Below are 144,179 nucleotides of genomic sequence, written 5' to 3' on the forward strand. Positions count from 1 at the left end.
GGTCTTATTTTTCATATAATTATCCACGAACATATTTCATATTTTTCCAGCTGGAAACCACGAACCAACTTGTAGGCCTATACTATTCTTTTGCCATTTAGTATTTATTTATTAGTATATTTTATGGAAAATAATCTTTGTTGATGATACAACATGTTGCTCCTGTATCGAATATAAGATCAAAAGTTTTATCGAGAAAAGTACAAGTTGCTTTAAAGGGGATAATAGTAAAAGGGGTTGGTATCGTGCTCGTGAATTATGATATAATGCTTGGTTCATTTAGAAATGGGGCACTTTGCACAGCGGGTATCTTTTATACCATTGAAATCCAATCCAATCCAATTGAAAAACTTTGTATGAAAGAATCATTGGTTTCAATGTAATATATTTTTTAAAAAATATGAAAAAAATTACACTTTGCTTTTACGAAGAAATTCTCAGACTTTTCTGTTTATACCGCCCATCAACCGCCGCACAGCTGCTTCAGTCACTGTCCTGGCTATTAAATTCCACCAATTCTTCATTTGTATTATATCCTTAGTTAATGCACCCTTTTTCTTTAGTTTTTGTTTCATTATTGCCCAATATCGCTCTATTGAACGGAATTGGGGGTAATTTGGTGGATTCAGCGTTTTTGGTATAAATTTCACACCATTATCGTTGTACCATTGTAGCACGTCCTTACTATAATGATGAGACCTAATAAATGGCAAAATACGTTTCTTAAGACACTCATTGTTATACAAATCCGAATTCATGTTCTTATTTGTCACAAACACGTTGGTCTTCTTGCCACATGAACAGATTCATTGCCAAATCATAAATTTTTTAGCAAATTTATCGGCAAAACCAAATTTGATTCTCTTGGGGACGTTGTCGCGAGCATAAGCCTTATAAAATTTAACACACGGGATTTGTTTAAAATCGGCTTTCACGTAGGTTTCATCGTCCATCAACATGCAACCATGCGGTTTGGTCAGCACTTGATCGTATAGCTTCCCAGCTCGGTTTCTGGCCATTGTTTGTTGTTTCATGTTTCGATTGGGATGTTTACTTGCTCGAAAACAATTAAAACCTTCTCGGAGTCGGATTCGCCGAACAGTAGAGCGGTCGGCGTTAAGATTTTTGGCTAAGTCGTAGTCGGAGATGTTTGGGTTAGCCTTGATTTTCCGAATGACTCTCAATCGCAGTTCAAGATTCACGGTTCCACTCCGTCGCTTAGTTTGCACCTTACGAACAATCGTCTGTGTCTCCTTGTACTTTTTATTCACTTGCGCAACAGTCGACTTAGGCAAACTTAACTGTTTTGCCAGCTCCCGAGATGACACTGCTGGATTTTGCAGATAGTTGTGCACTATCAGTTTTCGCTTCTCCTCTTGCATGTCGAATATCTTGGAGCAGGGAAAACAAAATTGCGTAAAGTTTTCACAAAGCGAAATGTTTACTATTGTCTACAAAACGCTGTCAAAAGTTTCCATTTTTGTCCACGGGGGGCGCCACTATAAATCAATCAAAGTGCCCCATTTCTAAATGAACCAAGCCTTAGTATTGACCAGAAGGGGCGTCGTCCCACTTGGTCCGCATTCAAGAGCATCCAAAATGGCTTCATTAAGAGTTAAGGGATTCCTTGCTTGCAAAAAGAATCTGATGCTAAGATTTTTTAATCCGTTCATGAAAGTACGTACCGCTATTGGCTCTACAATATTAGAAGCAACTGTTTCATTTAAAAATGTACCGTACGATACATGAGCTGCAGATAGTTTTTTTTCGCAAATTTTTCGATCTCATCACCAAATGCTGAGATGGATTGCTTTATTTGTTTTCGTGACGCAATTTCTTTTTCAACTGCAAGTGGTGTTAACTGTATATCAAATCAGTTTCTTAGTAATTGGAAGGCTTTCTGCGTTTTTGTGTTTTTGGTCCATTGGATGAGGTTTCGGCGTGCCATGGGGTTGTTAGGTTCTGGTGGTCAGGTTCTTCCTTGGTTGTCTAGTCGGTCGGCCTTTTCATTTTTGTGGATTCCCGATTGATCAGGAATTCAGCAGAAGGCTATTTCCGGTGTTGTGGGAAGTTGGCCAAAGAGTTGGATGTGTGGGTCTCGAAAAAAGCCGTGTTCTATGGCGGGAGTACGCTGGCGCTGTCGGTGAAGATCACGTTGGGCTTAACACTGCGAAGACTTTTGTCGGCGGCAATAAGCATAGCTATTGCTTCTGCGGAAAAAAATGGAAGTGTTGTTAGGTAGTTTAATGGCACTATTGACGTGAGTGGAGTGTATTCCGCATCCGGCAGCTTCGTTTAGAACAGCCGTCGGTGAAGATGTGTTGGTGGTGTTGATACTTGTTACAGATGTGACGTGTGAATGTTTGGTTGGCTATGTGGCTACTTTTCCCTGCTTTTAATTGGTGTTTAAGGTCCCAGTCTATTATAGGTGTTTGTTGATACCAGGGGCGCTGACCGCACTTGGTGACTTAGAGGATTTATGGTAATTGTCGGTTAGTGAGGATTTGGAATGCAGTGCTGGCTCTATTGGTGAGAGAGGTGGCTTGGATTACATGTTTATAGTAGTCTAGTTGCTGCTGCTACTATTTTGTTGGTGATCATGTGATGCAGAAGAAGGCGACCGTTTTCACAGAGGATTGAATCGGTGGAACTGGTGATGAATGATCCGGTCGGACAATAAAATCATATTGTGGTGTAGTAGAGCGGCGCTATTGTCTCCTCGAATGTTTCTCTCTTTGGGAAGACGACCGTAGAGGAGTTATGGGAGTAACCAGTTACTAATGATTCTTATTAGTGTGCTCGGTGCTTTGCGATTCTGAGCATTTTAAAGAGGTTTAACTGGCTTTTTGCTTCTTTCTTGATACGTGTGGAATGGGGAATGAAGGAAAGTCTTGAGTTGAATGTAACTCCTAAAATGCCTACTTGTCGTGTATTCGGTATGGGTGTATTATTGAATGTATTGTCTTTTTTTGTAATGTGGGAAAAAGTTATTGCAAATGTGAAGCGTTTTGGATTTGTTGTGTAATATTTCATAACCTGCCCATCTAGCCCATTGCCCAACCTTGTCGACTCCTGTTTGCAGTAGTTTACGAGATTTTGCACAAGAGCTGGATAAAGAGGCTAAGATGATATCGTCTGCGTATACGAAAAACATCATTTGTGTAGTAATGGAGCAAAATAAGGATTCGATGCTGATAAGGAATAGAGTGCGAGAGAGAATGGCATCGTGTGGGACGGCCGTTTCAAGTATGTAGTGATTGGTCGGTGAAGGTCGGTAGCTGGAGGACTCGGAAGGTGCGGTCAGTTAGGAAGCTCTCGATGAAGTTTGTGAGACGTAAACCGGGTGCCATCTGGAGATCTGTTCTAGTATGGAATGGCGCCAGGTACGGGTAAAGGCTTTGGAAAGGTCTTTTATAGCAAGGTCTATGTTTTGGTTATGAGTGTCGGTTGTTTCTAACACGTCATCCAGTTTGGCAAAGTACGTTTCCGTACCCATGGCGCACCGAAAGCCGTGTTGTTTAGAGCTAAGGAGGGTTCTATCTTCCATTTCTATTTCTGGAGTCAGTCAATGGTTAACCATGCCTTCTATAGGCCTTTCATAATGCAGTTAAGAAAAGAAATGGAGTGGTAATTATCTACATCAGTGTTAGGTTTGATAGGCTTAGAGATGGGAAGGTTGAGACTGGATTTCTAATTTTTTTATTAAAGTTACCTGTGGACCAGATGTTGTTATATATAATTTCAAGATGATTCGCACTTCATTGTTTATCTTGGTTTATCGGTTCTGCACCACTCGATGGACGGATCGCAATAGAGGAAGATCCTCGGGTCGCAGCTCACTCGTGTGTGAGCGTGTGTATGTCGTTACGTCCAGTTCTGTAACTCCTCCGGGGCGACAAACCGGTCGTCCTCGATCGTGTTGAGTTAGGTCAATATACTCTCATCGCATTGAGTAGCACCTGTCGTTCCGTTTAGTTTACAATATTTACAAATACATGTTTGGATTATCTATCTAATTATAACATTCGCATAAGCTGTCAAAATTGTATCAACCTAAATTTACCTAACTTACTACTTCTATTTACCTAACCCAAATTGAATTCAAAATCCATTCAATTGAATTGATTTCTTATTCGTCTCAATTTGTTTTTGTTCCGCTTGACGCCTCTTTCAATTCTTATACTCCTTTTTTAATCCGAATGTTTTTTTCTCTACTACAGGAGGATCTTCTTTCGCTTCGTTGTGATTTCCTTTTTTCTTTTAATTTTATTAAAATTACACATGATTTCAAGCGTACTTAGACCCGGAAATTTGTATTTGTTGGTGTTGAAAATTTCTAAAATTGTGCTGAAGGTTTTTTTTCTATTTGGATGTTCCGAGCTTGACGCATAGTTCGATACTTAGTGTAATATACAATGTTCTATGTTACTGGTGTCATGTCAAATGATCGCTCGCTCGTTCTTTCCGTAGCGCATAACGCGTGCACTCGCGAGCCCACTTTCCGGTAGGTCAGGTACGTTACCGTATTCATTCGCTTTGCTTCGACGGTGGAACATGATCGTCCAGGCGATCGTTGGGCATTCTGGAAGTAATTATCCCTTACTGAAACGTTGGAGACATTGTTGCCTTACCTTGGGTAGGGGGACTTTCAATGCTCTTGAAATGAACCTAATGAACCTCCAACAAGACGAATAGTTTTGTTGGATAAACTACAGTGCCGACACTAGATCGATAACCGTGTGATCGAATGATCGTCCGGATCTCTCTCCGACTGCGACTGTAACTGTCCATTGCTGAATGTTACTGTTCGTCACCGTCCGTTGCTGACTGCTGACTGCTCCATGTGTCGGCAATCGCTTTATTTATTCCATTTCTGATGGGTACTTTTTGCTTAACCTATTTACAAAAGTTCTTTTGCTCATTGTGTTATAATCGAGATGTTTATAATTTGTTTTCCGCTATTATTGGTATCGTCCGATTTATAGGATCATATTTCAATTATGGGTTTATCATTGGTTTGTCCCTAGTTAAACAAATTGCTGTGTAGCTAGCTTTTTTGCGCAAATATAGTTAGAGGTTGTTTGGAGTCCAGTATTATCGAACGTTTGCGTGTTTCTGATACTGGGGCATTTGAATCAATCTTTTTCTCCCACAGTTCTTGCAGGAAACATTTTGCAAGCACGATAACTGGCCCGATTAGTCCCAATGGATCATACAAGCGCACCCATTTCGCGAAGCTGGGCTGGAAGCGTATTCAAAATCTGCTTTGAAGCCCACTTCCTAAGAGGAAAACCAGCAGACTGCAACAACTCGCACATCTCTTTACATAACTGTTTTCCATCTTTAACCGTGTCTGCACCTGCGTGTGTCTGCGTGTCTAATCATGTTGTCCATGTAGAAGTCTGTCGATAAGCTTTGTGAAGCAACAGGATGCGATACCTTCGCCTCTTTCGACAGCTTTTGAAGACACTTGATGGCCAAGTATGGAAATGATGATGTTCCATATGTGTTAGTTTTCAGTTGATACGAGCGAATTCCAGCATTTTCTGTATCTTGCCAAAGAATACGATGTAACGGATGGTCTGCTTCTGCTATCCATACTTGCCGATACATCTTTTCGATGTCCGCCGTCAGCGCATATTTTGGCAAACGAAAGCGCATTATGATGCTCAAAAGATCTTCTTGGATTACAGGACCGACTAATAAGGCATCATTTAAGGATACTCCAGTCGCATTCTAACTCTCGCCGAGATAAGACGCATCTGTAGCTACTCCCAAGCATTGGCTCATCTCAAACAAATCTGTATCAGTAGAGGTGTGTGAGTTTCTGGAGACTGTGTGCAAAACAGTAAAGCGTGCGTGGTGGGTAAGGTGGAAAGGTAAAGTGGTAAGACCTCACAGCATCGATAGGAGAGAATTAACTTAAACGCACCAGAGCAAGATAGAATACAATCCCGTTACACGAGATATGCATTAAGAATGGCTAGGCCTCCGGTGGGCTGCCCCCCGGCCTAGCCTGTTTCCCCCCCTTATCAAATGGGGAATATAGAGGGAGAACAATTCCCCAATGGATGGACAAAGACAGGGAATATGGAGAAAAGAGATTTCTTATCTTAAAATCGGCACAAAACAAAAAACTTCCTGATAATCCATGGGTTATAAGTGAAACATTAAAACAAACAACCGGCAAAATTGAATCAGGGCGACCTCTTGATTCGGTTGGTGAAAAGGTACTCATAGAAACACGGTCCGCAACAACTTTCCAAAAACTACAGAAAATCACAAAATTGATTAATGGTGATGAAGTCGTTATTGAACCACACCCAACCTTGAACAGCGTAAAGTTCGTTTTTTCTGCTAGCACGTTACCGTGCAATTAGACATGCAGCGATTTTTCTCATTGAGACATTTCGCAATGCTATTCGATGAAATGCGATGATAAGTTCATATATAAAAAACGGTTCGTCGTTTTCATCGCGTGTATGAAATAGCTCAATTTTGGCTGTCATTTGGCTGTCATTGATGCACAAACACAAATCAAATATCGGTGTTGGTTGCGTTTAAAATTGCTTTGTATTTGTAATTATAGGTTCAAAAAATATATTCAACAAATGGAAGAGCGATACATATTGGCTTTAATTAATTGGACTGAAGCTTGGGCCAGTTTCGCTCGTCTTCACATCCTCCAAACTAGAAGACCGAGGACACGCATTTGGGCAAGACAGATGCTGTTGGAGCGTAACCAAAATGCGAACCGATTGTTGCGTTCGATTTTGGATGAGAAGCTGGACAACACAATTGTGAATTTTATGCGGCTATCACGAGCAGATTTTGCATATCTATTGGAGCTCGTAACACCCCGTATCCGAGGACAGGATACATACATGCGGGATGCTATAACACCCAAAGAAAAACTTATAGTTACACTACGATTTCTGGCTTCTGGTGATAGCTATAGAAGCTTAGAATACGCATATCGAGTAAGTAACTAACGATCCTTTGAGTAGATAAATAAAACGAAACTAATTTTATTTAATTATAGATTTCAGAACAGTCCATATCGTTGTTTGTTCCGGAAGTGTGCGACAGTTTGATCATATTTCTGCGCAAATATGTTAAGGTATTTTGCCTTATTATTGCATACAATGCTTAATTACTAACTCGTTTTATTATGGTATTGCAGCTTCCATCGACGCGTGAAGAATGGCTTAAGATTTCTGAGGAATTTTTAACCAAATGGAAGATTCCCCATGCTATCGGAGCCATCGACGGAAAACATGTTGCTATCAAAGCTCCTGCCAAAAGTGGTACCGATTACTACAACTACAAGCAGTTTTTTAGCATCGTGCTATTGGCAATTGTGGACGCAAACTGCAATTTTTTGTATGCAGACGTCGGATGCAAAGGCCGAATTTCAGACAGTGGGATTTTACGTAGCTCACGTCTTTTCGGTTCGCTAGAAAGAAATGAATTAAACATCCCAGAAGCAGAAATACTAATAGATTCTTCTTCCCTTAGAATCCCGTATATGCTCTTGGGAGACAAGGCGTTTGCGTTTACAAATTATTGTATTCGCTCTTTCGGTGGTACGACGACAAGCGGATCCGTGGAACGTGTCTTCAACGATCGTCATTCAAAGGCACGCCTAACTGTTGAAATGGCTTTTGGAATTTTGAGTGCTAGATTTCGAGTACTAAGAAAACCTATGGAATTGAACCCATTAACTGGCCGTAAAATAGTTCTGACAACTGTATACCTACACAATTTCATTCGTCGTGCTGAGTCGTCTAGAATCCACAGCAGAGAACCAGAATGAATTGATGGTACTCTTACTGAGTTACGTGGAATTACACAACGCACTGCAAATCAATTAATGCAAATCCGATTACAATTGGCAAATGGGTTTGCAAATGGAACAATATAAAAGACATAGAAATGATTTGGATTTTTTTTAAATATTTTGTCATCCGAATAAAATGTTGGGAAGTTTAAAAACTGGTTTGTGACTGAAATACCAAGCAAGTAGGAAGGAATAATAAAATTAGAAACCAACCCCGGTTGGTATCCCTGATGGTTAAATAAAGCCATCAATGACAGGTGATAAGAACAGACAAAGCGAAGTATAATAACGAAACCCTAACCCGTTTCATGGGATTCGTTGATGGAATTTTATTCATGTAATCCTTAACCTAACTTAAACCTACATTTCATGCAAACATAAAACTAACTTACCAACCACCATAACAAACTAACTTATATTTACAACATTAAACGAATAAACTTAATACTAATTGCGCGGATCGAAATTATGGCGCTCCACGAACCGAGCAACGTTCTCCTCAGCAATCATAAATTGTATTTTAACAAGCATGGCTTGCTGTCGTACCGGCGACCAATCCCGCATACCGTGGTATAATGGAGCCAAACGATTTTCAACGGCGACAGATCTCAGTTCTTGAGATGCCTGTGTGATGCTTCCAAGCGTCGCCAGAACTTCTTCGTTATATTGTAAGTTGGCTTGATGCCAACGACGCTTGGAAGCAGCGGACGCAGTTCGTGGTCTGACCGATGACTGTGATGTTTGTGGCTCATTTTGGTTGTTATCACTCGACACTTTTTTTTTTTTTTAAATTTATTTATTAAGAAAAAAAGAAACGAATATTTAAATACTAACTTAAAATTTAAACAAGGAGAACAAACAAAAAAAAATGGAGGAAACAAGAAACTAGGTTACAATGAACATTTAAGGACTTCTATATCAATCACAGCATTGTTGTTTCCAACAATGTGGATGATATAGTTAGCAAACAAACGAAGGATTAGGATCCGCTTACTTTTACTAATATTCATTAGTACAGGTAAGCGGAGGGATTGGAAAGAAGGGTTCAGGGAGGGGTCGATGTTGTGGATGGCTTGCAGCAGAATACTCCAGGCCGACGACACTCTGGAACACAAAGCAAATTTGTGTTCCAATGTATCCACCCCAGAGCATTCTGTGCACGCTGATGATCCTCTATTCATTTTAAAAAATAACTCTCCATGCGCTATTTTTCTGTTTGTCAGTAAATAGAGAACTGATCTCTGTGAGGATGTAAGCTTTTTTGAGCTGATGTTGGCCCAAACCGATCGCCAGTTTACTGCTTGCGATTCCTGCACTACTTTCGCTTCAGGGAGCCTCTCAACAAGCATTCGTCGCATCGTTCGGGCTGTGATGTTAACCGTTTTATCCGGGATGTAAGCAAGCTGCAGAATAACGTTTCGCAGACATGGATATTTTGTTGAGATAGACTTGACGCTAATGTTCGGGGGATTTCCAGCATACGAAATGTGCTGCTCCCCGACTCGCAGACAATCCTTTTCTGCGACATATCTGCTGGTTAGCAGTGCCTGTGTTGCGATGGACGGGATGTGCAGATTTAACCCACCACGGTTGCGGGGCAAGGCTAGTTGGCAGAGAGGCACACGTATGCCTCCAGATCCTTGCCATAGGAATGATCCAACCGTCAGCGAGACCTTTGCTACATCTATGGCTCTGGCGCCACATACAGAGGTTACATACCATAACTTAGGCAAAAGAAACCCATTTAGGAGGGTTATCTTCTGTATGAGGTTAAGGTCTCTCATTCGGTGTAGCCAAACCAAGTGCCGGAATTGATTGATAACAATGTCCCAGTTGTGCCCCATCGCTTCACGAACATTGTTAGTGAAGAGGATGCCGAGAAGTCGCAACCTTTCTACAGTCCTCAACCAGGGAATATTGATGATGTTGTGTTGCGTGACATGTCCAATATCAAGTGCTTCGGTTTTTTTGACGTTGAGTGAGGCACCGGAACACAAACCAAAAGCATCTATGGCCTCTCTGATCCGCTCGATTTTTTCTAGAGAGGTAGTCACCACAGAGATGTCGTCAGCATATGCATTGACCAAGTCGTCTTGGCCGCAACATATACCTTCTAGTCTCGTGATGAGGGGTTGCAGGTAGAGGATGAATAGGTGCATGGAAAGAGGATCACCCTGACGCACAGAACGTCGAATAGGGAAGGAAGAGGAAAGGGTTCCGTTGATGAGGATGCGAGACGTGGACTTCTCGCCAATCCTCCGAAAAAGTTCCACCAATTTCGGATTGAACCCCATCAGAAGCATGTTGTTAAAAAGAAAATTTCTATCAACGCGATCAAATGCATGCGAAAGATCGAAGGAAATAAGTTTACCGCACTTACGATTTCTCTGCAAATCAACCACCCTCTCCTTAACAGAGAGCACAGCTTGAAAAATGTTGCGTGGTTTATTGCAACATTTTTGGGCTGTCGAGATTATCTCCCACTTTCCGACAATGAAGTCAAGACGATGTTTGATAACCCTAGACAAAAGCTTGTAGTCTGCATTAAGTAGGGATATCGGTCGAAAAGCAGACATGGCAAGTCCACCTCCTCGCTTTCTCACTAGCACTATAACACCGTTGACAAAGCACGGAGGAATTTCTCCGTTTAGAGCCTCATTCATAATAAACCCAAATTCGCGGCTGATTACATCAAACGCACGAAGATAAAATTCTGTGGGTATTCCATCCGGACCAGGGGACTTCCGAGGAGCCGAACTTTTGATTGCATTGAGGATCTCACTGGAAGTTATCTCCTTCATGCAATTGTTGTTGGTTTCGCAGTCTTGGGGGATGACGCGTGTGCATTTGAACGCCTTGTCTGTAATTGGTGTGTGTGTGTCGTCTGTTGTGTACAATGATGTAAAGAAACCCTCAATATGAGCATTTATCGCTTCCGGATCAGTCAAGACCGATCCATCAGCATCCTCCACCTTATCGATCACTCTTCTCCTCCTCCTCTCCTCCCCCAGATGAAAGGTTGAGATGCTTTCACCATATATGTGAGTGTTGTTTATGCGCATGAACTCCTCGGAAAAGCGCCTTTGAAGAAGGAGCATCTTACCTTTTATGCGATTTATATTCACTAACTCAGAAGAGTCCGTGAGATATCGCTCATACGAAGACGTCAACCCTCTGTATAGAAGTTCGTGGTGCATACGGAAACTTCGGTAACGTTCATTTGTTTTCCAACGGAAAAAGGATTTGATTTTGGGCTTCGCGAATTGCACCCACCAGTCCATCCACGAGCCGTAATTTTTCCGTTGTCTAGTCCAGAAGTTCCACTTCACTGCAAACTCCTGTAAGTTTACATCGTTTAGGATGTGCGGTCTAAGTTGCCAATAGCCACCGTAACTGCGCATGCGACTGGGTGGAGTTGGAAGACAGAGACGGACCGTGAGGGCCTTGTGATCCGAAAAAGATAGGACATGCATATGAGTCGTCCTCAACTGTATCTTAAGCGACGACGAAACGTAACAGCGATCGATACGTGATCCAGAACCACTTGTGATATAGGAGAACTCAACCGAGTTACCTCGTAAAGCCTCCCAACTATCACACATACCCATGTTATTTACTACGTTTCGGAGAGAATGGCTGAAATTTCTCGCTCCCGTCACGTCCTTTGACTCCAACACACTGTTGAAGTCGCCTGCAAGAATCACATGTTGACATGCATTTCGCAGGTAGAACGCTACCGTTCGCTCGAAAAATTCTTCCCTCTCCCCTCTACGTTGACTCCCAGAGGGAGCGTAAACATTGCATAGGGTGGCAGTATTCTCAAGTCGAAGACAAATCAGACGCGAATCCAAACTGCGTTCGACGTGAGAAAATTTTAGATGATCACGTAAAGCAATCGCTGTACCCCTCCCCGCACCGTCGACATTGGTAATGACACTAAATCCGGGAATCGTCAAATCTGGAACACATACCTCCTGAAGAAATACGATATCCAGTTCTGTCGTCCTGATAAATGTTCTGAGAGCATCAATTTTTGTCGTGTTAGAAATTGCATTAATGTTAATAGTAGCCAAGTTGTAGGTACTATTAACATTATCACCTACAGCTTTCGAGTCCATCACGACGAAATTTACATGGGTTGTGGTGTGAAAGTGAGCCTTTTTGTAGAGCGGCCAGACTTACGCTTGGTCACACTTCCTTGGCTGTGTGTGGAAGAACACGAGGATTCACTCTCGTTGTCCATCTCCGCATTTTGCTTGCGTTTAATGCCAAGCATTTCATCAGTGGAGAGGGAGGAAATGGGACGAGAAGGGATATCGAGCGGAGTTTTAAATACTGCTTCCTTCTCTTGTGTTGGTGGGATGGATTGGAACGACCATCCAGTATTGCCGTTGCGAGCAGCGGCAGGAGCGTTTGTAGCAACAGCAGCGGCAGGAACAAGTATAGATGGGCCAACGGCAGGATCGAGTTCAGCCGTTAGCACTGCAGCAGCTTCTTCCTTTGTTGCACCTTTCTCTTGTATTCCCATCTGTGGTAGTGCTTCGGATGTCACTCGGCTTATCGGAATGATTAGCCTTTGGGCAATTTTTGATGTGGATGCTGCAACGCGCTTTACATCCACAGATGTTTTCAGATCGGACGTTGCAAAAGAAGAATATTTAGGTTTTTTCTTCATCTTCCTATTGCTGACGACAGTAAACAGTGGCTCATCAGCGGCATGGTGTGGTGTTGGTGCTGTGCGTAAGGCATTAGCGTATGATGCCTTTTGCGACGGTTTCTCTTGGGACAGGGTTTCTCTAAAGCGGCATTGCCGACTTTGAACACAGTTTAGTCCGTGATGAACCGGTTCTTGACAGCTACGGCAAGTTTGTCGTTGTCCTGGATAGGACACAGCGGTCACTTCGTCGCCCAGTGTAATATACGATTTTATGGGATTCATTACCCTCATTCGCACGTGTCGAACTCCAGAGGAAACCCCTGCAAATCGTGTTGACGGTTCCCACACTTCTCTGGTGATTGAAAATACCTCACCATACACAGACAATGCTGTTTTCACAACAGCATCCGGAACTCCAGGGGGCAAGTCACGGAGTTTCACAATCGTGGTGTTGTCCTCCATGGCGATTGTGACAGGAAACTTCTTCCCATCGTGCGTGAGTGAGTGCTTCCCCGCGTGTTCACTAACTAGAGCTTGAGCTTCCTCCAGCGTGTTCATCGTGACATAAACAATGCCCTTCACTCCGTTCAGCTGAACCAAGGACACCTTTTCTACTCCAATTTTCAAGGTATCCACCAAGAAATCTAACGTTTCATTCTGGGACGGCTTTACCGGAATGCTTGAGTAGTCGATACGGAAGGTGTTCCTATCGTATCGAGAAAATTTTCCGTCGCACATTGCGAGGCTTGCAAAACAATAATACGCGTGTTGTTACTTTGACGTCTGCAAGCGAACTGGGACGCAGTTCGTGGTCTGACCGATGACTGTGATGTTTGTGGCTCATTTTGGTTGTTATCACTCGACACTGGTGCAGTTAAGCTGATAAACTCATCAGGCTCCTTCATGGTGGCTACTGGTTCTGGAATAGGAATACTGCACGAACTTGTTGTAGCTTGAGTGTTGTCAAAATGCTAAAAATGAAAAGGACAACATGAAGCTATGCTGATAGTTCTTACATATGATTATCATTCTAAGTTATACATACAGTATCAATTCTGGAACCTCCCTCGGTGACTCCATTCAGGAACTGCATTGACTGATATGCAAACCACTTCGGTCTGCATACTTCGGCGGAGCCTAAAATAAAAAAAGGATTATGGCATGAGATATTAAAGAAAAAAATAAATAACGATGAACCAACGCGTGATACTTTACTAGAACCGGTCACTAAGCTGCCTTCGTAGATTTTTTTATAATGCCTGTAGGACCCTTCTGCTGCAACAGAGAGTAGTAGGGAACTTCCATTTCCGATGCAATGGACTCCCATGCATCCTGTTGCCTGTTCACATTTTTATAATCACTGTCACTCCGGTCCCACAGGCATTTTGCTCTTTCTATACAGCTTATAAGAGCCAATATCTTTTCTTGGGACATAACAACGGTCTGAAAATATAAACAATAAATTATGAATAACTGTTCACGCAGAAAATATTTTGTTTCTAAATAAAAAGTATTATGTACAGCATAGAACTCTTAAGTTTACACTTCTCGCTAAATGAACTAAATACTTTTATCCTTTATATGTTGATAAATGATAATATGTTTAAGCGTTTAAAAGTGCAATTAGTAATATTAAAGCAAAATTTAGTATTTATATAGTGCTAGAATACTGCCAGAGTTAAAAACGTGCGGAGCTACAGCTACACAAAATTAAAGTATGGATGAAAACAGCGATGTGTTTTAATCTAACTTTAAATACCTCCAGTGCTACTTCTTGTAGCATTGCGGAATATAGGCCATTAGCTCGAGCAGGAAAATCGAATTCGTTGCTGATGCAATCTTGTTTGTTCTACTGGTGGAACAAACAAATCAATGAATCAGTCCACAGACTGCCGCTGCGAAAACGCATGTCTTGTACACATTATATACTTACCCTCTTTTTAATAGTTTTATCACATTCCTCATTGTGTTTTGAAGACATTGTTCTACTACCTAAAATTATATAACAATATTAAGTTAAGTTCATGCAGAAAAGCAATAAAACATACTCACTTCAATAATTTTCTTCACTCATGAAAATTCGTGACACTCGGGTATGTGTGTGTGGCAAACGAGCCGGCTTGCAAAACAATGTAATGGTTTGACAGTCTCAGTAGGCGCTAAATTGTCTCGAAATGAGATGTGTTTTTTTTTGCAAGATTGAGCTACTTTGCGAAATTTCGCACTGAGAAAAATCGCTGCATGTCTAATTGCACGGTAAGGCAAAATGAGCAACGAAGATATTTTGAAACACCTTGAAGGAGATAACGTAACCGATTTGTACAGATTCACCAAAAGGGTTAACGGTACATCAATCCCAACAAATACATTCGTAGCTGCTATGAACGCAGTTAGGGTACCTGAATATATTTATATTGGAGTTGAACGCATACCTACACGTGTTTACTACCCACGACCTATGCGTTGTGCAAAGTGTCTACAATTTGGCCACACTAAAACAAATTGCAAGGGGAATGAAATGTGTGCTAAATGTGGTAGTGAGGGACATGGGGAATGTACAAACACCACACAATGTATCAATTGCAAAGGCACCCACAATACACTAGACAAGAATTGTCCAATCTATATGAAGGAAATCGAAATAATCAAAATTAAAATTAACAAAAGCTGCACATTTAAAGAAGCACGAGCACTTTTCGCACTGGAAAAACCAAATGAAATGAACAGTATTGTTCAATAAAGAATAATTGAAGCCCAAAGTTTTGATGCTAAGGATAAAATCATTGAACAATTAACTGCAACTATAGAAAGTCTTAGAAAACAAGTAGAAGCTCTAACAAAAGCTGTTACTGAACAAATCCCTATTCAAATACCAACTGACATAAACAATACCAAAAAGTCACCCAAAATTAACTCGGATATTGAAATAGAATACGAAGATGATAGCTCAATTGAAAGTAAAACAAATTAATTTTTATCCACCAACAAAAGAAGTGCAACATTATTTTCACCAGATGAATTAAAGCCACCAAACAAAGCTTTGAAAGACCTACTTAGACCTAGACCTTTGAAGCAACCTACAGGTCTAACACAACCAAAAAGAATAAAACAAAATCTAAAAGATACAGAAGTTAGGAACGTCTCTTATATTGATAAACCATTATGTAACAATGGATAAGATGGCTCCCCCTATTTACCCAAATTCCACCTTTAACTCAAGTCTGTTTGCTATTACCTGGAATATAAGAAGCATGAGTAAAAACCTTGATGAATTAAAATTAATTTTGACGAAATATACACCACAAATTATAGCGATCCAAGAAATTATGACACCTCCGCTACACACTTCCGGAGTTTTAAAAATCTATACATGGAAATTTAAAACAGGAAACATTTCACACCATAGTGTTGGTTTTGGAATACTTAATCATATACCCTTTAAAACTCTTAAACTATCGACAACTATTCCAGCCATCGCCATACAAATTAAACACCCGCTAAAGGCAACTATTCTTAACTCATACCTACCTCCAAAAAATGCGGATTTATCACAATTTAGTACAGAAATGAATTCTCTATTAACTCAACTACCCAAACCCATAATAATCCTAGGGGATTTCAACGCCCAAAACGAATTCTGGGGATATGAAACTACTAATTCCAAAGGAAAAATACTTCAAGATATCTTCCTTCTCAATAATCTGCATGTTGTTTTCAATAAAAACCCAACCCGCGTTAATCCAGCAAATGGAACTTCAACTATTCTCGATTATTGCGTTACTGATGTCTCTTTAGCTTCCCAAATTACATTCTCATGTTTGAAAGATACCTATGGAAGTGATCACTATCCAGCTCTCATATATGATAATTTTTCCTTTTGTACCTACACATCTCGTCCAAAATGGAAATATACAGATGCAAATTGGGAAGAATATCAGCTTCAAATCTCTAGATCTTTGGATAAAATGTCAGGCCCACCAAATGTATCTATTTTTTGCGATATTAACAGGTTGGCTGATAAGTCCCCGGTCTAACAAAGAAAAACCATTTTTTTTGTCAAAATTCGTTTTTATTATTCAACATAGTTCCCTTCAAGAGCGATACAACGATTATAACGACCCTCCAATTTTTTGATACCATTTTGGTAGTACTCCTTCGGTTGTGCCTCAAAATAGGCCTCAGTTTCGGCGACCACCTTTTCATTGCAGCCAAATTTTTTCCCTGCGAGCATCCTTTTGAGGTCTGAGAACACGAAAAAGTCGCTGGGGGCCAGATCTGAAGAATACGGTGGGTGGGGAAGCAATTCGAAGCCCAATTCATGAATTTTTGCCATCGTTCTCAATGACTTGTGGCACGGTGCGTTGTCTTGGTGGAACAACACTTTTTTCTTCTTCATATGGGGCCGTTTTGCCGCGATTTCGACCTTTAAACGCTCCAATAACTTGATATAATAGTCGCAATTAATGGTTTTTCCTTTCTCAAGATAGTTGATGAAGATTATTCCTTGCGAATCTCGGGTGTATTACGAGTTAACAGCTGCAAACACCGCTCAGAATCATCAACACGTTGGTGTTTTTGGTCAAATGTGAGCTCGCGCGGCACCCATTTTGCACAGAGCTTCCGCATATCCAAATATTGATGAATGATATGACCAACACGTTCCTTTGATATCTTTAAGGCCTCTGCTATCTCGATCAACTTCATTTTACGGTCATTCAAAATCATTTTGTGGATTTTTTTGATGTTTTCGTCGGTAACCACCTCTTTGGAGCGTCCACTGCGTTCACCGTCCTCCGTGCTCATTTCACCACGCTTGAATTTTGCATACCAATCAATTATTGTTGTTTTCCATGGGGCAGAGTCCGGAAACTCATTATCAAGCCAAGTTTTTGCTTCCACTGTATTTTTTCCCTTCAGAAAACAGTATTTTATCAAAACACGAAATTTTTTTTCCATTTTTTTCACAATAACAAAAGTTGCTTGACAAAAGACGCTCTGTCTCACAAACTAATTGACATACAGACGTCAAATTTTGACACGAATCATTTGAAGGTTGGTCCCATGCTCCAAAACGTCACATGAAAAGACGTCTTTCCGCGGTCTTTTCGGGGACGAAAAGACCGCGGAAAGACGTCTTAATAACACCTAAACGGACCAACTGTCATGGCGGCCCAAAACATCAACCGCTGTACAAAAAATTGTGCCGCAGCAAAAATTATTTTTTGTGCCGCTTTTTTCCGAGCTTTTTTTGTGCCGTTTTTTTCCTTCGGTCATCTTTCCCCAATGAAACCCTACAACAGTCCGGTCCGAATGCAAGCAGCTATTTTTAGAATTGAACTTGTGTATGTCTGATTGTGCAAATGTTTCTAACGTTTTATTGAATTGTCCTATGCGTCTGTTTTGTTTAAAAGACGACTGTAGAGCTACAAAAGCAACAACGGTGTAGTGGAATGGAAAACGTATTGCTGTTGTATTTCTTCATCAACAAATCGCGAAAAATGCGTAAAATTGATGGTGTACGTACTACCCGGTAAGCGTTTTGATGTATTTATGACCTCGGCCACGAAAAATGTGTTTTCTTTATATGGTTTGAGATAAATACAGTGCGATATTTGTGAATCGTTTCAGATACGGTAAACGCTTCCGATGATGCCATTTTACCATCTGACTATGTGGAAAACCTTTCTCCTTCGAAAAACTGCATCGAATCGACAATAGGTTAGAAACATATCCATGATGTGTTATGAACTAACGGAGGATTAAAAAATGTTTAATGTTTTGCAAACCGAAGTAAAACAGGTGTGTCATCGTTCCTGTATTACACAAAAAGTCATTTCGTCAAGGATGAGACCAATAGGGACAAATGGAATAATATTGTTAAAAAATGTTTGCAATCCTGCAGACCCGGTGAAAGAGATACAGAATCATGATTATACCGGCATGTGTAATAGGGCAGTGCACTCCTTTCTTTCAAATAAAAGCTTGCCTCGTGCAACCGCAGTGCTAAAACACGCTACCTGCAAAATGTACATGTATTTTTCATTCACGGCCTTTAGTGCCACAAAAACTACACAAACATTACCATCAGCTACACAAATTCAACATGTAAAAACAGATTCGGACTCCGAGGGTTCATGGCGTTTAGAGAAACTATTCCGACAAAAAAGCATTGCGATGTGGTGCTGGAACTATCGCTGGGTGTGTCTACACAGGAATAAGGCAACACAGTTGTAGTTCGGGATCCTTTCCTCGTTCTTGTTCATACCAGCTATCCTGTTCAAAAACACAATCATTTTGTAGAAGGATCTTTCAAGCCGTCTGCTTCACTACTTGCGATCCTATTTAGAATCGGTATCAGCTCATGAAGGTGATGCGGCTACTCAATATATTTGGATAGTTTCGGGAAAGTCTCCTGAATGATATTTCGATCAAGAAAACAACCGTATTTTAATATATTACCGACAAAAACACGTTTATTTAACTCTTTATCTTTCCCTTGGTGTTGTTTACAAGAGCTTGATGATCTTCTTCTTTGTCTTCTTCTCGAGGTTCATATGGCATGACAGCCAAAACAACGCACAAGGTACCAACATCAGCAATAGCAATGCCCACAGTTGCTGACTTAAAATAGAAAATTGTTGAAAAATCGTCTGATTGTGCATAAAACTTGTACGATAAATTATGAAATCAACTGTAAGTACAATTTAACGTTGAATTTTCACTCAATATGCCGTACAAACGATTTTGAAATAAATGAATTCGCTAACTGGTAGTATAAACACAAAGAATCGGTCTTTTCGTGGGTTCTTTGTAGCATGGGGTGCTATATAAAAATAATATGCATTTAATACTAGCGGCGCCATCTATGTGTCAGACCGGGGACTTATCAGCCAACCTGTTATGACATTTCAGCTGGAAAATGCAAAATATTGCACATTTGCAACACACGACACACACAAAAACCACCACTTATAAAATATAATAAATCCATCATACCAAATGTTACGAAAGCTACAATCCTAGGGGTTATATTTGATTCAAAATTATCCTTCGTTGCCCATTGCACTTTCACCAAGCAAACCTAAAAAAATCGATTAAATCTTTTCAAGATGTTAGGATACGGAAAAAATTCAGCTAACCGTGATGTTTTGATTCAAATTCTTAAAGCATGGCTTATACCTAAATTGCTATATGGGATTGAAATAGTATCGATAAACAGACAGAAGTTTGAAAAATCTTTAGCTCCTCTCTATCATACTGCTTTGAGGCACTCTACTGGCGCCTATATCACCACTATCGCTGTTCTGCGTAAGTGGACAGCTCCCTTTCTCACATATCATTCTACAGAGACTAGTCGGAACTGCTGCTCGCCTCCTGGAAAAAGATATCAAAGCTGACTCCTTTATAAAAAGAACTGAGGATGCTCTGATGGAAATGGCAAACCACCGGATACCCTTCATTAAAAAACAAACAAGAAAAGGGATCCGTCCATGGGATCAACAAAACCCTAATATAGATTGGTCGATGATGAATCAAACAACAAAAGGTATCAGATCTGTTATCGGAAGCCAATACTTCGCGACATTGCTGAAAGAAAGATATCAAAATCATCATCAAATATACACAGATGGATCTGTCTCCAATATTAGCGCAGGATGCGGCATAGTCTCGTCAAACGACAGATGCCCTATCAAGCTCCCGGACCATACCAGCATTTTCTCGGCAGAAGCGATCGCTATGATAATAGCAGCAGAAGAAGCAACAACTTCCACCAAACCTAACGTTATTTTGACCGATAGCGCTAGTGTCTTGGCCGCCCTAGAAGGGGGCAAATCAAAGAACCCGTATATTCAGATTCTGGAAAATTTGGGGTTAACTGCTCAAATCACCTTCTGCTGGATACCTGGCCATTGCGATATTAAAGGAAACACAGAAGTAGACTGCGCAGCCAATGAAGGGCGAGAACTAAATTCTGAACTAAATGGAACCCTCTCCAGACCAGATTTGAACACATGGGCAAAAAACATCATAGTTCATGCATGGCAAAACGAATGGTGGAAGTTAAAAGAAAATCAGCATTGTCCTTTCGAGTGGACTGTATTAGGTGAAAAACCAAGGTAGAATTTCGGGAGCAAAAGGATAACGCGTCCGTTCGTTACGTTAACTACTTGCTTTCTTATTTTTATTCTCCTGCATGTTTGACATTCAATTCGATTCCCAAATAACAATTCAAATAAACAATCTGTCACCAAATTATGCCCAGGTGGCATAACAAGCTTCGAATAATAAAACCTTCAGTGGCCCCTTATGAAAGCAACAGGAGTAACAAGGAACAAGCTATCCTTTTTTTTTTTTTGTTAACGGGGAGGGAACCTTCAAAAGGTACCCACCTAGAGGGGCATATCGCGGCTTGACACCGCCCCTCGAGATGGGTTATGTGGGATTCATCATGAAGCTTGACCCGTGAAGCGAGTCAAGCAACCGATGCAACCGCACTAAACCACTCCTCGACCTGATCCGAACCCTGCCGATGCGCTGATGTGCGTAGTACTCCATGCGGGGTCGTGTGTGCGTAGCACCCTTGCTGTTGCGCACTGCTGCGTCGTCCTTCCTGGTTGTCCTCGCTGCTGCTGCCGCTTCGTGTCTTCCGTCTGCTGCTGCTGCTGTTGTTCCGAATCCACCCGTCCGTGGCCGCCACTCTCGGTTGGGACCTAGCTCCTGCTGCTGCTCTGGTTACTCGTCGCTCGTCGGTTCGGCATCAGGGCGGTCAAGACGTTCGTGATACGAGTCGCCTTGTTGCAAACCTCCTCTAGATGTCGACCGTGGTGCTGTTTGCGGCAGAGCTCAACCCCGAGGTACTTGAGCGTCTCCGTGGATTCGATCGTGTGTGTCCCCGCTCGTAGTTGGCCTATCTGCGGGGTGTGATGGGTGCAGAAGATCATGTAGCCGGTCTTGTGATGGGCCAGCTGCAATCCCACTCCTCCCATCCAACGCTCGATCGTCTCCAGGTTCCTCGTAGCAAGGGCGCTGATGTCCTGCGTGTCCCGTCCAACGAGGGTGAACGTCACGTCGTCAGAAAACCCGATGATGTCCGCACGCTTCCCGAACAGCTCCAGACGGAGAAGGTCGTCGTACATGACGTTCCACAGTGTTGGCCCTAGAACCGAACCCTGAGGCACGCCCACCGACACTGGTAGCGAGACCAATCCTTCGTCCGTCTCATAGTGGAGCGTGCGATTCTCGAAGTAGTTCCGCAGCATCGCCAGGAGGTACGGTGGCGTGTTCCTTCGCTGCAGAGCCTCTCCGATCGCTGTCCAGTTGGCCGTGTTGAAGGCGTTCTTCACGTCGATTGTCACCATCGCACACAGTCGGTCGCCCTTGCCTTTCTTGTCGAGCGCGACCTTTCCGTTGGCGAGCACCCTGTTGATGGCGTCCATCGTAGAGCGTCCCTTTCGAAATCCGTACTGGGCGTCAGACAGACCACCCGTCGCATCAAGATGCTCCGTGAGTCTGCGCTGAATGAGTCGCTCCAGTACTTTCCCGAGGACGCTCAGTAGGCAGATTGGCCGGTACGACGACGGTTCCCCGGGTGGTTTCCCCGTCTTGGAGAACAGCACTAACCGTTGCCTCTTCCATTCGTCCGGGAAGTAGCCTGTCCGGATGTAGTGCTGGAACGTTCTCCTGAAGACACCGGGAAAGGCCGTCATCGCCGCTATCAAGGCCACGTTCGGGATATTGTCGTCGCCCGGGGCTCGCTGCGGGTTGAGCGATTTTGCAATGCTCAACAGCTCCCCCTCGGTGACGGGATCCCGGTCGATGTCCTCTTCTGACAATCTGGCCGCTGTGGGCCAATCCATGGGCGGTCGCTCCGGAAAAAGTTCGCCGACGATGTGCTGGAGCTTCGCTGGGTGCCGTTCCATCGGTACGCGCGCTCCAGTCCACTGCTGCTTCCTGATCTTGTAACCCGGCCCGAATCCGTGGGGCCCTAGCTGTTCAGGTAGCTGTTCGCCGTACTCCCTCTTGCTTCGCTTGACCGCTTGCTCCAATGCTGCTCTGGCTGCTGTACAGGCCGGCCGTCGTTCCTCTCGCTGGTCGTTCGTCCGTGCTCTCCTGAGCCGTCTCCGCATCCCGATGTAGTTGCGGCGTAGCTGGGCAATCTCCTCGTTCCACCAGTACACCGATCGTCGTCTTCCTCGGGCCGCAGGCAATCTCGGCATCGTCGCGTCGCAGGCGGTTGTCATGGCCTGCGTCAGCTCGTCCGCCAAGAGGGTGTGGTTGTGGATGTCCAGCGAGCCCATGACTTCAACGAAGAGGTCCTTGTTGAAGAATCGGGTCGCCCACCTACACTCCGCCGTTTGCTGCTCCCTCTGTCCCAGGTTCTGTTGTGCCGTCGTCCGCTCGACCGTGAACTTGATGGTGTTGTGGTCGCTCGGATTTTCGTCACAGACGCGCCAGTCGTTGTCTCCCATGAGCAACGGGCTGCAGAAGGATACGTCGACGATGGAGCTGCGACCACTGTGACCGCTCCATGTTGGATGGTTGCCCCGATTCAACAGGACCAGTCCCAGCGACGCCGCTGCGTCCATCACCACCGCGCCCCTGTGCACCCGCTCTCCATCGTTGCTTCTGCGTTCCATGCCCCACGCTCTTGACCAGGCGTTGACGTCGCCGCCAATCACGGTGTCCCGGTTCCGCGGTATCACCGACGCAATCTCTGTCCATTTGCGCCGGAAATCCTCTACAGTCGAATCGGGACCCACTGGTGGTAGGTACACGGAGCAGAAAACGATGCCACGCATCTCGACCACGACGAAGCGATCCCGTCGATTCTCGATAATGCGTTGGATGGGGTACCTTCCTGTCGATACTGCTGCCACATTGCCCGTCGGATCCGCAACCCAGTTGCCGTTGTTCTCGGGGATCCGGTATGGGTCCGAGATCAGCACTATGTCGCAGCCTTCCGATCGGGCCGTTTGCAGCAGCATGTCCTGGGCCAGCTGGCTGTGGTTGAGGTTCTGCTGGAGTACCTTAACCATTGCAGGGCCGGCTGGTGACCCCTCCTCCTACTTGGCGGCAGTTGCGCTGGCCGAACGAGTGTCCGATTGCGTCCGGGCCCTTGCAGACGAGACATTTCCGCTCCTTAGTGCACGGTCCAGAGTGCTTAGGCTCAGCACATCGATGGCATCTGCTGGACCGATCCTTGCCGCGGCAGTTGGTGGCGATGTGGCCAAACTCATAACATCGGTAGAACTGGCGCTTCGTCTCCACCTTCCGGAGTCTGCAGCACCGACTTAGCCCGACGACGTGCTGCGTCTGCAGCACCTCCTCCGTCGCGGCCACCTCTGGGCAACCAAAGAACGCGACCAACGTACCGTAGTTCGACTTTACGGTCGTGACCTGGTCCGCGTAGATGGTTACTCCCAAGGCGATGCTAAGGTCCGTGGCGATGTCCTCTTTAAAGCAGCTGGGCGGGATGTTCGTGCAAGTGAGCCGAACAGTGGGAGTCCGCGGACGGGCTTTCGCCTTGCCGTCGAGCGCCGCGGACACCTTTCTCCACATGTCCAGAGTTTCGGTGTGGGTCTTGCAGGACAATTCCAAGAGAAGATTCCCTTGGAAGTTGGTCCGCACTCGCTCCACTACCTTCCTGTCGTCGCCAAGCTTCTCCTTTACTACGCGCAATATCTCGTCCGGCGTGGTGTCGTTAATCGCCCCCAACTCCAGGGCGTCCGGGACTCGATACGCGCGTTTCTTGGGCTGCGTCGGTGGCTGCTGGTGCTCCGGCTGCTGCTGATGTTGTTGACCAACTTCTGCCGCTGCCTGCTGCTTCCGCTGCTTCTTCCTCATCCGCCGTTTAGCTTGCTTGCTGAGGACCTTCGTCCATCTGGATTCCGGTTCTTTTGGATGGTCCTCCTGTTGTCCGTTCTCGTTTGCCTTATTTTTGTTCCTGGTCCGTCGCCGTTTGTTGGTTTCGTTTGTGTTTGTTTGTTCGTTTTCGACTATTGCGGTTGTGGTGTTGTGTTGGTGGTCTGGTGTGCTGGTCGGGGCGTCCGTTCCAGCATTGGTTGTTGCTGTTGTTGTGGCGGTCATGATGTCGTTAGGGACGTCCGTATTCCGTTGTTTTTGTACCTGTTTGAAGATTTTCAGCTTCGACAGGATTTCCATGTTTGCTTGGATGAGGATGGTAGCCAACTGCAGTTCGCTCGCCGTCGTCTCCACTGTGGCGCTGGGGAGTGGAAGCGTCGTGAGAGGCTCGGAAGGCGACCGGGTTTCCATGTAGGTAGACTCGGTCTCCTCCCCACCGTTTCCCTCGCGCCCCCGCACTACCAGCGCCGCAGCGAGGTCCAGTTTGCGTTCTGCCCCCGTTGGTGCTTCCTCGGCAAATTCCGTCTGCGTTGTCGCATTCCGCTTTTCCGGTCGCTGCTGAATCTCTTGGAGCGCCTTAATGGCCGAGCCCAAGACAGTCTCCCAGTCTCGCGCCAGGGTGGCAAAGCCCTTAGCCTTCTGGCCGTCCTGAATAGTGCGGACAAGGCCAGTTAGCAGCGAGCTTGCCCTTTGTGCCGGATCCGCTGGTCTATTGTCGTTCTGGCACAGGCCCGAAGAGGCTCCTCCGTTGCTCTCGACCGACGATGTAGCCGACGGGCCCGCGCACTCTTCGATGACCGGCTGCATCGTCAACCGCTTAGCTGGGCCCATTCCAACCTTCGGAGATTTCTCCATAGGTGCGGTGGAATCCGCTACTGGAAGGGCGTTGGCGGTCGACGAAGAGCCTCGTGTCATTCGCCGAGTGAACAGGGTCTCTTGCCTGGCTATCATCTTCGGGGGAGCTGAAAGGCGCGGAATGATTTTCCGGTTCAGTGTTTTTTCCGGGGTCGTGGTCATTGTAAGTCGGGACTTGAATGTGCTTCTAGTCGTAGTCGGCATTGTAGGAGGTTGAAGGATATTCTGTTTAGAGAAAAGAAAGAAGAAGGAGAACTAAAACCTGAAAAGAAAGGAGAGTGTAGTATCGAATTGAGAAGGGAGAATGGTGAGGATTTATGGAAAATTAACGGAAGAGAGAACTAGAACCTTAAGATGAGAAAATTGGAGAAAAGGAACGTGGGAAAACGACTAAAACCTGGAATGAAAGGAGAGTGTAGTATCGAGTTGATGAGGGAGGAGGGGGAAAAAATTTGGAGAAGAGAACGAAAGGGAGAACTAAATCCTGAAAAGAAAAGGAGAAATTTGGAGAGAAAGAACAGAAAAAGAACTAAAACCTGAAACGAAAGGAGAGTGTAGTACCGGATTGATTGGGGGAAGGGGAGAGATTTGGTAGATAGAGAACGGGAGGAAGTATTAGAGCCTGAGGGGAGCGGGAATTGTAGTAACGAGATCTGCGAGGGAGCAGTGTTCCGTACTTAGGTGATATTTGAGAAGGTAATAGATAAGGATGGAATAAGTAGAAGAAGGTGTAGATAACGAGTTCCGGAGGAAGAAAGCTAGGTTCTTAATAGGGGAGTGCGCATGGCCTAGTTAGTTTGTTAGGGTTTGGAAGAAGTAAGGAAGAAGCAGTAAATAGTGTGGTGAGATGGAAGGAGGGATGAAGTTTGGCCAACAAGAAGGAGAAGTAGCCAAGTATAGCGGATAAGGAAAAGGAAGTAGAAGAAAGTAAGGTAGGTGTTGATTTGGTGAAGAAGGGGTTGAGTTGCCGACGGAAGGATAAGCTCGAAGTATGACTTTTACCGAATGAGGAGGGTAAGTGGCAAGGCACACAATAACGATTGTGTGGTAACTATTGTGTCTGGTGTCGGGGAATATCCCAATGGGTGCGGAGAAGATAATTAATACGGGGGTAAGTAAAGGTGGTACCAATGTTCAGGTGCGTTTTGTTACAGTGTGCAGGGTGTGTGTTTTAGCGGGGAATATCTCGATAGGTATGGAAAAAATTATTATGAATGAAAAGTGTGATCAGGGGACGGGTAAGGCGGGAAAATGTGTGGTTTATTATTAGGGATGTGTGTGGATGCGGGAATATCCCGGTGGGTATGAACGGAGAATTATGATCGCGCAAGCGTTAGCGGTCGGGGTAGAAGAGTGGAAAATGCTTTATTGTTGGTATGGAATATCCCGACAGGTAGCGGGTACTGCGTGCGTGCAGGTGTGAATGGAGGGGAAATGGCAGATAGCCAGGTACGTTGTGCGATGTGTGTTGTGTGGTTGCGGGGAATATCCCGGGGGGTGCCCGCAATTTTGTGAATGGTGTGTGGGGATTCTATGTACCTTTTTGTGATGGAATTGTATGTTAAAACAAATAGCGAGGGTGTGGTGGGCGTAATTATTTTAGGGTGTTTTGTGCGGTAGCGGGACAATATTGTCAAGAATGGGAGGTAGCGTCCAAAGGGGCTGTGGGTTTTTTGGGATGTGGGAAAGCTAATGCTATTTTCTACTTCTTATTATCTAAATGTTTGCCGTTTGGTGAGGTGTTGGCGTTGGGAGGATGCTTCGTCGCTTTGATGAATAAATCTTCTCGCAATCGTATAAAACAGCTCTCCGCAGCACACACACGCACACAAAAACTAGTGCCGTAGCACGCACTAAAATGGGACTGGTTTAGCAAAAGGCCGTACCAATTTATGGTGTCTACGCCGTCCGTCGATTATCCAGTATTTAATTGTAGAAGACAATAAATCAATGGCGATCGACAAACGCGGACACCTCCCACTTGCACTGCACTGCACTGAACAAAATCATTGTATTCTGCCGCTGGGTTTTGAGAAGCTTAGCCGTTATTCGCAGAAGGCGATTAGAATGCCGCCGAAAGAAGGAGAAACAACAGAACGGCAAATTTTAATTATTACTTATTATTTAGCCAAGAGCGGAAAAGGATATGTCGACGGAAGAAAGCTACAGCAAAATTTATGAAAAGCCGTCGGCAGAACGTCGCAGAAGGCAACTTAAGACAATCGGCTTCATAAGGGCAATTAAAATCGGCGGCGTGACACGGAAGGCGCACGCAAAACACCGTAATGCAGAAGGCAATATCACAGCCACAGTCGGCAGAATAAACGCTCACTTGGATCACTACGCACAACACTTCACTAGCATCACTTGGGTTAGCATCACTGCTTGGGTTTCTCTTTCTCGATTCGACTCGGATGGTTGCGCAGGATCTCCATCAGCAGCTGTTCCCGTAGTACTCGCATAGGGTTTTGATTGTACGCTGCCAAACAATTGATGCAAATCCCCTTTTCCTTGATGATGTTGTACCGTTCCATAACCGAAAGATTTCGAAAAGTCTGACACTTAAACGCTGAGTGGTAATCTGTAGCACAAATAATACATTTTTCCTCCAGGTGATCGACCTTCATAATTGTACATGCCTGCTTCAGCTTTTGCCTCCCGTGATGGATGTGGGTGTTCGATAAAGCCGGTTCCTTACTCTGAGGCAATGCTTGTAATACTACCACATGCTGCTTCAGCACTAGTTCAGTGTATTCGGCCACTTCTACGCTTCGGTGATGTATCTCCCACTGCTTTCGAGTATTCCCGTCCAATCTATCGCACAACATGTGTGCTAGCAGTACACTCCAGCCATTTGTATCGACACCAACCTTTTCGACCATTTTGATGGCTCGCTCGAAGCCATCAAGCAAATTGGTGAGTGCCTCGAAGCTTTCACGTTTTGCCACGGAAATTGAGAAGAGTTCCTCCAGATAACGTAGCACCAACACTTTCTTATTCTCGTATCTACTCTTAAGTAGTTCCCATGCGATGTTATAATTGGCTGCTGTGGTTTTCACTACCTCGATCACTTGAGCGGCCTCCTTAGACACCACGCGTTTCAGGTAAATGAGTTTATCTACGTCGGATAAGCTTGGATGCTGGTCGATCATGCTACTGAATGCGTCACGGAAAATCGGCCAAGTTCCAACGTGCCTTCGAACTTATGTAACGGAATTTCTGGTAAACGCACTTTCGATTTGGGGTTTGACACTTCTGACACATGCGTAACGCTAGCCGACGCACACAAAGCCGCTTCGCGCCGTTTTAACACTACAGATAACTCGAAGCGTCGTTGCTCAAACTCTGCGGACTGTCTCTCTTCCTCCTCTGTCTGGGTAGAATTGCTGGTTTTCATGACCGCCGTGTATTTTCTCTCAAAGGAGGACGCGATGGATTTTAACTGTTCTGTACACTCTTTTAAATATGATGCATCAGCATTAGCAGTTGAATCCAAAACCGCCTTCAACGATTTCAATCTGCGTATTATGTGTGCGTGATAACGCTCAATTGTACCCGCCTTCGAGGTTTGCGTTCCGATCGGACTCGACGTAGCTTGCACTTGCAAAACGTTGTTTTCTCTGGATTAGACATTACTTTATTCGAATACACAACTGCTTGAAATGATTGCCAATTTATCAGTAACTAATGATATCCGGTTCGAAGGACCCATTTTTATGTTAACGATATTTGTAAGCAAAGATTGTAAATCGGTGCTGGTTGGTTTCGTTTTGGTTTTAAAGTAATACTAATCTTTATTTCTCTTAATCGCTATTCTTAATTCTATTCCTGTTGACGGTAAAACTCCGGAAGGTCACGTGAAGGAATGGCCTTAAAGTCCCTAGCTTTACTGCAAACAAATGATAATTGGATTTCTGCCCGAAAATGGTGTTATTGCATCCAAATGATAGTTAAACTTCCCGCTAGTGTTCTCGGTACGTAGGAACCTATGCCGCAAAAGTGTATCAAGGAGACTTTAACAGTTCGGATGAGGGCAGAAGACCCGTATGAGATTCCAAACAAATCCTAGGAGAGGCCAAGAAAATTCATACGAAAGTCGAGACGCTCTTCTTACGGTTCTGAGTTAAATCTGACTTTATTAAACAAATTTTTGTTGCTTATATACTAATATTATTTCGATGTATTGGTAAGAATTACGACACGACGACGTGTTTACATGTGTTTATGAATGTTCTGTGCGTTGGTTTTTTCCAAACAAGCACTTGAACCGTCGGTTATTCCGTTTCCTTCAGTGTCGGCTCGATGATCATTGGTTAAATGTCAGGCGTTCGAGATGATCACGGCATCCATACGGGAGTAATGAAACTATCCGTGCTTCAGCCTACTCCCCTCGCGATTGGCAAAGCACGGTACGCGTATAGACTACATGGTGGAGGGGCATGGTGCTCCTCCAAGGTTCCACATAGTCACCCTTCGCGCACTCAACCTCGCGAGTCTGATGCTGCAGTGGCGGGATTGCCCACGTGGCGCACCCCTACAGCGGCGCATACTACGATGTCTACGACCGAAAACTTCCCACAAGGAGCATGTTAACGGCCTCAAGCGTTCAAACCCACGTAGACACCGATTTGTATACTTGCCGCACGATACACCTGTCAACTACCACCGTTGACTTATGCGTTCAAAAGCCGGTTGGTGTACCTGCGACCACTCAATTTTTGTGAAAGGGGTTCTGTGTGCGGGGAGCTAGCAGTGAGGACTTTAGGTAGAAGAGGTGAATGAGGGACCGAAACTCAATTCGAAAACCCTTCTTCCACCATTCGTCTCACATTTGCTAGCTTGGACATGATACCTTGACCTTAAGCCCACAACAAAGAGGAGATACGGCGCATTGGCACCCTGGTGGCATAATTGGGTTTGAATATAAGGCTGCCGCGCCCTCATGGGTGCAGCCCACCATACCGTTCCCAACACTCACGCCTGCGAAGACACAACGGATTTACGGGTTGACCTTTCATGTGGTTCTGCAATTACCCGTGCTTACTTGGATTTCTACACATTGACGTCCGAGCACCGTGCAGATTCCTCCTCTTCCAGTTCCAAATATCTCGCGGTCTCCTGCAGACACAACGGATTTTAAGGTTAACCATACGAGTGGGTGGCAAAATCCACTTAAGTTTCCCTACATCTCGCGGCCCGCAACCGTCCCAACTTAGTTAGGGCACACTGAGTTAGTGAGGCCCAGTATGTCCGTATCCAGTAGCGCCACGCGGAGGCGTGGGATCGGACTTTTGCCGCCGACTACTCGCGTTAGGTATCAGATAGGGGAGGATAAGCACACTACCCCCTGCCTACTCGGCCCAGCTTAAGAGATTGCTTGATCATTTGGCTCCATTTGCCGCTCCTAAGCCTGTAGCGACTACGCTTGCAGTACCTCTCGCTCTCGCGGTGTCCGTATGGAGGCGTAAGGAGCATTCTACTCGTATAATTTTATTTTATTTAGTTGCCAACGTTATTTACTACTTATTTATTTCTTTTTTTTAATGTAATTGCTCTAGCGACGAAATCTCTCCCCCCGTAACTCCTGTAAGAGGTGTTACCAAATAAGAGAAAGTCGCAGAGCAATTGAGCGTTCTTCTTTACCGATGCTTGTAAAGTGCTGTTCATTTAGAATTCGATCACACATCACAAGCTGTAAAAGGACCATTCTTTAACATAGAAGTATAATTTTCACATCAAATGAATGGATTTTTAATTGTTTTTTTACTCAAACAAACAAAAATTTATAATTTTGATGTACAGATGAAATCATGGACTTTTCTTTTGATGCTTCCCATTAGCTTTCGCACAACCTATTTAGCAACTTCAGCAGCTATTTTTTTACACTAATATGCCAATTGTGAGGCTGTTTTGGTGGTTTTGCATGTCTTTTTCAATTTTCTTTTCATTATCGCCCAATATTGTTCTATCGGCCGGAATTCTGCACAGTTTGGTGGGTTCAAATGCTTGCCGATGACGTCCACGTTGTTATTGGTGTACCATTGTACTACATCCCGACTCTAGTGACAGCATGCCAAATCTGGCCAGAACTTTATTGGGCCTTTGTGAGCCTTGATGAAAGGAAAAAAACACACTGTTCCAGACACTGCTCTTTGTAAACTGTTGAGTTCATAGATTTAATGGTTATGAAAACCCGTGTCTTGAGGCCACAGCTGCAGATATCTTACCATACCATCAATTTACAGGCAAAGTTGTCGGCAAAAACGGACTTATATTTATCGGAGACTTCACCCCGATCTGTGGCAACATAAAATTTTTGGCCAGGAACCTGTCTGAAATCCTTTTTCATGTACGTTTCGTCATCCATGAGAATGCAACCCGTGTACCTCGTCAAAACCTAGTGTGATATCTCAGCGGAAACTACTAAATTAATTAGACTGTCGGCTATTTTGTGGCTACTATTTGTCCTCTCTCAAGTTTTTTCTCTTCTTCCGAGGAAACGGAACATCCTCCCCCCCCCCCCCCCACCAGGGGATATTCGTACAACTCACGAAGTTCATTTTTCGCTCCTACAAAATTGGTGGCATTGTCGCTGTAAACTTCTTCGGAAATTCCTCTTCTGGATACAAATCGTCTAAAGGCTGATAGGAACGCACCAGTTGATAAGTCTTCTACAGCTTCCAAATGAATAGCCTTTGTGACCATGCACACAAATACGCATATGTATCCCTTTACAGCAATGACACGACGAATGCCTGATTTTAACATGATTTGCCCAGCGAAATCCAGACCAACTCGTTGAAACGTAGGGGCAGCTGTTACTCGACAACTTGGTAGATCACCCATTTGTTGGTCCATGGTGCTTGGTCTACTTCTAAAACAAACAATGCATTCATGCAGCACCTTTCGAACCGTAGATCGAGCATTCACTATCCAGAATTGCTGACGCAGAATTGAAATCACTCCGGATGGGCCTATGTGCAGATTTTCTCGGTGAATGGCTGAAATCAAGCATCTGGTTACTACATTTTGATGTGGAAGCAGCATTTGGTGCTTATTATCATACGGCAGATCTGTCTTGCGTATACGGCCTCCAACTCTCAGTACATCATTATCCAAGAATAGGTTGAGATTCAGGTAGCGTTGCACAGGTTTGCCATTTTTAACAGCTGATATTACATCTGACAGCTCCTGAAGTTGAATAGCACGTACAATCCAACGCGTAGATTCTCGCAGTTCTGCAATTGTTGGGTTTTCCTCATCAATTGGAATCTGATTCTCGATTGGCAAAGCCTTCAAAAACTTGTTCCATTCTTCCAGCAATGGCTCATCTATTTTATCATCCCAGTTTAGCTTAGTAATCCATAGCTTCTGTATCAATATTTTTGCTATAACAACCACTGGGGATATGAGTCCAAGCGGATCAAATATTCTTACTATGGTAGAAAGAACCTCTCGCTTCGTTGATGTTTTATCGATCATTGGAACCTTTGTCAAAAATATAAATTCATCATCATTAGGATTCCACATCAAACCCAACGTTTTTATAAACTCGTTAGCTTGACTGTCGTCAAACCTTGCTAGTGCATCGCGATCTTCGATGGGAATAGATTCCAAAAGCCTTTCGTCGTTAGCTGTCCATTTATGTAGTTTCATACCTGCCGTTTTGAACACTTCGATGATTTGAGATTGCGCCCCAAACAAACCATCGTCAACATAGAAATTTTCCTCGATGATTTGACTTGCTAAAGGAAAACGTTCTCTCTCATCACGAGCAAGTTGTAACAGCGTTCGTGTCGCCAGGAAGGGTGCAGCTGCAGTTCCGTACGTAACCGTTGTAAGCTCCAACACACGCAACGGATCGTGTGGTGACGATCTCCAGAATATTCGTTGTAATGGGCTGTCACAGGGATCCACCTTAATCTGTCGAAACATTTTAGCAATATCGGCACTTACCACATAGCGAGGCATTCTAAATCGAAGCTTGATCGAAAGTAAGTCGTGTTGTACCTTGGGTCCAGTCATCATAACGTCATTCAATGATCTTCCGTTAACCTTCGCTGACGCATCAAAAACCACACGGCATTTTGTGGTGCTTTTATCCGGGTTAAGAACAGCATGATGAGGAAGATACCATTTCCTTATCGGAGTAACGTCCTTACTTTCGTCGATCACTCTACAATGACCCAAATCTTCGTAATCACGCATAAAGGCCTGGTATTGCGACCGCAACTGTGGATTCTTCGACAACCTGCCCAACTGACATTTTATAGCAGAATTGAGGCGTTTTTCGAGCGTTCGGTGCCTTAAAGCGGCGCCTTAAACGTGCCTTAAACCGCAGACGTTTAAGGCACGTTTATACCAGTTCGACGCTTGCTTTCATGCAGTTCTTCTAGCGCTACCATTGTCATCCAAGCTGTCAAAAGCCAAAGGCGCAAACAAACAAATTAAAAATCAAAAGGGCCGTTGTTGTGACGTTTTATATTGTTGGAATTAAAGCACTGCGGAATTAGAACACTGCCCCTATATGTATACAATGTTAAATTTCGCATCTTCGGGGGTGGGTACGTGGGTACGACTGCAAGAACAATCACTGTTTTTTCCGAGCAATCTGGGAACCTACAATGCTCGTTTTTGTCATAGTGGAAATAGAATATCACACAATTGTCCGTAGCGGTACTGGTAGCACAACTGGTAGCGATTGTGTGACACCATAAGGCGCTCTCCGGCATAATCGGTCCGTTCTGCCAAGGTTTAGTTCTTCCTCCTTATCCTCTTCCCTTGGTCCAGAGTAGTTCGGCATAGTCCATAGGCCATCGTCAGTCCAGGTTGGCATTGTCCACCGATGTGTTCGTACCTTCTTTTCCTCCTTCCCAACCAAACCCAGTATCGCGCGCAGAAGCTGAAATAAAAACGTAAAGGTATGTAAAATATTGATATTGTACAACTTGAAAGTGATTTTTAACCTACTCTCATTCGCTTGCAGGAAAAAATGTCTCGGGAATCGGTATCTAAGGCACCGGATTGCTCGCTTCTTGCGTTGGCGGCTCGGTTTCCACAGTTAACAATTAAAAGCTGTCCACCAGTATAGTACCAGACCAACTAGCTGTGATGAATAAATCGTTGATGCTTCTTTGGGCCGAGATGAAGAATTTGACGGATTATAGAAGCCATCGACCCAATGGAACAGCTGTAATGGAAGAAGAACAGCACTCGTCATCATTTCTGCCTTTCATTACGTCTGAAGAAGAATTAACGTGTTTTGAAGATCAGCTCCATGAAAAAACTTATTTTCTAAAAATTCATAAAACTCTTGTCGATAGGTTGGAATCGGAAACAGATGTGAAGAGCCGAATGCATAGCGCGTTTCAAATACTATTTGATAAAAAATTTGTTGTGCAGTGCAGCTGGCGAGGCGGGGGAAAATCCGGTCCGAAAATAAGATTAGATGAAAAAGGGAATGTTTTGCGACTATTTAAGGCCATAGGTGAGGATGTCGGGTTTGTAGTAGGTAATGAAGATATAAAAAAAATCTTCGTAACAAAATTAAATAATGCCCAAAGCAGCGTAAAAATTTTTAAAGGAGTGATCAAAAGCTCTTGTAAATGTTATCACAAACGTGAAAAAATGATAATAATTTAGATAAAAAATTGTTAATGCTTCATTATGACTATTCCTCAACTTGCATTCCTAGTTTATAAATCACAATTGCTTTGACTACTCAAAATACAATTATGATTTGAATTTACTAACTTATCTGGTATACGGTCCTTTCTGGATATAATCTATGAACTACTCACGGTCAAGCACGATCGTCTCGCATTTCGGTCTTGCTGGAGTTAGCTAAAAAGAGTACAATTTATGCATCAGTAAAAATTATCACTAACATTATTGAACTCACTTACTCGGACCGAAGTGTATGCAAAAGAGGGAAAAAAACTGTTGATTTGGGTTGAACAGATTGATGAACGGCAACAAGTTTGCATCTGATGTCTGCTATATCCACTTCTACGTTTTGTGTCGTAACATCATCTGGTATTTTATATGTAAGGATATCCGAAGAAGAAAACATTGACTCCGGATCATCCTCGCTGAAAAGAAATGAAAATAAATCCAAATTGTAATCATATTGTTTACCCACTATCGTAAAATTGTCATTTGTTTGAACGACATTCAAAAATTTGACAACCCCGTTACCCTTTGTCAAAAACCATTCGTCTCTAGGCAATGGACGTAGAGAAAAATCGGATGCCAAAAAAATGCCTTTCCCATTTGTGGTCAAACGTGGATAGTGACGATTCGTACTATCACTTGCCATCCCCAATGCAGACCGTTCTTCTGAACGTGCTGCAGCTTGCACCCCACACCGAAAGCCCGATCGAATCGACCGTTTAATCACCTGCAGGTGGTTTTCAAAACAATACGTAGAAAAACCGTCTAGCGGTCCGTATTTAAAAACGTCCTTAGCAATGTGCTGGAGATTATGGACGTTGCTGGTGAGGTTCTCACGGCCATAAATCTCCCCATACTGCTGAACAAAGCTGTTCAAAAAATCAGCTGCACGATCCCAATGTCTTTGATGATACGTGGAAGAAAATATAGTCACTGCACAAAAATAAAGCAAAAAGTGACTATATGCCTCCAAGCTTAAAAACTCTTCCATCAGCACTACACTGGCGTAATGAAGATATGATCGAAATTCCGAACCCTTCCAAAAACGTATCACATTTAACCCTCTAAGTTTACGATTAATCTCAGAGGGCAGTTGTACGTTGGTAAGGAATTTCGATATCCACATTTTTGCTGCAGAGGACAAAGGAGTGAAATTGGAATACTTATTTTCCACTAAGTATAATAGGTGGCGACGGGTCACTCCCAGATCGCATGTATGCAGACGATCGCTCGTTGGCACGTTCTCGATCATGTCGAAACCCAGCAAGTCTTCTAAGGGCGAGCGCCATAGTTGATGATGACCCGGACATTCCCTCGCTCGAAATCCTGCATCCGTCCGTAGGGGAGCACCAACCGTGTCGAAAATCATTCGGTGAGCATGATATTCGCCGACACACGTACACCTCATACAGCCGTGATATCCATTATAGTTGGTTGTTGCTGCAAATCCCAATGAGTTAGCTTGTTAATGAACTGTAAATGTTGTAAATGTTGTTTGTATCATACAGACCTTTAATGAACGCTCGTGCTGGAGAATCGGCAACAATAGCGCGAAGCTTCAATTGCACAACTTTATCGCAGAGCTGCAATCCTCTCTGTTGAATCGCATTCAGCTCTTCTACCAACGGCCTCAAAAAGACTTGCAGGCTGGTTGGTTTTTCCGGTCCGCAAAACATCGAAATCATCATGATTGGGGCTTGGGGGAGCTCTACCACTTTCATTAGGATGGGCCACAGCTGTGTTGGTGCACCTTTATGAAGGGGAAGCCCGTCAGTGGACAAAATGATGGTTAGTTGGTCCGTTGGAGGAACAGTTGACCTAAAATATAATATAATGGACACATGATTAGGAATACATTATTGCTGAACATATTACAAATATTTACTTACTGGAAGTAGCTGTTGAGCTTATTCTCAATTCCTTTGTACCAAAACTCTCCCCCTTCAACGGTTCGTATCTCCTGGCTGATGGTGGTTGATGTTTTTAACAGCGTACGTGAATCCTTGGGAAGCGGAAGGTCGGTCCATTGTCTGAAAATAGCCAAAATTTCATTAATTGACCAACGTGGTTGGTTATGTACGACTGCCCAATCTTTTAAGCAATCGCTAATATTGCGGTGGTTTCTACAGTTATGAGCAGTCGTACATTCGCCAACAACATCTTCATTGTCGCTATCAGAGGAAAGGTTACTCGCGTAATCGTCCTCTTCGACAATTTCTAAACTACTATCTAAACTAATATTCCCACCACCTTCTTGATCTACGCTATAACTATCATCTAAGTCATCTAAAACTGCATCCCCATGAACACCACCACCAGAAAGATTAAAACTAATTTCGCTTGTGACGGCCGGGTTTGCAGGCTGCGACGAATCTTCTATCTCCTGGGGTTGATTGGCTCCCTGCGACGTTGAATCTGTAAAACGGATTGAGTTTATTAGTTACCCTTAATACCTTTTAGTGCAATATAATGATATTAACAAAACTTAACGGCTAATCGTGACAAGGTTTCTGTTCTGCTAAACCTTAGCAATAACAAGCACACGCAACAGTACAAACATGACCCGATGTTTTCACATTAAAGCCCATCGTTCAGTCACTTTTTTATTTCGGTGAGAGTGGGCAATTTATAGATTTCATCGTGCGCAAATAATCTTCCGAACGCACGAATCGTATCGAACCGTACTTTCACACAAAATGTTCTGCCGGCAAACACCGGTAGGATGCTCAAGCCGGCCAGCCGGCCGTTACCTGGGGATCTCCGGGTGTAATTTCACAACACATACGAATACAAAGAAGGAGAATTCTTTCACTATTTCGTTACTGCACTGGATTTCACACACTGTATTACACCACACAATCCAAGTGTCCACTCTAGCTAAATAATTAATCAAAAACTTACCGCTATGTTGAGGCACCAACCGGCTCGTTCCCGGCACTTCCGCATCCAGGCTTTCTTCGCTCAGAATGGTGCTCAGAAAATAACTCCTTCAGCTTCTTGTTGGCCCGATTCGTCAATTTGCGGCTTCTCTTCAACGGCAGCGAAGACATTTCGATAGATTTAATCGCTTCGATTTCTTTGCTGGTAAAATTTCAAACACCCGACCGAAATCAGTTGAAAGATGAAATTGTGACAGTACGCCGATAGAAAATGTAAACATAGATGAAGCGTCTTCATGGTTGCCAAGTCGCTACACGGAGGATTACACACACAAGCACATTTCACGTTTCGAAAAGCAGTTGGTCACGCATACACATACAGTTTCGAGCGATTCGAGTATGGCTCGAGCAGAGTCGAGCATTTTTTTCTACAATTATAGCGTTTATTTTAGACCAGTTGTCAATTGGGTGGTTTCCAACGAATAAAACCTGCGCAATACTACATTTCGCGAACAACTCAACTGGGTTACCGATTCCTTTAAAGGCAATTTCACAACGTATCTACCAGTGTCTTCACGATAATGTGTTTCGAGAAAATGTTCTTCACAAATTTCGTCCTCACTTTTCACAGAACGTTCACTTGTCACATCTTCTATTTCCCAAAACCGTTGCATTGTCGTTTCTAAGCGATCGCTTACTGTCACATGAGTATAAGATTCTTCTTCCCTTTGTACTTCTGCAACGCGTCCTCCTATCACCCATCCAAAACGGGTTTCAGTAATCATCGGCATTGTATTTGCTTGCTTTATGGACCCTGACAACACTAATTCCGGAAGACAATCCATGCCTAACAAAATATCTACACTGCTAGGATTGTTAAAGTTTGGATCAGCTAACAATGAAGGGTTTGGCAAATTCCACTCGCTTATGTCGAATTTCACAGACGGCATTTTACCCGTTATTTCGCGATATACAAAGCAAGTAATGCCCATACTAAAATTGGTACATCTGGATTTCACCGTAAACGAACACTTCTGCCTTACAGGCGAGTCAATGTTTCCAATACCTTTTATTGGCACGTTTACCTTTTCCAATTTTAGTCCTAATTTCACTGCAAGCGCTTCGGTTACACAACTAATCTGCGACCCACTGTCCAGCAACGCGCGACACAACAACTCTTTGTTCGCTGATTCCGCATAAAGCAAAACAGTTTGCAACAAGACAATACCTTTCGATTTGTCTGCATTATCTGCATGCTGGCTCGCGCTCACTCTTTCGTGATTCTCCTGTTGCTTGTTCCAAGTTCTCAGAATTGTTGTTATAATGCAATACTGTGTTGTGCGCTCCTTGACACACACTACACTTCACACGCGATTTACAACGGTTTCTCCAATGTCCCGGTTTTAAACAAATCAAACAGAGACGTTTTGTCATAACCAATTGCACTCTATTCTTTCCATGTAGTAGTAAGAGTTCTGAACACTTATTTGTTTCATGATGTCCCTTGCACAAATTACACGTAATTTCACTGAACAATGTTGAAGCCGCATTGAATTTCATGGGTGTATGTTCGTTGGAACCTGGCTTCTTTAAAGGTAATCGTCCCTTATGCCCTGCAGTGACACTTCCCTGGCATCTTTCTAACACCGACACTCTTTCTTTTAGGAAAGACAAGGTTTTTTCATAACACGGAAGCTCGTTTCTAGGGATGCTAGTTTCCCATATTTTCTTTGTTTCGATATCCAAAGAATTTGCAATTAAATGTATGATCATTGAACACGAAAGCCCGGTAACATTTTCACCTAAATACTTTAGGTTTTCAACGTGGCTTTCAACTGACTCGACCAAATTACGCAAACCTACATAGCTTTCCTCGGTTAATTTCTTCAAATTGAAAAGTCCACTGATATGCAAGTCCACCATACGACGCTTATTTTCATACCGTTCGGATAACAATTGCCACGCGCGTTCGTAATTACCGTCATTAATTGTTTTTTCATCTATCACCTTGGCCGCATCACCGATCAACGCCTTTTCCAAGTGATATAGTTTTAATCGCGGGTTTTCACCACTTTTATCCACAATGTCTTTGAAGATTGTCTTGAATCGCTCCCACTCCTCATACTTGCCACTAAACGAAGGAATTGGCCGAGGTATTGGAGCATGCACAATCACTGGTGCGACACTAGGACCAGGAATTACTGCTTGAGATTCGATGGATTTTGCCGCAAAGGCTTCAGATGCACTCTCTATTTCCATCATCACTGTCTCATGCAGTTTCATCATTTCCTTATACTTGGCGTCATGCACTGCACTTTCCCTTCCTACAAGCTTTATGATTTCTGCATAATGCTTGTTGTGTTCTTCTAATGCACTATCCGCCTTTTTCCCATACACTTTGCACTGTACCGCAGTCAGCGCCTTTTCCTCTTTCTTCGCCAGCGAAATGTTATCCAATATGCGAGTTAACTCCTCACATGCAAGGTCACGCATGTGAATGTTTGGCCTCGCATCAACAATCACATCCACCGATCCCGGTTCCACGACCGAATTCACGGCTGGTGTGGCGTGTGGCGTTCGAGGTGTTCGAGTCATGATGAGCGATAACCGAAATCCAACTACTAGTTAATCCGGTTCGAAGGACCAATGTGATATCTCAGCGGAAACTACTAAATTAATTAGACTGTCGGCTACTTCAACGCACAAGCTACTTTATTTTTATCAGCACTTGCGACTTATCTGCATCGCTTGTTACATCAGACTCTCGAGCGCAGGACTCGCGCCCGCTTTTAAATCGATCAAAACTAACGGTACCTTCGCTCGTCGTACCGCTGCAATCACGATACTACTATTTGTCCTCTCTCAAGTTTTTTCTCTTCTTCCGAGGAAACGGAACACCTAGTCATTCAATTTTTGGGCAATTTTTGTGTTTTTGCGATTAAATTTTGCTTCAGGGTTCTGTTGCGTTGTTTGATGAATGAAAAGAGCGGTAGCCTGCTCTTAACTGGATTCTTTTGACGGTACTTATGCTGGCACCGTATATTTTTGCAACATCCCCATCGGAAAGTCCAAGGTAAGCTTTCAGCGTCTTCAACACCTTCCCGTTCAGCTTACGATCCACTGTTTTTTATCAACGATTTTGTTGAACCTTTCTAGTATTGCTTTGACACTCCCAAAACCGTTCTAATTCACATCCAACTTAAGAAGCGGCGATTTTCATGATTTTTTCAATTTTTCTCCCGGATCAAGTTGGATTTTCTAAGTGGTTGTGCACAATTAATTTACGATGTTCCAGTTCCATTGTTAACCACAACTGTAAATTTGCACGGACGTGCAAACCTATTGCACTACTGGAATACTCCAATACCTACACAAAAATGTCAAAAAGTTCCATATAGCACCACTGGTGGCGCTACTATACGTAAAATTGTCTGACCGAATTCTAAATGAACAGCACTTTATAAACTCCTCTACGGCTTGCAGCGTGCTTCAAAGACTAGTTTTAAATCCAGAAAATTATGGTAATAATGATAAAAATGGTTCCATGACACGTGCTTTTCCGCCTTTAATCTTCCTGCATTAAACTGTCATGTTTTTTCCCTAGTGATCTGCTAACGCTGGCTTAATTGTGCTACTTCTTCTATCGGCCTTAACCACTAACTACAATTTGCATTACCTATTACTTTCGAACTTTCCAACATTCCATTCATAACATCTCCATATTCTGCATCCCATGTTCGCCATGGTGCCTTTAAGCCCCGCATATCTTATGCAATTCAATCCTCTATATCCTCATCATCATACATTTCCTTCATATCAACATATCAACTGCCTCCTACAAAACCATTTCCAAATGCCAACAATTTCGTTCCATTCCCTAACCAAACGTAGCAAATGTGGTAGGTACGTATAAAAATGTGATCACTTATGTTTTAAATTACTACCATCGTTATTGATTTTTTGCGTGTTTTATATCATTCGGTACTTACTGAAAGTTTAGCAACTTTACAGGTAGGCCGTTTCAATATTGCATCTTGGGTTTTAATTGTAACTGCTCTTATTTGTTTATCCTTGCCAACATGTACCTCTGTAATTCTGCCTTTAAACCACTTTCCCGGTTTTTGCTCATTTGGAAAAACTATAATATCTCCAACTTGCAGGGGTGTAACCTTAGTTTGCAATTTTTCCCGTTTATGTAACTGTGGCAAATATTCTCGAATTCATATCAATGTGATGCCGCTAATTGGGCTCTTTTCCGCTTACATCGTAAAGTTTCTGGGTTGTGAATTTCATTCAAGGTTGGAATAGCCTCACCATGACAACCTATCAAAAAATGATTCGGTGTTAATGGCTCCTCATCCTCATGACTGAGCGATATATGAGTGCGTGGACGATTGTTGATAATCGATTCAATTTCTATTAACAAAGCTCTCAATACTGGTTCTGGAAATTGCTCCTTGCCCAAAGGAAGCAAACTTTTCACTTCTTTAACCATACGTCCCCACGCGCCTCCAAAATGCGGCGCAGCTGGTGGGTTGAAATGCCAGCCTATACCTTCATTTGCGCATCTTTTCTTAAGACGTAACATTTCTCTTGAGGCGCCAACGAAGTTAGTACCATTATCACAATATATATGCATTATCCTTCCCCTTCTATGTTGCATACTCCTTAAACAGATAAGAAAAAAGTCGGTGCTAAGGTCTGTCGCCAAATCTAAATGGATCGCTCTCGTAGTGAGGCAAGTGAAAACAACGCCCCATCTCTTTTCTACCCGTCTTCCAATAGTGACATTAAGTGGTCCAAAATAATCTGCAGCTGTATGCTAAATGGTTTACTTGACGCTGCAATTCTAGCTTCCGGTAACGGGGCCATGATAGGTATTAAGGGTTTAGCTTTTTCGTTTTTACACCGTTGGCATTCAGATGAAACCATTTTTAACTCAGCTCGTGCATTAACAATCCAGTATTTTTGGCGCAACACCGCTAAAACTGTTTCAAATTTTTTATGTAGGTATCGCTTATGATGAGCTTTTATAATTAACCGTGTAATATAATGTTTCTTGGGTAAAAAAAATGGGAAATTTCATGTTTTCTGGTATATTTAGACTTTCACTTAATCTTCCAGAAACTTTCAGCAATCCTTCAACGTTGATTATAGGATTTAGACTTCGTATTGAGCTATGACCAGAGATTACTCCTTCACTGGTTAACGCCAATAATTCTCCTTTATATCTTTCCCATTGGGCTTTCTTAAGTAGTAGATGCTCGGCATTATCTAATCTTTCTTTATCAATCACGCAATTGAACTTACGATGCGCCTTTATTGTTTTTTTTATTTATTTATTTTTTCTCTGGCCTTTATTGCGCGGGCGGATGAATAACATCTTGGCGCTTCCCATGTCTCTAAAATTTTCAATCTGTAAACCCAATCATCCCATCTTTTTGTAATGCTAGATGATAATTTAGCATCCCAAGAAATTCATAACTTCCAAATATCTTGCATTAATAGCTTTGCTTCAACTACATGATTTGCCAGCAGACCCAACTGCTTCTAACTTTTCCTCTAAAGGTTTCATATTATTCCCTTTAGACCTGCGATCGTCAGGGATTTAATATGAAAAAATTGGCATGATTGTGAATGTTAATTACTTTGTTAATGCGTGCAATTGCAACTTGCTCGCTTGAAAAACTGTCGAGAAAATCATCCACGTAATGATTTTTAACGATTGCTTCCACCGCCTCAGGGTATTCTGCTTTGTTGCTATAGTTAAGCATTAGAATTTTTAACAAACTGTGCACAGACAGGAGAGCAAGTGGATTTAAATAGCATAACTGCCATTTGATAAATTATTGGTTCGTCGTTAGGAGATTTTCCAAAAAGAAAACGTTGGGCACCTAAGTCTTCGTTTCTAATGGTTATCCTGTGAAACATCTCTTGTATGTCTCCACAAACTCCGAATGTGTTTTTTCCTGAATCTCAACAATTGCAAAGGTTAGATAATTAACTATTTTATTATTAATTTTGTCCTATCCGTCCACATGCATGCTATGCTAACACCATAAATGAATTTTTGTTGCGCCTCGTTCTCTATCCCGATCGCCTTCTTGTAATCCAGCCACCTTAATTCGTCCCGATCGTTATTTCATGTGCAGCCGCCCACTGTCGTCCCGAACGTTCGTTCGTGTAAAGCCGCCTTCTGTCGTGTCTACACGTAACGACAAGTCGTAGCGTAGTAGTAGTAGTAGTAGTAGTAGTAGTAGTAGTAGTAGAAGAATATATTTGATTGCAACATTAATTAGTACAGTGTACACATTATTTGATAATTTTGTAACGGGTTCGACCCTGTCTTTCCTCGTTATTTGTAACAAATCTTTGAGCTTGTCGTTGTTGATTTTAGTTACCTGTTTAGGCGTTGTGAACGGGAGTTTTGCGGGGAAAAAATTTGAATGCAAAAACCCGCATTAGGTTAAAGGAAACGTAAGGAAAAAATAATAATAAAGAAACAAAAACAAAGCCTAAGTCTAATCTTATTCATAGTTCTAATCCTAGCTAATCTTAACCGATTATTATTTATCGTTTTGCAACATATAAAGATCTATTTGGCTATTCTGTTTCAGAATCGGTACCATTTTTTAATAGTAATAAGGGATTTTCCGGATAGGATGTGGGGATGTGTGTAGGGATGATTTCTTTTTAATGTTATCTTATTTTACCAATTGGAGTTCATTATATTCCTAACGTTGTAATTTAACATTAGTTTTGTTAGATATTGTTGAATGGTGTTTATATTACAGTCTTTGTGAATTAAATGCGTCCAATGCCATGGTGGGACATTAAGTATGGCTTTAAGGTACTTATTTTGACATATTTGAAATTTCTTTATATGAGTTATGGCACAATTCATCCAAACTGGGGAAGCATACGTTAAGATAGGTCTTATCAAAGCAGTGTAGAGCCTAAGCTTGTTTTTTAAATCCAATTTAGATTTCCTATTTATGAAACAATAAATGGATCGGAAAATTGTTTCACATTTGATAATTTTGTTCTCTATGTGCTGTCTAAATGTAATTCTCTTATCTAGAATTACTCCAAGGTATTTAACATTATTCTTCCACGGTATATGTGAATTGGTTATTTGTAGATGTGTGTTTGGAATTTTGTGTTTCATGCGGAAACGCGTGAAAAATATAGCTTCCGATTTGTCCCCGTTTATTTTTAGTTTCCACTTTTTGCAGTATTTTGAGTACCTTTGGAGGGCGGAATTAAGTGTCCTAATTATTGTTTTGGATCTTTTCCCAAATGAACCGATTGCTACATCATCGGCATACAAATATTGATTGCAGTTTTTCGTTTTTGGTATGTCAGACATGTAAACGTTGAATTTTGTTCAATTTGTTCAGGCGATAGTACGCTTCCTTGCGACACACCGAAATATGGACAGCATTTTTCCTTTTAGTTAAGAAGCTTTGAATAATATGTATAATATATTTAGGAAATTTAAATTTTATTAAATTATAAATCAGAGCGTTATGCCAGATAGTGTCAAAAGCTTTTTCTGAATCTAGTAGTACTAATCCTGTGGATTTTTTTTAAATTTCTGTTGGAAATTATATCTTTTTTGAGCCTGTTTAGTTGATGTGTTGTAGAGAGTCCAGGTTGAAATCCAAATTGAGAACTAGGAATTATGTTGTTCTCGTTTGTGTGCTTCCTTAACTTGTTAGCAATTATTTTTTCTAAAATTTTTCCGAGGCAGCTGTCTGTAGTTGGCAGCTAGGCTACCATCCTTTCCTGGTTTTGCGATTGCATATGTTATCGACATTTTCCACTTAATTGGGAAATATCCCAGTTTGAGACCACTATTGAAAATTACATTTATATAAACTATTACATTTTTCGGGAGATTTTTAATGGCTCTATTATTTATCTGATCTAGACCAGTAGATTTCTTTAGTTTAAGATTTTTGATAATGTTTACAATTTCTTTAGGTTTAATTAGTTCTCTGGGGCTAAGGTTCGGAATAGGATGATTGAGAAAGGTCTCAACTGTGCGATTTACTTTGTTTTCTTGCGTACTGGAGTTATCGATTGTTGTGAAGTGAGCTTGTTCGAAATGTGTTTTTAGAGATTCACATTTTTCGAGTGGGGTTAGCAAAATTTTTCCATTGTTTTTTAATGCCTGAATTATTTTTGGTTGGTTTTTAATAATTCTCACAAATTTCCATAATTTGTCGGAATTGTTTGGGTTATTCATTGATTCCAGATTTTTCGACCACGCTTTATTACGAACTCGTGTAAGCCCTGCTTCAATTTCTTTTGTGAGTTGCATGTATGTACTTTTAAATGTGGAATTGTTTCGATGTCTTTGGAGTTTTTTCCTGTACATATTACGCTTTTTAATGAGACTAAGGATCGCATCCGGTACAACTATGTTTTACTTTCCTGGAAGTCTTTTTGATACAGCAAGATCATGTGCTTTGTTAATTTCCTTCGTAATTTTATCAAGCAAATTATCAATTTGTTCATGGTTGTTTATGTTACTAATATTGATTTCCATTGTGTTGATTGTGTTCTTCAGATGGTTTTTAAACATACCCCAATGGGCATTAGAATAATCGAATATTAGTCCTTTGGGTTTAAGAGTAGGTGACAGATTTTCAATATTAAATCTGACTGGTAAGTGGTCTGAAGTAAAATCAATCGACGTTATGGGATCTGATAAACTATGTTGATTATTGGTAACTATTATGTCTATTGTTGATGGATTGTTCTTGGAGTTTACTGGAAAATATGTTGGTGTATCTGGGTGATATATAGAAAATTGTCCTTTTTGCAACTCATCAAAGAGGATTTTTCCAGCTTGGTTTGAAGATACACAATTCCACATCCTGTGTCGTGCATTTAGATCTCCACAAATAAAGAAGCTATTTTTAGTATTTGTAAGAACTTGGATGTCACTTTTGAACTTTACCGTGTCGGTACTAGCGCCAGGGTGGTATACACCAATAATGGTTATGGGACTATTGTTAGATCGAACTTGAATGCCTATGGCCTCCACTACCTTTAAGTTAAATAAGGGTAGTAGCTTATGCTCTATGTTGCTTTTGATAAGTATCATTTTGCCTCCTTTTGCAGCTTGTATTCTATCAATTCTGTATGTTTTATAATTAGCCACATTAAATGCTTGTTCGGGTTTGAGGAACGTTTTACAGACGGTCATGATATCAATGTTGTGTTTTTGTAAGCGATTAGAAAGTTCATTTCTTTTGTTGGTTATGCTATTTGCATTCCAGTACGAAACTACTAAACTGTTGCCGCTTGCCATCACGGAGCGCAGTATTTTTGTACAATTTTGAAAACCACCATTATTTGGTCTTCTTTATTTTTACAGTTCCTCATGCTTGAGAAGGTTTCTTTAACTATTTCAATTATTTCCTCCGAGTTGAAAAGATCGTTTTGATTACTTGCTGCCGCTTTGGCATAGGAGGTATATGAAGATCGCTGCGATATTGTCTTGTTAGTATTTGTTGTTTGTGTTTGTGTTTGCTGTTGTTGTTTAGATGGGAGATTGGGAAAGTTACTGTTAAAAAATGGTACCTGTTTTTGTGCCGTTGGCCTAGTCGGTGTTTTTTCAGCAGCTGTTTTATTCATGCGAATCGGGCATCCAAAATAGTTCGCAGTGTGGTTTCCTCCGCAGTTTGCACATTTCAATTTGTGCGTCGGTATAATTCCGTCCGTTGCGTCCTTTGCCACTGGACAGCTTGCTGAACCATGATGCTCAGCGCACTTGATGCAAACTGGAGGTTTGTAGCAGTTTGCCGCACCGTGTCCGAATCGTTGACAGTTCTTGCACTGCATGATGGAACTGTTGTTCGTGTAATAGCGCCATTTCACTATCTGGTGGTCAAGTGCTCTGATAGTCCGCAACACTTTCATGTCCACAGAACCTTTGAGGAAGTGTAGAAGGTACGCAGCCTGATCATCGTACCGCTTGTTCTTTATATTCAGCTTTTTATGGATGCTGGTGTGATATTCTCCTCTTTCAGTATATATGCAACCTCTTCCAACGGCTTGTCGGTCAGACCCAATAACACTATCTTTGTTGTTTTGTCATCGTACAGTTGGTACGTATGAAAGTCTGTGTGCGCTTCTTTGAGGTATTTTATAACCGCTCGGAAATCATCGTAGTGCGTACCAACGTACCGTTATTTGTAACAGATGTCGTGTATCTTACTACACCGGCTGCAATTATTTTTTTGTGCACATCACCCACGTTAGTGTTTGCTAGCACTATTGGTGGTGGTGGTTTTGTCGTGTTTTTAATACTTGTAGTGTTGGTGTTGATCTCCTGATCCTCGATCGTTTGCAATATATCGAATGGGTTATGTTCAGTTGTTCTTCCGGTTTTGGGTGAATTTCCGATGGTATCCACCGCTTTCTGTAGCGTACTTAGAGGGATCGATGATCTCCTTTTACTTATTGCGTGTCTTTTAGCACCCATTTCTGGGCGAAAAAGTACACTAATTGCAACTACTTGGATATGTGTATGTGTTCTGGTTCAGCGCTCCCGAAATACGTCCGTTAGCTACCGTGTCAGGATGTGTACTGACAAGTCGTAGCGGCCACGGTCGCTACATCTCCTTTTACTTTTTTTCCAATTGTGCCTATTCCTTTTTTGCAAGAAGTTGTACCGTACCAATTCTTTTTCCATCCCATGTGCTTTTTACTTCCGCCGACTTATTGTCGTAGTCTTGTACGCACGCTCCAACAGCGCATGTAAATTGGTATTTACGTTCTGCGGGCATATTCGTGTCTATTGTTCGTTCATATTTGTTCTGTATGAATATACCTATCTTTCGCTACTAATCGTCCTTATCTTAACCGTAGGTTTTGATTGTTTCGACTGGTAACCTACTGTGTTATAAATCTTCTGGGAGTCAGCCTTCTGTGGTCGTAGTCCTCATCTCGATCGTCTTCAACCCACGCTTCATAATGTGTGAGGGCCAACAACCAACGAACATTCCTTCCGTACCATCTTCCCGAAACTCATTATTCAGCCTTCAGCTTCCATCAACCCACTTCCATCAGCTTAATCCTTCATTGATCCAGTGTAATATCGTGAATCTGGCGTATATATTCTAGTTTTATTGCATAGCGACTGCTAGATTAACGGTGAGACATACAACGTATTAACGGAGCATATCAGTTGCTATCAGGCCGATTGGTCCGGCAATAGTATACCTTCGAGTGTTTTTTTTTAATTTTTTTTTATTTCTTTTTCAATTTTACTTAATTCTATTAATTCACAATATTAACTTAACTACTATTAACTTAACTAACTTATTATCAGTGTATTACCTTATCCTTATTCTAAATTTTTTTTCAACCGATTATTGTGTACTTTTTCCAATTTCCTTCCATTTTTCACTATACAAGTTTGTTCGCTCTGTATTTCTACTACTTCGTACGGTCCTCTCCAAATACTTTGCAATTTCTGTCCTACCCCTGTTTGAATGTTTTTACTAATATCATTTCTCCCCACATGGGTTGCCATTCGTTTGTATTTTTGTTATATTTCTCCTTTCTTTTTTCTTTGGATTCTATTTGATTTCTCCTAGTGTGAGAAATCTCACTAAATGTTGTATCCGCGCACTGTATCTTTCGCAAAAATGTTTCTATATCGAAACCCTAAAAACGTGTGTTACAATGTCCGTGTTCTGTTTGCTACTGTTTATTCATTTGTCTTCTTTTTCTTATTCTTAAATTCATTATTGATCTAGGCAAGTTCATCTAGGGCAATTAGTCTTTCGTCAAATGTGTGAAAACTTTCATGAAACCTTTCATGCAAAATAATTCCAACATTCCCGGCCACCAAAGAAGGAACTTCTTTATTATTTTTTTTTTTATTATCGTTAGAACGGCCAGGCCGTATATCAAGGAACTTCTTTAACTAATCTAACAAATGGTGGCTTGTCTGATGAACAATTGTAACATTATTCACAACGTGAATTAGTGTAAGTGATGGGTTTGTATGAGATTTCCTATCATACGCTTTCCTAGCTATTAGCAATCTTGAACAATATCAGGATCTGGCAGAATTGCTAACCTAGCAGTGGCACGCACTATTTCCTTTCCTGCACCTGTTCGCAACGTAACAACGCGAACTACTCCGTCCTTCCCTGGGTGCAATTTCGTAATTCTACCCATTGGCCACTATGTAGGTGGGTTATTGTCTTCCCGGACTATTACAAGTTGTCCCTCCTTTAATTCTATCGGTTTTAGTGCAGTATTCTTTGCACGGGCCTGTAATTGCTGCAAATATTCGGGGTACCACCGTGCCCATATACATTGAAGGTGTTTTTGAACTAGCTCGTACTCCTTTAACCGATTTGAACTAATGTTTCTACGATCAACCTGTGGTGGTGCTAACATGTTTGACCCTACTAAAAAATGACCGGGTGTCAATGGTTCCATATCAGTGGGCTCGCTTGATAACGGAACTAGTGGTCTCGAATTGAGACATTGCTCGACCTGAGCCAACAGTGTTAACCAGCCTTCCTGGGTGAGGCTCGCCATTCCAATCGTCCGCACAATGTGATGCTTAGCCGACCGTACCGCAGCCTCCCATAACCCACCGAAATGAGGCGCCCGTGGGGGGATAAACTTCCACTGGATCTCGTGATTCGCGCACCAATTGAAAATATCTTCTCGATCAGTATCTTTGCACTTTAGCATCTGATAGAGATGATGTAGCTCGTGCGCAGCCCCTTTGAAATTGGTTGCGTTGTCCGAATGGATTTCAGCGACTAATCCTCTGCGCGCGACGAATCGACGAAGCGCTGCTAAAAAGGCAAAAGACGTTAGATCGCTGACCAGTTCAATGTGCACTGCTCTCGTTGAGAAGCATACGAATATGGCTATGTACGCCTTTGTCGCACTTCGATTTCGAACAGCTGACTTAATCATCACCGGTCCGCAATAGTCTACTCCACACACAGCAAACGGTCTTGTCGGTGACACTCTCGTTGTAGGAAGATCAGCGACAGTTTGTTTCACCAACGAAGGTTTACTTTTGAAGCACTGGTGACATCGAGGAAAAACAGACTTTGCTAAACTGCGACCTCCAAGTATCCAGTATCGCTGACGAAGTGATGCGAGTAGAAGTTGCGGTTCAGCATGCAACAGTTTAAGATGGTATCAACGAGTCAATAATGCTGCAAGCGGATGTTTCGATGATAACACGATCGGATGTTTGGTGTCATCTGTTATCTGAGCATTCCGAAGCCGGCCACCAACACGTAACGTTCCCGCATGATCGATGAAAGGAGATAGCCATCTTAACCGTGAGTGTCGCGGTATGTCCTTGCCACTCGTGATTGCGTGAAGATCCTCGGGAGACTAATAATTTTGAGCCAGTTGAGACAATCGTACCTCAGCATGAAGTAGTTCATCCTTAGAGATTGCTGGAACCAATGCAATGAGTTCTGCTAACGTACGTTTCATGTTCACTGCTGATACCGACGATTTCCCTTCCTTTAAACAACGCAGATAGCGTAGAACGTAGGCGGTGGTTCGACGAAGTTTCAGGTAATCCGAAGACCGTGCGAAGTATTGGCTGCCAAAATCGTTCGTAGAAGAAATTGCAGACACCACTTGTATAGATCTTTCCTCTTCATGACCAATGATTTCGTCTGCGATTGGGGTTTCATGTGGCCAATCTTCTTCCTTGTTGCATAACCAATGTGGCCCATGCCACCAGCGATGGGAAGCTAAAAGTTTATCTGGAAGCAGACCACGAGGAATATCATCTGCTGGGTTGTCCACCCCAGCGACGTGTCTCCAGCATTTGATCCGAGTTTCCTCCTGAATCTGTGCCACTCTGTTGGCGACAAAGGGCGTCCAGCGACGTGGAGGTGAGTTTAGCCATTGTAGCACTGTCATCGAATCAGTCCAAGCGAAGGTGGTGATAAGTACGTTGAGTGAACGACTGATTCTTTGAAACAAGTGCACAGCTAAACGTGCAGCGCAGAGCTCGAGTCTGGCGATAGAATGCGAATTCGCTAGCGAAACTACCTTTGACTTCGCGGTCACCAGGTTTACAGAAATTCCACCTTGATTTTCTGCTCGAAGATAACAGCAGGCTCCGTATGCTGCTTGAGAGGCATCCGCGAAGACATGCAATTGGATGGTAGTTGGGTTTGGGAGAGACATGAACCGAGGAATGCGCAGTTCCCGCAAAGAGTGTAGCGACAAGTGAAACTTGTTCCACTCCTGTTGAAGATTTAATGGTAGTACGCTGTCCCCAGAGTAGTAGTATTCTCCTTGAACGACCATAATTGTTGCATAAATATGTTTGCAAGCACGATCGTTGGGCCTAGCAATCCAAGAATATCGAAAAACTTAGCGATGTATGATAACACTAAGCGCTTTGTTAATGATGATGCGACAGGTGGTAGTTCGATGCGAATTCGGATCATGTCTTCAGTTGGTTCCCAGATCAGTCCCAAAGTGGGCACAAATTGCGCCGTACTCCATTCCCGAGAAGTTTGCAACGCCAAATCCTCCTGAGGGATTCCATGAAGCGCCTCAGGACTGTTCGATGCCCATTTCTTCAACGTGAGCCCAGCCGACTGCAACATGGATGAAATTTGTTTCTGCATCTCGATCGCTTCCGACAACTCGTTCGTCCCCGTCAATAGATCGTCAACGTAAAAATCTCGAAGCACCGGATTCACTGCGCGAGGGTATTGTTCTTGACAATCGTAGGCAATTTGCTTCAACGTTCGTGTGGCCAAGAATGGCGCAGATGCGGTACCATAAGTTACTGTCTGAAGCTCGTAGGTTGCTATGGGTTCTGACGGATCCTTTCTGTACCGAATTCGAAGGAAGTTTCTATCTACAGAGTGATGACGAATTTGACGGTACATCTTTTCAACGTCAGCCGTGATCGCAATAGCATGGGATCGAAATCGGAGCATTATGGTATATAAATCTTGTTGAACGACAGGTCCAACCAGCAGTGAGTCGTTCAACGAAAAACCTGACGTCGTCTTACACGACGCATCGAAAACTACACGAACTTTGGTGGTCGTGCTGGATTCTTTTACCACAGCATGGTGCGGTAAGTAGTAGTGTGGACACGAATCATCGATTGGCTCCTCGAGCCTTTTCATGTGTCCCAAGTGTTCATACTCTTGCATAAACGATGAGTATGCTTCTCTCATGTCCGGATTACACTTCAGGCGCCGTTCTACCGCTAGCAGACGACGATCTGCTATTTGCCTTGAGGTTCCTAAAATGACACTAGGATTAGATTTGTGTGGCAATGCCGATACCGATGACGATATCCACCTTACCAGGAACGTGGTAATTCGGATCTGCAAGCGTCACATTCGGCATTTTCCATGAAGAAACGTCTATCGGTTTGGTAGAAATGTCTGCCGTAGGTGGTTCGTCCAAAATGAAGAATTCCATCGGTGTGGCAAAATGCAGGTCCTTGGATCGTACAATAACGGTGATCGAACCCTTCACCTGGTGCATTGCCTTCCCGATACCAGAAATACACACATTCACTTTCATACGAGGTGTCACGAGTTTCCGAGCCAATGATTACGATATGAAATTTGACATCGAACCAGAATCAAGAAGCGCCCTTGCCTCGTATCTCGTGCCATAATCGTCTTCGATGTAAACTAATGCAGTTTCGAGGAACACCATTTCGTCGTCGGATTGTGCTGCTAGAGCAACTTTCGGTTGCACAGTTACGGATGATTGCGATGCGTGATGAATTAAGCTATGATGACGTTCGTGGCATGAGCGGCACGAATACCCGGTGTTGCCACGGCGGCAACCGACTCTTGTCACCCGATTTATTAAAGTGAGACAATTGCGTATTTTAACTATCCAAGTTTATTTAACGGCGCTAAAAAATCACGTCGACGTCTCGGGTTCCTTGGGTAGAGTGCCGGTTGCCGGTCGAATCCTTTCCACCAAGGCCACTCGGTCATTCCCCCTTGGAATCGGGAATCTTCGTTATCGTACCGATCGCGATCTCTCCTAGCGCCATCTGTCGTCGAATCCTGAGTTTGGTCGACTTGGGCAGCTGTCAGTTGAATTGACCGTTGATTTATCAACACTCCCCCGCAGTGTTTGTAAACAGGGCGAACACTGTTATTTTTCTGAAAGGTCAATCACTGCTATTTTGACGGCTGGCCTCTCCATTATTTTTCCAGTTGCCGTTTGTACATGTGCTTTCCGTACCACTCCGTCACGCGACGTTATGGTTTTTATCACGCGTCCTTTCGGCCAACTTCCCCGCGGAAGTGTTTCATCGACGATCAGCACTACGTCGCCTTCCCTCACTGGCTTTACGTTGTCAAACCACCTGGTGCGTTTTGTAAGGGTCGGAAGATAGTTCAGGATCCATCTGCGCCAGAACGCGTCCGCGTACACCTGTGACGTCTTCCAGGTGTTCTTTAGGCTTTCGGTCGATGAGTCGAAACCAACAATCGGCTTGTCTCCGGATGATGACCCCAAAAGAAAATGATTCGGCGTCAAGGGGAAGTCCTCCTCACGATCAACCGGAACATCAGTCAACGGTCGTGCGTTAATGATCGACTCCACTTCAATCAGCCAACTGTTGAAAACGGCGTCGGTAGGATGTCTGGTGAAAGCGATGCCTGCTAGGGTCCGTTTTATCGACTGAACCAGGCGTTCCCAAGCTCCTCCAAAGTGTGGAGCTGCCGGCGGATTGAATGTCCACTTTATTCCGGTAGGACTCATCTCTTCCATCATCTCACTCACGTTCACTCGTTTTAGGGCATCTTGAAGCTCGCGGCTGGCTCCTACGAAATTTGTCCCTCTATCAGAGATTATTTGGGTTGGAGTTCCTCGACGAGCTATAAAATTTCGGAGGGCTAGGAGGCAGGAGCTGGTTGAAAGCGTGGACGCGACCTCAATGTGTACAGCGCGCACCGTTAAACAGGTAAACAATACTCCCCACCTTTTTTCCGTCTTTCTCCCATTTACTACGGTGAACGGTCCGAAGTAGTCTATGCCGGTAAAGGAAAAGGGTCGCGTGTATGGTGCTAGACGACATTCCGGTAGCGCACTCATCAAGGGTGCTGTTGGTTTCGCGTTCCTGATTCGGCACCATTGGCATTTGCTTCTCACTCGCCCACACGCCGCTCTTAGCGCAGGAACATCGTAGCGTTGGCGAACTTCGTTCATTACAGTGAGGTGATTTGCGTGTCTGTATTTTCGATGATACCAGTCGATGATTAGGTCCGTAATGTGGTCGTTTTTGGGCAGGATGATAGGTCGTTTTGTTTCTTCGCTAACGAAGGGGCATGCGTCGATTCTACCCTTTACTCTAAGGATTCCTTCTTTATCCATGTAGGGACTTCTTTTCCGTAACGGACTTGATACAGTTAGGGATGATTTCACCTCCGGAACATCTCTGGCTTGACGTAACATCTGGTATTCTTCGCAGAACGCCTGTTGCTGTACTTCTCGGATTATGCTAAGCTCGGATAATTTTAGCTCGGTGGTGGTCAAGGGTCCAGTTAAGCGTTTTTCCAGTAGCGTTTTAGGTATCTTACTATTGTTAATGAAGCGCCAGACGTAGCCAATCACTCGTTGTAGTCGGATCCATCGCGAAAAGCGAGCTGCTTCGATGACTGGTTCTATAGCGGAATGCCTGTAAACCGATTTTCGTAGCTCTTCACTTGTCATTTGTTCCTCCAACTTTTCCCTAGGCCATTCCGTCTCTTGGTGACATAAGAAATGGGGTCCGGTGAACCACTCACTAGTCGTTAGATGGTTGCTTAACTTCGACCACTTCGTACCTTCATCCGCAACGTTGCTCTTTGAAGCCACCCAACGCCATTCTGTCGATTCTGTATTTTCTAAAATCTCACCGGTTCTATGCGCTACAAACGTGCTGTATTTCCGGTGATCAGAATTGATCCATAGAATCACATCCTTCGAATCGGTCCAGAAAAAACGTTGGTCGATATTTTGTCGATGCGCATTAGCAATGCTTCTCGCCAGTCTGGTACCTAAAACGGCAGATTGAAGTTCGAGACGTGGAACTGATAAGTATTTAAGGGGTGCGACACGGGTCTTTGCGCCTACTAGAGCTACTTCTACTTCTTTTCCTCTACAATAACGGAAATACGCAACAGCGGCGAAGCCGTCTTTCCCTGCGTCGACGAAGATGTGAAGCTCCAGTCTGCATCCTTCTAGTGGTAGTGATCGACGGTAACACCGTGGTATTGAGATATTTTGCAGTTGAGGAAGACATCTAACCCATTCCTTCCACTTTTCTTGTAGTTCATGTGGAATTGAGTCATCCCACCCGACGCCGCTGCGCCATATCTCTTGAAGCAGAACCTTCAGGTACAGTAGCAGGCCAGCAATAAGTCCCAAAGGGTCGTAAATGCGCATCAGTACTTGTAGGACTTCTCGTTTCGTTGGTACCGTTTTGCCCTGCAGCAACTCTATATCGTGAGAGGGAGCTTTAAATCGGAAGGTGTCTGTTGCTGTCTCCCACCACATTCCTAACACTTTCTGCGCTGATGACGTATCACTAATGTCGAGGTTTTTTTGCGTGATGTCGCTCTTTCCGACGCAACTGAGGACTTCTGTAGAACTTGACAACCAGTTATGTAGCAGAAAACCTCCATCCTCGTGTATCCGTGTCACTTGTTGTGCTATGTTTTTTGCCTCCTCTACGGTTTCGGTGCTAACAAGCATATCATCGACGTAGTGGTCCTTTTTTATACATTCTACAGCGCGAGGGTATAAGTTAACGAATCTTTCTGCGTTCAGGTTCTTCACAAACTGTGCACAGCTCGGTGAACAAGAAGCGCCAAAGGTCATCCTTATCATAGCATATTCATCGGGCTCTGATTGGCTTTCGCTCCAGCGCCACAAAAATCTCTGGCTATTCTGATCGTCTGTCTTTATGCACACTTGGTGGTACATTTCACGTATGTCGGCCGCTACTGCTACACGATATTCTCTAAAGCGTTGAAGCACAGATGGGAGTGGAGCCAGAAGGTCAGGACCTGTCACTAACATCGAGTTTAGGGAAACTCCTCGAAATGTAGCCGCCGCGTCCCAGACTATGCGCACCTTACCTGGTTTATTGGGATTTACTACCGGAAAAATCGGGAGGTACCAGCTTCTCGGGTGCTTGGCTATCTTCTCCTCTGGCGATAGCTTTCGGATGGAGTTCTTCTTCAGGTAATCCTGTAGTTTTTCGTTTAAAACTGCTCGAAGCCCTTCTGTCCGCTTCATTCTTTTTTCCAGACATTCTAATCTATTTAGGGCCATGGATTTGTTGTTAGGAAGTGTAGCATTTTCATATCGCCACAGCAAACCGGTTTCGTACCTTTTATCAAGCCTTTTCGTTTGAGCATGCAGGATCTGGTACGCTTTTTCATCATAGGTGGACATAAAGGTTTTTGCGGTACTGGATCGTATGTCCTCCAGAGCGAAGCTTCCTTCAAGTGCGGCATCGATTCTTGCGTCAAGATTTTGGCATTCACACAGCAGCAGGCCATGGGTAGATACCACTCGTTCACGACTGTTCGCATTTCCAAAACGTCCAGATACTACCCAGCCAAGACGGGTTTTTGTCGCGGTAGGTGAATGCGCAGGCCCTTCGATGGTTTTTAACGGTCTCGACAGGTTGTAATTGTCGATGCCTATCAGCAGCCGAGGTATTGCTGAAGCGTACGATGGTATGGATAGAGACCGAAGATGTCTATATTTTGTAGATAGCTCCTCTCCGTCGGCGGATTGCGGCGGTAGACCTAAGGTGCGAACTGTACGGACGGTGGGCATTACGAATTTACGATCTTCAGCGCGCCTGCCAGAGATGACAATGGAGGATTGCCTAGACTCCTTTTCTTCGCGCAGCTGACCTCCAGTCCAGCTTAAACATAATGGTTTAGAGATCCCTTCCAATCCGAGCTGTTTTAACAGATCGTGTTCCATCAACGTAACGGAGGAACCTTCGTCGAGCAGAGCTACAGTGTCCACCTTTCGTTCTACTCCATGCAGCGTCACAGGAACATAGCGAAGCAAGGTTTCGCCGTCGCCGTTAGTTCCTGTGGAATGAGAAAGATTAGCTTTATACCTTTTTTCTTCTCCATCCTCCTGTTCGGGAACCGCGTGCAGCAACGGATGATGACGCTTCGAGCACCCATTCTTCCCACAAAGGCGTGTGACGCGGCATGCACTACGATGGCGTCGAAGGCACGTGCTGCACAGATGATCGTTCTTGATGCTCTTCCATCTTTCGTCGGGAGTCTGCTGAAGAAACACTTCACAGAAGTCTAGCTGACTGCATTTGTGACCGCACAAGCATTTTATCTGGTCGGGCTGGATGGACGAAGCGGTAGTCTTGGCTGATGAGGAGGGCTGCTCACTAGACACATGAACATTTAGCTGCTTCGTGGTTCGCTTCTCCTCTGCTTTCGCTGCTGACGGCGAAACAATGAGCGCGGCTTCCTTGGCCCCTCGCATCCAAACACTGAACTCTGCTAGGGTCGCTATTGGTTTTCCTACACGTTGCATTCCCCATAGGAATGCTAGAACTGGGGGTAGGCGAGCCACTAACTCTTCGAGAATCGGTCCATCGTAACGAAGCTCCAAACCGCTAGATCGGACGGCAGCATCGACCTCTTCCACCATCACACCATAGTCGACGATAGTGTCAAGTTTTTCGATCCGAGGGACCGGTGCCTTTCTTATCTGATCCATCAAAGAATTCACTATGAGTTGTGGACGTCCGTAGGTGGTTCGTAAACTTTCAATCACGGCCGCTAGATTTTCAGTTTTACGAAGACGCAACTGTACTGACTTCAACGCTTTTCCTTTCAGGGCTTGTTGGAGTCGGATGATGTTTTCGCCGTCCGTAAATCCACATATGCGGGTGGTCTCTTCGAACGCGTGAATGAACATTGACCATTGGTCAGGGTCTCCGGAAAAGGATGGTAACTTTCCAACACCAACGTTTCTAGCAGCGGTTTGACCTCGTGTAAGGTCACCTGGATTCTCCATTGAGTAATGGCCGTAGGTCGTCGAACATGGCGCATAAGCATACGTAGGACGCGGTACGCTGGTGGCCGCTTCCATTTTGCGCTCGATGTTCTCTAGCCTGCTCATCACTTGGGTCAACGGATCAGTACTAACCCTCATCCGGCCAACGATGCAGAAAGCACATAGCCAGTTTCTTAGGGGGGTTGTATCGTTTTCCTCGGTGCAGTGGATATGCACTATACGATTGCATTCCTTGCACGCAATGATGTCGGTATCACCGGGAAGATTACACGCGTAGCACATCTTTAAAAGGGTCGTGCTCTTCCGTGTCGCGCCTTGATCAATGCACTCCTTCATTTGCTGGAAGAGGCAGCTGATCTCCCTCATCATTTCGTCTCCCGTCGGGCGGTGGCCAGTTGGGGTCGGAGCAGTTTGCTCGTTCACAGCTTCTCTAGTAGGGGTCGAGGTCGTTAACTCGTTCGAAGCTTCAACACACTTCTTGCAAAACCACTCGCGACACTTATCGGTATCATCCACCTGCACGCAGTTGCAATGATAAGGAGTGCGACACTCATCGCATAGTATGCAATCTTCGCTACACGGCGCGGTACACACACCGCAAATTAGGTCCTCGCTAGTAGCCATTTTTCCTTTTCACTGCAGCACGAATGTTCTGATTTTCCTCAAGAACTTAATTGGTATCGGCAACGGTGATTAACACGGGAAATTTCACTTTTGCTAAGACTGTGATTTTTTAGAATGTTGCCACGGCGGCAACCGACTCTTGTCACCCGATTTATTAAAGTGAGACAATCGCGTATTTTAACTATCCAAGTTTATTTAACGGCGCTAAAAAATCACGTCGACGTCTCGGGTTCCTTGGGTAGAGTGCCGGTTGCCGGTCGAATCCTTTCCACCAAGGCCACTCGGTCATTCCCCCTTGGAATCGGGAATCTTCGTTATCGTACCGATCGCGATCTCTCCTAGCGCCATCTGTCGTCGAATCCTGAGTTTGGTCGACTTGGGCAGCTGTCAGTTGAATTGACCGTTGATTTATCAACACCCGGATTTGCACAACTTCACTTGGTGAGAACTACTAAGACAGTTCCAACATAAACCTTTTGTTTTGACGACGTCTCGTCGTTGCTGTATATCCTTGCTGATAAATACCGGACAATTGCGTAACAGATGAGGATCCGAACACTGTAACGGACATGTCTGCTGTTGAAAAGAGGCAGAGTTGGATGGATTTTTCTGCACTGCAGCTGCGTTTATGATCGATTTTCGTTGTGCAGGAAGACGATATGCGCTGGCCACCTTGGTAGAAGCCACCTTTCCGCACACCAAGCTGTTTCTCGGTTTCAGAATTTGCACTCGATCCTGCAGGAACTCGATCAACTCACTGTATTTATCACTTTTAAACTGTACTGAGTGTTCCTCCCAAGCCAAAATGGTTTCGTCGTCCATTTTCATCAGTAGCAAGTTGGACAAGGGGGTGTCCCATGAATCGACTGGTTCTTGTTGCTTCACCAGTCCCTTCACATTCCGTGTGAACTCATCCACCAACGACGTTAACCCGTCGACAGTTTGCGTCTCGATTCCCGGAAGAAAATGTAACTTCCCCCAGTACTCGCGAATCAGGGTTCGCGGGTTATCGTAACGCTTAAGTAGTGACGCCCACGTCACTGCGTAGTTCTTGGTCGTCAGAGCCACATGTTCAAAGGGCACCGTTGCTTCGCCCTTCAACGAAGAATGAAGATATTGAAGCTTAGCAATAGGTGGTAATTCTGCTGAAGCGTCAATCATCGAAACAAAACGATCGCGGAATGACAACCATTTTGTCGAATCCCCATCGAACGTAGGTAGATCGATTTTTGGCAACCGAAGGTTGTTTGCGTTTGGCCGTCCAAACGCGAGAGTAGAACTTGCCAAAAGTGTGGAATCGTTCAGCGGGCTAGCTTCCTTGCGTTGATTCTCTCATAGATTTTAGTCGCCGACACCGTTCTTCCATATCGATCCTGTCGTGGATACATGATTGAATCGCCTCGCTGCTGTCGTCGCATTCCTCCAGTTTTGCCACCGCGGCAAAAAAGTCGCTCCTGTGCTGCTCCAACCCCTCCATCGCCTCCGGAATCTGGCTGGCGTCACCGCTGCTGAAGGACTCCTTAAACCGCTCCAGCGATTTAATTTGCTCCAAAGCGATGAGCTTTTTGTGTTGTGCAGCTTTCAACTTTTTGTCCATTATCACTTTCACTACCGAACGCGTGATTAAAAAAAACTTCGAAAAAGTATTAACACTTTAAATCCGAGCGATTAATGTAATGCGTGAGCCCGACCGTTGACCTTGCCCTAGACCAATGAACTCAACGCGCAAATTTCGGTTTGGCGCTTAGGATACTGCGCCGTGCTCGTGATGCGGAGCGTACCGAAATTACCGATGCTCTTGTGGTAGAGCGAAGAGAGACACTTAGCACACGGATCCAGTTCGAAGGACCAAAAATGTGAGAAATCTTACTAAATGTTGTATCCGCGCACTGTATCTTTCGCAAAAATGTTTCTATATCGAAACCCTAAAAACGTGTGTTACAATGTCCGTGTTCTGTTTGCTACTGTTTATTCATTTGTCTTCTTTTGCTTATTCTAAAATTCATTATTGATCTAGGCAAGTTCATCTAGGGCAATTAGTCTTTCGTCAAGTGTGTGAAAACTTTCATGAAACCTTTCATGCAAAATAATTCCAACATCTAGCTATCGTGTGTATCTCCGTTAATTTCTTTTTCAGTACTTCGCAGAAATTGTTATAAATTCTTTTTACATCTTCATTGTATATCGATGTTGGTATTCTCGCTTTTCTGCCGTATATTAACTCATATGGAGTGAATCCAGTCGATGAGTTTATCGTTGTGTTGTATCCAAATGTGAAGAATTTCAATAAACTGTCCCATGTGGTGTAATTTTTTCCTACAAACTGTCTTAAATATATTCTTAGCTCCCTATTTGCTCTTTCTACTACGTTTGCTTGAGGATGATAAGCAGATGTATTTATTTTTTTTATTTTTAATAGTTTGCATGTAGCTTTCATTACTTCACTCATGAAGTTTGTACCTTGATCTGTAATTCTTTCTGTAGGGGCACCTAAAACACAGACCAATTCCTCAGCGGACGCTTTTGCCACCGTTGCTGATTCTTGATTCTTCATCGGTGTAACTATTAGATATCTTGTTAAATCATCCTGCATAACTAGTCCGTATTTATTCCCTGTCACAGATTCGGGTAGAATTACAATGTCCATGTAAACCTTTTCGAAAGGACTTATTGAAGTGGTCGTTATTTTCATCGGTATCTTATTATATCGCCCAATCCCAAAGTGTGTCCCAAGTAATTTATTTCCGTATGCAACAGCTTGCATTTTAACGGCTCTATTTTAAGGTTATACTGTTTTAACCCATTTAATACTTTTATCAAGTTTGCATTGTGTCTTCTTCTGATTCACCAAATATAACAATGTCGTCTAAATACACGAATGCTTTTACTGGTTGAATTGTGTACAGAACCGTGTTCATTAGCTTTTGGAATGTGGATGGGCTATTTTTAAGTCCCATAGGCATTCGTAAAAATTCGTAATGCCCTTTTGATGTCGAAAATGCTGTTTTAGCAGCGTCTCTAATCGTAATGGGTATTTGAAAGAACCCTGACTTTAGGTTAATTGTTGAAAATAGTTTACTTTTACCAATAATATCCATTATATCATCTATCTTAGGAATGGGATAGATAAATGGTTTAGTAATTTGGTTAAGTGCGAAAATCGACCACAATTCTATATTTCCTTTCCCTATCCCCATCGGATTTTTTTTGGTATGCACAGCACCGGTGTATTCCATGGGCTTTTGCTTGGTCTGATTATTTGTTGGTTTGGCATTTCTTCTATGTGTTCTTCCATAATTTGATTTAATGCTGCAGGAAACCTGTACTGCCTTTTGTAAATGGGAATATTCGAAGTCGTCTCTATTTCATGTGTGGCTGCATGCGTCTTCTATCTATCTATCTATGCGTCTATCTTTAAAGTTATCAATAATTTTTTTTATGTTCGGCGAATTTTCCAAATTTAAATGCCTGATATTAATTTTGCTAGACAACTCCTTAAATATTTTTTCTCCCATCAATTCTCTTTCCAATCTTCTTTCCATTAAATCACAATCTGTGTATTGTTTCTCCATATTGGGAAGCAATTCCAAATTTTCTAGTACCTCCCCATTTTCAATCAATACGCTTTCATTTTCTTCTTTAACTTCCTCTTCTTCCGTATTTACCTTTGCTTTTTCCACTGTATGGAAAATATCTTCCAAATATATCTTTTCACCAAATTGCTTTATTAAATTTGATTTCACATTTTCCCATGTGTCGCTCACTATGCGATTGAAGAATCCGGCAGCCTCGCCTTTTAATTTGAATAATACGACCCAAATCAATTCTTCTTCCAATTCTCCTACAAGAATTTGTTTCGCAAAATATTCTACTTAGTATAAAAATCCTCCAGATTCTTACTCTTGCCATTATATTCCGGAATGCCGAGCATAGCCTTTTTCATTGGAAATTCATATGCCATATTGAAGCTTGTAGCGTTTAAGGCCCTATCGATTTCAATACTTTGATTAAAAAAATCCGCTTTAAGTATTTGTAGTCTTTCCTTGTAATTATATTGCTGAATCAATTTTGATTCACTGTGCGCGGTTGAATTAAAATTTGGTTTCTGACCAACTTCCCGAATATTGTTGAGGCTGTTGCTACCCGTGTTAATCTCAACAGCTCTGTTTCTAAGTGTCAAAACCCTGTCGTTCATTACCCTTTTACCATGTGGTTAACAAAATGGAGGAGAAAGAAAAAATTATATCAAATTAAGTGTATACGTATTAATTTATCTATTTACTATTTTATTTTGTTAATAATATTATATTCATACTTTTTTTAACAATTTAATATTCAACGATTTAATTAATTTAGAAACCAAAAAAAAATCACTGGATTAAAAATATATACCAATTTTCACTTGCCCGGTCCTACTGTGTATGACGCTGCGATTTCCTACACCTTATACTTACGATTATAATTAATAAATCTAAACCACAACTTTTTTTTATTTTTAACACCAGTCAGAAAAGCAAATTGCGCTAAATTATTTTTGCGCTTTACCGCTGTCACCAGATGCAAAGGTTAGATAATTAACTATTTTATTATTAATTTTGTCCTATCCGTCCACATGCATGCTATTCTAACACCATAAATGAATTTATGTTGCGCCTCGTTCTCTATACCGATCGCCTTCTTATAATCCAGCCGCCTTAGTTCGTCCCGATCGTTATTTCATGTGCAGCCGCCCACTGTCGTCCCGAACGTTCGTTCGTGTACAGCCGCCTTCTGTCGTGTCTACACGTAACGACAAGTCGTAGCGGCCACGGCCGCGGTCCAAAAAGCGATGATATAGTATCTGGTCCTGCTAATAGGCACGCATTCAAGGAGATACCGTTTATTACTGCAAAATGAGGGATATAATTATTTTGATTATTTTCGATGATTTGTTATTGATAACCAATTGAATACGCGTAACCCTTTTCTTCATACGATTAAATTTCGGAATGGTACCACACCCTAAGTTGGGGATTACCCTCTTACGTTCAAAACCACAAAGACATCTCAAGGCTTGCGTGTAACTGTCATGAAAATTTAATGTATCCCATTTCCATAACAATCCAATTTCACAGGAATTATCTGTCTGTTTCAGAGTAACGTTCATTATTTGCACCGCTCTCTGTTCAGGTAACCTTGTAACAGGTATCTGGGCAGTGGGGCTAACCCCAAAACCTTCGACGCTGAAATAATCCTTCATCAAGACATCCATAGTTTTCTCTTCGTTTTCATTAACGACAACTGTTAGAATGGATTGAAATTCATCTGTCCCATCAGTTCCTCCCAAAATTGTCCAACCAAGTGGCGTTTTGACTGCCACTGTTTCTACTGATTCACCTACTACATATTCGATGCCATACAAAAGATGTGCAAGCGGTAACCCAAGTAATATAGTAGGTTTTCCGTTAATATATAATTATGTTATTTATTCTAACATTTAAATATTTTTCAACCTAACTAACCTAATTAACCTAATTAACCTAACTTTAACAAATGTTCGTATCTATTCGACGTCCTATCTATTCGGCGTATGAATCAAGAAAAAGACCCGAGTGTGTCCTGCCGCTTCCGTTGTTAGCTGCCACTATAACGCTCCTATACTGTACAGGTTATACCAGTGGTAACGCTATAGGGCAGCTTCGCATATCTTATACCACATTATTATATGTAGGAAACTCAATTGAGTTTAAATGTTTATGAAAATTTCTTAGAGATTGTGCGTCAACTGATTGACTTGTGAGATCTGCTGTACTGTTCGGATTCCATCTACGCGATACGATTACCCATTCAACCCCTGAATTTCTAAATTTAATTCTTGGCTTTCCGGTTCCTCTTGTTTTTCTCCGTTGCTCCATATCATCTCCATAGGCTTGTGTATGCCAGGCACTTTTAATATATCCTGTAACTTTTGTTGTATGAGACTTGCTGCTGAACCAGTGTCCACAAAGCATAGGTTTCCACTTCCCTTTGCTTATGTCTTATGGTTACTGGAAGTATTTGATAATAAAATTTTCTGCTTACTTGATGTACATTGATTCTTTTACTTGCCCTTTGAAAAACCGCATTTCGATGTATTAAAGTGATTTGTTTTTAACATATCACACATAATTTATTATGTGGTTATACCATTTATGTTTTAATTGATCTGAGATTTTATCTATTTATTCTTCAATTAGTCTATGATCAGCCAAGTATTCCAACCTTTTTATTGAAGTCATGCCAAATATTAACTCTTCCAATGCATGCTTAAAGCGTATAATTGAATCAGGGTTTTGCAGTGAGGGTTGCTGAATCTTTAATAAATCGTTTACCAATGTTTTATAAATAGAATCTACGTTTCCGTATTCCTTCTCAAGCTTTTCTGTTATCTTGTTTATGTTTGCCGCATCAAATAGAAGGCGATTAACGCTTATGGCTGCCTATCCTGATATGCTTAATTGAAATCTTCTCAGTATCTCTTCTGGCCTGTTTTCGTCCCTTGTTAATCTATCAAACGCCATTTTAAAATTTGGCCACTCTCTGCTATCTCCTGACAAATCTGATAAACTTAATATTTCAGATTTGTGTAGTTTTTTCACTACTTCCTTCAAAGCACTTGTCATGGTTCCCATCTCCCCTTCAATGGACTTATCTTCTCTTGGCAGCACGCAGTCGCCGGACACAGTGTCCAAGCGCGAGTTAACGCTCGTCGCCACAACCCTTCCACTGGATGTACCCTTTCCTGTGATATCTACCTGTAGAATATGCTACAGATACATAAACATCCGTTCAGCTGTAAAACACGATCATCATGCAGACATCAACATCGTAAAATGTCCTTCACGCCCATGTAGCAGATAAGCTAATCTGCTAAACAGCTAGCAATATAAGATATATATATATAAGATAAGCAATAGCAACATTGTAGCAAAATTGTATTACAAAGAACAGTTACAAGAGCCCAATAGACAAAAACCAGAACTAGGTCATAAACAACCTAAAGGTTGACAGTAGGGACACATAAGCCTACATACGCATAATTACAGAAACAAAAACCAGAACACAACATGTGCAGGAAACTAATGGGCCAACCCAAAACCAAGCGAAACGTAAATACGGAAAACGCAAGCTAAAGGAAAACATGCGCCGACCGCTAAGAGGTTCAAGTACAAGTGCTTGCTGCGCAATCCGAGAACTTGCGCGCATAGCTACGACGCGCGCAACAGAGCCCAGATTGTTTACGAGGTGACAGAACCCAATGAGCGCATAGCAATGACGTGTACAACGGAGCCCAAATTGTTTACGAGGTGACAAGAACCCAAAACAGGAACACGCGAACGCGGAAAGGTTCTAGCGTGGGAAAGTAGGTCAGCTTAGGTAGGCTCCGCCCAAACCGTCGGACAAAGGCGTCGAACCCATAACATGCAAACCCGAACGCAAATGAGTATAAAATAAAGAGCCGCGCAAGGGAAGTCAGAGAGTGCAGTTGGCTAAGAACCACGAAGTAATTTGTGTCGTCTCTTATCCTGAATCATCGAGAGTCCCCCGACCCACGGTAAGGCCTCGATATTTCCCATCAATCCGAAACCTGCGAAGTCCGAATCTTACGTTGATCCACCAAGTGATGGACACTAAGATTAAGTCGATGTACAGTTAGGTAAAACGGAATCTTAACACGGCAAGATTCTACGTACTTACCACACCCACATCCAAGCCAGCATACTGTAAAACTATTCGTCAACTATCGCCATGCACCTTTACCTGGTCATCTGTACCCTGGCTATTCAGACATATGCATCACTAGACCCGTATTGGGATTCCCCGACAAACCGTCGTACATCAGGTACTCCAGGCCACCATCAAACAAGCAGCGAAACAATGAATCCTTAACCCTTCCATCCTGCTTCCTCATATTGTGAAATAGAAATAGTTTATTATATATAAGGACGAAATTTAGAAATATATCCACTCTCAGTTCAGCTCTTAAACAACAACGTTACTCTGTCCGAGGAATCCGAATCCAACCCCAACCCCCGTGTTTGTTAACTGGCGCCCGAATAGGGACCCGGATACTGCATTTCGTGGACATCTCTCCCGAAGGAAGCCTAGGACCCGTAGTAGGACAACACCAAAAAGGATCATCCGAAGCATCAAGCAGCCTCGCAGGACGGAGCATGAGCATCATCGTATTATTTTCGATGTTACTGTGAGTCATTATAATTTTAAGAAGTGATAATAGGGAATTACTGTCCATCTAGATCAAAGAAAGTGACGAAAGTGAAAATTCAATCAAGGAAACGTGTTAATTGAGTTTTTTGAGTGTTTATGGTGGATTATAATTTTGATAGAAAACAGAAAAGACAAGAAGTGTACACAAGAAACAAAATGGCTACCGAAAGTACAAGTGCCACAATGACATACGAAGAGTATATCCAAGTGGGTAAAGTCCCAGATTACGTTAGGGAGTTACCTACATTTGAAGGGAAAGCTGGTGACTTAATGAAATGGATAATGGAAGTAGAAAATGTACTACAAATGTACGTTAGACTCCCAAGGGATTCTACAGCTTACCATGTATTAGAGGGAACCATACGAAGAAAGATTAAGGGTGAAGCATCAGATGTTTTAAATACTAATTGTGTTACCGGAGGTTGGTCACAAATCAAATCAATCCTACTTCTTTATTATAAGGATAAACGGGAATTGAAAACGCTTGATCACGAACTAAGTGGGATCAGCAAAAAACCAAGTGAAAGTTTGAGCAGTTACTTTAGTAGAGTGAACGATCTACAGAACTCGATCATCACTCAAGTGTACACTGACCCGAAATATGCCATAAATGGGGAAGCTCATGTATCCTATTTCAGAGAAAAAGCTTTGGATTGCTTCATAAGAGGATTGGATACCCCTCTTTGTTTTTTGCTTAAGAATAACAATCCCCCTAATTTGAATGCAGCATATAATTATTGCTTAGAATATTGTAACATGAATATGAGATCAGCGCCATTTAAATCTGAACCTCGCACTAATTATGTTCCTAAACCACGAGATCTTTACGTTACACCTCCTAGAGGGACTAGTTATCATACCGCAAACCATCAAGGACCACCACTTCCGCCCAGAAACTTTTCGTACCAATGGCAAAATCCCCCACAAAGAAATAATTATCGATCAGGTCAATATAGTCACCCTAGAAATTTCTCTTCTCAAGGATATGAACATCCCGCAGGTCAACATAGCCAAACAAAAAATTATTTTTCTGGAAGAAATCCAGCTGAGCAAGCTAAGATTAATCATCCAGTGCCTATGGAAGTTGATCCATCTGTACGATCAAACGCCCTCAACTACGCGAATCGAAACTATGATCATAAGAGAGCTAGACCATCCTCGGCACAGTATAGGCAAACATATCCGGTAGATGCTCCACTGGATTATGTGGCAGGAGCACCGCCGTTAAACGAAACAGAAACTAGAAGGAACTTTAGCTCATATAGCGAACCATCCAATACAATATTCGAAGGAGAAAATCATTTTTTAGACTGGGCCGCAAAATGGTGAAACCATTTCTCCCATATATCTTTTTGCGGACAACACAGGGAGAATATCCATTTTTGATAGATAGTGGGTCGAACATTAACCTAATATCGCCGAAACTTGCTTATGCTTACAAGCATTCTAAGCCTTATGAATATTCGACTCTTAGCATAAAAAGTGCTACAGGCAAATTCAACGCTACTTCGGCCATAGACATTGCATTTTTTTACCCTAAATCTAGCATAAATTTTCAATTCATTGTGCATGATTTTCATCCATTCTTCTTTGGAATCGTAGGTACATCTATTTTAAAAACACTTGAAGCTCAATTATGCTTCAAGAATAATGTTCTTACAATAAACACAGATAATGGAATGCCGTTTACAATACCTTTACAAATATATCAGGCCGTTAAAGAAAATCATCTTATTGATTTTCGGGTAGATCATCTAGACCCGTCACAAAAGAGTATGTTAACGGAAGTATTGAACAAAAATAATAATGTTTTTCATAAACCAAATCTTGCTCTGACATGCGCCACCAACGTAGAGTGTATAATAAATACCTCAGACGATATACCTGTGCATCAGAAAGAGTACCCTTACCCCGCAGCATATGCAGCCGAGGTAAACGAACAAATCAAAACCCTCCTAGAGACAGGTATAATTAGACCATCCAGATCGGCTTGGACTTCTCCAGTCTGGATAGTACCAAAAAAAACGATGCATCAGGTCAAAAAAAGTTTAGGATGGTAATCGATTATAGGAAATTGAACGAGAAAACAATTAGCGACAGGTACCCAATGCCCGAAATAACGTACGTGTTAGATCAATTGAAAGGACAACAATATTTTTCATCTCTAGATCTTGCTTCTGGTTTTCATCAAATCAAAATGAAACCCGAAGATATTGAAAAAACCGCGTTCTCTATAAATCACGGAAAATACGAATTCTTGAGAATGCCATTTGGATTAAAAAACGCTCCAGCTATTTTCCAACGAGCTATAGATGATGTCCTAAGAGATCATATAGGGAAAATATGCTACATATATATGGACGATGTAATTGTTTTTGGAAAATCATTGGAAGAACATCTTAAAAATCTTAACACAGTGCTCAGAACGCTAGACACTGCTAATCTGAAAGTGCAAATTGACAAATCTGAATTTCTGCATAGAGAAATAGAATTCCTGGGTCATGTAGTTTCATGCGACGGAATAAAACCTAACATGAAAAAAATAGAAGCCATAAAAATGTTTCCTATCCCAAGAACTATAAGGGAATTGCGATCATTTTTAGGATTAATGGGTTACTACAGGCGATTTATTAAAGATTTTGCAAAAATAGCAAAGCCATTAACGACTGCATTACGAGGTGAAACAAATCCGGCCTCCAATAGAAAAATAATATTATCATCAGAACAAGTCAAATGCTTTGACAAAATGAAGAATCTTCTATCGTCTTCAGATATTTTAATACATCCTGATTACAGTAAACCGTTTATATTGACAACAGACGCTTCCGACTTCGCCATTGGAGCGGTACTCTCACAAGGAGAGTTAGGTAAAGATAAACCGATTCACTTTGGTTCCCGGTCATTATCAAAAACCGAGGAGTCATATTCTGTACCGGAAAAAGAAATGTTAGCGATAATTTGGGCATTAAAAACCTTCCGAAATTATCTGTATGGTGCCAAGTTTAAAATCTTAACTGATCATCAACCACTCACATTTACGCTTTCTCAAAAAAACACTAACGCTAAACTAAAACGATGGAAATCATATTTAGAAGAACACGAATATGAAATTGTATATAAACCCGGAAAAACTAACGTAGTAGCAGATGCTCTGAGTCGAGTGGTATATTCCATGACTGCGACACGACACTCTGCAAACGAAAGCGATAATTTCTTTATTCCATCAACCGAAGCTCCTTTGAATGCTTTCAGGCATCAAATCATTTTAGAAGAAGGAGACGACAATGTTTGCTCTTCGCAACCTTTCCCAAACTTTGAACGGAAACTAGTCGCGATCTCGGATACTAGTGATAGAAACTTGCTACATGTTTTAAAAACACATTTTAATCATGCAAAATTAAATGGCTTATTCACAAGTGAATCTCTTATGGGAAAAATACAGGAAGTATACAGGCAAAATTATGGAAGACAAAACATGCTGAAAATTCGTTTTACCCAAACGTTACTACAAGATGAAGAAAATGAAAACGACCAGCAGGATATAATAAGTAGAGAACATGATAGAGCACATAGAGGATACGAAGAAAACAAAGCACAAATTCTTAAACGGTACTATTTCCCACAAATGTCTGCAAAAATTAAATATTTCATACGGTCTTGTCGCACTTGTAATGAATGCAAGTATGATAGAAAACCAATAACACCGCCAATGCAAAAAACTCCTTTACCAAACACACTATTTCAAATATTACACATCGACATACTTTTCTTAGAAAAACATTATTTTTTAACTTGTGTAGATAAATTTTCGAAATATGCACAAGTAGTAAAAATCGACTCCAGAGCCGTTGTTGATGTATTACCAGCGTTGAAAGAAGTAATACTAAAACATAAACCCCCCGAAAGTATTGTCTTAGATGGGGAAAAATCTTTTAATTCACGGGAAATTACAGAATTTTTCAAAATCTGTAAAGTTAACCCTTATTTAACAGCTACTGGAAGAAGCGAAATGAATGGTGTAGTTGAAAGATTCCATTCAACTTTGCTTGAAATATATCGCATCACAAAATCTGAACATCCTTACAAATCCGTGTTAGATTTAGTTACGATGGCAGTTCACAAATATAATAATTCTGTACATTCTTGTACTACATTCACTCCTATTGAAATTATAACACCCACCGACAACACACCTTCAATCTTAAAACAAGTTCAAACCAATTTGAAGATAAAGCAAGATAAAGATACTAAATACCATAACAAGAATCGAAAAACGAAGGACCAACGAGCTAAGGTTCGATTAAATCGATGATGCCATCAACACCTAATTTACTTTCTTTATACTGGTGAACTTGTTTTGATTGCAGCCGTGTACTTCCTAATTCAATTGAAACGATATCATTGTATTTATCAATAGACGGATTACCGATAACCAAAAGCAACAACCTTCAATTTTGGCCTATTCTGATGAACATTCATGAATTGCCAGAATCACCAGTGATGACGATTGCCCTGTATTGTGGAGCAACAAAACCAGCAAATATATAGCATTTTCTTCGGCCTTTTGTTGAGGAATTTAATTTTCTCATTCAAAACGATATAATCGTCAACAACAAGAAAGTACAAATCAAATTACGAGCTAATATTGCTGATTCACCTGCTCGAGCATTCATAAAAGGTATAATAACTAATATTATATTATTACATTGCATATGGACTATAAATTTCTATTTTCAATAGGTGTTGCCGGCTTCAACTCGCTTGATGGTTGCCTGAAATGCACTACAAAAGGGAAACGTATCAACGGAAGAGTTGCATTCTCTGAGTCTAGAGCACCAGATCGAACAGATAAGGAATTCAGGATGCGCACTTACGACAACCATCATAAAGAAGATTCTCCTCTGATACATTTAATCAATTTTGATATTATACAGCAAGTAACTGTTGCCGATTCGTTGCATTTGATAGATTTAGGACTAACCAAACGACAACTTATAGGCTGGATATTTGGTAATTTTGGCGTGAAAAAGAAATTGACATCCTCACAAATTAATACTTTGTCAACTAAGTTAACTAACATCAAATTACCTGTAGAAATTCATAGGAAATTTCGTTCACTTCTCGAAATAAAGCACTGGAAAGGGTCAGAGTTTGCTTCGTTTTTACACTATGGGTCTATAGTTGTGCTGAAAGATTCGATTGCTGACGATCAATATAGCCATTTCATGCTGTTTTTTTTGCAGCCTTACGCTATTCTCGTCAGGTATTTACAAACAGAATTGGGTCGTAGCCAATACTCTGCTTAAACTCTTTGTGAAACAGTATAGTAATATCTATGGTCCAGAATATGTATCAAGCAACGTGCATAATCTTTTGCATAATAACGAAGAAGTGAAACAGTTTGGTCCACTTAATACAATCTCATCATATCCGTTCGAAAATGAGCTGCAGCGTTTGAAAAGGTTGTTAAGAAGCGGCAGGAAAAGCTTGGAGCAAGTAATTAACCGAATATCTGAAAGGGATGCCTATTATACACCACAAGCAAGTGAACAAGCTAGGTATCTTTCAATTCATCAGCGAGGAAACACAATTACATTACATTACAAACATTACAAACATTACATATACGCAAAGATTTTTGTTTGAAAAATGAACAAAGCAACAAATGGTTCCTTACGAAGTCTGGGTATGTATGTGAATATGTAAATGCAGTTTTGCAAGAGGGGATCGTAGAAATATTAGCAAGAAAGCTATCTTATTCGTCTAGTGCTTTTGATTATCCTTTTGATTCGAAATTCATAAACATACATCGAGGAAATATTGATGTATTAGAAGAATTTAACATTACAATAGATCTGAGGGACATAAAATGTAAACTAGTCGCGGTACCTTTAATTGAAATTAACGAGTTTGCTTTTATTCCATTAATCCATACGCTTGTGATGTGAACCATCGGCATACGAATAAGTAAGAAAACTTTTTATTACTGGTTTTTACAGCATAGTTTTTAAGTTATTATCACCGCAATGTTCATAATTTTGATATTGTGCCTTCAGGTATATTTGAATGTGATTATAAATAAGAATGTGTAAGTATAAAGTAAGAAAAGAAATAAAAGTTAAATCACATAAACTTTGCACACAACTAACTTAACTTAAATTAATCCAACTAATACTTAATCACAAAATCAATTAAGCCTAAAATTCATGAAACTAAAACTAAATCACAGAACTAACTAAACTTAAATTCATGAAACTATGGCTGTTATTAAATATTAAACAGTTAAGGATTAGTGTCGTCTGTGGTGCGACGTTTTGACTACTCCTAATAAATTTAGTCTTTGGCTCGCATGTTTAAACTTATTCTGAAAAAATAACTTTATCGTATTTCCAGTTGGGTGTACCTCTTGACATGCACCTATATCTATGTACATACTTAAAATTTTAACATACTTATGGAAACCGATTTTAGGATTAGGGTGCCCAATGCCAGTCCAACTAATGTGTGTCATAAATTTTTTGTTGATTATTATATCTACACTTGCATGTGGCCTAGCTTCCGCACTGTCGGAAGCCAGATGTGTGTTTAAAAAAATCATAAAATTTTTTTTAAACTCAGGTTCCTCCAGCCGCTGCTCCAGAGAGTTCAAATCGTCCTCGTTTTCTCACGGCTTCCATTCGAAAGAACATTCTGGAACGTACCCTGGCCTTGCAGTAACTTTGTTGCCTGGCGGTCTAAAAATAAACATTTCTAGTATTACAACTTTTGTTAAACACAATGTTTAGTTGCATTTGGTTTACCTTGCCGTGGTTTCAAAGTAGTTGCGGTAATTTTCCTGCTACTTTGATCGCCAACGCTATGCGGAACCGTGGATGTGGCTGATATTTCGTTAAAAACATTCGGGTGCAGTAGTATGGTTTTGTAGTTTGAGACGTTAGGTTGTGAATCTGAAATGATTAATTTTCGTCATGAATGCGTGCTACATACTTAATGGCGGATTATAATTACTCACTGCTTTCGGTAAGGGGATGCAATTTATAACTCCCCGGGTTTCCTTGCAGGATAAGTTTCACCCGTTTTGCACTTGAAGTAAAAAAAAGATAATTTTATGCACTTCATAGGTTTAGAATACACTCACTTTTCCATGTTGATAGTTTGTTGATATTGGGATGTTAACATCAAGCATGCACCGAGATCGTTTTTCCTTCAACGTAGACGCAGGAGAAAATTTCATCAAAATGGGAAAACCCAGGTTCTCGAAGCGCGCTTCATCGACGGCACCCAAGGTGAATTAACAGAGTACAGGTGGGTCCGTCGCTCGTTTTTGTACTAATACATACACACGCAATTTTGACAGTTCCGAGCAGAAAAATTCCCGAATCAAAACAAACAACACATAAAACAAGTACGAGATTTGATCACGGCAGTGGTTTTGCTGTTTCAATGAGAAACGATTTGTATTATAAACTGTTTGATTTTTCTACTAGTAAGCTCCAAGAAGTTTATCAAAAGCATGGTATTAAAAGATGATCTTCAAGTTCGACAATATTTACGATGTATGATGCTGAAACACATGCCTAACCCGATGGCCTGAAGTTTTTGATAATATGATCATTATCCGTTAAAACTTGTCTTTTATTTGACATTAATATCTCGTAGCTGTAACTAGTGACTCACTAAATCGATGTAATGTTAATTGCACTAGATTTATGACCTGTGGTTTTTCTATAACAAGTATCAATTGCGACTCATGCGTGTTTTAGTTTTGCTATGTTTTGTTCAATTCAAGGACAACAAACAGCAAAAGCAAACAGCTCGATGTGCAAAATAAACTGAAAAATAACATTAATATAATGCATCTTACAAATAAATCGAACAGATGGTAGCACTAGACGTACGTATCATTTTAAAATGAAATTGATTCTTGTAAAGGCTATACATATACTACCTATAAATATATTGATTTTGATCGTTAATATTTTGATTACTGATAGGAAATGAAATACATACATAATGAAACTATACATAACTATACATAAAAACGTAATTCTACACGCTATATGTACAGTAAACTATCAACACTATATACACTTGTTCAATCATACGCTTATACTATATACATAAAGTAAATGATACAAGATAGTGAACTTATTGATCAGAGTACGGATTATGAGAAAATTTTGATATGTTATAGGAAACACAGTACATCGTATCGATGAAAAATAATAAACAGGATAAGAAAATAATAATATGTACATAAAGGAATCCTAAAATACTAAATTATTCTTCGCCTATTAGTTGTATCTACAAAATTACTATTTATCTACCTCAGTTTACAAGCTTTCTCATTTTTTTTGCTGCTTTGTGTTGTGGTGCAGATTTTCTCTTTGTGCGATTGCTTTTTTCATGCATAATTTTCATATTAATGAATCGCATACGTATAATAACTCGCTGTTTGTAAAAAGATTTCAACAGGTATTTCTGGCAGTTTTTGTTGTCTTTTTTCAACACCTTGCTGAATAATACCTACTGAATTATGAAGTTTACCTTCGGGATTCAACTTTTGAAATATTTTTATATCCCTGGATGAGAAAAGTTTTTGTTGGAGCAAATAAACCACCAACCGATAAGTGCTGCACGAACGTAGGAGGATGACAATAGTTATGATCTGATGTTAATTTGAAAGTATAAGTTCCTAAATTCAATTCCGGGTATTGTGTTTGAAATTTGTACGCAAGGTAGCCCATTATATATTCTAAACCATCACTATCTTGCTCTGGTAAGTCAACGAGTGTACTGCTAAGAGAACTATTGGTATCACTGGATGATGGGATAACATTCTGAAAATCGGTATCTATATCTGGATAATCAGGTAAAACAGGCATTACATCGGTATCAGAAAAAAGACTTGCAGATATAAAATCCTGGTTTGTTTCATTGAATGTTGAATGTTTGTTCTCTGATGTTCTCTGATCTGGATTTTGTGTTAGTAAGTATTCATCTTCTTTAACTGAACTTTGCGGGCCTAAATCTGTTTGGTTATTCAGTATGGTTGGAGATTTACCTAATATTATTTTCCTGATACGGTAGATACAACTTAAGGGAGAAGGATGATCGTAAACACCTCCAATTTGTCGAAGTTGGGAAAAAAAGTTTTCCAACACGTCTTGATTAAGCTGAAATGGAATTGAATAAAGCAATAATTAATAAACAATAGTCACAAATTGCGTACAAAAGCCTCACCTTATGCGTTGACAAATACCGGATGCTGTGTTTCTCCTTCATATCGTCAAATAGCATTTGGAGGGAAGTAATGTTCATCAGTATTGATTTTTGAAATACTTGCATCGACGATTTACCAATAACACGCATGTTATGGATTAGTTCATACATATTGCAAAGTGCCTTTTTCTGAAATTCATTTCCGGTATAAGACTTTTTTGTATCTACTTTTGCTGAGATAGAGTAGGAGTTTGCAATATCAAACCATTCATTTGCTGTTTCGATAATATTAGCTAATGTAGAAGCGTTCTTATTGTTTGGATAATATCGCCGCAACGAAACTGCAGTTGTACGAGAGATTAGTTGTGCGGCTCGTCGTACATTTTGCTTTTCTTGAGGTGACATTATTACATGACTTTTATTCAACTTGAATAAAGGTGTCATTTCAGCTTCATTTCTATTCGCAACCAATTCTAACAGCAGATCAGATGTTAATGGACCTTCTTTGACATTGAAGCCGAAATCAATCAACCAGTTTCTGAAGAGCTTTAATAAATGAGGTGCGTCTGGGAACACATACACTTTTTTATTCGTACACGGATGGAAAAAAATGGTTTTGCAAAACTATTTACTCCTAACTCTTTCCAACAACCTATATTCGCCTGGCAGTTATCGCTTACAATAGCAACCACATTTACCGTTTTTTCCTTTAATTTAGAAATTATGTTAAATATTATTTCCTTTGTCATTTTTTGATCAAACCCGAGGTATATCGGTTGTTTCCATTCCGAAAATAGACCTCGAGCCATAACAACTTGCAGATAATTATGAGGGCCAATAATTTCGTCTGTCGATGCATTGTATTCCAAAATTCTATTCACTTTCATCTCGTCAAAGCTTAAAATGCATTCACGATCTTGTGGCTTAAACGTTTTTACTATGTTTCCAATTAGATTTAAAACATCCTCTAAAATGCCTTGTCTTAGATCAATCTGTCGCGCATATCTTTTCAAGGTTGAAATGGACGGTAGAGGAAAATGCAAATCCTTATGGATGTAATTGTACGATCTTTTGCCGAAATAGTGTAAAGTTAACGCTGCACTCAATTCGCTTTTTGTCCAAATGACGCGTTCTTTTTCATTAACAATTAAATCTATTTGTTTTGAAGATAGCGTTTTTCCTAGCATAATTTTCATTCTTTTCACTACTTCTGCTGGTTGAATACCGTTTTGTTTCAATTCTTTTAATTCCACGGCTATGGATTTGTTTGTTTTTTTCAAGATTTCATGTTCTTTATGTAATATGTCAAAGTTTTGTTTTAATAAGTAATTGGCCTCCAATAATTGTTAATTTTTTGCGATCTGTTCTTTAAGTTGTACTTCCAAAATTTGAATTTTATCATAGCAATTACAGTTATAGTTACGATTACTATTATTGTCACTGAGGATACTAACGTTCGGAACTGGATTATTTAATTCATTTTCTGTTGGTGTTGTGTCTTCATCTATAGTTGGTATCGGAAAGCGAGCGTAGTTTTCGTTCAGATCGAACAAAGAAGGAACAGCTAAATAAATACATGAATAAATAACATTATTGATTAGAACATATAGTAATACTATGCTGATGAAAGTTCAGGAATTCTTACCATTAGCTTTAAGTTTCCTTATTTCTTTTTTCATCTTATTCAGTGGAGATTTCACCATCTGATAGTCATCATGTTTGAAGTAAGATGAACAAAGCACACTATTATGATTAGGTATCCAATGTACACCCTTTTCACAAAATTGTACCCATTTCGTTCGTAGCTCTTCTTGAGATGGAAATGTATGGAACACAACTTCAATATTACGTTTAGTAACATTGTATCTGTTGTTGTTACAAAAAGCTGCGGCACACGACGAACTTGGCATTTTACTACGTAAAGATGACCCACAAGATGAACTTAAAAAATCCCATATTATTGAAAAAACCACATACCCTTTTACATACCTTTAACTGCTACAAACCAAACAAAGTAGGAAGCTGTGATATTATCTTAAAACTACAACTCTGTAAAGAAACTAAAATAATGCAAACAAGCTTTGCTGTTATTAAAGTTATGCAGTGGATAATGTACAACACGTGTTTGCCGCTTTGCTGTAAACTTCGGAATGATTTATTTATGTGTTGCCAAACGTTTATATATACATGCAAAAATAGTTACAGTAGAGTCCTTTGTTGAAACGTCAAATAGTGCAGGGTTTGCTTTCCTAACACGCCCGCTCAAACATTGCAGTTACAATTACTTTTACTTAATTCATAGTCCCAATTCGCCCGCTTAAACCTTGTACTCGAACAAACCAAGACTGGCACGCAATTTCCTAAATGCTGGCGCAGGAAGACCCTTCGTTAATATATCAGCTTCTTGCTTTTCCGTTGGTACATAAACTATCTCAATTCTACCCTGTTCCACCAGTTCTCGTACATAGAAATATTTCACATCAATATGCTTCATACGCAATGAATCCTTTTGATTTTTAATGATTTTAATCGTTGACTGATTATCTTCATGAAATTTAACTGGCTTATCAATATGCAAACTTAACTCCTTCAAAATTCGTACCAACCACTGACTGTGGCGCGCAGCACCACATAGAGCCACCAATTCTGCTTCTGTTGAAGACAAAGATACTGTCGCTTGTTTCTTTGCAATCCAACCTACGGTTGCTCCAAACATTTTGAAGAGTGCACCAGATACAGAACGTCGGTCTACAATATCGCTAGCCCAATCTGCATCTGTATAAACTTGCAATGTCGGTGCATCACAATCTCTGTTATAGATTAATCCGTAATCTAAAGTACCTTGCACATAACGCAAAATACGTCGTAGATGTACCCAATGTTCATCTGTGGGACATGTCTGAAATTGACTAAAATAATTGGCAGCGACGGCCAAATCTGGTCTAGTAGTCAAAGATACATACATAACGCAACCTACAAGTTCACGATATGGATGATTAGTTCTGTCACACTCATTTCCCTTTTTTAACTTGAGTCTATACTCAATAGGTGTTGCAATTGGTCGACAATCTTCCATTCCGAAACGACAAAGTAAATTTTCTAAATATCGACGTTGAGAAATTCGTATTATTCCTTTATCAGGATTTCTCTCAATTTTCATACTAAGAAAATTTCCTATCGCACCAACATCTGTCATTTCGAATTCCTTTGCCAAACAAGCTTTTACCACGTTTACCTTTTGTTCAGATGAACTAACTATTAAAACATCATCTACGTAGATGAGAATTATCGCAAGTTTTTCGCCTGAGTCACGAGTGTATAAACAAAGATTGTTTTGTACCGTGATCGTACACGTAACATAAATGATAGACTTAAAATGTCTTTGACCCTACGTTGTGTATATTTTTTCAGTTTTCAAATTACAAAATGATTAGATATTTGGAGCGAAGCGAATACGACACGTGCTCATATCAAACTTAAAACTCTTCTTTTTTTTTTACTCTCCTCCTTTCACCCCAATCTGACATCTGCTCCTCGCCAGGTTGGACATTTGACATTTGACGTTTCGGCGTCAAACATCCCGGCCCCCTTGAACAACTCGGTTTTCAAGTTTCTCTAGCGCATTCTAATATACATAATTTGCTTATCACCCGCTTCACAAGTCCAGTTGCAGTACGCACTGTGGCAACTCGAATGATTCCGTCTTCTCCTGGATGTAACTCGTGAACTCGAGCTAGCGGCCAGCGTGCCGCAGGTAGTTGCTCGTCCTTCAAGATCACCATGTCTCCCACCTCCAAATGAAATATTTTCCCTGCAGAACGATGGTGGGTGTTCAAAGTCTTCAAATACTCGTTACACCATCTCTTCCAAAAGACTTGCGAGTGACGCTGAAGCAGTTGGTAGCGACCCAATCGGTTGAGTGGCACGGACATTACATCTAACTCAGGGAGAGGGGCGAAGGTTTCTTGAAAGATAAAATGAGATGGAGTTAATGCGGAGAAGTCGCTAGGATCTTCCGATAGCGCGGTTAACGGACGCGAGTTGAGACAGGATTCAATTTTTGCCAGAACGGTAGTCATTTCTTCTTCGGAAAGCATGGCAGAACCAAGCTGACGAACCAATTGCTTCTTGGCTACCTTGACTGCGGCTTCCCATAACCCTCCGAAATTAGGTGAACGTGGAGGTATGAAATGGCACTGAATGTTCTGATCTGCTAAATGCCGATTAATCTTGCTTTCTTCTTTCTGTAGCATTTCGTAAATACGATGCAAGGAGCTATTGGCGCCGATGAAATTAGTACCGTTGTCGGAATAAAGATGAGTTGGCTTATTTCTTCGGGAGACAAATCGGTCGAGTGCCATCAGAAAAGCCATCGTGCTGAGATCAGACACCAACTCGAGGTGCACTGCCTTGGTAGCCATGCAGACAAATACGCAGATGTAGCACTTTCGTGGAGCTGCCTTGCGATGAACAGGTCTCAAAAACAATGGTCCACAATAATCCAAACCAGTTGATGCGAAGACCCTGCCTGCAGATACACGTACTGGTGGAAACTGTCCCTCAGGTTGCTGCATTGGGTTTGGGCTCGCTCTGTTACATCGAAAACAATTTCGAATAACTCTGCGGACCGCTCGTCTTCCTTGCAAAGGCCAAAATTCATCGCGAGCTGATGAAAGTGTCACTGATGATCCCCCGTGGATCAGCTTGAGATGGTTGTACTTCAGCATGAGTTGTGTAAAAGGATGGAATCCCGGCAGTACAATTGGATGCTTGACATCGTATGAAACACTCGAACGATTCAATCTGCCACCAACACGTATCAAACCTTCTTGGTCTAGGAATGGCGCTAGCAAACGAAGAGATGATGACTTAGCCACAGGTTGATTCTTCCGTAAGCACTTCAGCTCTTCCTTGAATGCTTCAAATTGAACCAACTTCGCTAGGGTGTGTTTAGCGCGTTTCATTTCGTTAACGGATACATTCATTTCTTTGTTCCGAAGGTCTGCCGTAACTTTGGCGTTGTTGTAGAATCGCAACATGTAGCTCATTACGCGAATTAACGATGTAAAAGACGATGCAGTTTGGAAGATGCTATCAGGAATCAATGCTTGTGATGTCAACACTGCTGCGTGGTGACTCTTTAATTCTGCGTCGGTAGTCTTGACGGGAAGATGCGTTTCTGGCCATGTTGATTCAGGATTTGACAACCATTCGGGACCTTGAATCCACAGTTTACTCAGAACTAATTGATTTGCTGGCATACCACGAGATATCAGATCTGCAGGATTTTGTTTTCCTGCTACATGCGTCCATCCGTACCCGTGCGTTAGCTCCTGTATTTCTGCGACGCGATTGGAAACAAAAGTCTTCCATGTACGTGCTGGAGCTCTTATCCATTGAAGAACAATAGTGGAATCAGACCAAAAATACACGTTGTTGATCTGCATATCCAAAGCAGCCGACACTCTCTGTTGTAGACGTGCAGAAAGCAGTGCTGCACATAGTTCCAGTTTCGGAATGGTTATAGGTTTTAGCGGCGCCACTCTAGATTTAGATGCAAGTAGGCTGATTTTAATGTTTCCACTAGAATTCTCGGATCGGGCGTAGACGCAAGTTCCATATGCAACCTCAGAAGCATCTGCAAAGTAATGCAATTCTACTCGAACTAAGTCGCAATGGAAAGCATAACGAGGTATGCTGAATTCGGTGAGGCTGGGCAATCGATCAAAAAACTCTGTCCACTTCAACAATATATGGTCAGGGATTTCTTCATCCCAACCTACAGAGGATGTCCATAAATCTTGCATTATGAGCAGAAATCGTCTGGTTGCCGAAGACTTTGAATTACCAATTACCCTTTTAATGTCAGGGTGCTTTGGCAGTTTCACTATGTATCGTCCAGTTTCATCACGTGAAGTAGTCTCTTTGTAATGGCATTCTACAACATCATTATCAGGCGAAAATTTGGGACAAGCTACTTCTTCGATTTCCCAAAATTTCTTAAGTTGGTCATCTACTGTCGAGGACACTGTAACTACATTGCAACGAATAGGTAACTCTTCGTAGGATTCATGATGTTTAGGAAGCTCGCCAGTAATTAACCATCCAAATACCGTTTCTACTAGCAAAGGACCAGCGCTCAGCCGAATGCGTCCTTCCTTCAAGAAGGTATAAAAATGCGACGCACCCAATATCATGTCTACTCTGTTGGAGCAGTTAAAACCTGGGTCTGCTAATGCAATATTGGCGGGAATTGCCAGGTTGTTGCTGTTAAACGACTTTGGTGGAGTGTTTGCAGTTACTTTCCGTAAAATTAGGAAATTTAGTAACGTGGAAAACTGACCGTCGCGTGCTCGAATGTTGGTTGTAACTTCGCTGCATGCTTTCGTTGGCAGCTCATCTACACCAGTTATAACGACATCAGCTCGTTGTCTGGGCAACCTGAGGAGCTGGCAAAGTCGCTCACTCATAGCATTGGGTTGAGCTCCATTGTCCAGTAAAGCACGCACTGGGTGTTCGATACCATTTGCATCCAAAACGAGAACTAAAACAGTAGATAGCAAAGCATTAGCATGTTGGGATGGTAAAATATGTGAATTCATATTTGCGATAGTCATTCTGCTACTGGTCGACGCTGCTGCGCTGTCGGATGCTTCTGGCTGACTGTCATCTTGATGTTGTGCGTTATGAACCAACGTATTATGACGCTTGGAGCAAATTCTGCATTTCAGCTTGAGGCTGCATTGACGAGACACATGACCACCCTTCAGACACAGCGTACAAAGTTTGTGCATCAATACCGTATCCGACCGTTTCTTGGAATCAAAGCTATTGAAACGTGTGCACCGATATAACAGATGATCTTCAGAACAAACCGGGCACTCAGCATGTTGATCCATTGCGGCCACATTGGCGTTTACACGTGTTTTGACGATCCTTTGCACGCTTTCAGCGCTAGCAGGTAAATGGTCGATTGCAATGCTCTCTAATGTGTGGATTCGTTTGTGCAGGAATGTCAACAGCTGCGGGTAAGTGGGCTGCTTCTCCGGTTCTAGAGATTCTTCCCAAGAACTGATGGATTTGTCGTCCAATTTCCGGATGAGCATTTCTATGAGGATGGAACTATTCTCACAAATTGGCTCACCTAGCTGCTCTAACACTTTGATGTTAAGTGCAAATTCATCTGCTACACGCCGAATTTCTGCACTGGTTGCGTTCGAAGCTTTCTTTATCGCAAACAGTGATCGAACATGACGCTTGCGTAATAAAACCTTGTTCGAATACCGATTAACCACGGTTTTCCAAGCCAAATCGTAATTGTCGGCAGTTATTGCTAGAGTTTGGATTACCAATGCTGCTTCACCTTTCAATGCTCCTTTCAAGTAATGGAATTTTTGAACCGGCGTGATTCCATCTGCTTCATGTATGAGTGACACATATGTATCATGAAACGACAACCATTCTGAAGGATTCCCATTAAAAGTAGGAAGCGTTATCGTCGGCAGCTTAGTGCGCTGCGCATGAATATCCTTTTCAGCCTTCACTGCACTCACACTCATACTTGATACGGATGCTTGAAGTGCGGTTTTAGTTTCTGCATACAACTTCTCAAGCACCGCTCGTAGATCAAAATTCTCGTTGATCATGTCTTCGTTTTCTTCCAAGTCGTCGATTTCATCTTGTATAGACTCGAATTTTTCATACGCCTTTTCGAGGAGTTCGAGTCTGTTGGACGATTCACCTGCATTTGTAGTGGTGATCGATCCGACGAATCCTTTCTGCCGATGGAGTGCCTCTACGGCGTTGCGACGCTTTGTATAGGCTTTCTTCAGCTTCTTCTCGTCAGCCATTTTGTATCACACAGTTCAACATGCAAAATGATGAAATCGCGTTTTTAAGGATATTTTGCCTTAAACCTTTCCACACGTAAATCGCGCGATATTTAGGGCAATACAGTAAACTTTGTGCAATTTGAATGTCCAATTTGGCACAAGCACACAGATTATCACTACCACACAAAAGAGACGCGCGATGATAGCTGGTGCAACGAAAAGTCCAAATGACTCCAAATCTTGGTCACTACAGCACCAATGTTTTGTACCGTGATCGTACACGTAAAATAAATGATAGACTTAAAATGTCTTTGACCCTACGTTGTGTATATTTTTTCAGTTTTCAAATTACAAAATGATTAGATATTTGGAGCGAAGCGAATACGACACGTGCTCATATCAAACTTAAAACTCTTCTTTTTTTTTTACTCTCCTCCTTTCACCCCAATCTGACATCTGCTCCTCGCCAGGTTGGACATTTGACATTTGACGTTTCGGCGTCAAACAAAGATCATTTACTTCTACTACTTCCTACATTTATTTACTACTTCTGATGAAACCAAGTCTACGCACAAATTCATCAAATCTTTCGTTCCATTTTCGCGACGCTTGTTTTAATCCGTAAAGAGAACGGTTCAGACGACAAACTAAACCTTCACCTTTTACAAACCCTTCCGGCTGCTGCATGTAAATCTCTTCTGTCAATTCACCATTCAGGAACGCAGTTTTTACATCCATTTGACCTACAAACATATTCTTACGATTCGCCAGAGCCAGAACCATTCGAATAGTATCCAGATGAGCCACCGGTGAATATGTTTCCGTATAGTCAAAACCTTGCTTTTGACTGAATCCTCTAGCAACCAGCCTCGCTTTGTATCTAGGTTGATGTTCATCGTCACCAGGCTTCACCTTAAAAACCCATTTGCACGATATAAGGTTTCGTCCTTCAGGCAGTTTTGTCAGCGTCCAAGTATGATTCTTTTCCAAAGAATCGATCTCGTCTTGTAATGCTTGCTGCCATAAAGTCCAATCATCTCGTTCTTTTATCTCAGACAGCGAGTTAGGTGTATGTTCTACATATGATAGAGCATTCAGAGCAAAATGTACCTCGTAGTCTTCATGACATACAGGAACTCTACGTTCTCGAACTGGTCTGGTATCTTGTATGTTTTCATTTACATCATCTTCACCAGTATCATACTGCTCTTCGCTTGTAGTGCTCTCCTGATCAACGTCATCCACTACGTTCTGATCGTTGCAATCACTTGATTGTTCTGTTTGCTCTTTTACTAAAATGATAATATCTCTATCATTATAACGTTTTGCAATCTCACCTCTTTCGTTGTCTGCTGGACATTCCATTTCGACGAAATTAACATCTCGCGTCACAACAACTGATCTTGTTTTCGGGTTCCATACTCTGTAGCCAGTAGGTGCATAACCCACGAATATACCTTTCCATGCCTTTGCATCCATCTTTTTACGATTCTCTTTCGGTATGTGTACGAACACCGAACATCCAAAAACACGTAGTTTGGATACGTCTGGCTTTCTGCCTTTCCATATTTCAGCTGGAGTTTTACCATTGTCGTTCGCTCGTGTCGGGCATCGATTTACCAAAAATCCGGCAGTCTGTATAGCTTGTACCCAAAAACGTTTATCAATCTTTGCACCTTGCAACATTGATCTGGCCCGTTCGACTAATGTTCGATTCATTCTCTCACTAGTTCCGTTCTGTTCAGGAGTATATGGCGTTGTGTATTCTATGTCGATTCCTTTCTGTCGACAAAATTGCCCAAAAACACAATTTTTATACTCTCCGCCATTATCACACCTCAAACAAGATATCTTTCTTGAGAATTTAGCCGTTGCTAATGCTTCATACTGCTTGAAACACTCGAAAACCTCATTTTTGTTTTTCATTACATATATCATCACAAAATGGCTGTAATCGTCTATAAATGTTACGAAATACCGCTCACCATTTTGACCAGTAGGGGAAATTGGTCCACACACATCCGAATGAACTAATTCCAAAATTCTCGATGATCGTTTTTCTTCGAATTTCGAAAAAGGTTGACGCGTCTGTTTAGCGATTATGCATGCTTCACACACAGTAATGTTTTTCTCCTTTTCATACAAAATCGCGGGATCCAAACCTTTCACCAAACCGTTACGTATCAATTGTTCAAGCTGTCGACTGTTCACATGACCGAACCTACGATGCCACAAATCCAGATTTGCATTAATTCGACCACAAACCACCAACGATTTGTTCTCATGGCATTTTTCACTGAAAACGTCTAAACCGTACAAATTACCACAGCGCGAACCAGTTGCAACAAGTCTTGTGTCGTCCCACACATATACTTTTGCATTCTCGAACACCACTTTCATTCCCTTTTGCTCAATTTTCGTTACCGAGAACAAATTGAAACGTAAAGTAGGAACATAAAGCACATTGTCTACAGTACATGGAATACTAACACCATTGACCATAGAACAAAGCCGTATTGTCCCAATGTGCCGAGCTTCGATCGATTCGCCATCTTTTGCCACCGCAATTTTTATTGGAATTTTCAAAGGAATTAACGTTTCAAACAGTTCTTTATCTTTTACCAGATGGTCTGAACACCCCGAGTCCACAAACCATTCCACTTTGTTTGTTTCTGGAATCTCGTCATATTCTATATAAGTGACAAAAGAAATATTTCCCGATTTCGCCAAATTCGCTTTTGGCTTCCTTTTGGGACATTCTGATAGCTTGTGTCCTTCTTGATGACATCCGTAGCACTTTAGAATCCATTTCTTTTTCATTATTTTCTTCGAACCCATAAAAGCCGATGATTCGTTTTGAGCTGCCATCGGTTCTACACCTAGGCTTTTGAGCTTGATTTCCTCGTCCAATAAACGACACTTCGCAAACTCTATGTTAAGATGTTCTGCGGCCATGGTTTCTAACGCAGTAACTATCGTGGAATATTTGGATCCTAAGGTGATTAGCAAACTACACACCACTTCCAATTCGTCCATCACTGCGCCTGTCGCACGATATTCACGCACTATACGATCGAACTTAAGGAAATGATCCTGTAAGTTTCCTGATTCATGCTGCAATGCGACCAGTTGTCGCTTCAGATACATGCGGTTCGCGATACTTTTGCGCTCGAAGACTCCCATTAGAGCGTCCCAAATAGCTTTTGGTGTCGCCTTATCCTGCACATATTCCAGTTGGGAATCATGGATTCTAGACACCAACAAACTTTTGCACCTCTTTTCCATCTTCAGCCGCTTTTCACGCGCCTAAGCCTTTTCAGCTTTCTTCGCCGCTGCATCTCCTTCATTGTCCTGAAGGTCCGCGACTTCAACACATTCCGATTCAATACACGCAACTAAATCGCGCTCTTCTAACACTACACGCATCCGATATTTCCATGCGTTGTAATTTGAGCCGTCGAACAGCGGTAACATAAACTTGTCGTACTTTTCGTCTTCCATCTTTAACACTCTGGGCCCATAACCTAAAGTTATGCAGTGGATAATGTACAACACGTGTTTGCCGCTTTGCTGTAAACTTCGGAATGATTTATTTCTGTGTTGCCAAACGTTTATATATACATGCAAAAATAGTTACAGTAGAGTCCTTTGTTGAAACGTCAAATAGTGCAGGGTTTGCTTTCCTAACAGTTATTATAACATGCTGTTTATGCTTATATTACTTTGCTGATGTTTGCCTCAAATTGCTAGGCTTAACTATATCAACCTAAGTAATAATGTGATATTTATTGCGCAAAACGAAAACTCAAATTGAGCATGTTTCATCATGCATAGTTGACTTCTACCGCTTCAGTTAATATACTTTTATATGCTTGCCGTAAAGCTTCTTTCTGAGAAAACGGAGTTTTTTTTCAAGCTGAGAACACTTTTATGTTAAAACTTGGTAATTTTTTATTGAGTAGCTATATTCGAATGACGAAAGAACATTAAACTTAAAACGTTCAACTGCTGACGGCACACATGCACGGCGACTATCACATTGCTTTTGTACAACAAACGAATATTTCTTGGATCAACCACATGTTTGTTTTGATCGCGCCGGTCTTCTTCCTCCTTTCGTTTTCAGCTGTCAAATCGCTCTAGACGGACCGACCTGTACATTTCATAGACCTTGGACGGCACCAATCAGCAGTTAATTAATAAAAAGTTTTTCTCTCTCTCCTCTCTCTCACAGCACACAACACACCAAAGCATGGGAGAATACATACAACTAGAGCGCTGCGAAGGACTGACGGAACTGAAACACGCCGCAACTGCACATTGAAGGCGAAGCCGAAGACCAAAACAAAATGGCGCAGCAGAAATCGTCATTTTTTTTTGCTTTCATTTATATAGCACAAAGGTAGAGACATCGGAGCTTTTCCTAGACAGCCGTTACAACAAAAAAAAAAATAACCCAAAATGTCAAAATCGGTCTAAACCCTCGTTAAAAAGACGTCTTTCGGCGGTCTAACGGCGGGCGGTAAGACCGCCAAAAGACGTCTTTTCAGTGACATTTGCGACCTGGGAAGTTACGCTCTCTCCTAAGAACACAGTGAACAGCGGGTTATTGAAAGGACATATTTCCCGTCGGCAACATCCTCTCCTCCGTAATTCCTCGTAGAGGTGTTAGACCTCCTCCACATGGGCCGCGTTTTCCGCGGTACCGCGGAAAACGCGTATAACTTGTATGCCACTTGGCCGCGGTCGCCTGCCAAATCTCCGCGGCAATTCCGCGGTACCGCGGAAAACGCGGCCCATGTGGAGGAGGCCTTACAAAAATAGCTGTCGAAATTATGTCCTACTCTTCCTTTCCTGTTGCGCGAACTTCCAGCTGTGCGACCTTAACCGCAGGTCTTTTAATAAACAATCTTCCTACTCTTATCGTTACGGAACGCACCTGATCGTCCTTGCCTTCTTGCGCCTGCGTAATTACTCCCTTTAACCACCTTCCGCGTGTCTGCTCGTCCGGGAATGCTACAATATCACCAACTCGTAGTTTTTTAACTGGCTGTAACCATTTTTCGCGGGTTACTAATCGAGGCAGATATTCTTTTATCCACCTAGTCCAGTATTTTTGAGCAACCCATTGGGCTTTCTTCCAATGTGTTTTTAATGCTTCGGCTTCCGATAATCTGGGTTGGTTCTGCTTCTCCTGAACATCCAATTAGGAAATGATTGGGTGTATTTGCGGTATGTGCGTGAGAGGTCTATTGTTTATCATGAATTCGATTTCAGTTAAAGCGCTTCTTAGAACTGCCTCTGGGTATGGCTCCTTGCATAGAGAGGGGAGGCGTTTCACCTATTGTACCATTCTCTCCCACGATCCTCCGAAATAAAAGTGAAAGTCTATGCCTTCCGTGGCGCATTTCTCTTGCAACCTTTTTATTTCACGACAAGCCCCACAAAATTCGTGCCGTTGTCGCAAAATTCATTTTTGTTAAATCGAATTAATTCCATGTTCATTTTTGTTAAAATTGACGACTGTTAAATCAGTTGACGATAGCCGTCAAATCACATAGGAAACAAATTCGAACAGTTTGAAAAAACGGTTTTAATTTGTTTCGCGTACACTTTTGACGACTTTATTTTTACGGAGTCTCATAGCCTGTCGTTAAAATTAACAAATGAACATATGTATTGCTTTTCTATCGAATTTTCGGTCGACGGCGTTTTCGGTGCATTTTGTTTAAGAATGTGCACTTATAGAATTTATTGTAATGATTATTTTAAAATGTATATTAAAATTATGCACGTAATTATTTATCGTTTTTCTGTACACTGCGTAGCCTAACTATGAAACTTGATGAAAATTGCAATACTTTGCTCACATCTTTACATACGCGAAAGCTAGACAGCAGAATGAGCCAAAGCATAAACGATACATGTGCATATCTCACGCATTTGTTCAATTCCTTTTTTACTTCATGCTTGTAGAAAGTGACCACAGCTACATTTTTGCACGTTGTACAGGGTAGGAACGAAAGAGGGACGTTTTGTTTTGTTTTTTTGGTTTTTTTTTTCATTAGAACGGCCTGATCGTATCGACTTATTTTTACCACGTAGCCGGATAGTCAGTCCATGCTACGGGGGTTTGGTCCGAATGGGATTTGAACCGGTCCTGTCGTGTCAGCAAGCAGCGTCGGTACCAATACACCAGCGGACCGCCCCAACGTTTTGTTCTTGTTATTATTTTTTTAAAAAAGAAATCCTAGTGAAACAACTGTGCGAATTAATTTTTTACGCGTAAAGACGCACTACCAACATACAGCACACAACATCATTTCTAAGGAATTCAACCCATAGAACATAGGACAACATCGAAACGGAAGAGAAAAATTCTCCAAATTCATCCTTTAATCAGTACAATGCACTGTAGCAGATCGACGCAGAAAACCCCATAAGAGGAAAAAGACGACACGATCCTTCATGCTGCTTATGCCGATTCGTGTGCAAAAGAAGTACGCGCTACCCACAACATGCACGAATGTTTTTTTCCTAGCTCCAAATTCAATGCGCTTGTCGAAGCAAGTATGGAGTGTAAAGAAAAAAAACAACCATCCCACGTTTATGGTTTGAAATAAAAAAAAACAGGTGAACAATCATCGCGGGCAACGCACTGCACAAAGGAAATGATCATCATGTTCGTTTGCAACCTTCCGCGAATAGTTCACACGCACAAAACGATGGACACTTTCCACAACACAGCATTCGACAACGACGTACGCAGAAGCGTGATGGAAACCATTTCTTACTCACGCAACGCGGTTGCTCTATGCACACAGAGAAACGCACCGGCATGGGGTACAAACAAATAATAGGTACCCAAATTCGTGGAAAAAGTGTAGCAAATAATGCACACGTTTTTCGATACCATTCCTATTATCCTTTCGATTATCCTTTCCCGGTTATCATTCCGCGATTCAAGTTCAGTTCAAGTGGTCAGACGTGCTCCTCGGAATACAGTATGAGTGGGAAAAAGGATGAACCTATGTAAGTGTTTATGTTTTAAAAATAATTTTGTGAAATCTGTGGCCCAAAGAGGGTTTTGATAGAATGTAATTTCTGCCCAGTGCTCTGAATGATAACGAGCATTTGTGTGTAATTGAAATGTGTTAAAATAAATTTTTGTTTAAAAACAATTGCATCGCAGGCGACAATATGGACAACGGGTTTTGAAACTCCAACAGCACAAGCTGTTGGAAATAATGGAGCAAAATCCTGATGTAGCAAGGGGTACTACAAAAAACGCACAGACCAGTTTTTGGGACGAAGTTTCCGTGCAATTAAATGCATTAGGACCACCCTCTAAATCGGGAAAAGAATGGCAAAGAGTGAGTAAAGAGTGAAAAAGTTATGGTAGAAGTGTTTTCTAACAACCTTCGTTCTCTCTTCATTTCTGTCCTAGGTTTGGATTGAAAAAAAAAATACAACACAAAAAGGAAATTAACGGAAAATAGAAAACAGCAGCAAATGACAGGTGGAGGAGTGGCAAAATTTCAAACCATCGATGATTTCGACGAACGCGTTTTGGCGATTTCAAATTCGGACAAAAGTCTTGCAGCTGTACCTGATTCAATTTGTATTGGAGTTCCTGCTTTAATAGAAATAGAAGAAACAGAACAGCAACCGGGATCATCCAGCACTCCCGAAAGTCACGAACCACCACCAAAAAAACTGCACATGCAATTCAGGATCCACCCATCATCACAACAGATAACCAAGAACAGAACAACACACCAGATCAAAAGCTACAAGAAAACCAGAAAACAACCACAGAAATAGGACCACAACCAATAAATATAAACCAGGACTTCTCGCAAACGGTCATCCCGCAAAACGAGCGGATCATACAAAACCTACAAGTAGTAGTAGTAGTTTATTTTGGATTATTATTACAATGCTGTTGTTACACACTTTAAATTATTGCCTAATGGGTTCGCACCTTTTTCTTTCCTCATTGATTATGTTTACTTAATTAGCAATTGCTGGTATCTTTCATTGATAGATTTAGATGAGAATAATGTTATGGGAATAATTTGCATAAAAAACCCATGAAATCAGAAAACACTTATCAATTAAAAGTAACCTAGCACTATATTTATTTATTTAATTTATATTATGACGGCAATGCCGTATTTTCAACACCGCTTGTGTTGAGCGATAATAACAATTGTCACATTTCCTCCTTGCGATTTGCCTTATCCCGGGCATACTCGGTTGTATTGGATGTTGGAGTATGTCTGTGTTGTTTGTCGGTTTGTCTATCGTTGTTGTAATCGTTATGTCTGTTCTATTGTTTTGTGTGTTGATTTTGGTCCGGTGCTATTGTTGTAGATGAAATTGTGGTTGTGATGCCTGTTCGTGTGGTTTGGCAGCCACATGGAGGCTCGGGGCGTGGCAGACAGGTGACTGCGTCGCTTTTCACATAAACAACATTCGGTGTTGGACACTGGCAGAGCCTTGACGGAACTGAAACAAAACAGACAACAAATGGTTAACACGGACTACAAGCATACACCTATAAGTCTGCCCCTCTTTTGCGGCTTTGGTGCTGTCCTCAAAGGCGACTGTTTCCTCAACGGCTTGAAAATGGCACAACAAAAAACATTTATTTACAAGGACCACACAACGAATAACGAAGGATGGGGGAATGAAAGGATTCACGTGGAAATAAGGATGGGATTCAAAGGAGAAGACCGTTGTCCCTGGCGAAGCGGAAGATAAACCTAATGTATCTCAGGTCCCTGCCAGCCAAAACATCTCGTATCGGTGTATCCGGGATTCCACCGATGTCCACGACTGCACTCTTCAAGGAGGGTCTGGCGGTTTCGAACTCCACGCAGTGCCATAGAAGATGGTCCACATCATGGAATCCGACCCCACAACCACACACTTTTGACTCAGCCAGATTGATACGCTGTAGATGTGCATCCAATGCGAAATGATTCGACATGAGTCGGGACATCATCCGAATGAATGCACGATCTACAGGGAGCCCACCAAACCAAGACCGCAGGGACACTTGCGGAGAGACCGAGAAAAGGAAAGCGACCGAGTTCATCCGCCTCCCACATGCTCTGCCATCGAGACAGGAAAAGTTGCTGCGGGTTGCGTAAGAACTCTTGGTAGGAGATGGATCGGTCGTAAAAAACGCCTTCTGTGGCGCCTGTTTTGGCCAGTGAGTCTGGTTTCTCATTGCCGGGAATTCCACAATGAGAAGGGACCCACATTAGCGATATTCTAAACGCCTTGTTAAACACAGAGCCGACCAATTCCACAATTTTAACTACAAAATAGTCTTGGCTCTTAACAGCCCTTGGAGTTTTCAGTGTTTCAATAGCACTGAGGCTATCTGTAAATATGAAGTACTGATCCGGGGGACTCGCTGGTATTAACAATAGTGCGTAAAAAATTGCGGCAAGCTCAGCCGTGAACACGGAACATGGCTGCCTCAATTTGAAGAATGCTTCGGTGGTCTCGCTAAAAACACCGAAGCCAGTGCCCTCCTCAGAGGATGACCCATCAGTGTAATACTGGTTCATTTTGTCAATATGGCCGTACTTGTTCACAAAAATGCCCGGCACAACCCTCGGGCGAAGATCATGAGGAATGATCTTGATCTCCTCACGCAACGCGGAGTCCGTACTAACAATAGAACTGTAGCACTCAGGAAGGGCAGCACGGTTTACTGCTTGTGGGGCGCTAGGATTGACTTGTAGAGTAACAAAATCATTATAGATATTAATAATTTTGCTCTTAGAACCTGTCGCTATAAGCGCTTTAAAATTTTCTATGATCAAGGGATTTGATACTGAAGAACGAACTAGAAGGCGAAGCGACAGCATTTCAAAACGTAATCTCTGTGGCATCACTCCGGTCATCACTTCTAGGGACATGTTGTGCGTAGATTTCATGCTCCCTAGTGCGAGTCTAAGACTACGATACTGTAATCTCTCCAATTTAAGAAGCTGCGTATTGGATGCACAGTGGAAGCATATGCTTCCATATTCCAATACGGAGAGTATCGTAGTCATATACAGTCGCAGGACATCTGATGGATGTGCGCCCCACCAAAATCCTGTGACTGTCCTTAGAAAGTTAATTCTTTTCCAGCATTTTTTAACCAGCTGGGTGATGTGCATGCTCCAGTTGAGCCTGGAGTTGAACCAAACACCAAGGTATCGAAAATTGTCGGTGATTGATATCTTTTCCCCGTATAAAAAACATCAATGTTGGGTTCACATAGTCCTGGAGTTGATGCGTCGTTTGCATCCGAGCTGGACAACGCCGCAAAGGGATTAGCGACGTTTGCCCCTGTTAGGGCATCGCTGTATGAGCCGCGTGCCCGCTCGGCTACCGTCTTCACTTGCTCCCTTTGTAGCTTCCGGTACACGGGGCACTGCGCAACCTCATGCCACTCGTCTCGGCAAAGCGAACATTTCTGAGACGCAGCTTTGCACTCCTCAGTGGCGTGCGCCCCTTTGCACTTTCCACAGTACGTTTTGCGGGTGCAAAACGCTTCGGCATGACCAATGCGGCTGCACTTCGAAAAGGTGGCCTCCTTTGGTACGTATGGTCGGTCAATGGGTAGTAACCTAGCACTATATCTACCGTTATTAAAGATAACCCTATAACACATTATAACTAAATTAACCTAAGATCAGCTAGCCTAATTATACCACTAACTGGTTCAATATATACTGATTACTTGCTTGACACCTGGTTTGGTAGTTACCGTTTCATTTGTCCATAAACTCTTGTAATGTAGATATGTTAGTTATTATATGAAGTTTCCTGGTATTGAACCACGGAGGAACATTAATAATCATTTTGAGTATTTTGTTCTGCGCTATTTGTAACCTTTTACGGTGTGATAATGCAATACCCTTCCAAGCTGGGGCAGCGTACGTAATTACTGGCCTGAAAAATGTTTTGTATAAGAGTAGTTTGTTTTTTAGATTTAGTTTAGATTTTCGGTTTAATAAAGGGTATATGTTTTTTATCATATTGTTAGTTCTTATTAGCGTGTTTTCTGTATGCGTTTTGAAAGTTACCCGTGTGTCAAAACAAATTCCGAGGTATTTTATACTTTTTTGCCATGGTATTTTCTCTTTCCTCATCACTAGTTCACTTTTTGGTAGTTTCCGCATACATGTTTTCCTTGTGAAAAAGATTGCTTCGGATTTTGAACTATTTGTTTTGAGTTTCCATTTAGTACAATATTTAGCATAGGTTTCTAGCGCGCTATTAAGGCGTTTGATAATTACTTTTGGGTTTTTGGCCGAGGACAAAATAGCAAAATCATCCGCGTATAGGAAATTGGTACAATTACGTGCATTCGGTAGGTCAGCTACATAGATATTAAATAGCAAGGGTGATAATACACTGCCTTGTGGCACACCGGCTACAGGTGCATAAGGCAATGATTTGGACTTCCCTACATATACCATGTTTTTCCTATTTTCAAGAAATGCCCAACAAACAATTCGATCTGGTTCGAGGCTCGAACAGGTCCGGTTCGAGCGTCGTTCGAGCCATTTGGTGGAATCGCATAAGATTTCGATTTCGATCGAAATCGAGAAACTCTAGAAAAAGGTTCATTTTGAGTGAACACAATTCATCTCGCCATCGCGAAAGCAACGATGAGTCGATCGAAATCGAAATCGAAATGCGAGTTTCGATCTGTCTACAAAATGTATGGAAAACATCGAGCAGTCGACAATTTTATCGACAATTGGTATCGCGAACGCTCTGTATCGATCGAAATCGTTTCGACAGGCTGAAGGGCTATCGAAAGCCAGTGAACGTTTGCGCTAAAAGCTTTCACTTGTGAATTTGAAGCATTTTAGCATTAAATAGAGCATTATTAATCAAATTTATCAATGTAGAAAGGTAGGTTATTAATAACCTTATATATATTTCTTAGAAATATTTTAAAAATATTAAAAAAAATAATTATAAAAAAATAAACATTTTCCATTCAAAAACAAAACGAAAATTAAGGCGGCCCGGTGGTCTATTGGTACTGGTGTCCGGTTCAAATTCCATCCGGACCAAACTCCTGTAGCAAGGACTGACTATCCCGCTACGTGGTAAAAATAAGTCGATATGGCCAGTTCGCTCTAACGAGGAAAAAAATAATTAAATAAAAAATTTATTAAATATTTTTTTATTTCATTTCAACCTATACCACCGAGCCGGTGTATTGGTACTGGCGCCGACCGCTGACACGACAAGGACCGGTTCGAATCCCATCCGGACCAAACCCCCGTAGCAAGGACTGACTATTCAGCTACGTGGTAAAAATAAGTCGATACGGCCAGGCCGTTCTAACGAAAAAAAACCTATACAGCATGGTGGGTTATTCAGGTTCAGAAAAGGAAGAAAGGCTAAAAGACGGCCAAATGACAGGAACTGTTTCTACGATCATTTTTTTTGTAACAATCAATAATGAATTATTGCTTTGTGATGACCAGAACTTCCTAGATTCTGAGGCATCGAGGGAGAATAATATTAAACCCTTTGACCGTTGTTTGCTAAATTTTAATAATCACTTCTATAACTGGTGCTCATTTATGTGGAGAACTTATTTCCATCTTGAAAAGTCCGTTACTAGATACTCAAAAACATCAAAAATAAATTAATCCAATAAATTTTATATAAATCATACGAAAAGGTTTAGTCAGTTCTAGCCAGTATGACAACCGCTCAATCAACTAACGCTCTCTAGTGCACGACCATACACAAGAACCGTTACAAGACACACAAGACAAGAGACCAGGCACAAGACTTTCTCGAGTAGTGATATTTAAGAATATTTGTTTTGTCCGAGACTTTCGGGGTTTAACGGTTTAACATAATTTTGGTTGACTATCATAGGACAGTTCAAGACAGGACGAGAACAATACGTTTTTTGTCGGGTAGGACTAAACAAGACGGACTGGTGACCAGGTCATGTCAGCAAAACTAAGAGTGTACCAAGAAAAATATGTCTAACAACACAAACTGACGAACATCTGGAAGAGCGTTATCTAGTACGAAACACACCAATCCAACAAAAATTGCCAGGTTTATATGAAAGGATGAGAACAATGCAGCCTTTGTGTGTAGGTACGCCCAGACAAAAAACCAAGGGGAACAAGACTAGGCCAAAAATGTGGGCGATGGAGAACAATTAGTCTGAGATACAATGACAAACAAGTTCGAGACCTAAGGGGGGGGGGGGGGGGGGGGGGGGGGGAAGGATAGGAATAAGAATAGGGATACAGGGAATGTTTGAAAGAAATTTACGAAAAAATAGTGCACAAGCGAAACACATACACACATCCAGTGTACGGGAACGGTTTTATTTTAAAATCGCCAGCGCATGACTGTATCAAACATCAGTATCGTTCGAACTCAGACGAGGAAGGAACTCTGAAGATCTGCTGGAACTCGTAAACGGTTAAGAAGAACGTAACAGTTAAATTAAGTGAATACAGTTTTAGTTCAATCGTCAATCATGGAAAAAGTCGAAAACGCTACGTCTCGTATAACGAAGGAACAAATTGAACGGTTGGTGCAAATCATGGAGAAAAACCCTGATGCTGCCAAGGGAATTTGTACCAATCCCACGGCATTCTGGGGTGAAGTTAGTTTGGAACTCAACAGTCTGGGTCCTTCAAAGGATAGTCATTCTTGGAAGAAGGTACGCATTGCATGCAATCTGCATATGATATGTGTGTTTAATTGTATGTATCTTTTGTGTTTTCTTAGACATGGACTGACAAGAAATCGAACGTCAAGAAGAAGTTCTCTCTAATGCGAAGCGAGCAGAAAAAAACCGGAGGTGGTATTCCACTGGCTATAAGATTAAACAATATCGAGGAGCGTATCTTAAATGTCACAAATATAAAGGCCAATGTGGAAGGAGCAAAAGACACTATTTGTGTAGGAATACCTGAGTGCAGTAGCGACCAACAGGAAAAAACTATCGCTGATCCATGTGGAATATCCAGGCAAGCCGAGCCAGCATACGCAATAGATCGGTTGGACCAAGAAGCAACTGCTTCGAAAGCTACAACATCATCGATACGGCAACATCAGCGAAAACAAGAAAATTTTAATCCAAAACAACCCGATATCTACCAACAGACTCTGATAGAGCAAAATGAATCTATTGCTAATTCGTTGACTGAAATTGTGTCCTTGATGAAAATATCCGTGGAAGCAACTAGCAATTTTCAAAAGGAACTTTTGGAATGCATGAAACAAAGAAATAAGGATTAATCTACGAAACAATAGTTCAACAGTTACTTGTATTGACTAACGTAGTATTTCAAGTGACAAAAGAAAAGGTTATTAAATTGAAAGTTTTTATCATTGGTAGATTGGCCTGGTTTTATATCATTGAATTGAATTTATATCGAATAAATGTTACTATCAATACATATTCGCAGATTAAACTTCTGGAATTCTGTTAAGAATACAAATGTTATGCAAAGCGCAACAAACATTTACCATTCGTACAACTTTAGTTGGAGAATAGCGCAATTGTCTTTCGCCGTTAAGACATCTGAATTTTGCTTTTAGCATGCCAATAGTTTTTTCAATAACTACACGTGCCTGAGCATGCTTGGTATTAAATTCTGCTTCTTGACTTCCAGGAAGAGCATTCGCGAAAGGTTTCACAAGCCATGGTTTGGTCGGATATGCAGAATCTCCTAGAATGCGAAATGAAAAATCTATAAGTTTAACTCAAACAATACATACTGGTTTAATTTATTTTTTGTTATACTAACCTAACAGCCTAAACACTCTTTCACCATTCCTCCATTTGTTTTCAAAATATTCTATTGCTGGACTGGAGTCGAATATGAATGCGTCGTGGTTCGACCCACTGAATCTGGCATTTACATATCGAATGATGTTTCGGTGGTCACATATCTATAATAAACATTGTAATTATTCAATGTTAATTCAACTAAATTTTAAAAAAATGCTTACCAATAATGCATTCATGCTGTAAAAACCTTTCCGGTTGTAATACATTACTGGATTTTCATGTGGAGCTGTTATTCGGATATGCGTTCCATCTATTGCCAATACAGCTCCAGGAATGCCCGATTTTTCGTAAAAAAATCTACGTGCATCAGCTTGTTCTTCTTCTGTCATTTCCAGTGTAATAACGTGCTTAAGTGTATTTTCTAGAGCACACAACGTTTCTTCGAAGATTTCACTAAATGTGGATTGTCCAATCGGCACTGTGAAATCATTTCCAACACCCCGCTGGTATGAACCTTGTGCCAAGAATTTTAAAGATGCTGCCAGCTTTTGCTTAACAGTCAATCCTCGATTATGTTTGGGACTTATTATAGGTGTAATTTTTCGAAGAATATCTATAAATAACTGCTTAGAAATTCTGAAGTTGTTCCTAAAACTACAAAAACAAACTAGTACAATACGGCTAGATGATGGTTATGCAGCGTACTTACGCGGAATCATCTAAACTCATAGGGTCCAATTTCTTTCGCAAGTTTCGACGATAATTCTTCAATTCAACAGCTGGTTGACTATTTTCAGCTTCCGATAGCAAAATTGAAGCAATCATTCTTTAAATTCGATGTATTTATAGTGGAGATAATAGAAACTGCACCTTGAACAAGCTTTTCACAACGTAAACAAACATCAATTTGACAGGTAGCAAACTGCTCGACTAGTCGATCCCATGTATTTTCTCGATCGAAATCGAAAACCCGTATGCGATAGCGATTTCGAGTCGATTTCGATTTCGATCGACAATGTTGCTTCGATCGAAATCGAATCGAGTATTCTTATGCGATTCCACCAATTGTTCGAGCTCGCAAGGAAGACGTGTTCGAGCATTTTCGATGAAAATCGAGCGGGACGTTTTACGAAAGCGCCATCTATTGTGCATTGCAGTAAACAATATTTAGGACAAGATTTATAGATGCACAATATTTGTAAAAATAATATTAATTTTATTATTTGATGCTACCTACAACCTAGTAGTATCTTAAGCATTTGATCTGCTCTTATTAAATTGTTCGCTGCTCCATATATTGTGGTATTAATCTCCGCTGTAGATATATTGTGGTATTGTATCGTTTGAATCCGCTTTCCGATCACCCTTCTTTGAACCATAATGGCGCACAGCTGAAGAAAACAACAAAACCATCGTTGCGCGTTGTCTGGAAAAATATGTCCTTAATTAATGGGCAAGTTGTAACGAATGTTGATATCACTCACCGTATCCAGTGTTTGGCCGCGACGCAATGTCCTTCCAACACATTCGTCATATAATTGTTAAGGGCCTGCTCTGGGGAGTTGTCGTATACGACCAACGACAACGACATGTTTTATGGGTGCTCTAGGAGTTGTCGTATACGACAAACTGTCAAAGCATGAAGGACGTCAAACCTAGCAAAAGAACGTCATTCATACAAACACAACAAAAAGTGCGCGCGTTCGATTCTTCCTACGCGTACAATTTGTGAGTCAATTTGTTTCCATCAAAGTTGTGCAAAAATAATGATGCACCGTCCGGAAAGCGGAGAATTCAGCGTCCTGTTCGAGCACCTGTTGAGGCAGCCGAGAATGTTTCATGGTTATATGAGGATGTCGAAGGAGGATGTTTTATTATATATTATATCCTTTCTAACATTTATAAAACAGTATGTTTCTCAATACCTTATACCATAATAACAGTATTAAAACTCACATATTATTACCAGTGTTGTATTTATTCCTAACCATACAATTATAATAACTTATATCGTTATGGTTAAAAAAACGCTGTTTTAGTGCGTTCGATATATGTTTTTCCTAGAGGTTCTCTTTTTTGGATCTAACAAGCAAGAGCACAACCACCAGATTAGCAACACCAGAACCGACCCGGCTGAAAACGTCGACCTAAATTCCGGTAGAAAAAGTGGCGGCAGTAGAGAAGAGGACTGGACAGGCTGAAAGAGACATATTCGACCCAACAACCAATTCGAATAAAAAAACCTAAAAAGAAACATTGAAATTTAATTACCATTTGATTTGCTGTAGCACGGATCCGTTGGGCACCACAACTTCTTTCGCTTCTGAACCAAACTGATCAACTTTTCAACATTGATGTGTTGCATTTCTGAAAAAAAAACGATTAAATACATTATGAATACATTACTTTTTATGGTGAAGAATACGTACCGTTCGATCGATCCAAAAAAGGTTGCAGAATTATGAATATTCAGAACTGTTGATTTTTTGTTGTTGTTGACGATTTAACGGATTTGTTTTGATTTCTCCCCCCCAAAACGCTTGTCAGATGTTTTTGACACCCAAGATGCACATATGCTAGCTATGCGAACGACAAGTTTCACGAGGTTTATAGAAAAAACAAAATGATTTGTATGACGACAGATGTTTTACCAAGTTTTACGGGATTTCTCAGAGCACCTCCATAGAACGCCATACGTTTGTATTTGTCGTTGGTCGTATACGACAAATCCCAGAGCAGGCCCTAAGATGAAGATGAAGTTATAAGATGAAGAGCAGGTCGAATATTGAGGATCTTGTACACCAAACCAGTCGCACGGCTTCTTTTGGATTCCATTTTGCACCTAGCATGGGAAGATCCAAACAGAGCGCTGTTTTCAAAACAACAATGTTGGCACGAATATTGTACGACATGCACACGTTATTTACTTACCAGAGTATTCAGAAACACCACAGATTGAATATATTAACACAATGAAAGATTGTTGCACAGATTTAACTAAAAGGATTACTTTTAGCAGAGGAGATGCTCTTTAATCACAGGTCAGGCTTTGTTTACATTTCTATTTCATTCAATCTGTCAAAGCGGTAATCACCGCAGACAAAATGCAAACAAGCCATGGAAAAAGATGAAGAAGAGCAAAAGATCGCACCAATTCGATCTTTTCGTCTGGGAGGAAATCAAAGACCCAAACCTTTGACGCAAATTTAGCCAAGATTCGGAACCAATCTTGCTGATTTAGCTGCGCGCAGAACCAAACGACGCTTGATTCGACCAAAAAGGCTCGGACAACGTTAAAAAAATCGTCGAATTGTTTGTTGGGTGATTTAATTAGATTTATGAGATAAGCAGGAAACTTAAACTTGATAAGCTTGTGGAGAAGTCCCTGATGCCATATCGAGTCAAAAGCCTTTTCGTTGTCTAGTAACACTAATCCCGTCGCTTTGTTATATAGTCTATTATCGATTATGGTGTTTTTTAATCTGTGGATCTGATGAGTGGTACTTCGAGAAGGTTGAAAACCAAACTGTGAGTCCGGAATGATGTTTTTGTTATCAGCGTGCACTCGAATTCGGGAGGCAATTATTTTTTCTAGAATTTTACCTAGGCAGCTTAGAAGACTAATGGGTCTGTAGCTCTCAGGTTTGCTACGGTCTTTACCAGCTTTGGCAATGGCAACTATTTTAGCAATTTTCCAATTATTTGGGAAATAGCCTAGTTTAAGACATGCGTTAAATATAAGCACTAGATAGACAACGGCTTTTCTCGGGAGTCTCTTGATGGATTTGTTATTGATTTTATCGCAACCAATTGATTTTTTGTTTTTTAAATGTTTTATCACTTTTAGTAAATCTTTAGGTTTAATTAATTCAGATGGAAGTAGCTGATTTCCTTGGTTGGATGCAAAGTAATTCTTGTTATCCTTGATTATTTTTCGTTCTATTGGACTAGATTTGTTGTGGGTCAAGTTGTGCGCATTTTCGAAGTGACCTTTAAGGGCGTTACATTTTTCAGAAGCTGTGAGTAGTATGGAGTTAAGTTTTTTCAGTGTTGGGATAGATGTTCGTTGATTTCTAATTGTTCTTATTAGCTTCCAGAACTGGTTATTGTTATTGTGTTGTGGGTTAATGCTTTCAAGTGTTTTACTCCAAGCTTTATTTCGTTCTTGGGAGACCAAGTATTCTATTTTCCGTTTTAAGAGATAATAGGACTCCCGGAATGTGGTATCTAATCTATGCCTTTGCCATTTTTTTCTAAATTTATTCCTCAGTTTTATTAAATCAATTATGTGATCGGGAAGTACGATATTATATTTTCCTGGTGTCACAATGGGTACGGCTCTGTCATGTGCACTGTTGATAACTTAGGTTAAGACAAAACCTACAAAGATTTAATGAGTTGCACGAAACATACGTGAGTGGCACGTTGCAATTTCAACAAGAGATTTTAGCTTTTCTAAAAAAAAACCTGATGTTTCTGTCCCACATTAATTTACTAAAAACGTTAATTTGATTTTTTTTATCTTTTTGTCCATACTTAATTTACATGAATATACTTAATAATTAATAATTTACGGGTGATACTACATGGTTTAATGCTAATTTGAACTATTTATCTTTAATGAATTTCTCTAATGAATCTTTAATGCATTAATATTAATATATGCGTACATATGAAGTAAAATAAAAAATTTAAAACCTCTAATACAAATTAGTAGTCGTATAAACCTTTATTCGAACATTTTTATTTTTTTATTTACATGAAACAGGCGTGCGTACAAAACTAGATACATAACAAATACTAAGCATAATATTCTACGCCTACCGAGGCTGAACCGAATCGCTATGCTGTAAATTAAATCGTAACTTCCGCCTTAACAAAACCGGTAAACAAAACGTTTTACAGTTGATTGCCTCGGAAATCACACCACATCACAGAAATGCACGTCAGCTACTGTGCCTTACCCGATCTGTGCATTATTGATAACATGCCAGAAGATAACCAGTTTACAATGAAATAAGGCTATGCCGCGTAGCACCTTTATCGCTGCTGTAACCGGCTACTTATGCGCTGTTAAAACGGGTAATAAAAGATAAAAATTTGCGGTTAAATAAATTCAGTAAATAAATAACATTCATTACATCCTCGATCCATACTCGGTTTGCAGATGCTGCAGCGCTTACCTTTTCGTCAGTCCGCTCAATCGATAGTGGTGCATTCATCTATATCTACAAAATCTCTTCTGGCATGTTATAAATAATGCAGAGATTGTGCAAGGCACAGCAGACGTTTATAATACGCGCACATTTTGATGGCGCATATCTTAACAGCCTTTCACCAAGGATACATCTGAATTTTCCTTTCAGGACACCAAACGTATTTTCAATCACAGTTCGAGCTTTCGAAAGCCGCTGATTGAAATTTGCCTCTGGTGAATTGGGGGTGGCATTTCTGTGTGGCTTTATTAGCCAAGGCTTGGCAGGATACGCAGAATCACCTTAGAAGAAATAGATATTAAATATGTTAGTAATAGTTTAATTAATGTGCTATTAACATTGAAACATACCCAATAATTTAAACATTCTATCACCGTTTCTCCACTTCTGTTAAAAAAAAACATATGCCGGGCTCATGCTAAAAATGCAAGAATCATGGTTGGAGCCGCTGAATCTTACATCGACGAATCTTATAAGTTTTCTGTTGTCGCATATCTGCAAAACAATTTTTTGTTGATCATCTTTTATATATATTTTTTAAAATAAATGCCTAACTTACTATCGACTCGTTTAAACTGTAATATCCTTTCCTATTGTAGTAAGCCGCAGGATTGTCGTGAGGAGCAAGAATTCTCACATGGGAACCATCGACGTTCATTACAACGCCAGTGATACCTGATTTCTGGTAGAAGTAATTTACGGCATCGCTCTTTTCGTTTTCCGTCATTTCCAACGAAATGTACCGTGCCAATTCCTTCTCCATTGCTCGCAAAGTCTCACCTAATTTTAACCGATTTCTTTCGCGATGCCGGCTAATAAATGAATTCGCACTTAGGTCGTTTGCTAATTCCAGATGCACTGCTCTGGTAGTCAGGCAAGTAAACAGCGCGCACCACCTTTTTTCGGATCTTCATCCTATCGACGGTGAGCGGCCCAAAGTAATCGGCTCCTGTGTGAGTGAACGGTTTTACGAACGGTGTCGTTCTACACGCAGGCAACGGTGCCATCATAGGCGGCTGTGGCTTAGCTCTTTCGTTCTTGCATTTCTGGCAATTTGTTACTACCCTTTTGAGCGCTGCTCGCAAATCTATAATCCAGAAGCGCTGTCTGATCGCAGCTATAACTGTTTCTGTCTCTTTGTGGAAATATTTTTGATGGTAATGACGTATTACTAGCATGGTAATATAACTATTCTTCTGGAGTATAATTGGTCTCTTGGTGTCCTATCCCAAAAATTGTACTCTTGTTGGCCGACTTTCGGCACTCATTATTTTTCTGTCCTCCAAAACGGGACACAAATTTTTTAACGAGCTTCTGCTGCTTATTGGATGTTCTGCTGTCAGGACTTCTCCCACTGCGCCTTCCTTATTAACAGATGCTCTGCTTTATCCAATTCAGTTTTGGTGATTACCTTTACCAAAAACGAGCCTTTTGTGGATTTAGTTTTCAGCCAATCGAAATATTTTAGGCATATAGCAAGTGCTCGTCGCAGTGTCAACCATTTTGACGACCATTTTACGTTGATCGCCCTCAGTCTATCTGGTTCACCGTACTAAGGGTGTGAACTGGGCGAATTTCTTACATAGTTGTCGCTTCAATAATTTCATTGGCTTAAATAATGGCCTTTAAAAATGGCGACCCTTTAAACCAAATTTAGCGCCCCTTCAGTACCTTCGTTGCCTCATCCACCGGGTTGTCCTTTGTTCCTATCCGACGCCATTCTTTCGTACTTGTCCTACTAGGATTTCCCTACCCTTAATGCAACGAATTGCTTGTAGTTCCTTGGTTCTGAACTTATCCACGCCAGGACCGTTTTCGAATCTGTCCAATAGCATACTTCATCCACTTCTATTCTCATTTCTTTTACAATTGTTTTGGCAAGTCTAGCCCCCAATACCGCGGCTTAAAAATCTAGGCGGGTTATGGAAGTTAACGAGTCTGCACACTCTGGTGGTTACTTATCGACTAAACTTTTATTATAAATGACACGCACCTTATACCTAACGAGAACTAATACATAGATAAAATACTTAATACTAACATAATACTATACGATCGTATGCGATGCGGTAACTACCCCATCCTTAAGTGTTGATTCTCCAGGATCAACTTTGATAATTATCGCCTTATTTCTACAATTCATATATGTTTTACATTTCATTTCATAGCGTCATATTTGTACATTCCGGATATTCGTTTTATGAATCACATGATTCTGTTCGTTTTTCGCAGTTACTCGTGTATTTGTGATAGCATTTGTTTTTCGAAATAGCGGTTTTTGTTTACCTTTAACTACTTTGTCTTTGTCTTGTTCTTGGGTCACCCTTAGTTCTGGAGGTGCCCTTCTGCCTTTGTTGTGATGTTTCTGTTGCTTCTTTTGAGCTTCTTTCAGCTGAACTATCACTACATCGTACACTTTTTGTCGCACTGTTTCGATGTCTTCCACTGTAGTGGTGTAATATAACTTCTTGTCCCATAAATACAACACGGTCATACGGGATCACCACGGGACAACACACCATGTATAGGTCTACATTTCTTTCAGTACGGATTGGGACAGAGTCCCCAATAAAACACTAGACTTCTTTAGTTGAGCATAACGATCAACTACGACAGTAACCGCGTGTGCATGTGGCTGCGAGTGACTGTCTAGTCAACGGTCAATCTTTATTTTATATCATAATTTCGAGTAAACATCGTGAGAACAAAATTGATGGAAATTTCCATTAACCTAGATATTAACCTAGAACTTTGAAATTTGATGCTTTTGTTTGTCTAAATTTTGATTGGTTGGTTTAATTGTTTTCTTGAGTTCTAGTTCTTATTAATTGGGTGGCGTAGTTCTGTTTCATATAAGCTATGTATGGACGGGTTATTTCCTGTTGTTAACTTGAACCAAGTCAAGCAATAGGGTCTATTGCTATATTGCAAAGGTTGCAACTCTGGCGTGAAGCGCACCTGTACTGTCTTGCAATGAGGTCGCGATGGGTTTTTTTGACGCTGCGTATTGATCGGGTATGGATTGGCATTGCGTAAGCTCTTTGCGCGGTCGATGCTTCTATGGTGTTTGTTTTTTATTTTTTGCCTATTGGGTTTGTACCTGCAACTTGTGTGCATTGAATGAGTACCTGTAACTTGTGAGCGATTAATGTTTGATTTAATTGCGCCTGAAGTTTATGCTATTTGCGTTAATTGTTTATTGCAGTTCTTGTTCTAATATCTTGATAGAGGAGCATGGGGTGAATTTCAACATAAATAGATTTTGGAATGTTTTTAAGACTGTATAGCAGATATGCTACAGTGGGATTATGAGGAATTCCTAAAAGAATTTCTTTTGGTGTTTTTTTCGTAACAATGTGGATTGTGTCGTTGTACTTTCCAATCACAATTGCCATCCTCCTCTTTGTCGAGTAATTGCGTTAAACAAGCTTTTCTATGCGGTACATCTCAGTTATCGTTGAATGAAACCTTTCCACCTGACCATTGACCTCTGACTTATTACTTGGCGTAATATAGGCTCTTATGTTTAAGTTCAGCATAATTCCTCGTATTTCCGTTTATAAAAAAAACTTCTCGTTATCGGTGACAATCATTGACGGTATGAGATACGATGTAATGGTTTTTTCGAACGCTTTTCGAATATGTACAATTTGTCTTGATTTTATAGGTAACATTAAATTCCCGCTTCCCAAGCTTCCAAATTTCGAAAATTTGTCAATACTTGAAAGGAAACTTTCCCCGTCTATCTGGTAGATGTCTACGTGGAGTATTTCGAAGGGGTGTTTCGGTATAGGCGTTTCTTGTAAGTGTATTTTGAATGGGTGTCGATCGTATTTGCACGTATTACATGCATTGCATGTTTTAATGTAGTTTCTGACCTTTTCGGTTATCTTCGGAAAATAATACTTCCGTAATATCTGTCTCTAATTCTCATCAATGCCTCGATGGGCTCTTTCGTGTTCGTTTTTTTATAATTTCTTCTTGTTCTGCGACGTCCCTAACATCATTAAGAATATTCTGTGTGAACCTGATCTTTTACTTTTTTGATGAACTATAATAATCTTGGTACATTCTTTGAAAATCGCCCAAGATTTTTTATGTTGTGTGTAATCCCGTCAATTTGTTTGGAACAAAGAGTTGATTGAAAATACTATGTAGCACTTGCTCTGAATACTGTCATCTTTTAATTGTCGATTATTTTTTTATAGCCGGGAAAAGGATTTGAAAAAATAGTATCTTCATTATCATCCGTCTCAATCACAATTTGCAATTTGAAAGCGTTGAGAGGAGCTTCAGTGCATTTGATAAGATCTGAAGGATCTTCATCGGCAGAATGCCGAGTTGGAGTTAGGGAGAAAATCTGTACGCGACTAAGCGCATCAGCTACAACGTTGTTATTTCCTGGAGTATACACCATTTCATAGTCGTGTTCCTCCAAATAAGATTTCCAACGTTTTAGTTAAGTGTTAATGTTTTTAGGCGACAAGGAAAATGTTAAGGGTTGGTGGTCAGTAATAATTTTAAACCTTTGCCCGTAGATATAGTTGCGAAAAATTTTAAGAGACCAGTAGATAGCCAACATTTCTTTTTCAGTTGCTGAAAAATTTTCTTCTCTTTTGTTTAAGGTTCGTGAAGCGAAATGTATCGGTTTATCTTTTCCGATTTCTCCTTGACTGAGCACTGCTCCTATGGCGTCATTAAATGCATCAGTTGTTATAAGGAAAGGCTTGTTGAAATCCGGGTAGGAAAGAATATCGTTTCCAGATAGAATTAGTTTCATGCTTTCGAAACATTTTGTTTCTGCAGAGGTTAATTGAATTAGTTTGGAATCATTAGTAAGGCCTCTAAGTAGATTGGTTAACGGCTTGGTTAGGTTAGCGTAGCCTTTAACAAACCTTCTATAGTATCCAACCATACCTAAGAAAATTCTTAGCTGCTTTACGTTTTTTTGGTTGAGGCCATTTACGTATGGTTGCGATTTTTTCCTCGTTTGGTGTTATACCATTTGACGTGATTACGTACACGAGAAATTTGACGGATTTACAGAGGAATTTTGATTTTTCTAGTTGGACTTTGAGATGAGCCTTTTTCAATGTAGACAAAATTAAATTTAAATTATTTATGTGATCACCCAAATCTTTACCACAAACTACTAAATCGTTCATGTATACGTAGCCAAATTTAGCAATGTACTCAAAGAAAATATCGTCTAGCGCACGTTGAAAAATTGCCGGCGCATTCTTTACGCCAAACGGCATTCGCAAAAACTCATATTTTCCGTTATTGACCGAAAATGCAGTTTTTTCTACGTCAGTTTCGTTTACTTTAATCTGGTGAAAACCAGAGGCCAGGTTCAATGTAGTAAAGTATGTGTTTCCACCTAATTGGTCGAGAATATTTTGAATTTTTGATTATTATTATTTTGATATTTTTCCGAAACTGTTTTTTGATTTAGTTTACGGTAATCTACAACGAGTCTAAACTTTTGTTCACCGAAATGGTCAGCTTTTTTAGGAACAATCCAAAGAGGAGAATTCCAAGCAGAACGCGATGCTCGAATAATACCATCATCCAATAGCTTTGAGATTTGTTTTTCTACTTCTCGTACGCAATAGGATAGGGATAAATTTTTTGGTAAACAGGTGCATCATCAGTTGTCTGTATCCTACATTCAACATTTGTTGTGCAAGTAAGCTTTGAATCTTGTGCATGGAAGATATTACTGTGTGAGTTAAGGATCGGAATGAGAGAGTTTCGCTCTTCAATCGAAAGGTAAGGTAGTTGAATTTTGGATTCGATATTGAGAATCTGATGAACTCTTCCTTTATCTGTTTGGGTATTCTCGCCCGTTGCGTGAAATATTAGTGGTATGTAGTAGATTCTGTTATTTGCGTTTGTAATTTCTATTCTTCGGTAACGTGTAATGATATTAAATTCCTTCGCGAATAATATCTCGGTACCAACTATTCCTTCGGAAAAATCGTGGTAATCGTAAATATGAAACACAAATTCTCTTTCTAACACTGGTGAAAATAATTTCAAAGCCACAACTTCTGATGATACTAACGTACCGACAACACTTTGAAACGATTTCGGTTCGATTTCAAAAATGTTGTTACCTGAACTATAAGCCCATTTTTTTATATAATGTTGGTATTTGCTCCACTGTCGACCAATAATCTTATTTTGCCGCATGAAACTGGGACTTCAATGTATGGAAGCTGCGGCACGATATTCTCTACGAATACGGTGTCTCTGTACTCGTGCCCATTCCAAAAAAAATTCGAGCTACATTGTGCCTCATTATCTTGAAATGCGTTTACTTGTGTCGACTTTTTGGGAGCGTGTGTTGATCTTGATCGCATAGAATGATCAACCTCCATGGGTTCTGATGAACGTGTCTCTCTTTGTGGCTGTGTCTGATAACGGTAATTTCTCGTCGCTTCTGGTTTAACGGAATACTCCATTTTTTTAAATCCGGACTGGCCAAGCTTATTTTTTTTTAGCTTTTGAAATTCCAAGCATAGTTGGTATGCCTTATTTAAGCTATCAGGAGCTGCAGTCTTAACCAAAATTCCGAGTTCATTATTTAATCCTCGAATAAAACTATCTACAGCTTTTTCTTTAAAATAATCCACAAAACCATTTCGTAATTCTATAAATTTTTCACTATATTTAATATAAGCTATTATTAACGATAAGAGTTCATTTATTCAGTATTCATTCAGTTCATCTATTGTAGTATTGCTCAAGACTTTCGCTGTATTTTTGTTTAATTACTGTTAAGGTTACGAGAGTTTAAGGTCGTGAGTTTTAAGGTTACGTTGATCACGGAATTTTTTTTTAAGAGTTTCTTTTGTACTCTCCCAGTCAAATCCTACGTGGTTTGCGTTGAGAACGTCAGACGCTTCGCCAACAATCTTTCTTCGCACAATTCGCATTATAATTCCCATCTGCGTGGGACAATTGGCGAACGATGCATAAAAATGAAAAATGCCTTCAACATCATCAAGCCAAGTATTAAGGCCTTTAGGGTTACCATTATATTCCGGTAACATTTTTAGTATATCGGGCACTTTGCCCATTTCTAGAAACATCTTCATTTCTTCCATTTTTGTTTCCCTTTCTCCTGGATTTTGCGATCACTATCACTGTTTTTTTTTCACTATACTTACACGTACAGGAAACAGTTAGATCTCCAGGATACTGTGAGAGTCGATTTTGTTATCGGTCTTCCGAAGAGAAAACAGCGCACCTAATCGCGCTACAACACCGCAAATCAACGACACGTTCGATGATAGCTCTTGGGCTGGATGCTGTATTCTCAGAAAAGAGACAGCTAAAGGTGGCTTCGCTCTGAGAGTTTATACAGTAGCTAATCACTCTTCTTGATTCGGGCGCCAGTTAACGAGTCTGCACGCTCTGGTGGTTACTTATCGACTAAACTTTTATTATAAATGACACGCACCTTATACCTAACGAGAACTAATACATAGATAAAATACTTAATACTAACATAACAGGTTGGCTGATAAGTTTCCGGTCTAACAAAGAAAAACACATTTTTTTGTCAAAATTCGTTTTTATTATTCAACATAGTTCCCTTCAAGAGCGATACAACGATTATAACGACCTTCCAATTTTTTAATACCATTTTGGTAGTACTCCTTCGGTTTTGCCTCAAAATAGGCCTCAGTTTCGGCGACCACCTCTTCATTGCAGCCAAATTTTTTCCCTGCGAGCATCCTTTTGAGGTCTGAGAACAAGAAAAAGTCGCTGGGGGCCAGATCTGAAGAATACGGTAGGTGGGGAAGCAATTCGAAGCCCAATTCATGAATTTTTGCCATCGTTCTCAATGACTTGTGGCACGGTGCGTTGTCTTGGTGGAACAACACTTTTTTCAACACAGAACATCAACACGTTGGTGTTTTTGGTCAAATGTGAGCTCACGCGGCACCCATTTTGCACAGAGCTTCCGCATATCCAAATATTGATGAATGATATGACCAACACGTTCCTTTGATATCTTTAAGGCCTCTGCTATCTCGATCAACTTCATATTACGGTCATTCAAAATCATTTTGTGGATTTTTTTGATGTTTTCGTTGGTAACCACCTCTTTCGGGCGTCCACTGCGTTCACCGTCCTCCGTGCTCATTACACCACGCTTGAATTTTGCATACCAATCAATTATTGTTGATTTCCCTGGGGCAGAGTCCGGAAACTCATTATCATGCCAAGTTTTTGCTTCCACTGTATTTTTTCCCTTCAGAAAACAGTACTTTAGCAAAACACGAAATTCATTTTTTTCCATTTTTTTCACAATAACAAAAGTTGCTTGACAAAAGACGCTCTGTCTCACAAACTAATTGACATACAGACGTCAAATTTTGACACGAATCATTTGAAGGTTGGTGCTATATAAAAATAATATGCATTTAATACTAGCGGCGCCATCTATGTGTCAGACCGGGGACTTATCCCCCTGGGCAAACAAGAGCTCGAATCGCGATTCGCATGCAAACGTCCTAATTTGGTTTCACCGGGCTTCGGCCCATGTAATTTTGAGGACGTTTTTGTATGGGCTGAGGGTAAAATGAGGACGTTTTGCTACGAGCTTCTGAGCGTGTGTGAGTGAGCGTTTGCAGCCCAGATGTATGCATGTATGTGTGAGATCGCTCGGAATGCGTATGTAGTGGTGATATTCGCTTTCTTTCGCCCAGCTGATTAAATTTAAATTGTCGGTTTAAAAAAATTGTACTTTTTTATTTCATTTTTACAATTTTTACATTTTGTTTCAATTGCTACAATTGAAGCAAACAGTTTTGAAAATCAACCCTACTTAGTACTACAATTTAAATAATAACGCTTCTAACCTAAATTTTGAAATAACAACATAGAGCTTAACCTAACTAAATCTTAATCTTCATCTTAATCTAACTATTTCCGGATCTCCGAAGCTCCTGTAGACGTGATTTCACCATGATGATTTCACTAGAATTAAAAAGAAAATATCACCTATATGAGCAATTGATTATAATAAATAAACTGTTATCGTTGCAACGATATATGCATACATTTTTTTGCATTTATGCTATACTATAGTGTAATAAGAAATGTTTCAATTAGGAAGCGAATTGCGTTTATTCAATACTACAAACATTGAGACGACGGGAAAAAGAAACATTCTCCTTACTCACTTTCAGGCATTGTGTTGCAATGATTTATTTAGTTATCGTACTTACCTTTTACAATCAGCAACGATGGATTTATCCGTTGTGTTAGATCGATGGATCGGTCTGTGTTCTGTAAATAGAACGAGATTTTAAGGTAATAATAAGATAATTAAATAGGTAATTGATAATAGGATATTAGATACACATTAAGTAAAAGTTAAGTGATATTTACTTACTTTTTAGTTACAAGTGCGCTCCACTTATGTCCTGTCCGCTGTGTTATGTCTTCGTTGTGCGCAGTTGAAACATATGCTACCATATGCATTGCATCTCAGAAGAGAAAAAGGTTCTGTTACGAAGTTCTCCAGAGGTACTTGATCATTTAAGCGCAGAGCCAGTTGAATCAGTATTCTGTTAATAGGAATATATGTAAAAATTTAATTGATATGGCAAAAATTGAAAATAAACTTGGGATAAATTAAAATGAATTGATAAATACTTACTTCTTAGTTGGCGAAACCAGGAAAATGTTCTAGCATGCCTTGTTGGTTTGAGCTTGTTATCACGGCCCTTCCAAGGATATGAGATCGGTCGTCTCGCAAACGACGAGCGCTGTATGAATCGACAGCCATCGTACTACCGGAAATCCTCTGTCGAAAGATAATAAGATAGAATTAGATAATTTGGTACTGGTAGAAATAATAATAATGTTAGAAAAGTGGGTATCTATGTAAGCAACATAAAATACGTGGTTGAAACAACCCATCATACGGTTGATGCCATGTACAGTGAGCAACGCTTTAACACAGTGCTTTTACAGACTACAATATACCAATGTTCATTTTGCAACGGATTGAACGGTAATAGACCTAAAAGTAAGTTTAACCACAAATAACTCACGACGGAACCGCAATCTGAATTTTTAAGACGGAGCGTTGCGGATAGTGATCCGGAAAGCGAACATAACAAAGCAAACATGTCGAATGCTCATTATCAGGTTACGGAAACTCACTATCCAATTCACACATTAAAAAATTAAAAACAGCGTCTTCTCTTTCATTCGGAATGGTCAGAGAATGGCCATAATCCACTGCGGTTCCTGAAGCAGAATTATTTCACACGATCGAATCCTTCACCTAACCTCACTTTGCATCAACAACACCAAACTAAGCGTTGTACATATAATCGGTTGGTTGTGGCCAAAACTGTAAATTAATGAACAACTGTATCGATAGTACACTAGTAGATCACTTTCCACTTGATATTACACGCCGTTCGTAGATACCGGCACCGAAACAGGACCGGACAAAATTGAGGACGTTTTTGTATGGGCTGAGGACAAAATGAGGGGATTCACCTACGGGTACGTGTAACTGCGCATTAGCAGCTCGGATCTCGCCAATCTCACTTTTTTACCCACAAAACCTTTATTCAAGGTAAAAAAGATTCTAGAGCACACTTCCACTTGGTAATTAAATATTTATAGCGTACAAAAACGATTTTACTTACCAAAGATCTTCTCCGTCGATGCCGGCACTGAAACTGTACCGGAACACGCCACCTGCGTTGAGTTTCGCGGCGTTTCTTTATCCTTTGGCGACAGCCCAGATGCTGGGATGGTTCCGACTTCCATTTTATCCGTGCGGAACAATTCTTTTGCTAAAAAGATATAAAATTTATGTGCGGTTTCGTGATTGTTATTGTTTTGCTTACCGGCTTCCTTGGACTTGTCAAATTTTCAGCAACTCGCGTTTCATATGCACCAACACAATCATACTCGTGAAATCACTGTGTACAGACACGTTCGGGTGGATCGAAACTGGTCGTTGGTCGTCTTTAGAGTAGGACCGACATATTCGAGAAGGAGAGGTCAATATGAAATCTTGTGTGCGACCAGAAATGTGTGGACCAAGTGAGGCGCGCGGGTAGAGGAACGTGTGAAAAACTACTCGAAATGTCTAGGGGGATCAGCCAACCTGTTAATACTACCCCCTGGGCAAACAAGTGCTCGAACCCGTATGCAACCCCCTATTGTCGGTTCACCTAGCTTCGGCCTCTTGCAAAATTAGGGGATTCGTTATATGAAATTAGGGGAAAATTAGGGGATTCTGCTACGTGCTCCTGAGGGTGTGTGAGTGAGCGTTTGCAGCCCAGGGGTATGCATGTGTGTGTGAGATCGCTCGGAATGTGTATGTAGTGGTGATATTCGTTTTCGTTTGCCCAGTTGATAATATTTTCATTGAAAGTTTAATAAAAAAAAAATGATTATTTTTTATTGACTACATTTTTACATTTCGTTTTTACAAACATGTGAGATAAGAAATATTGAAAAAAATATTACAATAGTATCCTGCAATGCTGCAAAGGATACAATTACGCACAACCTATTCCTCATGAAAATAATGGTAATATAATGGTAACGTGCCTATTTTACCACAAAAGGCTATTGATTTGATGTCAGCCAACAATCTTAAGCTTTCGTTACTGTTTCAATTTTGATTTAATATTCTACCCCAACGTAGTACAGACGATTGTTTTGAATGTTGAAGGCAAGAATATGGATGTTATTCCTAGCTGAAATTTGCATTATTAATTCTGTACAATAATCTTCTTAATTAAACCCTAGATCACGATCTGCACTGAACTCCTAGCCTAAATGAAACGAAGTTGAAACCTATCTGAACCTATCTTCAACGAGAAACATTCTTCTTAAATTATTACGATTCGTTGTTCTTCAGCCCAGGATGGTTTCACTAAAATAGAAAAGAAAACATTGTAATATATTAGCACAACGAATGTGATAAATTATGTGCTATCATTGCAACGACGCATGAAATCGTAATGTATAGAATGGTAAGAAAAGGTTTCAATGGTGGAACGAATTGCATAATTATAATACTGTAACTACCAAGTAATACGGCCTGGCCGTTGGTTTGAATAAAAAAAATACTACAATTATCGGATTACTGTACGACGGGAAGAAATACAAATTCTCTATACACACTATCAAGCACTGTGTTATCACATTTACCTTTTACAATCTGCAACGATGAAATTATCCATTGTATTGGATCGATCCTGCATTCTGTAAATAGGATGAGATGGATTAATTTAATTTATAATTGATAAAAGGAAATTTGTTAGATATCAAATAAAATTAAACGATACATACTTACACTGCTCTGCAATGGGGTCTGGATTCGAATATATTGACGGCCCCACAGGCTCTGCTTCTCATCTCCCATTCCGTCACGTCCTCGTTGTGCGTAGTAGAAGCTGTTGTCACCGTATGTCCAAGCGTGGGTGTATGAGGTAGTCCGAAACACTCGGGCGGACTGTGTCACTTGACAATACAGGATGGAGTGGATATTCTAGGTTACCAAGCCGTCAGCGTGAGACCCTCCAGAGAAACATAGGGACTTGAGCGCAGAGCAAGTTGAATCGCAAATAATATACAATTATGCAACGCCATGCCAGACTACAACACGATTCCGTGGACATGAGACACTAGAACAACAGTTTCATAACCCAATGTTCCGCAACGTCAGCAGACGGATGCTTCCTTGATAAACGTCTCGACAGACCTATAAACCTAAATTAGTCTGGTATCGATAATTGAATAAAATATTAATTATTATATACTTACTCCTGGTTGACGAGACGAGCTTCTTATTCCGGTATTGCACATTCGTTTGCAAATCTCAGTATGATCACACAACTGTGTAGTATCTCCTTGGAAGAGTCGGTTGGACAACGGTGAGCGCATGATGAACATCTGCCATCGAAAGATGAGATCGAATTGTGTTATTGGTAGAAATAATAATCAAATTATAAATTTACTTATCTACGCTAACAACGATAAACTATACAATAGTCTCAATCCATCACACGGTGGATGCCACGTACAATTAGCACTACAGTGCTTTTGCAGATTACAGTAAACCAAAAGGACATTTTGCAACGGATTGAACGATAATCAACCCAAGCTTAAAATAGGTTTAACCCCAGATCACACACGACGGAAACGCAATACGAATTCTTAAGACGGAACGTCGCGGATAGCGATCCGGAAAGCGAACATAACACCACAAACATGCCGTAAACTCATCCTCGGGTCACGGAAACGCACTATTCACACAATAATAACTAAGAACAGTGTCTTGTCTTGCATTCCGAATGGCCAGGGAAAAGTTGCAAATTCGCTTTGGTTCCCGAATCAAAATCATTTCACTCGATCGAGGAGTGGTTCACCTAACCTCACTTCTCACCCACAACACCAAATTATGCGTTGAGCATATAATTGGTTTATTGCGGATAAACCCGTAAATGAATGCACAACTGTGTTGATATAACACTAGTAAATCACTTCCCAATTGATTTTACACTATTTTCAGCGATAATGGTATCAAAATAGAACCAGATACAAATTAGGGGATTTTTGTATGGACTGAGGGCAAAATTAGGGGATTCATCTTCTGTGTGTGTGAATGCGCGTTTGCAGCACAAGGATCACGATAACCCCACTTTTCCACCCACAAAAGCATAAAACTATGCACAAAACATTCTAGAACATATTTTATATCACTTCCACTAATTAATTCGCTATATTTAGTATACAAAAACGATTTAACTTACCAAAGATCTTCTCCGTCGATGCCGGCACTGAAACTGTACCGGAACACGCCAATGCGTTGAGTTTCGCGGCGTTTCTTTATCCTTTGGCGACAGCCCAGATGCTGGGATGGTTCCGACTTCCATTTTATCCGTGCGGAACAATTCTTTTGCTAAAAAGATATAAAATTTATGTGCGGTTTCGTGATTGTTATTGTTTTGCCTACCGGCTTCCTTGGACTTGTCAAATTTTCAGCAACTCGCGTTTCATATGCACCAACACAATCATACTCGTGAAATCACTGTGTACAGACACGTTCGGGTGGATCGAAACTGGTCGTTGGTCGTCTTTAGAGTAGGATCGACATATTCGAGAAAGAGAGGTCAATATGAAATCTTGTGTGCAACCAGAAATGTGTGGACCAAGAGAGGTGCGCGGGTTGAGGAACGTGTGAAAAACTACTCGAAATGTCTAGGGGGTATACGATCGTATGCGATGCGGTAATTTGGATAACGGTTGTGTGGGCGCAATTCGCGATTTTGCTGCTACTAGGCATACATCTATTCCCTGCTGATGAATTGTTTGCATATATGTTACAGATGCGAAGGCTTTTTCCGAGGCGTTCAGGAAAACGTGAAGCTCTCTTTTCACCGCTCCGATTTCGTTTGAATAGCAACGCGGTATGGCGACATCCTTTACGGAGTTCATCCTCTCCTCCCATTCTTGCCATCGTTTTACTATATCAATTGGCAATTTGGCATTCTAGTCAATCCCTTGTTTCCAAATATCCTGCATTAGAATTTTTGATTTATGATTTAATTTGCTAAATGTCCTAGCGGATCATAGATTTTCATTATGTTCGAAAGTAACATTCTTTTCGTAATTTTGGTTCCTAATTCGTTTAATCCCTTAATCACGTACTTTAACACATCCGTTTCTTTGTCCCACCATTGACCGAGTATTTTATCGTATGTAGCATCTTTCTCGCAAACTTTCATCAAAATATTTTCACTCGCCCTATGTGGTGGTAGACTATCCAATATTATTTTTGAGTTTGAAATGAAATTTCTTATGTAGAAACTGGCTCTATCATGTATTTCGATTACCTGTTTGGTTCTTGTTACTGCAGCATCTACAATGTCAAAACTGTCAAGATAGTCGTCCACGTAGTGGTTGTGCGTTATGGCAACCACTGCTGCTGGGTACTGATCTTGAAAATGTGCAGCGGTTTCATTTTTCACAAATTGAGCGCATGCCGGAGAGCACGTTGCTCCAAACGTCATGACTGGCATTTCATAGACTCTTGGGTTTGTGAGTGGCTCGCTCCTGTAAAGGAAGCGTTGCGCACAACGATCATTCTTTCGAATTTCCACTTGGTGAAACATCTCTTTGATGTCACCTGAGATACCAATTCGTCCTTCTCTGAATCGAATTAAAATGCCGAATAATGACGCTACTGCGTCTTTCCCAGATAAAGGCTGTGAATTCAACGATATACCCTTATTTTTTGCAGCCGCATCAAATACTAATCTCGGTTTTGGTACAGGTTTGTTATAGTTCACTACAGCAAAGTGCGGAATAGAATTAATCTTGAGATTATTCTCATTTCTTATTAGTTCACACGTATCGACAGCACGCGCATATCCCTTTTTGCAAAATGCGGCTATCTCTTCGTGGTACCATCTTTTTTTAATATTTCATCTTGTGCCAGCTTTCTTTCCAAACTTTGTAGTCGTGTCAAAGCTTGGCCATAGCTTTCGGGCAAATTCATGTCTTCCGTCTTCCACAGTCGCCCTATCTCGTAACCCTTTTTCTTTTTTCTAAGAGTATTTTTCTTTCTTCATGATCTGCTTCGCTATTTCTTCATCCTTGGGCTTTGGTAAGGCGCAGTCTAATTTGACACCGATATTCTTCCGTTGAGAAGTAATCTTTCATAATGTTTGCCATGGTTTTTTCTTCTCTGTGCTTCTTACTAGCTTCCTCTTCTGCCCCTTTCTTCTTGACCTCTTCTTCAGTCATTTTCTTTTCTCCAGCTTCTTTCTCTTCTTGCTTTTTTTAGATTCTTTTTCCTTTTGCTTTTTCTTATCTTTTTCTTCTTCTTGCCTTTTCTCACCGTTTCTTCTTCTTCTTGATTCTTACCTTCTTCTTCTTCTTCTTCTTCTTCTTCTTCTTCTCACCTTTCCTTAGCTTCTTCTTCCTTTCGTCTTTTATTGATTTCTTCTTCTTCTTCTTCTTCTTGTTCTGCTTTGCCTCTTCCTCTGCCTTCTCCTTCTTCGATTCTATTATGGAAAATAATTTAGCTTGCTTAGTATGCGCACCGTTTGCCCTTAATAACACCCATCCCATTTGGGTTTGAATAGCTGTACGCCCACCTGAGCGGCCAGCCTTTGTTCTTAATGCACATATTAGGTGCGCATGCGGTAATCCGATTATTATCTTCGGAGAACCATCACGTTAACTCGGCAAGTCAATGCCTCTCAAATATTTGTACTTTCTTTTCAGTTCGATCGCGTTAACTGTTTGTTTTGGCAAAACCATAGACTCAACTGTTCTAAGACCGTCAAGGTTTATAAATTTGCCAGCCTGTTTTTTTATCCTGAATTTTGCTTTTTAATATAAATTTGCCAGCCTGAGGCTCATCCTGAATTGAGCCGTTAGTCCACGCTAGTGAAAATGGTCGGGGGGAACCTTTCACTTGTAAATCCCTTTTTTTTAATTGATAGTATTCTGGCGTTTTGTGGTTTTGACCACTTCTAGGTTGCGAATATGTATTAGAATTAAATTATGTGCTTGGTTGAGGTCTAAAATTACAGTTTGCCAGTTGCTGATTTTGTTGACGCGTTTGTGAACTTATCGCATTATTGCCATCGTCGGCAGCCAACATGATAGCTAACTCTTCTTCGGGCTTCAGCCAATTGGCAAAATCTTCCACTGTTCTTAACTTGGTCCTGCCCTCCTTATGTTTCTGAGCAAGGATGTAGTAGTAGTAGTAGTAGTAGTAGTAGTAGTAGTAGTTCATATTTATTGATACGTTTTGTTTGACAATTTTTGTTTTGATATTGGTACCGTTCTAAACTTAACTCAATGTTGTGGAATTTAACGCGCATTACGAATTTGATGTCTTTTTTATACATATTTATGAAGTCTGAATAGGGAAAATTGGAAAAAACCCTTTTGTTTTAATTTCACTTATAACTATCCTACACCTAAGTTCTTAATGCTATGAGTAACCTAACTATGTACAAAAACACCTCTGCGGGCACTTGGAAATATATATTTTTCAAGGAACTCGTTTATTTTTTGGATTCCGGTGATGCTATGAATTTCGTTTGTACTGTGCCATGGGGGAAGATTTAGAATTCTTTTTAGCATTTTGTTTTGAAAGATTTGTATTTTTTGTTTGTGAACTCTGGCACAATCAGCCCATACTGGCGAAGAGTGGAGTATTGCTGGTCTTATTATTGTTCTGTACAGCAGTAGTTTGTTTTTAACATTTAGTTTAGAGTTCCTATTTATGAAACTATATAACATATGAGCAACTTTCGACCCGGTCAAGATTTTTCCTTCTACATGTTTTTTATATGTTAATCTTTTGTCTAGAAATACACCAAGATATTTAACATCGTCTTTCCAAGCAATTTCACAATCATCTATCTTAAGCTTGCGATCTGGAAGATTTTTAACACTCGTACACCGGGAGAAAAATATGGCTTCAGATTTTTCTTCATTGATTTTTAATTTCCATCTTGTGCAAAAGTTTTTATATTTCCTAATTCCATCATTCAGGTTATTGACGATTATTTGAGGGTCCTTGTCTGAAAAGCTCATAGCAAAATCATCTGCGAAACAGTATTTTTTGACGGGCTTTGTTTTGGGTAGATCACTGGTGTAAATATTAAAAAGGATGGATGATAACACGCTGCCTTGAGGCAAGCCTGTTAAAGGATGGAAAAAATCAGATTTGGATGAATTTAATTGAACGAAGCAATTTCGGTTAGATAAGAATGACTGTATAATAAGGATGATATTCGGGGGAAAATTGAAGCTTATCAGTTTATGTATAAGTCCTTGGTGCCACACCGTATCGAAAGCTTTCTCTAGGTCTAGCATTACAAATCCTGTTGATTTTTTAAGATCGCGTTGGGTTTTTATTAGTTAATTAGTTTTTGTTAGTTTTTTGATTTGTTTTGTGGTTGAAAGCCCTGGTTGAAAGCCGTATTGATATGGTGGAATGATTGCGTGGAGATTAAGGTGTTTAAGGATTCTTTTTTGTATGATTTTCTCTAGGATTTTTCCCAGGCAGCTCAGAAGACTGATAGGTCGATAGTTTTTGGGACTGTTTTTATCTTTTTTTGCTTTGGGGATTGGTAAAATTTTGGCAATTTTCCAGTCTTGTGGAAAATAGTTAAGTTTTATGCAAGAGTTTATAATAAACGTCAAATATATGATTGCATTATTCGGTAGCCGTTTGATTGTACGGTTGTTGATCTGGTCGTGTCCTTGGGATTTTTTGGTTTTTAAATTATGGATGATTTTTTTAATGTGTTTTGGTTTTACCTCAGGTATAAAATTTGAATTTTCACTACAATGAGTTTCATGGTAAGAAGTGAACAGATCGTTTGTTACTTTCACACTATGCTCATTTGGACTCCGGTTGTGAATAGTTGTTTTATAAGCATCTTCAAAATGGTCTTTAAGTATATTGCATTTTTCTTTGTTTGTTATATAATATTTACCATTCATAGTTAATGGGGCAACGGACGCAGGATGACCTTTCATTATTTTTACAAATTTCCATAATCTTGTATTACTTGGATCCTTGTTCATATCTTCCAAGTTTCTGGACCATAATTTATTTCTATAAAGTTTTATTGCTGAAGCAACTTCTTGTTTCAATTTGTTGTAGTTAGATTTCAATATTTTGTTTTTCCTGTCCCGTTGCCATTTTCGCCTCGTGGTATTTCTTAGTTTAATTTTAAGAATAATCGATGGTGGGAGGATTAGTTTATAGTAAGTAGGCGTTTTAACTGGGATAGATTTTGTATGAGCGTGGTTTATCAATTTTGTGAAGTAATTTATCATTTGATCTATTTGGGTGGTTGTGTTTACAACTTTTAGATTTAGATTTATTGTATTAAGACGTCCATTTAATATTTTTCTAAATATCGACCAATCGGCTCGCGAGTAGTCCGGGCATCCAGTGATAGGTTTTTTTTCGATTTTTATATTGTATTCGAAGTAGATAGGAAAGTGGTCTGAAGTGAATTTGTGTAGCGTGGTTATGTTAGTGATTTTGTCGGGATTATTAGTTAATGCTAGATCTAGCGTAGATGGTGAACGCTTGGTATCACCCGGATAATGGGTGTGCTCATCAGGATGAACAATAGAAAAATTTCCTTTTTGATTTTCATCAAAGAGGGTTTTTCCCATCTGATTTGCCTTATTACAATTCCAAAACCGGTGCCGAGCGTTAAAGTCGCCACAAATGATGAAATGATTGGGTAAGTTGCTTAGTTTCTTGATATCTTTCCTAAAGCTTTCGTGGTCAGTGTTTGACCCTGGGTTGTAAATTGAAATGATGGTCAACTTACCAGTTGGTGTATTTATAGTGATTCCAATTGCTTCTAATACTCTCATGTTGAAATCGCACACTAGTTCATGAGTTATACTTTTGATACTACTAGGGCCACACCTCCTTTGTCGCCTTGGAATCTGTCTAGTCTGTATATGTTGTAGTTTGAATGTGAGAATCGAACGTTATTTTTGAGGAATGTCTCGTTCAACGCAGCAATATGAATATCTTTTTTTAAAAGATAGTTGAAAAACTCTTCTTTTTTGTTTGAAATGCCGTTGGCATTCCAGGATATGATTTTGACATTATTTGAGATGGGGAAAGCAGTACTTTGCTGATATTTGTACTACTACAGCGATGAGATCTTTCTTGGAGCTGCACTTGCTCAGGCTAGAAAATATATCTTCGACAATTTGTCCTATTTCGTTTAGGTCAATATCCACGCTATTTGTGCGTGCTTGTTCTTTGTTAAATAAATTGGAGAAATTTATGTGGTTTGAACTGGCGGATGGTCTTGCAGGTGTGTTGTGAAGACGAGGGAACGACGCCTCGTCATAGCTGAATTTTCTGACCCGAGAAGGTGTTGGTGTTACCTTTTTTTGCCGTTGTCTTGCCTGGCAGCCGGAGAAGTTAGCTGTGTGGTGTTCACCGCAATTTGCACATTTCAGCTTCGTCGTAGCGATTTTGCCATCTGGACTGGTAGTAGTTGCGCTTAGTGGGCATGATTTGGATGCGTGTTTCTCGGCGCACTTCACGCATACAGGAGTAAGATAACAGTTTGCACTGCCATGACCGTATCGTTGGCAGTTTGTGCACTGCAGAGGACCGTTTTTGTAGGAGTAATACTCGAAGTATACACGATGGTGATCTACTGCTCTCACTTGTTTCAGCTCGCTTAGAGTGATGGATCCTCTTGGAAAGTGGAGGAGGTACAGGGTTTGGTCATCGAAGCGTTTTTTCTTAATGTCGAGCTTCTTTATTGCACTTGGTGTGATTTTGGATTCTGCTAGCGCGTTTTTGACGTACTCTAATTCGAGTTCCGGTAATCCAAAGATTACCACCTTTGTGGTTCTATCCTCCGGTAGTTGGTGGGTGAAGAATGCTTTGTTGTGTTTCTTTAAAACGTCCACAACCAACTTGAAGTCTTTCGATGTGGTAGTGCTCACCACGATGCCTTTACGCGTACAGTTTGTAGTGTAGTTGACTACACCTACAGAGGTGATTTTTTGATGCACATCTCCGACTTGTGTGCCGGTAACGACAATTGAAGGAATTTTGGCTTTTACCTGCCTTGCATTGGTAGTTGCGATTTGTACAGGCGTCGAGGGAGCCTCCTCGTCGTCGCTGAGTATATCGTAGTTGTTGCTGGTGCTTATTCCCTGAGGAGTTGTGGTATATGAGCACGAGGCGATAGTATCGCTCTGCACTATTTTCCTCTTACACCGGCTCATCGCGGTGAGCCGGGTTGGCTTTCTTTTTCCTCTCACTGAGATTTTGATACGTTATTTTTTCGGTTGTGTTCAACTTGGCTTGCCGCAGCACAATTAGATACGTCCGATCCAATCGGATGCTGACAGTGAACTCTGAGCAAGGATGTATTTATACCATTTTTCTTTCAAATTTGCTGATATCTTATTGGCCCAGTCCATTAAGAGACGTTGGTCGTTTAAGTATTCGTGTTGACCGATAGCATTCATGTTAATTATAATATTGTTTAGTGCGTGCGTGAATGTGATAAACGTTTTAGGCTTCCGCATGGACGGGTTTTCCACCGCCAGTAACTCATTTAACAGAGCGTTATAAATTAAATCTAGCGAGCCAAATTCTTGTTCAAGTCGCTGTAGAATTAGATCTACATTATGCGCGTCGAGCATTAATGCACTTACGCATTGCATAGCTTCTCTCTTTAGAGCCTTATTTAGACGATTTAGATTTTCTAAATCCGAAAAATTTGCTTCCTCACTCGTTTTGCTAAAAACGGATTTGAAATGATTCCATTTCTTAAAATCCCATTAAATTCGGGATGCTCCATTAAGGAATCCCTCTTAGAGCGCTCATTCAAAGCGTCTACCATTCCCTTCACGAGCATTTCGGAAGCCGAGCCTGAGTTGCTTGTCGATGCAGTTGGAACTACAGCCCCGGCCGTACAAAATATGAGAACCCCACTCACGGAACTCAATTTTGCAGCGTTTCTCCTTACTTCCGTGATACGTTATACCCCTCTGGCCCATGTACCGTACTGTCGCATGTCAGCTTGTGTTCTTAGCTCTGTTTTTGCACATTTTGATTGATTTTCTCATTGATTTTGGAACAAACTTGCACCTTGAAAACTTGTAAGAATGACATTCTAATTGTTCCCAAAAATAATATGTCAATTTGATCGTGTTGTCAATGTCGAGACCTGTTGAGAACGAGACGATATTTCTGTTACGAAACTTATTTTGATTATTAATTTGAAAGCAATGCGTTTAATTTGTAACTTGTGGAAGGATCGTTATCGTTTGCCTAAATAAACATAAGTTCCGTTTTATTGAACTACTTCCTACTTAGTGCGAGTGCTTTTAATTTCCTAATCTTTTATTTTTCCGTTTGTGTGTCTTGTGTAACACACTTTTATTTAAACCTTGAGTTAGGGACGTGCTTTTAGCATTTTAAATTTTTTTTTACGAACTCCTCAACATCAGTTAAATTTGCTCTTCCTACTCGTTTCAACAAGTTTAATACGTTTCTATATGCCACCAACGCTACTTTGTTTGTACCGTCCTTTGATCGTCCTGTCCAGCTGCATTGCAATACAAAATTGCGACGAAACAGCAAATAAAAAGCTTCGTGCAATTTTTGGTAGCTTCTCTGTACAGTTAATTTCCGCAATTAACCAATTTTCCATCAGTTCCCCATTATTTGCCATGCAAAGACTGGACTCTAAATTGTCCAACTCTTCCTTGTTGGAAACGCTCGCGGGATGAAACGTAGGTCGTTGGATATTCCTTTCTATGCCCTGCCGATTTCCTTCATTTGTGGAGATCATTTGGTTATTAACCACATCTTCCACATCGTTTAATGTTACGGCAACTCCAGCTACAACTGTGGACAACCGTGCTGTTTGAACAAGATTAGCTTGAGTTGCCGTTTTTATGAGCCTCAACTGCTCCATAATAGCTGCTGTTTCTGGCATGTTACCATTATTATCCATATCCTGATATGAACAAAAAAACATTAACGTTGATGAATAAACATCAAATTGAATTGTATTACTTACTTGAGTTTTAGAAATAATTTTTCCACTTCAAAATTAAGTTTACAACTACCAACAAACTTCGAAGCAGCAAGTTCTTCTTCTTCTTGTTAGGTTGATAGTTTGTTGTTCAGCTCCTATACTCTCCGCGATAGCGGAGGTATAATCAGAGCCGACCTATCGCTTTTGTGGGAGCGGACTGTCATCCATTGCTCTGGTTTTGTTTTTGTAGCTGTTGTTTATAGTGCCCTGTTAGTTTATTCTTTTGCTATTTACTTGATGTCCTTGTGCATAATCTGGATTCTTCAGTGATGTTACTATTCCTTTTGAGACCTTTTTATTTTATTTTTATGTATTTGTTTGTTTTTTTTTGTTATATAGTTATTTATTTTCTTTTTATTGTTTTCTTTTTTTTCTTTTTTTTCTTAATCTATTATTTTGTTGCCTAAAACTATGTGTTCTAAACCTATGTGTTGCGTTTTATGTTTCCTATCTATTTCAGGTATTGGTGTTGTTGAAGTGTTTCAGGTATCGATTTTGTTGTTTTCGACTTGTTGTTGTTTCTCTTGTTTTGTTTATTCTATTTTTCCATTTTTTATGATTGTGTTATTGATGGGTGTGGTTAACTTACTTTTTCCTTTAATTTCTTTTCCTATCTTCCTTTGTTTCTTTTTTTCATTTTCCCTTGCTTTGCGCTCCACTCTGTAGTTTCCCTTGTTTTCCTGTATTGAGGCTTTAGGTGGTCCAAAGAAAGCTCCAAAAGGAAGGGGAAGAGGTTAGTTTCTGGGCACCACTGCTGGCATCTTGTTCCAATTTGTTAACATTGGAAGGATGTATATCGTGGCTCCTGTTTGCAAGGCGACGGAATGTTCGACTGTAGGCAGGAGACGGATTTTATTTGCTTGTTCATGTATATTTGGGTTGTCTATATTAAGGGAAATAGTTTACATAAAGGGCTTTATAATTAAAAGTTGAAAGTGAGAATTTGAAATCAGGGTAATGAAAGCGATGTGACGTCAGTTAGTAAAACAATAAATAATTGGGCTAATAAGTATGATAAGGAACAAATATAAAAAAATAGAAACGAAACGAGGAAAATAAATATGTAATTAGATAAATAAATACATAATTAAATAAATAAATCGAATAAGTAAACAATACATTCGTGCATAAGTTAGTTAATAATTGATACTGAAACATGTATAGTTAATTTAACGGATTGAATAATTAAGCTGTAAAGTAGTATGGCATGGTTTTTTTTCTTGTTGGTTTTTATATATTTATATTGTTTTTCTTTAGGAATTCGATGATCTTTTTTCATGTTTTTGCTGAGGTTTCTAGCCAGTTTTTGATTGCGTTTTCCATTGTGATGGTTGCATCTGTTTGAAATTTTGACCAGACAAAAATTTTGTGTCTGTCCGTATCTGAGCATTGACAAATATCACAAGTGCGACTGTCTGTTATTTTCATTATATTTAACCAGTACTCAGAAAGGTCATGCCCTGCTATAATTTTGTTAACTGTTTTAATTTCATTTCCTTTAAGTATCGTGTGTTTGTACCATGGGTCTGGTTTGAATTCGTTTTGGAAAGCTAGGAATTTCCGCCCTTTCTCTCTTGTTGTGTGAGTGAACCAGTTTTTTGTTTGAGTGATCATTTCGTTTTTGTAAATCGTTATGGCATCTATGTATCTGATTTTGTTTTCTATTGTGGAGTTTGATATGGTGCCTTTTTTGCTAGATCGTCCACTTTGTCGTTTCCTACTATCCCTATATGTGATGGTATCCAAATTATGTGTGCTTTTATTTTGTGTGCTGTTTTTAGTATATTGTATAGGATTTCTTCTATTTTTGTTTCTGTGATAGATTTTATTAGTGTGTTGCAGGATGTTAGGCTATCTGTATAGATGATTGGTTCCATGATGTTATTTTCTTCTGCCAGTTTCAGGGCTTTTTCTATTGCGATCAGTTCTATAGTGGTTGTTGAGGTTTTGTTTTTAATGTTGTAGCTGTAGTAGTATTGATGGGGGTTGTTTTTAATGTATATACCTATACCGGCCTTATTTCTTATAATACTTCCGTCTGTGAAAATACATGGTCTGTTGTTATTTAGTTTGTTCATGTATTCTAGTGTTATCTGTTTTAGAGTTGTTTGGTTGCTGCTTGTTTTTGTGCCTATTGTTTGTGCAAGTTCAGTGTTGATGTTTGTGTGGTTTTCCGTGTCGTTGTTTTTTGCGAGGTATAATTTTTTGAGGATGTTCAGATCTTTATTGTATAGTTCTTCTTGGTGTGTTTTCTTCTTTCTTTTGTAAGTTGTTTGATGATGTTTGTTAAGTTGTTGTCTAATCGTCTTTGAGAATACTATGTCTTTGGCAAGTTCCTTTCTAGCTATGAATTTTATTCTGATGTTGAATGGTATTTCCGCTGCGATTGCGTGTAGTGTGTTTATGGGTGTTGTCTTGGTGCAGCCTGTTGCTTTTCTGAGTGCTTGATTTAGAATGGTATTCATAGTTCTGCTCTTTTTTTTTTGTTGCTGTTTAGTATATATGAAGCTCCCGTTTCTAAAATGTTTCTGATAGTGGCGCGATAAATATTTAGATTTTTTGTTGGATTTATATTGTTTTGTTTGGAGCTGATGATTTTTAGGAAATTTGGTCGTGTTGTCACTTTGTTTCTTTGGTGTTCTATGTGATTATGGAAGTTGAGGTTGTTGTCTATTATAGTGCCTAGGTATTTATATGTGTTTGTTTTTTCGATGTTTATATTTTTTATTCTGACCTGGATGTTCGTTCCCTGTTTTTTGAAGATCATGTATTTAGTTTTATTTATGTTGATGTTTAGTTTTAGAGATTCTTGTGTGAAAGCGTTTAGTGCTTTTTGGATGTTTTGTTGTAATTTTGTTTCGTTTTTCCACTACTGAGCAGCACAAAATCGTCTGCATACTGTATTATCTGGTTGTGTGGATGTGTTTCTGTTATTGTTTTATGTAAATCTTTGGTGTTTAAATTGAAAAGCGTGGGTGTCATAACATAACGTCTCCTTGGGTCAATCCATCTGTGACTAACATTTGGTGTGTGTTGTTGTTGCTTTCTATTTGTAGGGTTCTATTTCTTAGGAAAGCGTATACCCATTGTGTAATTCGAGGGGGGTATTGCAATTCATCATTTTTTCTACAAGTGTTTTTGTGTATACTTGGTTGAATGCTTTTTCTAGGTCTATAAGAACGGCACTACTAATTTTACTTTGTCTTTGGTTATGCTGGATGTGGTTGATTAAATAATTTAGACATTGATTTATTGTTCTTTTGCTCCTGAAGCCTAGGGATTTTTCTGGTAATATGTTGTTGCACTCAATGTATCTGGTTAGTTTTATTAATGCGGCATTATTTTGTATTTTTTTATGGTTGCTATTAGAGCGATGGGTCTGTAGTTTTTAGGGTCATTTATGTCTTTGTTTGGCTTTGGTAATGCAATTATTTTTATTACTTTTAATTCTTTGTTTATTTTTCCTTTTAACCACATTTTATTTCCATCAGCGATGATTTTTTCTAAGGTGTTTTTGTTTATGCTTCTTAGCATTTCATATGTAATTTTGTCTGTGCCGGGTGCAGTGTTTTTCTTTTTGTTTATGATTTTGTTCCACAGTTCGTTGTCTGTTTTGAATTGGTCTATTTGTAATCTAAATTTGGATTTTTTTTTCTTATAAAAATTAATTTCATGAATTCTTTGGCTTGGGTTTCCTCGTTGTGTATAATATTGGCTTCGTTGTTATTCGCGGTATTGGTATTGTTATTTTGCCTAGCAGGTCCCATAACTCTTTGGTGTTTGTGTTGTTGCTGATTTTTTCCATATATTTGTCTGTTTGTTGATTTTTTGCTTGTCTTATTTTGAATCTTAGGATTGCCATTTTTTTTTAGTTCTATGGCGTTTTCAATGTTTCTTGTTCGATTGTATGCTTTTCTTGCCGTGTTTCTGGTTTCATAGGCGGTTTTGGTGTCGTCATTCCACCAAGATTTCAAAGAGTGTTTGGTTTTTTGTTTGCTGTCGTTGACGATTTTTAGGACCTTTTTTGTGAATTGTTTTATGTTTTTAATATCATGTGGTTTTATGTTGTTTACATTTTTTGTAACTTTTGCTTTGTTAATGATGGTAATATTTTGTGTATTTTTTTGAGTTTATGGATTATGATTTCAATTAGTTTATGGTTGCTGCCTCTTATGTGGTTATCTTTTGTTTGTTTTTTGGTCTGCGCGTAAATGTCTTTTGATATCAGTGTTAGGTCTATCGATGTTTGTCTCCTACTGTTGTCTGTGGGGGTGCAAATGTAAGTGTAGTTTTTTAAAATAATCAGATTTGAGGTATCTATTTCTTCTACTGTAGTTTCTCCTTTTCTGTCTATTTTTTCATCTCCCCAATATGTGTGATGGGCATTGAAGTCTCCTGCAATTATTACTTTTTTGTAATGCCTAGTGTTGTGTATTATTTTTCTTAAGCAGGTTTTTGTTTTTTGTGGTGTGGTTTGTGGTGCAATGTATATGGATATGATTATGAGGTTTCCTGAATGTAATAGAATTGATGTTGTTTGGATGTCTTCTTCTGTTTCGTCTGTAATGGTTAGTTTTTTGTATGTGATTTGTTTTTGAATGATAATGCATGTTCCTCCGTATCCGTCGTTTCTATCTGTGCGTATGATATTATATCCTGGTATTGTTATTTTTTTGTCGTGTTTTAGCCAAGTTTCTTGTAGGCATTATACCTGGTAATTTTTGTCTTGTAATATATGTCTTATTTCATCTTTATTTCGTTTTAGACTCTGAATGTTTGCTTGCAGTATCTTCAAATCATTCATATTCGTAGGGGTTTTTATTATTAAAGTAGTTTGTTTTGTTTGATTAGTTTTTTTTTCATTTTTTTAATATTTCTGTAGTTTCTACTTCTTCTTCGTTTACCTCATTGTCACTGGAGTAAATTTCTTTCTCACTATATGTTTGTTGGTTTGTTTTGATTTCCTTATGGTGTTGTGTGTTATTTTCGATATTTTCCGTGATTTTTTCGATTTCATTCATGATTTTTGTTACTTTGTTTTTAAGTTGTGTTGTTTCATTGTTTTGGTTTTTCTCCTTTTCATTTTCTTCGCTAGAATCTTCTAGTTTTCTTTTTTCCAAGTTTTTTTGTATTCCGGTTTTTTCTCCGGTAACTATTTTTGCGAAATTTTCTGTGGTGTATATGCAGTGTATATGGGGATGTCTGGTGCTATTTCTCTTCTTCTTCTTCTCGCTTCTCTCATCGTGATTCTTTGTTCTGTTTGTATTTTTTTTATTTCTACTTCGTCTTTCCACACTGGGCATTCTTTATCTATTGCAGAGTGGTTTTCTCCGCATGAGATACATTTACTAGGGTTCTCACAGGGTTCGTGGTAATTTTCTCCACATTTAGCACATGCCTTTTCTCTAGTGCATCTGTTTTTTGTGTGTCCGAAGCGCATGCACTTCATGCACCTCATCGGATTTGGAATGTATAATTCAATTCTTTCCGTGTAATATCCTATTTCTATTTTCCTGGGAAGCACTGTGGATTTGAATGTAATAATATCCGTTCTTGTGTTTATAAATTCGCTATTTTTGCCTCTTCTCTTCATAATGTACACTTCGGTTACATTTTGTGGCCGTAAACCTTCCAACAATTCTTCATCCGTCAAAACATGCATGCATCGCAACGAGCAATTCCTTTGGTGGTATTTAGTGTTTTGTGCTCGTATACTTTAACGTGCATCTCCGTATTTCCGTGGTTTAAGTTAATTTTTTTTAATTTTTGTGCCTCATTCTGATTTCTGAGACGCATCAAAATTTAACCGTCTCTGAGGAGCGTCGTTTCTATCGGCCTGCCTCCAATCGCCATTTCCGACGCCTTTGCGAACAGGAAAGGGTTGTAATTTGCAAGGGATTTGCCGTTTGTGGTGCTTTCCAAAACCATAAAAACCTCTTCGGATTTTTCTACTTCGCTTAAAATTATCCTCTCACCTCTAGTTTTTCTCCTTTTTTTTGAGTTCCTATTTGGGGGATCTCCTAAAATGCTGAAGTAGGACCGGAAGGCCCCACTTCCTCCTGGGTCCTGGGACATGGACCTTGACCCTTGTATACTTAATTTAGGTATAAGCTCAGTTTTCTCTATTGTCGAGGGCGTACGAATCTAAGATCCTAACCTTAAAACACTGAGTACTTATGTTGAAGTCGGATAGTTCAAAATGTGTGTTAAACTGCCTACACATTGTCAACATAGGATCGTTGTACGATGGTACCGTTCTTCTATAATCATTGTGCAGAAAAGCTCTTTGTCTGTAATTTCTAGCTGGTGCGTATACGTTTACATTTTTTAGCAACTCAGGTGCGTCAATTTCATGTCTAAGCAGTTTAGCGATGAACACATTTTGCAAGGTTTTTCGCCGGTGCTCGAGTGATTGCAGGCCTAGCAACAGACATCGTGTGCGATAGTCGGGCATGCTGAAGTTCCCTCTCCAAGGGAGACACCGAACCGCGACCTTAGTGAATCGTCGTTGAACAGATTCAAGCTTCATACACCACACAGCAGTTTGGGGACACCACACTACACAGCTAAACTCGAGAATTGATCGTACTAAACAGACATACAAAGATTTCAAACATAGAGGATCTCTGAATTCTACAGATTGTCGAGTGATAAAACTTAACATCCTGTTCGCTCTGTCAATAATGCTCTCAATGTGCGTCCTGAAGGTAAGCTTGTCGTCTAATTCGATACCAAGGTCTTTTATGAGCGTTTTACGTTGCAACACGTTTCCTCGAAGATTATAATTGTATGTACGTGGTTTCTTTAGACGATGGAACGACATTATACAACACTTATTTAAAGATAATTCCATATTATTGTACAAACACCACTCACAGAAAGTATCTAGAACCTTTTGCAGCTTATAGCAGTCATCGTTATTCCGTATAGTTGAAAATATTCTAACGTCATCAGCATAAAATAAATATGAGCCGTCAGGGAGAACATAGCTTAGGTCATTAAGGTACAATGAAAACAATAGAGGACCAAGGTTACTACCCTGTGGTACGCCTGATTCACTATGGATTACTAAGGAAATCGAGTGACACAGCTTAACTCTATACGTGCGTCCGCAAAGATACGACCTGAGCCAGGAGATAAGCGGAGATCTGAGACCTAATTTTCCAAGTTTAGCTAAGAGTAACCGGTGATTCACTTTATCAAAGGCCGCTTTAATATCCGTATAAACTGCATCGACTTGTAAACCGTCGTCCATTGCATGAGAGCAGCGCGACACGAATTCCGTCAGATTTGTTGCGACCGACCTTCCAGGGAAAAATCCATGCTGACGTTGTGTGATGAGCGAACCGCATCGATATAGCATCATGTTGTATATTATCATTTCGAGAACCTTAGCAGGAGCACATAGCGAAGTGATCCCACGGTAATTTTCGATGCTGTTTCGAGATTTGTCCTCGTGGACCGGTGTAAGCCACGAAAACTTCCATGCATCGGGAAAAGTGGCTGTCGCTATTGAGAGAGAGAACAGCCGTGTCAGTGGTGGGACAAGGACGGAATGACACTTTTTCAGCACGATCGGCGGTATACCATCGGGCCCGCAAGAGTATGATGGTTTCAGACGTAGTATAGCTTTATCCACTGATGCACACGAAACGTCGACGTCGGATAGTGCTGCAGACGTCACATCGCTGGGCACATTGTGAAGAGCAGCATTAAGTTGCTCATCATCAGGATCATTAGGTGAGTTGAATTTGCGTCCCAGAAACTGAGCAAAAAGTTCGCAAATTTCTTGGCGATCCGATGACACAGAACTATCGAAGGTCATTGTTGTTGGTAGTGAGGTCGTCTTTCCTCGCTTACTGTTAACGTACTTCCAAAATCCTTTGGGATCGCGTTTTAATTTGGCTTGAGATTTCTGCACATATCTTCTGTATAATAAGTAGTTGTGTCTGCGGAATGCAATTACTGCAACTAGGTAGCTTCGATTGTGGGACGGTGTGCGATTTTTGCGAAATTTGCGATATGCTTTGTTTCTAGCCTTTTTTAGGCGTTGCAATTGAGCATCTGCCCACGGAGGGCCAGTATGTGTTCTAGAAATAGGACAGCATTCATACATGTGTTTCAGCAGAATTTCATTGAACATGTTGACAGCATCATTCACATTGCAGGCAGTGTCAATAAAAGACCAGTCAACGGCTTCCAGTCGAGATAGCAGGTGCTCAAAGTTGACACGTTTCAGGTTAAATGATGGGGAGACCACCACGGTCTGAGACAGATGCGATTCGCGAACATTATGGTTAGAGGGGATTAATGTTGGACTGATGACTACGTTCAATCCCGGGTGGTATTCGTCGGTCGGAAGGAGTTGATCAACCGCTTCGTCAACATGAATCTGACTCCGTTGACAAACAGTATCATTAGCCAACACTAGATCCAGCACAGTGCATTTTGTGTTTGCTATGGTGTTGAATTGAGTGAATCCACGAAAAGCGAACTCATCCCACAAAGGCGTGAACGCTAGTGACATCTGAGACCGGGAACGATCGAGCATCGGGGAGCCGTGAGCTGAAGAGAGCCACATTAGCCTAGGTTGGTTGAAATCTCCGAGTAGTATAATTGCATCGTTCGGATGAGCAGTGCAAATAGATATCAGCAAAGAGCGCAAGGCCTCAATGTAATTAGCATTTGTCGATAGCTCAGGAGAGATGTAAACAGACCCGATAATAACAAAAGCTGCTACGCGCACCCACACTATTTCGACCGAGAGAGAATTAGTGTCACATTCCATAGACGGCAGTTTAGATGAAACAGCTATTTGCACACCGCCACCTCTGCTCTTATTACTGTTATAAGCGTTTCTGTCAGTGCGGTATACTAAATAGTCATTGCTGAACAGTTGCGAGGAAAGAATAGTGTTGTTGAGCCAAGTTTCTGATAGTACTATTATATCAAGATCACACATTGAAGTGGCCATAAACAATTCCGAGGTTTTCGTTCTTAATCCACGCACATTTTGGTAATATATCCTCAGTGGTGTTGTATTGGTTTCACCTCTAACTCTAGGAATATCAGTTGAAGGTACGTGATGGTTTGAGTGCGGTGGTAAGCGTCTATTGCTGGATTTTTGGCTGATTATGTGACGTGTGCGGAAGGAAGACCGGTGATTAGTGTGTGGTAAGCGTAGCGATGGTCGATGCTGCAGTAGTAACGGGGAGAAAAAACCTTTCCAATGTGGGCTGATGACAGGCGGTTTTTCCACTAGTGCGCATGGACTCTGGAGCTGATGACAGAAGTGTCACGTTGGGGCTGTCTTCGTAAGGTGAACATACTTGTGCAGATTGATGAGTAAAGTTGCGGTTAGATACAGAGGCGGTAGTATGCGTGACGCATTTTTGTGGCTGGTAGGTTTGTTTACTGCGATTGACAGGCGCGCGTGGTTGAGTGAGTTGTTGATTATCGCTAATGAAGAGTCTGACACGCAGACCTGCAGACCAAGTTGTAGGATTGAACGCTTTAGCGCGAAGGATAGCAGGGATCCTCACTTTAAAAGAAAGGGAGTGCTGAGAAGAAGCATCAACTCCTTTTTTTAATAAGGAGAATGCCAACACATCCTCGGTGACTAGGCGTCGTTTTGCTGAAGAAGACACTTGCTCTGCAGTGGTAGTGTTTGCAAGTCCCGATAGATGAAGCCAGCAGTGTGCAGTACGCGAAACCGTGATTAGTGTTGGTGATGTTACCAAGTTGGTTCCAGTGATGAAAACCGGTGCGTTGTTAGCGGCTTTATGGTTACTGGAATATGGAGTGGTTTCTATTGTAGTGTTGGTGTAACCCTCGCTATGGAGATCATCCCCAATGACGTCAGCATAAAGACGGCGTCTTTTGCGGGCAGGAACAGCAGATCGATCGAGCGATGCAATGCGACTGCTCAAAGGGCTGGTAGTATGTTGAGTGAGTCCCGCACGAATTTCATCTTTCAGCGGCTCCAAAAGATTGGACTTCATAGAGTCAACGGCTGTCGCAATAGCTGGCTGAAACCCCACTTGAAATCCAACCGCCTTGATAGCCTTTGTACGCGGGTTTGTGAGAACTTTAGTGCAGCCAATGCAACTCCAGTGCAAATCAATCCGATGCTTCACTTCAGTCAGCAACGCGGTTGGAACCTTGGCACACTCAAAGTGGAAAAGGCCCTCACAGTAGCAGCAAATAATCACTGAATCCGACGAATCTAGTGAATTGGCACAACAGTGACACACAGGCTCCATCGCTTATTTCGATTATGGCCGATACAGTACGCGCGACGATAGACGGATTGACGGAGACGGATCCGTGAATTACGTGAAAACGATAAACCAACTGATGCAGATAACATGTGACAATTCAACTTGGAGCCAAACACCGCTTATAGTTCAAAAGACAGCACAAGATTCCGTTGATAACACGTACAAAAACCGTATAAACACTGGAGCAATATCTAGAGCAGCAGCGCTTGTAAACAAAGTTACTATTTATATTTATTTATATATATATATATGTATATATATATATATATATATATATATATATATATATATATATATATATATATATATATATATATATATATATATATATATATATATATATATATATATATATATATATATATATATATATATATATATATATATATATATATATATATATATATATATATATATATATATATATATATATATATAATTATATACCAACTGGTATGCTACAAGCTAAGAAGAGTACCATGTATGGTAAACGCTGCCTTGCATACATGTGTGTGGATGCTGGATGCATGCATTAGCAAAATAGGAGTACAAGCCTCTCTCTTCTGTTCGAATCACCGACGAATAAAGACGTGTCGCAAGCCCGACTCATCATTGGCGCAGCCGGTAGGATATAGTAAGTGGTAAAACAGTGGTTAAAACAGTGCAAACACAAGATTTTGATTTTCTAGTGAATCTTTGTGACAGTGTACTCGAAATCCGCTTGTGATTAAATAGTGCGTGATTTCATCTCCGAGCGATCTTCAAAGTTCGGGTGATTTGTGGTGCCGCCGCCCTGTAACCACGTGCTGTAGTGAGAATCTTTTGTACAAGGTCGTTGACACCAGACTAAAAGGTTAAGTGTTCCACGTTGGAATTATTTTTTTTGCGCACTACCAGATAGACGCAAAACCAATAAAAATAAATCATACTATCAGATAGATTTTTTTTCCCCCTTTTTTTCAATTGAACACGTTTTGGTGAGGTTTTGCAGAACAGAGAGCGTTCGAGCGTTTTATTTTTTTTTTTTTTTGTTCGAACCAGATTTGTGCGCACTATCAGATAGACGCGAAATCTACAATACAGCACTACTAGATAGTCTGTTTTTTCTTTGCGGAGTGCAACCTTATGAGTGACCTTACTGAAATTCTTTCCGCTAGGCGCGACCCCGTAAGTGAGGAAGAATACAGTGATAGTGTGGATTCTATCGAATCAGGAGATTTAGCCCATATTCCCATACCAAATCTCGATATTGAGCTAGGAGCAATGTCTCTTGAACAATCGCAACCGCAGACACATGCAGCAAATGATGTGTTATCTCAATTAATAACACAGATGAGCAGCTTAACCGCAAGTATACAACACGTATCTGCTAGGCAAGAATCGTTCGAAGTTGCGCTGCAAAGGTTATCGAACCCTGCAAGCACGTGCTTCCCTAACACTGTAACGGTGCCTGTTCAGACACCTCATGCAAACAGTGATTTTTTTCGGATCCCTGATCCAATCAAATCGATACCAGTCTATGATGGTAGTCGTAAGCAATTGCAATCGTGGATAACAGTGGTAGAAGATACGTTAAAGATTTTTGAAAATGTAGTGAGTCAGGTGTACGGAATTTACGTACAATCAATCCTAAATAAAATTACTGGAAATGCTAAGGATGTGCTGTGTCTCGCAGGCAATCCATTACATTTCGATGATGTTAAAAAGGTACTCGTAGAAGCTTTTGGAGATCGCCAAGAGCTTGCCACTTATAAGGCTCAACTTTGGTCTAACAAGCAAAGCGATGAAATGAGTATACACGCATACCACAAGAGGACTAAGGATATAATGCACAACATCAAGACCATGCTAGACAGAACAGGTTATACAGTGACAATTGGACAGCCATTTGTAAATTTATTGATGAAGATGTGTTAGCAGCATTTATCGCCGGGCTCAAACATCCGTATTTCGGGTACGCCCAAGCAGCGAAACCGGATGACCTTGAAAGTGCTTACGCATTTCTTTGCAAATTCACTGCAAATGAGAAAATTTCGTCGCAACTTACTGTTACTAAATTTCAAAAATCTGGTGCAAGTAATAGAATATTAAACAGTTTTACAACAAATGCAGACTCGAGGAAAATACACACAGAGGCACGGGTTACTGGCCAAACGAATTACCAGATTAAGCCAGAACAAATTCGATATAAACCTCCGACTGAGAAAATGGATGTTGATCCGTCTATTAGAAGCAAATTAACGATTAACAGAAATGTTATGAATAATAACGAAATTCCACAACTTGATGCCGATGCTTCCGATTGTGAAGGAGAAATTATGTCAAATTTTTGGGAAGTTACAGAGGTAACCCAACCAGCTTAGATTACCTTCCGTATTTGAACTGCACAAACTCTAAAAGTGGGCAAAATTTGAAACTATTAATCGATACTGGCTCGAATAAGAACATTCTTAGACATGGTGTAATTCCCGAATCTTCGATTACCTCGATTAAGGACACACGTGTCAAAAATATAACAGGCGAGCATTGCGTCCACAGCAAAGGGCAGATTAATCTACTTGGTTTTGGATTGCCAAAACAGACTTACTATTTAGTAAATTTCCACGACATTTTCGATGGAATACTAGGGTCTAACTTTTTTGCTGAAAACAACACCATTATCGATTATACAAAAGAAGTTATTATTATCAATGGAATTACTTTCCCTTTCACTAAATACTTTCCATCTAAAAGAATATTTAACCATTTAATCACAATTAATACACTAAAGGACGGTGACTGGTTTGTTCCGCGTTTTCAAACTAGAGATGAGAATAATCACTCTTTTCAAAGATTTGAAACAGAGTCAAAGAGTGGGTTTAAAGATTTGAAACCTTTACTCACTCTTTTGAGATTCATTAAAAGTATTCCACTGCATTAATGTTTTTACCAATCTTTTGTGCCTATACTCACTCTCACTCTCTGTGCCGACTAGCAACTCACACAGGAGTGAGTATAACTGTTTTATCACTCTTTGGATTATAATCACTCTGCAAGAGTGAGTAAAAGAGTATTATCACTCTTTTGAGATTGTAAACGCTGATGATGAGAGAGCAAACGTGGTTTGTCACTCTCTTTGGATTTTAATGCCCGCCAGGGGATTTCGGGTTAGCAAGAGAGAGAGTAAAATGTGTTGTTTCTCTTGTTGGATTGCAAACATTGAGTAAAATAGGAAGAGTGTAAAAGAGAGTGACCGTGTTTTATTATTCGTTTTGGAATGAAATCGATGAATAGGAGTAAGTAAAAGTGTTTTATCACTCCTTTTGGATTCAAATAATTCTGTAGGTGTGATTAATATTAAAAAGTTATAATGAATAATTAATTGATGGATGTTATATACGAATTGTTTTCCATGAATAAATGATGTTGTTATAAAAAAATATGATTATTAACATCTTTTTATTTAAAATGGTTTATTATAAAGAAAGTAAAATGGTAAAAAGTTAAAATTGTATATTGTAAAACAATAGGGTGCAATCTGTCATTTATGGGCACCGAGAGATAGCAAGATTTTTTTTCATGCACCTTGATACCGAAAACCGGAAATAATAGTCGTATTCCAAATCGTTATCAATTTAACCAGGAATGCAAACTTGTAAAAATAAATCATATTTCATTAATTTTAACTGTCCTTGGTAAAACATAGTTTGAATGAAATTATATTTTTGCTGTGATTTACAATAAACAATCTTGATGGATTTATTAGCAAAGCTAGCGGAAAATACATGCACAAAAAATATGCTGATATTAACAAAATTGTGTATTAAAAATTTATAAAGAATAATTAATCACACCTACAGAATTATTTGAATCCAAAAGGAGTGATAAAACACTTTTACTTACTCCTATTCATCGATTTCATTCCAAAACGAATAATAAAACACGGTCACTCTCTTTTACACTCTTCCTATTTTACTCAATGTTTGCAATCCAACAAGAGAAACAACACATTTTACTCTCTCTCTTGCTAACCCGAAATCCCCTGGCGGGCATTAAAATCCAAAGAGAGTGACAAACCACGTTTGCTCTCTCATCATCAGCGTTTACAATCTCAAAAGAGTGATAATACTCTTTTACTCACTCTTGCAGAGTGATTATAATCCAAAGAGTGATAAAACAGTTATACTCACTCCTGTGTGAGTTGCTAGTCGGCACAGAGAGTGAGAGTGAGTATAGGCACAAAAGATTGGTAAAAACATTAATGCAGTGGAATACTTTTAATGAATCTCAAAAGAGTGAGTAAAGGTTTCAAATCTTTAAACCCACTCTTTGACTCTGTTTCAAATCTTTGAAAAGAGTGATTATTCTCATCTCTAGTTTGAAAACGCGGAACAAACCAGTCACCGTCCTTTAGTGTATTAATTGTGATTAAATGGTTAAATATTCTTTTAGATGGAAAGTATTTAGTGAAAGGGAAAGTAATTCCATTGATAATAATAACTTCTTTTGTATAATCGATAATGGTGTTGTTTTCAGCAAAAAAGTTAGACCCTAGTATTCCATCGAAAATGTCGTGGAAATTTACTAAATAGTAAGTCTGTTTTGGCAATCCAAAACCAAGTAGATTAATCTGCCCTTTGCTGTGGACGCAATGCTCGCCTGTTATATTTTTGACACGTGTGTCCTTAATCGAGGTAATCGAAGATTCGGGAATTACACCATGTCTAAGAATGTTCTTATTCGAGCCAGTATCGATTAATAGTTTCAAATTTTGCCCACTTTTAGAGTTTGTGCAGTTCAAATACGGAAGGTAATCTAAGCTGGTTGGGTTACCTCTGTAACTTCCCAAAAATTTGACATAATTTCTCCTTCACAATCGGAAGCATCGGCATTAAGTTGTGGAATTTCGTTATTATTATTATGCTGTTTACATTTGTCAACACTCCCCCCCAGTGTTTTCATCCGTGGAGACACTCCTTGTTTGTCCGACATCTATGACAGCTAATTTGACGACCGGCCGTTCCAGCACTTTTCCGGATGTTATTTGTACATGTGCTCGGCGTACTTCTCCGTCCTTCGACTTCACGGTGCTTATGACGCGACCCTTTGGCCAGTAACCGCGAGGCAGGTTTTCATCTATTAGTAGTACCAGGTCTCCATTACGTAGTGGCTTCGTTTGCTGGAACCATTTGGTGCGCTTGGTGAGAGTTGGTAAATATGTAGAAATCCATCGCCGCCAGAAAACGTCCGCATAGTGTTGGGAAGTTTTCCAGGAGTTTTGTAGTGCTCCTGTCGCGGCATCGAATTGGACCGTTGGTTTTGCTCCAGATGACGAGCCCAGCAGGAAATGGTTCGGCGTCAACGGAGCATCCTCCTCACGATCAACAGGTACGTCTGTCAACGGACGGCAGTTGAGAATATGTTCCACTTCGATCAACCAACTTTGAAAGATTGCGTCCGTGGGATACCTGGTGAAACGTACATAATCCAGAGATGATTTAATGGATCGTACTAACCTTTCCCATGCTCCTCCGAAGTGCGGCGCTGCGGGCGGGTTGAAGGTCCACTTCGTTCCGGTAAGGTTTACCTCTTCTATCACCTGGTTCATGTTCACTTCTTTTAGGGCTTCACGCAGCTCACGGCTCGCCCCGACGAAATTCGTTCCTTGATCGGATACTATCTCATTTGGTGTACCTCGACGTGCAATGAAGTTCCTTAGCGCTAACAGACACGATCCGGTGGTCATGGAATGAGCAACCTCGATATGCACAGCGCGTACTGTCAGGCAAGTAAATAGTACTCCCCACCGTTTTTCGGTCTTCCTACCGTTGACTACCACAAATGGACCGAAGTAATCGATCCCAGTGAATGTAAAGGGTCTTGTGAAGGCGGATAAGCGACATGCAGGGAGATCGCTCATTAATGGTAGGATCGGCTTTGCATTTTTTACTCGGCAGAGCTGGCATTTTTTTCTTATTCTGCTACAAGTGGCCCTCAGCGCGGGGATCTCGTACTTTTGTCGCACCTCGTTTATAACGATACTATGGTTCAGGTGCCGGTATCGACGATGGTAATCATCAACGATGAGGTCGGTGACTGTTGCTGATTTTGGAAGAATAATAGGCCTTTTCGTGCTATCTTCGACGAATGAGCACGCATCAATTCTACCTTTCACGCGCAGGAGGCCTTTTTCGTCCATGTATGGACTACGTTTAAAAAGCGCACTTTGCCGGTTGAGCTGCATAGTTTGGTTAGGGTTGTCTCGAGCCTCGCGTAGTATGCGATATTCTTCGTTGAATGATTGCTGCTGCAATTCGCGAAGGATGGTGGATTCTGCGTCTTGCAGCTCGGCTTGTGATAACGGCCCTTTTTGTCGTACGTTTGGCGTTCGAGCATTGGTAATGAAGCGCAATACATAAGCTATTGCCCTTTGCATCCTCGTCCATCGAGAAAATCGCGTGGGATCGAACAGCGGCGACTGCTTGCAATGAGCGTTGACACA

At 40.7% G+C, this 144,179-nt stretch overlaps 2 protein-coding genes and 5 pseudogenes across 2 annotated transcripts; 2 read left to right on the plus strand and 5 right to left on the minus strand.

Annotated features, from left to right (window-relative positions):
- Positions 1-8,287: 8,287 nt before the first annotated feature.
- Positions 8,288-14,280, minus strand: LOC128309157 (uncharacterized; annotated as a pseudogene).
- An 8,503-nt stretch (positions 14,281-22,783) lies between these two features.
- On the minus strand, positions 22,784-24,056 carry LOC128309170 (uncharacterized; annotated as a pseudogene).
- A 12,287-nt stretch (positions 24,057-36,343) lies between these two features.
- LOC128309158 (uncharacterized) lies at positions 36,344-37,936 on the minus strand (annotated as a pseudogene).
- A 34,236-nt stretch (positions 37,937-72,172) lies between these two features.
- LOC128309159 (uncharacterized) lies at positions 72,173-73,351 on the plus strand (annotated as a pseudogene).
- A 24,845-nt stretch (positions 73,352-98,196) lies between these two features.
- On the plus strand, positions 98,197-99,069 carry LOC128309160 (uncharacterized). Its single transcript, XM_053045560.1, has 2 exons — positions 98,197-98,488; positions 98,557-99,069. Exons 1-2 carry the CDS (start codon positions 98,303-98,305, stop codon positions 99,067-99,069), a joined length of 699 nt encoding a protein of 232 aa, XP_052901520.1. The 5' UTR covers positions 98,197-98,302.
- Positions 99,070-99,147: 78 nt separating this feature from the next.
- Positions 99,148-100,419, minus strand: LOC128309163 (putative nuclease HARBI1). The gene is made up of 4 exons (XM_053045561.1): positions 100,275-100,419; positions 99,787-100,219; positions 99,582-99,726; positions 99,148-99,503 (listed from the first exon to the last, which is right to left on the minus strand). Exons 1-4 carry the CDS (start codon positions 100,388-100,390, stop codon positions 99,241-99,243), a joined length of 957 nt encoding a protein of 318 aa, XP_052901521.1. The 5' UTR covers positions 100,391-100,419; the 3' UTR covers positions 99,148-99,240.
- Positions 100,420-104,793: 4,374 nt separating this feature from the next.
- On the minus strand, positions 104,794-115,590 carry LOC128309161 (putative nuclease HARBI1; annotated as a pseudogene).
- Positions 115,591-144,179: the final 28,589 nt, after the last annotated feature.

This window comes from Anopheles moucheti, unplaced genomic scaffold, assembly GCF_943734755.1.
Source record: "Anopheles moucheti unplaced genomic scaffold, idAnoMoucSN_F20_07 scaffold_38_ctg1, whole genome shotgun sequence".
Taxonomy (NCBI): domain Eukaryota; kingdom Metazoa; phylum Arthropoda; class Insecta; order Diptera; family Culicidae; genus Anopheles; species Anopheles moucheti.

Excerpts from the sequence above, each read along its gene's own strand:
- LOC128309160 (XM_053045560.1), top strand. The coding sequence starts at position 98,303 with ATGGAAAAAGTCGAAAACGCTACGTCTCGTATAACGAAGGAACAAATT. Across the intron at positions 98,489-98,556 it reads ATAGTCATTCTTGGAAGAAG|ACATGGACTGACAAGAAATC; the intron begins GTACGCATTGCA and ends GTGTTTTCTTAG.
- LOC128309163 (XM_053045561.1), bottom strand. The coding sequence starts at position 100,390 with ATGATTGCTTCAATTTTGCTATCGGAAGCTGAAAATAGTCAACCAGCT. Across the intron at positions 100,220-100,274 it reads ATGAGTTTAGATGATTCCGC|TTTTAGGAACAACTTCAGAA; the intron begins GTAAGTACGCTG and ends TTGTTTTTGTAG. Across the intron at positions 99,727-99,786 it reads ACAGCATGAATGCATTATTG|ATATGTGACCACCGAAACAT; the intron begins GTAAGCATTTTT and ends TGTTTATTATAG.